The 144,179-nt window shown below is 38.9% G+C and overlaps 25 non-coding genes across 25 annotated transcripts; all 25 read left to right on the forward strand.

Annotated features, from left to right (window-relative positions):
• The first annotated feature begins 824 nt into the window (after positions 1–824).
• TRNAR-ACG (transfer RNA arginine (anticodon ACG)) lies at positions 825–897 on the forward strand. The gene has a single exon. It is a non-coding gene; the product is annotated as a tRNA-Arg (tRNA).
• A 1,965-nt stretch (positions 898–2,862) lies between these two features.
• Positions 2,863–2,935, forward strand: TRNAR-CCG (transfer RNA arginine (anticodon CCG)). The gene has a single exon. It is a non-coding gene; the product is annotated as a tRNA-Arg (tRNA).
• A 1,961-nt stretch (positions 2,936–4,896) lies between these two features.
• On the forward strand, positions 4,897–4,969 carry TRNAR-CCG (transfer RNA arginine (anticodon CCG)). Its single transcript has one exon. It is a non-coding gene; the product is annotated as a tRNA-Arg (tRNA).
• A 3,940-nt stretch (positions 4,970–8,909) lies between these two features.
• TRNAR-CCG (transfer RNA arginine (anticodon CCG)) lies at positions 8,910–8,982 on the forward strand. Its single transcript has one exon. It is a non-coding gene; the product is annotated as a tRNA-Arg (tRNA).
• A 929-nt stretch (positions 8,983–9,911) lies between these two features.
• TRNAW-CCA (transfer RNA tryptophan (anticodon CCA)) lies at positions 9,912–9,984 on the forward strand. The gene has a single exon. It is a non-coding gene; the product is annotated as a tRNA-Trp (tRNA).
• A 5,871-nt stretch (positions 9,985–15,855) lies between these two features.
• On the forward strand, positions 15,856–15,928 carry TRNAW-CCA (transfer RNA tryptophan (anticodon CCA)). The gene has a single exon. It is a non-coding gene; the product is annotated as a tRNA-Trp (tRNA).
• A 5,944-nt stretch (positions 15,929–21,872) lies between these two features.
• Positions 21,873–21,945, forward strand: TRNAW-CCA (transfer RNA tryptophan (anticodon CCA)). Its single transcript has one exon. It is a non-coding gene; the product is annotated as a tRNA-Trp (tRNA).
• A 3,876-nt stretch (positions 21,946–25,821) lies between these two features.
• On the forward strand, positions 25,822–25,894 carry TRNAR-CCG (transfer RNA arginine (anticodon CCG)). The gene has a single exon. It is a non-coding gene; the product is annotated as a tRNA-Arg (tRNA).
• A 929-nt stretch (positions 25,895–26,823) lies between these two features.
• TRNAW-CCA (transfer RNA tryptophan (anticodon CCA)) lies at positions 26,824–26,896 on the forward strand. Its single transcript has one exon. It is a non-coding gene; the product is annotated as a tRNA-Trp (tRNA).
• Positions 26,897–32,767: 5,871 nt separating this feature from the next.
• On the forward strand, positions 32,768–32,840 carry TRNAW-CCA (transfer RNA tryptophan (anticodon CCA)). Its single transcript has one exon. It is a non-coding gene; the product is annotated as a tRNA-Trp (tRNA).
• Positions 32,841–38,711: 5,871 nt separating this feature from the next.
• On the forward strand, positions 38,712–38,784 carry TRNAW-CCA (transfer RNA tryptophan (anticodon CCA)). Its single transcript has one exon. It is a non-coding gene; the product is annotated as a tRNA-Trp (tRNA).
• Positions 38,785–63,392: 24,608 nt separating this feature from the next.
• TRNAR-CCG (transfer RNA arginine (anticodon CCG)) lies at positions 63,393–63,468 on the forward strand. The gene has a single exon. It is a non-coding gene; the product is annotated as a tRNA-Arg (tRNA).
• A 6,286-nt stretch (positions 63,469–69,754) lies between these two features.
• On the forward strand, positions 69,755–69,827 carry TRNAR-CCG (transfer RNA arginine (anticodon CCG)). Its single transcript has one exon. It is a non-coding gene; the product is annotated as a tRNA-Arg (tRNA).
• A 1,966-nt stretch (positions 69,828–71,793) lies between these two features.
• On the forward strand, positions 71,794–71,866 carry TRNAR-CCG (transfer RNA arginine (anticodon CCG)). Its single transcript has one exon. It is a non-coding gene; the product is annotated as a tRNA-Arg (tRNA).
• A 7,541-nt stretch (positions 71,867–79,407) lies between these two features.
• Positions 79,408–79,480, forward strand: TRNAR-CCG (transfer RNA arginine (anticodon CCG)). Its single transcript has one exon. It is a non-coding gene; the product is annotated as a tRNA-Arg (tRNA).
• Positions 79,481–83,825: 4,345 nt separating this feature from the next.
• On the forward strand, positions 83,826–83,898 carry TRNAR-CCG (transfer RNA arginine (anticodon CCG)). The gene has a single exon. It is a non-coding gene; the product is annotated as a tRNA-Arg (tRNA).
• A 1,966-nt stretch (positions 83,899–85,864) lies between these two features.
• On the forward strand, positions 85,865–85,937 carry TRNAR-CCG (transfer RNA arginine (anticodon CCG)). Its single transcript has one exon. It is a non-coding gene; the product is annotated as a tRNA-Arg (tRNA).
• A 22,329-nt stretch (positions 85,938–108,266) lies between these two features.
• TRNAR-CCG (transfer RNA arginine (anticodon CCG)) lies at positions 108,267–108,339 on the forward strand. Its single transcript has one exon. It is a non-coding gene; the product is annotated as a tRNA-Arg (tRNA).
• Positions 108,340–110,637: 2,298 nt separating this feature from the next.
• On the forward strand, positions 110,638–110,740 carry TRNAR-CCG (transfer RNA arginine (anticodon CCG)). Its single transcript has 2 exons — positions 110,638–110,674; positions 110,705–110,740. It is a non-coding gene; the product is annotated as a tRNA-Arg (tRNA).
• Positions 110,741–115,060: 4,320 nt separating this feature from the next.
• Positions 115,061–115,133, forward strand: TRNAR-CCG (transfer RNA arginine (anticodon CCG)). Its single transcript has one exon. It is a non-coding gene; the product is annotated as a tRNA-Arg (tRNA).
• Positions 115,134–122,652: 7,519 nt separating this feature from the next.
• TRNAR-CCG (transfer RNA arginine (anticodon CCG)) lies at positions 122,653–122,725 on the forward strand. Its single transcript has one exon. It is a non-coding gene; the product is annotated as a tRNA-Arg (tRNA).
• Positions 122,726–128,767: 6,042 nt separating this feature from the next.
• On the forward strand, positions 128,768–128,840 carry TRNAR-CCG (transfer RNA arginine (anticodon CCG)). The gene has a single exon. It is a non-coding gene; the product is annotated as a tRNA-Arg (tRNA).
• A 1,965-nt stretch (positions 128,841–130,805) lies between these two features.
• On the forward strand, positions 130,806–130,878 carry TRNAR-CCG (transfer RNA arginine (anticodon CCG)). Its single transcript has one exon. It is a non-coding gene; the product is annotated as a tRNA-Arg (tRNA).
• Positions 130,879–134,874: 3,996 nt separating this feature from the next.
• Positions 134,875–134,947, forward strand: TRNAW-CCA (transfer RNA tryptophan (anticodon CCA)). Its single transcript has one exon. It is a non-coding gene; the product is annotated as a tRNA-Trp (tRNA).
• A 4,003-nt stretch (positions 134,948–138,950) lies between these two features.
• On the forward strand, positions 138,951–139,023 carry TRNAW-CCA (transfer RNA tryptophan (anticodon CCA)). Its single transcript has one exon. It is a non-coding gene; the product is annotated as a tRNA-Trp (tRNA).
• The last annotated feature ends 5,156 nt before the right edge of the window (positions 139,024–144,179 follow it).

Genomic DNA, 144,179 nt, shown 5'->3' on the forward strand with positions numbered 1-144,179 from the left:
GTTAGCAAGGATGTTTCAACCTAGAAGAGGGCATTGCAGTGTGAGGGCATCATAGAAGTCATCATTAGAGACAATGAATACATTATCACTAAGTCAATGACCTCCTAGTTATTATCTTTACCAAGTGGGTGGCCGTGAGACAGTGATAACCACAGATAGGAAGTCAGAGATGTCAGGTGGAATGAAAATATGCCAGGCAAGAAATCTAGTTTGTAGAAATCATCAATTTTTGAGACAGAGTAAGAAAAATGCTGGAACTCTAGAATAGTGTCCATAATGGAAAAATCTTACAGCAATTCTTAAATTTTGTAAAAGTGTGAATGCCAAGAATATAACACACAGTGCATCGAATTTACGCATTTGGCCAATCCAAAGCAGTTGCTAAGGATTGGTGTATGTCAGTACTATTTGTCCCTATTTTGAGTTCATCTTCATTTCCATCTGTAGAAAGTACCAGTACATACACATTTTTTAGAAGACAAAACATCAGAAGCCAAACTAAAAGCTATTTCAGTGCATATAAATCAAAATACTATAAATAAGGATGGCGAGGAGTAGCAACCACCGCACTGTATACTCTCTTCAATCAAAAGTGTTCAATATGAATTGCGGAAGGGTTTGTGTTGCAGGAGTTGTTCCTTTCTTTACCTTCGCTCACTGGACCATCATATGCAAGGTGTGTTTTCCAAACTCACAGACTTGCTCTACATGTTGACTGTGTTTTTTTTCATGTTTTTGTTGTTTTTGCCATGGGGTGTTTGTTCTGTGTTTGAATTGGTGTTCAGTTGGTCTATTATGGTCAGATCAGTGCTCTTCTATCAAGTGGCCCTGTGGCCTAATGGATAAGGCATCAGCCTACGAAGCTGGGGATTGTGGGTTCAAGTCCCACCTGGGTCGTTAATTATTTTTAATTTTGATCTTAATTAAATATGAACGAATTTCAACATATATTAACATAAAGATGATTAAAAGGTCTCATCAATGAAAATCATCACACTCATTTCATTCACCTTGTCAATACTGATGTATTACCGCCACACTATGCAGTAAAGACACGTGAATCTTGTCCTGTCTTCTATGAGCTGCCTTGCAACTGTGACATATCACTTGATATTTTGCTTCTCAGGGAGTATAGCAGCAGAGAAACAGATACTGCTCATTCAATTCCTTATGAGGGCCCCAGCATTTAAGATGTTACTCTTAAGTGAGCTCCCATGTAGCCACCAATTGCTGAAAAGTGTCTTCCTCAGGTGCCATCTCAACTGTGCAGAGAATCCTCCTAAGCTAGCCTCCTTGCAGTGACATGTCACTGAGAATCATTTTCCTCAGTGAGAATCTCTGCAGTGAAAAAGTTTCTCTTAAGGGATTGTCTCTGTAGTGGAATGTTACAGGAAGTCCTCTTGGTTGGGTAGTGTCCCTGGATTGTAGATCATCCTTTTATAGAGCTGCACTGCACTCACATGTTACTGAACAGCACCTTCCTCTGCAAGAATACTAGCAGTAGAAAATATAGTCTTATGAGAATGAAGCCTGCTGTAAGAGCACCCGAAATAGCCCTATTGCCAGTGTCTCTGCAGAAAGTGGACACTGAGTTGAAACTACTTTCTTGAATTGATTGCACAGTTAAGTACCCTTGTTGCTCGGCACTGTTGCCATTATGGAATCGGAGCAATTGAGAAAGGCAACGGTCCGTACTGTAGAATAGAATCCTGTTGTGCTCTTTTTAGTGACCAATCGACACCAGTGTACCAGGAATACATAAACATGATAAAACAGGAAGAAAAGTGATGAATTCAAATGTAATGCATTTTATTTGGAAAAGTCCACAAAACGTGCACCATTCAAAACTTGCAGTGAGTGATTAATAAGAGGATCTGAAACTATGTCAAAGGAAATGAATAGGTAAGACATGAAAATCACAAAAAATCTGGTGCTCATGATGGATATTGTGTCAAGTGTCATGCCCATGAGACTCTGTGACACATGTTTCGGAAAATATCTGGCTTCAACAGGTGAAGGATTACTTGAAAAGTCAAGCAAATTAGCAAGGATGTTCCAACCTAGAAGAGGGCATTGCAGTGTGAGGGCATCATAGAAGTCATCATTAGAGACAATGAATACATTATCACTAAGTCAATGACCTCCTAGTTATTATCTTTACCAAGTGGGTGGCCGTGAGACAGTGATCACCACAGATAGGAAGTCAGAGATGTCAGGTGAAATGAAAATATGCCAGGCAAGAAATCTAGTTTGTAGAAATCATCAATTTTTGAGACAGAGTAAGAAAAATGCTGGAACTCTAGAATAGTGTCCATAATGGAAAAATCTTACAGCAATTCTTAAATTTTGTAAAGTGCGAATGCCAAGAATATAACACACAGTGCATCGAATTTACGCATTTGGCCAATCCAAAGCAGTTGCTAAGGATTGGTGCATGTCAGGACTATTTGTCCCTATTTTGAGTTCATCTTCATTTCCATCTGTAGAAAGTACCAGTATATACACATTTTTTAGAAGACAAAACATCAGAAGCCGAACTAAAAGCTATTTCAGTGCATATAAATCAAAATACTATAAATAAGGATGGCGAGGAGTAGCAACCACCGCACTGTCTACTCTCTTCAATCAAAAGTGTTCAATATGAATTGCGGAAGGGTTTGTGTTGCAGGAGTTGTTCCTTTCTTTACCTTCGCTCACTGGACCATCATATGCAAGGTGTGTTTTCCAAACTCACAGACTTGCTTTACATGTTGACTGTGTTTTTTTCATGTTTTTGTTGTTTTTGCCATGGGGTGTTTATTCTGTGTGTGAATTGGTGTTCAGCTGGTCTATTACGGTCAGATCAGTGCTTTTCCATCAAGTGGCCCTGTGGCCTAATGGATGAGGCATCAGCCTCCGAAGCTGGGGATTGTGGGTTCAAGTCCCACCTGGGTCGTCAATTATTTTTAATTTTGATCTTAATTAAATATGAACGAATTTCAACATATATTAACATAAAGATGATTAAAAGGTCTCATCAATGAAAATCATCACACTCATTTCATTCACCTTGTCAATACTGATGTATTACCGCGACACTATGCAGTAAAGACACGTGAATCTTGTCCTGTCTTCATAGAGCTGCCTTGCAACTGTGACATGTCACTTAATATTTTGTTTCTCAGGGAGTATAGCAGCAGAGAAACCGATACTGCTAATTCAATTCCTTATGAGGGCCCCAGCATTTAAGATGTTACTCTTAAGTGAGCTCCCCTGTAGCCACCAATTGCTGAAAAGTGTCTTCCTCAGGTGCCATCTCAACTGTGAAGAGAATCCTCCTAAGCTAGCCTCCTTGCAGTGACATGGCACTGAGAATCATTTTCCTCAGTGAGAATCTCTGCAGTGAAAAAGTTTCTCTTAAGGGATTGTCTCTGTCGTGGAATGTTACAGGAAGTCCTCTTGGTTGGGTAGTGTCCCTGGATTGTAGATCATCCTTTTATAGAGCTGCACTGCACTCACATGTTACTGAACAGCACCTTCCTCTGCAAGAATACTAGCAGTAGAAAATATAGTCTTATGAGAATGAAGCCTGCTGTAAGAGCACCCGAAATAGCCCTACTGCCAGTGTCTCTGCAGAAAGTGGACACTGAGTTGAAACTACTTTCTTGAATTGATTGCACAGTTAAGTACCCTTGTTGCTCGGCACTGTTGCCATTATGGAATCGGAGCGATTGAGAAAGACAACGGTCCGTCCTGTAGAATAGAATCCTGTTGTGCTCTTTTTAGTGACCAATCGACACCAGTGTACCAGGAATACATGATAAAACAGGAAGAAAAGTGATGAATTCAAATGTAATGCATTTTATTTAGAAAAGTCCACAAAACCTGCACCATTCAAAACTTGCAGTGAGTGATTAATAAGAGGATCTGAAACTATGTCAAAGGAAATGAATAGGTAAGACATGAAAATCACAAAAAATATGGTGCTCAAGATGGATATTGTGTCAAGTGTCATGCCCATGAGACTCTGTGACACATGTTTCGGAAAATATCTAGCTTCAACAGGTGAAGGATTACTTGAAAAGTCAAGCAAGTTAGCAAGGATGTTTCAACCTAGAAGAGGGCATTGCAGTGTGAGGGCATCATAGAAGTCATCATTAGAGACAATGAATACATTATCACTAAGTCAATGACCTCCTAGTTATTATCTTTACCAAGTGGGTGGCCGTGAGACAGTGATCACCACAGATAGGAAGTCAGAGATGTCAGGTGGAATGAAAATATGCCAGGCAAGAAATCTAGTTTGTAGAAATCATCAATTTTTGAGACAGAGTAAGAAAAATGCTGGAACTCTAGAATAGTGTCCATAATGGAAAAATCTTACAGCAATTCTTAAATTTTGTAAAAGTGTGAATGCCAAGAATATAACACACAGTGCATCGAATTTACGCATTTGGCCAATCCAAAGCAGTTGCTAAGGATTGGTGTATGTCAGTACTATTTGTCCCTATTTTGAGTTCATCTTCATTTCCATCTGTAGAAAGTACCAGTACATACACATTTTTTAGAAGACAAAACATCAGAAGCCGAACTAAAAGCTATTTCAGTGCATATAAATCAAAATACTATAAATAAGGATGGCGAGGAGTAGCAACCACCGCACTGTATACTCTCTTCAATCAAAAGTGTTCAATATGAATTGCGGAAGGGTTTGTGTTGCAGGAGTTGTTCCTTTCTTTACCTTCGCTCACTGGACCATCATATGCAAGGTGTGTTTTCCAAACTCACAGACTTGCTCTACATGTTGACTGTGTTTTTTTTCATGTTTTTGTTGTTTTTGCCATGGGGTGTTTGTTCTGTGTTTGAATTGGTGTTCAGTTGGTCTATTATGGTCAGATCAGTGCTTTTCTATCAAGTGGCCCTGTGGCCTAATGGATAAGGCATCAGCCTCCGAAGCTGGGGATTGTGGGTTCAAGTCCCACCTGGGTCGACAATTATTTTTAATTTTGATCTTAATTAAATATGAACGAATTTCAACATATATTAACATAAAGATGATTAAAAGGTCTCATCAATGAAAATCATCACACTCATTTCATTCACCTTGTCAATACTGATGTATTACCGCGACACTATGCAGTAAAGACACGTGAATCTTGTCCTGTCTTCTATGAGCTGCCTTGCAACTGTGACATATCACTTAATATTTTGCTTCTCAGGGAGTATAGCAGCAGAGAAACATATACTGCTCATTCAATTCCTTATGAGGGCCCCAGCATTTAAGATGTTACTCTTAAGTGAGCTCCCATGTAGCCACCAATTGCTGAAAAGTGTCTTCCTCAGGTGCCATCTCAACTGTGCAGAGAATCCTCCTAAGCTAGCCTCCTTGCAGTGACATGTCACTGAGAATCATTTTCCTCAGTGAGAATCTCTGCAGTGAAAAAGTTTCTCTTAAGGGATTGTCTCTGTCGTGGAATGTTACAGGAAGTCCTCTTGGTTGGGTAGTGTCCCTGGATTGTAGATCATCCTTTTATAGAGCTGCATTGCACTCATATGTTACTGAACAGCACCTTCCTCTGCAAGAATACTAGCAGTAGAAAATATAGTCTTATGATAATGAAGCCTGCTGTAAGAGCACCCGAAATAGCTCTACTGCCAGTGTCTCTGCAGAAAGTGGACACTGAGTTGAAACTACTTTCTTGAATTGATTGCACAGTTAAGTACCCTTGTTGCTCGGCACTGTTGCCATTATGGAATCGGAGCGATTGAGAAAGACAACGGTCCGTACTGTAGAATAGAATCCTGTTGTGCTCTTTTTAGTGACCAATCGACACCAGTGTACCAGGAATACATAAACATGATAAAACAGGAAGAAAAGTGATGAATTCAAATGTAATGCATTTTATTTAGAAAAGTCCACAAAACCTGCACCATTCAAAACTTGCAGTGAGTGATTAATAAGAGGATCTGAAACTATGTCAAAGGAAATGAATAGGTAAGACATGAAAATCACAAAAAATCTGGTGCTCAAGATGGATATTGTGTCAAGTGTCATGCCCATGAGACTCTGTGACACATGTTTCGGAAAATATCTGGCTTCAACAGGTGAAGGATTACTTGAAAAGTCAAGCAAGTTAGCAAGGATGTTCCAACCTAGAAGAGGGCATTGCAGTGTGAGGGCATCATAGAAGTCATCATTAGAGACAATGAATACATTATCACTAAGTGAATGACCTCCTAGTTATTATCTTTACCAAGTGGGTGGCCGTGAGACAGTGATCACCACAGATAGGAAGTCAGAGATGTCAGGTGAAATGAAAATATGCCAGGCAAGAAATCTAGTTTGTAGAAATCATCAATTTTTGAGACAGAGTAAGAAAAATGCTGGAACTCTAGAATAGTGTCCATAATGGAAAAATCTTACAGCAATTCTTAAATTTTGTAAAGTGCGAATGCCAAGAATATAACACACAGTGCATCGAATTTACGCATTTGGCCAATCCAAAGCAGTTGCTAAGGATTGGTGTATGTCAGGACTATTTGTCCCTATTTTGAGTTCATCTTCATTTCCATCTGTAGAAAGTACCAGTACATAACCATTTTTTAGAAGACAAAACATCAGAAGCCAAACTAAAAGCTATTTCAGTGCATATAAATCAAAATACTATAAATAAGGATGGCGAGGAGTAGCAACCACCGCACTGTATACTCTCTTCAATCAAAAGTGTTCAATATGAATTGCGGAAGGGTTTGTGTTGCAGGAGTTGTTCCTTTCTTTACCTTCGCTCACTGGACCATCATATGCAAGGTGTGTTTTCCAAACTCACAGACTTGCTCTACATGTTGACTGTGTTTTTTTTTCATGTTTTTGTTGTTTTTGCCAGGGGTGTTTATTGTGTTTGAATTGGTGTTCAGTTGGTCTATTATGGTCAGATCAGTGTTTTTCTATCAAGTGGCACTGTGGCCTAATGGATAAGGCATCAGCCTCCGAAGCTGGGGATTGTGGGTTCAAGTCCCAACTGGGTCGTCAATTATTTTTAATTTTGATTTTAATTAAATATGAACGAATTTCAACATATATTAACATAAAGATGATTAAAAGGTCTCATCAATGAAAATCATCACACTCATTTCATTCACCTTGTCAATACTGATGTATTACCGCGAGACTATGCAGTAAAGACACGTGAATCTTGTCCTGTCTTCATAGAGCTGCCTTGCAACTGTGACATGTCACTTCATATTTTGTTTCTCAGGGAGTATAGCAGCAGAGAAACATATACTGCTAATTCAATTCCTTATGAGGGCCCCAGCATTTAAGATGTTACTCTTAAGTGAGCTCCCATGTTCAAGTCCCACCTGGGTCGTCATTTATTTTAAATTTTGATCATAATTAAATATGAACGAATTTCAACATATATTAACATAAAGATGATTAAAAGGTCTCATCAATGAAAATCATCACACTCATTTCATTCACCTTGTCAATACTGATGTATTACCGCGAGACTATGCAGTAAAGACACGTGAATCTTGTCCTGTCTTCATAGAGCTGCCTTGCAACTGTGACATGTCACTTAATATTTTGTTTCTCAGGGAGTATAGCAGCAGAGAAACATATACTGCTAATTCAATTCCTTATGAGGGCCCCTTACTGAGTTGAAACTACTTTCTTGAATTGATTGCACAGTTAAGTACCCTTGTTGCTCGGCACTTTTGCCATTATGGAATTGGAGCGATTGAGAAAGACACCGGTCCGTACTGTAGAATAGAATCCTGTTGTGCTCTTTTTAGTGACCAATCGACACCAGTGTACCAGGAATTCATAAACATGATAAAACAGGAAGAAAAGTGATGAATTCAAATGTAATGCATTTTATTTAGAAACCTCCACAAAACCTGCACCATACAAAACTTGCAGTGAGTGATTAATAAGAGGATCTGAAACTATGTCAAAGGAAATGAATAGGTAAGACATGAAAATCACAAAAAGTCTGGTGCTCAAGATGGATATTGTGTCAAGTGTCATGACCATGAGACTGCGTGACACATGTTTCGGAAAATATCTGGCTTCAACAGGTGAAGGATTACTTGAAAAGTCAAGCAAGTTAGCAAGGATTTTCCAACCTAGAAGAGGGCATTGCAGTGTGAGGGCATCATGGAAATCATCATTAGAGAAAATGAGTACATTATCACTAAGTCAATGACCTCCTAGTTAGTATCTTTACCAAGTGGGTGGCCGTGAAACAGTGATTACCACAGATAGGAAGTCAGAGATGCCAGGTGAACTGAAAATATGCCAGCCAAGAAATCAAGTTTGTAGAAATCATCAATTTTTTGAGACAGAGTAAGATAAATGCTGGAACTCTAGAATAGTGTCCATAATGGAAAAATCTTACAGCAATTCTTTAATTTTTTGAAGTGCGAATGCCAAGAATATAACACACAGTGCATCGAATTTACGCATTTGGCCAATCCAAAGCAGTTGCTAAGGATTGGTGCATGTCAGGACAATTTGTCCCTATTTTGAGTTCATCTTCATTTCCATCTGTAGAAAGTACCAGTATATACACATTTTTTAGAATACAAAACATCAGAAGCCAAACTAAAAGCTATTTCAGTGCATATAAATCGAAATAATATAAATATGGATGGCGAGGAGTAGCATCCAGCGCAGTGTATACTCTCTTCAATCAAAAGTGATCAATATGAATTGCGGAAGGGTTTGTGTTGCAGGAGTTGTTCCTTTCTTTACCTTCGCTCTCTGGACCATCATATGCAAGGTGTGTTTTCCAAACTCACAGACTTGCTTTACATGTTGACTGTGTTTTTTTCATGTTTTTGTTGTTTTTGCCATGGGGTGTTTATTCTGTGTGTGAATTGGTGTTCAGTTGGTCTATTATGGTCAGATCAGTGCTTTTCTATCAAGTGGCCCTGTGGCCTAATGGATAAGACATCAGCCTCCGAAGCTGGGGATTGTGGGTTCAAGTCCCACCTGGGTTGTCAATTATTTTAAATTTTGATCTTAATTAAATATGAACGAATTTCAACATATATTAACATAAAGATGATTAAATGTCTCATCAATGAAAATCATCACACTCATTTCATTCACCTTGTCAATACTGATGTATTACCGCGAGACTATGCAGTAAAGACACGTGAATCTTGTCCTGTCTTCATAGAGCTGCCTTGCAACTGTGACATGTCACTTCATATTTTGTTTCTCAGGGAGTATAGCAGCAGAGAAACATATACTGCTAATTCAGTTCCTTATGAGGGCCCCAGCATTTAAGATGTTACTCTTAAGTGAGCTCCCATGTTCAAGTCCCACCTGGGTCGTCAATTATTTAAAATTTTGATCTTAATTAAATATGAACGAATTTCAACATATATTAACAAAAAGATGATTAAAAGGTCTCATCAATGAAAATCATCACACTCATTTCATTCACCTTGTCAATACTGATGTATTACCGCGAGACTATGCAGTAAAGACACGTGAATCTTGTCCTGTCTTCACAGAGCTGCCTTGCAACTGTGACATGTCACTTAATATTTTGTTTCTCAGGGAGTATAGCAGCAGAGAAACATATACTGCTAATTCAATTCCTTATGAGGGTCCCTTACTGAGTTGAAACTACTTTCTTGAATTGATTGCACAGTTAAGTACCCTTGTTGCTCGGCACTGTTGCCATTATGGAATTGGAGCGATTGAGAAAGACAACGGTCCGTACTGTAGAATAGAATCCTGTTGTGCTCTTTTTAGTGACCAATCGACACCAGTGTACACAATCTATCCAGTGGCCCTGTGGCCTAATGGAATTATGGAATTGGAGCGATTGAGAAAGACAACGGTCAGTACTGTAGAATAGAATCCTGGTTTGCTCTTTTTAGTGACCAATCAACACCAGTGTACCAATCTATCTAGTGGCCCAGTGGCCTAATGGATAAGGCATCAGCCTCCAAAGCTGGGGATTGTGGGTTTAAGTCCCACCTGGGTCGTCAATTATTTTAAATTTTGATCTTAATTAAATATGAACGAATTTCAACATATATTAACATAAAGATGATTAAATGTCTCATCAATGAAAATCATCACACTCATTTCATTCACCTTGTCAATACTGATGTATTACCGCGAGACTATGCAGTAAAGACACGTGAATCTTGTCCTGTCTTCATAGAGCTGCCTTGCAACTGTGACATGTCACTTCATATTTTGTTTCTCAGGGAGTATAGCAGCAGAGAAACATATACTGCTAATTCAATTCCTTATGAGGGCCCCAGCATTTAAGATGTTACTCTTAAGTGAGCTCCCATGTTCAAGTCCCACCTGGGTCGTCATTTATTTTAAATTTTGATCATAATTAAATATGAACGAATTTCAACATATATTAACATAAAGATGATTTAAAGGTCTCATCAATGAAAATCATCACACTCATTTCATTCACCTTGTCAATACTGATGTATTACCGCGAGACTATGCAGTAAAGACACGTGAATCTTGTCCTGTCTTCATAGAGCTGCCTTGCAACTGTGACATGTCACTTAATATTTTGTTTCTCAGGGAGTATAGCAGCAGAGAAACATATACTGCTAATTCAATTCCTTATGAGGGCCCCTTACTGAGTTGAAACTACTTTCTTGAATTGATTGCACAGTTAAGTACCCTTGTTGCTCGGCACTGTTGCCATTATGGAATTGGAGCGATTGAGAAAGACACCGGTCCGTACTGTAGAATAGAATCCTGTTGTGCTCTTTTTAGTGACCAATCGACACCAGTGTACCAGGAATTGATAAACATGATAAAACAGGAAGAAAAGTGATGAATTCAAATGTAATGCATTTTATTTAGAAACCTCCACAAAACCTGCACCATACAAAACTTGCAGTGAGTGATTAATAAGAGGATCTGAAACTATGTCAAAGGAAATGAATAGGTAAGACATGAAAATCACAAAAAGTCTGGTGCTCAAGATGGATATTGTGTCAAGTGTCATGACCATGAGACTGCGTGACACATGTTTCGGAAAATATCTGGCTTCAACAGGTGAAGGATTACTTGAAAAGTCAAGCAAGTTAGCAAGGATTTTCCAACCTAGAAGAGGGCATTGCAGTGTGAGGGCATCATGGAAATCATCATTAGAGAAAATGAGTACATTATCACTAAGTCAATGACCTCCTAGTTAGTATCTTTACCAAGTGGGTGGCCGTGAAACAGTGATTACCACAGATAGGAAGTCAGAGATGCCAGGTGAACTGAAAATATGCCAGCCAAGAAATCAAGTTTGTAGAAATCATCAATTTTTTGAGACAGAGTAAGATAAATGCTGGAACTCTAGAATAGTGTCCATAATGGAAAAATCTTACAGCAATTCTTTAATTTTTTGAAGTGCGAATGCCAAGAATATAACACACAGTGCATCGAATTTACGCATTTGGCCAATCCAAAGCAGTTGCTAAGGATTGGTGCATGTCAGGACTATTTGTCCCTATTTTGAGTTCATCTTCATTTCCATTTGTAGAAAGTACCAGTATATACACATTTTTTAGAAGACAAAACATCAGAAGCCAAACTAAAAGCTATTTCAGTGCATATAAATCGAAATACTATAAATAAGGATGGCAAGGAGTAGCAACCACCGCACTGTATACTCTCTTCAATCAAAAGTGATCAATATGAATTGCGGAAGGGTTTGTGTTGCAGGAGTTGTTCCTTTCTTTACCTTCGCTCACTGGACCATCATATGCAAGGTGTGTTTTCCAAACTCACAGACTTGCTTTACATGTTGACTGTGTTTTTTTCATGTTTTTGTTGTTTTTGCCATGGGGTGTTTATTCTGTGTGTGAATTGGTGTTCAGTTGGTCTATTATGGTCAGATCAGTGTTTATCGATCAAGTGGCCCTGTGGCCTAATGGATAAGGCATCAGCCTCCGAAGCTGGGGATTGTGGGCTCAAGTCCCACCTGGATCGTCAATTATTTTAAATTTTGATCTTAATTAAATATGAACGAATTTCAACATATATTAACATAAAGATGATTAAAAGGTCTCATCAATGCAAAGCATCATACTCATTTCATTCACCTTGTCAATACTGATGTATTACCGCGAGACTATGCAGTAAAGACACGTGAATCTTGTCCTGTCTTCATAGAGCTGCCTTGCAACTGTGACATGTCACTTAATATTTTGTTTCTCAGGGAGTATAGCAGCAGAGAAACATATACTGCTAATTCATTCCTTATGAGGGCCCCAGCATTTAAGATGTTACTCTTACGTGAGCTCCCATGTTCAAGTCCCACCTGGGTCGTCAATAATTTTAAATTTTCATCTTAATTAAATATGAACGAATTTCAACATATATTAACATAAAGATGATTAAAAGGTCTCATCAATGAAAATCATCACACTCATTTCATTCACCTTGTCAATACTGATCTATTACCGCGACACTATGTAGTAAAGACACGTGAATCTTGTCCTGTCTTCATAGAGCTGCCTTGCAACTGTGACATATCACTTAATATTTTGCTTCTCAGGGAGTATAGCAGCAGAGAAACATTGCAGTGTGAGGGCATCATAGAAGTCATCATTAGAGACAATGAATACATTATCACTAAGTCAATGACCTCCTAGTTATTATCTTTACCAAGTGGGTGGCCGTGAGACAGTGATGGGGTGTTTATTCTGTGTGTGAATTGGTGTTCAGTTGGTCTATTATGGTCAGATCAGTGCTTTTTCTATCAAGTGGCCCTGTGGCCTAATGGATAAGGCATCAGTCCCACCTGGATCGTCAATTATTTTAAATTTTGATCTTAATTAAATATGAACGAATTTCAACATATATTAACATAAAGATGATTAAAAGGTCTCATCAATGCAAAGCATCACACTCATTTCATTCACCTTGTCAATACTGATGTATTACTGCGAGACTATGCAGTAAAGACACGTGAATCTTGTCCTGTCTTCATAGAGCTGCCTTGCAACTGTGACATGTCACTTAATATTTTGTTTCTCAGGGAGTATAGCAGCAGAGAAACATATACTGCTAATTCATTCCTTATGAGGGCCCCAGCATTTAAGATGTTACTCTTACGTGAGCTCCCATGTTCAAGTCCCACCTGGGTCGTCAATAATTTTTAATTTTGATTTTAATTAAATATGAACGAATTTCAACATATATTAACATAAAGATGATTAAAAGGTCTCATCAATGAAAATCATCACACTCATTTCATTCACCTTGTCAATACTGATATATTACCGCGAGACTATGCAGTAAAGACACGTGAATCTTGTCCTGTCTTCATAGAGCTGCCTTGCAACTGTGACATGTCACTTAATATTTTGTTTCTTAGGGAGTATAGCAGCAGAGAAACAGATACTGCTAATTCAATTCCTTATGAGGGCCCCAGCATTTAAGATGTTACTCTTAAGTGAGCTCCCATGTAGCCACCAATTGCTGAAAAGTGTCTTCCTCAGGTGCCATCTCAACTGTGAAGAGAATCCTCCTAAGCTAGCCTCCTTGCAGTGACATGGCACTGAGAATCATTTTCCTCAGTGAGAATCTCTGCAGTGAAAAAGTTTCTCTTAAGGGATTGTCTCTGTCGTGGAATGTTACAGGAAGTCCTCTTGGTTGGGTAGTGTCCCTGGATTGTAGATCATCCTTTTATAGAGCTGCACTGCACTCATATGTTACTGAACAGCACCTTCCTCTGCAAGAATACTAGCAGTAGAAAATATAGTCTTATGAGAATGAAGCCTACTGTAAGAGCACCCGAAATAGCCCTACTGCCAGTGTCTCTGCAGAAAGTGGACACTGAGTTGAAACTACTTTCTTGAATTCATTGCACAGTTAAGTACCCTTGTTGCTCAGCACTGTTGCCATTATGGAATCGGAGCGATTGAGAAAGACAACGGTCCGTATTGTAGAATAGAATCCTGTTGTGCTCTTTTTAGTGACCAATCAACACCAGTATACCAGGAATACATAAACATGATAAAACAAGAAGAAAAGTAATGAATTCAAATGTAATGCATTTTATTTAGAAAAGTCCACAAAACCTGCACCATTCAAAACTTGCAGTGAGTGATTAATAAGAGGATCTGAAACTATGTCAAAGGAAATGAATAGGTAAGACATGAAAATCACAAAAAATCTGGTGCTCAAGATGGATATTGTGTCAAGTGTCATGCCCATGAGACTCTGTGACACATGTTTCGGAAAATATCTGGCTTCGACAGGTGAAGGATTACTTGAAAAGTCAAGCAAGTTAGCAAGGATGTTCCAACCTAGAAGAGGGCATTGCAGTGTGAGGGCATCCTAGAAGTCATCATTAGAGACAATGAATACATTATCACTAAGTCAATGACCTCCTAGTTATTATCTTTACCAAGTGGGTGGCCGTGAGACAGTGATCACAACAGATAGGAAGTCAGAGATGTCAGGTGAAATGAAAATATGCCAGGCAAGAAATCTAGTTTGTAGAAATCATCAATTTTTGAGACAGAGTAAGAAAAATGCTGGAACTCTAGAATAGTGTCCATAATGGAAAAATCTTACAGCAATTCTTAAATTTTGTAAAGTGCGAATGCCAAGAATATAACACACAGTGCATCGAATTTACGCATTTGGCCAATCCAAAGCAGTTGCTAAGGATTGGTGTATGTCAGTACTATTTGTCCCTATTTTGAGTTCATCTTCATTTCCATCTGTAGAAAGTACCAGTATATACACATTTTTTAGAAGCCAAAACATCAGAAGCCGAACTAAAAGCTATTTCAGTGCATATAAATCAAAATACTATAAATAAGGATGGCGAGGAGTAGCAACCACCGCACTGTATACTCTCTTCAATCAAAAGTGTTCAATATGAATTGCGGAAGGGTTTGTGTTGCAGGAGTTGTTCCTTTCTTTACCTTTCGCTCACTGGACCATCATATGCAAGGTGTGTTTTCCAAACTCACAGACTTGCTTTACATGTCGATTGTGTTTTTTTCATGTTTTTGTTGTTTTTGCCATGGGGTGTTTATTCTCTGTGTGAATTGGTGTTCAGTTGGTCTATTATGGTCAGATCAGTGTTTATCTATCAAGTGGCCCTGTGGCCTAATGGATAAGGCATCAGCCTCCGAAGCTGGGGATTGTGGGCTCAAGTCCCACCTGGATCGTCAATTATTTTAAATTTTGATCTTAATTAAATATGAACGAATTTCAACATATATTAACATAAAGATGATTAAAAGGTCTCATCAATGCAAAGCATCATACTCATTTCATTCACCTTGTCAATACTGATGTATTGCCGCGAGACTATGCAGTAAAGACACGTGAATCTTGTCCTGTCTTCATAGAGCTGCCTTGCAACTGTGACATGTCACTTAATATTTTGTTTCTCAGGGAGTATAGCAGCAGAGAAACATATACTGCTAATTCATTCCTTATGAGGGCCCCAGCATTTAAGATGTTACTCTTACGTGAGCTCCCATGTTCAAGTCCCACCTGGGTCGTCAATAATTTTAAATTTTCATCTTAATTAAATATGAACGAATTTCAACATATATTAACATAAAGATGATTAAAAGGTCTCATCAATAAAAATCATCACACTCATTTCATTCACCTTGTCAATACTGATCTATTACCGCGACACTATGCAGTAAAGACACGTGAATCTTGTCCTGTCTTCATAGAGCTGCCTTGCAACTGTGACATATCACTTAATATTTTGCTTCTCAGGGAGTATAGCAGCAGAGAAACATTGCAGTGTGAGGGCATCATAGAAGTCAACGGTCAGTACTGTAGAATAGAATCCTGGTTTGCTCTTTTTAGTGACCAATCGACACCAGTGTACCAATCTATCTAGTGGCCCTGTGGCCTAATGGATAAGGCATCAGCCTCCAAAGCTGGGGATTGTGGGTTTAAGTCCCACCTGGGTCGTCAATTATTTTAAATTTTGATCTTAATTAAATATGAACGAATTTCAACATATATTAACATAAAGATGATTAAATGTCTCATCAATGAAAATCATCACACTCATTTCATTCACCTTGTCAATACTGATGTATTACCGCGAGACTATGCAGTAAAGACACGTGAATCTTGTCCTGTCTTCATAGAGCTGCCTTGCAACTGTGACATGTCACTTCATATTTTGTTTCTCAGGGAGTATAGCAGCAGAGAAACATATACTGCTAATTCAATTCCTTATGAGGGCCCCAGCATTTAAGATGTTACTCTTAAGTGAGCTCCCATGTTCAAGTCCCACCTGGGTCGTCAATTATTTTAAATTTTGATCATAATTAAATATGAACGAATTTCAACATATATTGACATAAAGATGATTAAAAGGTCTCATCAATGAAAATCATCACACCCATTTCATTCACCTTGTCAATACTGATGTATTACCGCGAGACTATGCAGTAAAGACACGTGAATCTTGTCCTGTCTTCATAGAGCTGCCTTGCAACTGTGACATGTCACTTAATATTTTGTTTCTCAGGGAGTATAGCAGCAGAGAAACATATACTGCTAATTCAATTCCTTATGAGGGCCCCTTACTGAGTTGAAACTACTTTCTTGAATTGATTGCACAGTTAAGTACCCTTGTTGCTCGGCACTGTTGCCATTATGGAATTGGAGCGATTGAGAAAGACACCGGTCCGTACTGTAGAATAGAATCCTGTTGTGCTCTTTTTAGTGACCAATCGACACCAGTGTACCAGGAATTCATAAACATGATAAAACAGGAAGAAAAGTGATGAATTCAAATGTAATGCATTTTATTTAGAAACCTCCACAAAACCTGCACCATACAAAACTTGCAGTGAGTGATTAATAAGAGGATCTGAAACTATGTCAAAGGAAATGAATAGGTAAGACATGAAAATCACAAAAAGTCTGGTGCTCAAGATGGATATTGTGTCAAGTGTCATGACCATGAGACTGCGTGACACATGTTTCGGAAAATATCTGGCTTCAACAGGTGAAGGATTACTTGAAAAGTCAAGCAAGTTAGCAAGGATTTTCCAACCTAGAAGAGGGCATTGCAGTGTGAGGGCATCATGAAAATCATCATTAGAGAAAATGAGTACATTATCACTAAGTCAATGACCTCCTAGTTAGTATCTTTACCAAGTGGGTGGCCGTGAAACAGTGATTACCACAGATAGGAAGTCAGAGATGCCAGGTGAACTGAAAATATGCCAGCCAAGAAATCAAGTTTGTAGAAATCATCAATTTTTTGAGACAGAGTAAGATAAATGCTGGAACTCTAGAATAGTGTCCATAATGGAAAAATCTTACAGCAATTCTTTAATTTTTTGAAGTGCGAATGCCAAGAATATAACACACAGTGCATCGAATTTACGCATTTGGCCAATCCAAAGCAGTTGCTAAGGATTGGTGCATGTCAGGACTATTTGTCCCTATTTTGAGTTCATCTTCATTTCCATTTGTAGAAAGTACCAGTATATACACATTTTTTAGAAGACAAAACATCAGAAGCCAAACTAAAAGCTATTTCAGTGCATATAAATCAAAATACTATAAATAAGGATGGCGAGGAGTAGCAACCACCGCACTGTATACTCTCTTCAATCAAAAGTGTTCAATATGAATTGCGGAAGGGTTTGTGTTGCAGGAGTTGTTCCTTTCTTTACCTTCGCTCACTGGACCATCATATGCAAGGTGTGTTTTCCAAACTCACAGACTTGCTTTACATGTCGACTGTGTTTTTTTCATGTTTTTGTTGTTTTTGCCATGGGGTGTTTATTCTGTGTGTGAATTGGTGTTCAGTTGGTCTATTATGGTCAGATCAGTGTTTATCTATCAAGTGGCCCTGTGGCCTAATGGATAAGGCATCAGCCTCCGAAGCTGGGGATTGTGGGCTCAAGTCCCACCTGGATCGTCAATTATTTTAAATTTTGATCTTAATTAAATATGAACGAATTTCAACATATATTAACATAAAGATGATTAAAAGGTCTCATCAATGAAAATCATCACACTCATTTCATTCACCTTGTCAATACTGATGTATTACCGCGACACTATACAGTAAAGACATGTGAATCCTGTCCTGTTTTCATAGAGCTGCCTTGCAACTGTGACATGTCCCTTAATATTTTGTTTCTCAGGAAGTATAGCAGCAGAGAAACATATACTGCTCATTCAATTCCTTATGAGGGCCCCAGCATTTAAGATGTTACTCTTAAGTGAGCTCCCATGTTCAAGTCCCACCTGGGTCGTCAATTATTTAAAATTGTCATCTTAATTAAATATGAACGAATTTCAACATATATTAACATAAAGATGATTAAAAGGTCTCATCAATGCAAAGCATCACACTCATTTCATTCACCTTGTCAATACTGATGTATTACCGCAAGACTATGCAGTAAAGACACGTGAATCTTGTCCTGTCTTCATAGAGCTGCCTTGCAACTGTGACATGTCACTTAATATTTTGTTTCTCAGGGAGTATAGCAGCAGAGAAACATATACTGCTAATTCATTCCTTGTGAGGGCCCCAGCATTTAAGATGTTACTCTTACGTGAGCTCCCATGTTCAAGTCCCACCTGGGTCGTCAATAATTTTAAATGTTCATCTTAATTAAATATGAACGAATTTCAACATATATTAACATAAAGATGATTAAAAGGTCTCATCAATGAAAATCATCACACTCATTTCATTCACCTTGTCAATACTGATGTATTACTGCGAGACTATGCAGTAAAGACACGTGAATCTTGTCCTGTCTTCATAGAGCTGCCTTGCAACTGTGACATGTCACTTAATATTTTGTTTCTCAGGGAGTATAGCAGCAGAGAAACATATACTGCTAATTCAATTCCTTATGAGGGCCCCAGCATTTAAGATGTTACTCTTAAGTGAGCTCCCATGTAACCACCAATTGCTGAAAAGTGTCTTCCTCAGGTGCCATCTCAACTGTGAAGAGAATCCTCCTAAGCTAGCCGCCTTGCAGTGACATGTCACTGAGAAACATTTTCCTCAGTGAGAATCTCTGCAGTGAAAAAGTTTCTCTTAAGGGATTGTCTCTGTAGTTGAATGTTACAGGAAGTCCTCTTGGTTGGGTAGTGTCCCTGGATTGTAGATCATCCTTTTATAGAGCTGCACTGCACTCACATGTTACTGGACAGCACCTTCCTCTGCAAGAATACTAGCAGTAGAATATATAGTCTTATGAGAATGAAGCCTGCTGTAAGAGCATCCGAAATAGCCCTATTGTCAGTGTCTCCGCAGTAAGTGGACACTGAGTTGAAACTACTTTCTTGAATTGATTGCACAGTTAAGTACCCTTGTTGCTCGGCACTGTTGCCATTATGGAATCGGAGCGATTGAGAAAAACAACGGTCCGTACTGTAGAACAGAATCCTGTTGTGCTCTGTTTAGTGACCAATCGACACCAGTGCACCAGGAATACATAAACATGATAAAACAGGAAGAAAAGTGATGAATTCAAATGTAATGCATTTTATTTAGAAAACTCCACAAAACCTGCACCATACAAAACTTGCAGTGAGTGATTAATAAGAGGATCTGAAACTATGTCAAAGGAAATGAATAGGTAAGACATGAAAATCACAAAAAGTCTGGTGCTCAAGATGGATATTGTGTCAAGTGTCATGACCATGAGACTGCGTGACACATGTTTTGGAAAATATCTGGCTTCAACAGGTGAAGGATTACTTGAAAAGTCAAGCAAGTTGGCAAGGATGTTCCAACCTAGAAGAGGGCATTGCAGTGTGAAGGCATCATGGAAGTCATCATTAGAGACAATGAATACATTATCACTAAGTCAATGACCTCCTAGTTAGTATCTTTACCAAGTGGGTGGCCGTGAGACAGTGATTACCACAGATAGGAAGTCAGAGATGCCAGGTGAACTGAAAATATGCCAGGCAAGAAATCAAGTTTGTAGAAATCATCAATTTTTTGAGACAGAGTAAGATAAATGCTGGAACTCTAGAATAGTGTCCATAATGGAAAAATCTTACAGCAATCCTTTAATTTTTTGAAGTGCGAATGCCAAGAATATAACACACAGTGCATCGAATGTACGCATTTGGCCAATCCAAAGCAGTTGCTAAGGATTGGTGCATGTCAGGACTATTTGTCCCTATTTTGAGTTCATCTTCATTTCCATCTGTAGAAAGTACCAGTATATACACATTTTTTAGAATACAAAACATCAGAAGCCAAACTAAAAGCTATTTCAGTGCATATAAATCGAAATAATATAGATACGGATGGCGAGGAGTAGCATCCAGCGCACTGTATACTCTCTTCAATCAAAAGTGATCAATATGAATTGCGGAAGGGTTTGTGTTGCAGGAGTTGTTCCTTTCTTTACCTTCGCTCACTGGACCATCATATGCAAGGTGTGTTTTCCAAACTCACAGACTTGCTTTACATGTTGACTGTGTTTTGTTCATGTTTTTGTTGTTTTTGCCATGGGGTGTTTATTCTGTGTGTGAATTGGTGTTCATTTGGTCTATTATGGTCAGATCAGTGTTTATCTATCAAGTGGCCCTGTGGCCTAATGGATAAGGCATCAGCCTCCGAAGCTGGGGGTTGTGGGTTCAATTATTTTAAATTTTGATCTTAATTAAATATGAACGAATTTCAACATATATTAACATAAAGATGATTAAAAGGTCTCATCAATGAAAATCATCACACTCATTTCATTCACCTTGTCAATACTGATGTATTACCGCGAGACTATGCAGTAAAGACACGTGAATCTTGTCCTGTCTTCATAGAGCTGCCTTGCAACTGTGACATGTCACTTAATATTTTGTTTCTCAGGGAGTATAGCAGCAGAGAAACATATACTGCTAATGCAATTCCTTATGAGGGCCCCAGCATTTAAGATGTTACTCTTAAGTGAGCTCCCATGTTCAAGTCCCACCTGGGTCGTCAATTATTTTAAATTTTCATCTTAATTAAATATGAACGAATTTCAACATATATTAACATAAAGATGATTAAAAGGTCTCATCAATGAAAATCATCACACTCATTTCATTCACCTTGTCAATACTGATGTATTACCGCGAGACTATGCAGTAAAGACACGTGAATCTTGTCCTGTCTTCATAGAGCTGCCTTGCAACTGTGACATGTCACTTAATATTTTGTTTCTCAGGGAGTATAGCAGCAGAGAAACATATACTGCTAATTCAGTTCCTTATGAGGGCCCCAGCATTTAAGATGTTACTCTTAAGTGAGCTCCCATGTTCAAGTCCCACCTGGGTCGTCAATTATTTAAAATTTTGATCTTAATTAAATATGAACGAATTTCAACATATATTAACAAAAAGATGATTAAAAGGTCTCATCAATGAAAATCATCACACTCATTTCATTCACCTTGTCAATACTGATGTATTACCGCGAGACTATGCAGTAAAGACACGTGAATCTTGTCCTGTCTTCACAGAGCTGCCTTGCAACTGTGACATGTCACTTAATATTTTGTTTCTCAGGGAGTATAGCAGCAGAGAAACATATACTGCTAATTCAATTCCTTATGAGGGTCCCTTACTGAGTTGAAACTACTTTCTTGAATTGATTGCACAGTTAAGTACCCTTGTTGCTCGGCACTGTTGCCATTATGGAATTGGAGCGATTGAGAAAGACAACGGTCCGTACTGTAGAATAGAATCCTGTTGTGCTCTTTTTAGTGACCAATCGACACCAGTGTACACAATCTATCCAGTGGCCCTGTGGCCTAATGGAATTATGGAATTGGAGCGATTGAGAAAGACAACGGTCAGTACTGTAGAATAGAATCCTGGTTTGCTCTTTTTAGTGACCAATCAACACCAGTGTACCAATCTATCTAGTGGCCCTGTGGCCTAATGGATAAGGCATCAGCCTCCAAAGCTGGGGATTGTGGGTTTAAGTCCCACCTGGGTCGTCAATTATTTTAAATTTTGATCTTAATTAAATATGAACGAATTTCAACATATATTAACATAAAGATGATTAAATGTCTCATCAATGAAAATCATCACACTCATTTCATTCACCTTGTCAATACTGATGTATTACCGCGAGACTATGCAGTAAAGACACGTGAATCTTGTCCTGTCTTCATAGAGCTGCCTTGCAACTGTGACATGTCACTTCATATTTTGTTTCTCAGGGAGTATAGCAGCAGAGAAACATATACTGCTAATTCAATTCCTTATGAGGGCCCCAGCATTTAAGATGTTACTCTTAAGTGAGCTCCCATGTTCAAGTCCCACCTGGGTCGTCATTTATTTTAAATTTTGATCATAATTAAATATGAACGAATTTCAACATATATTAACATAAAGATGATTAAAAGGTCTCATCAATGAAAATCATCACACTCATTTCATTCACCTTGTCAATACTGATGTATTACCGCGAGACTATGCAGTAAAGACACGTGAATCTTGTCCTGTCTTCATAGAGCTGCCTTGCAACTGTGACATGTCACTTAATATTTTGTTTCTCAGGGAGTATAGCAGCAGAGAAACATATACTGCTAATTCAATTCCTTATGAGGGCCCCTTACTGAGTTGAAACTACTTTCTTGAATTGATTGCACAGTTAAGTACCCTTGTTGCTCGGCACTGTTGCCATTATGGAATTGGAGCGATTGAGAAAGACACCGGTCCGTACTGTAGAATAGAATCCTGTTGTGCTCTTTTTAGTGACCAATCGACACCAGTGTACCAGGAATTGATAAACATGATAAAACAGGAAGAAAAGTGATGAATTCAAATGTAATGCATTTTATTTAGAAACCTCCACAAAACCTGCACCATACAAAACTTGCAGTGAGTGATTAATAAGAGGATCTGAAACTATGTCAAAGGAAATGAATAGGTAAGACATGAAAATCACAAAAAATCTGGTGCTCAAGATGGATATTGTGTCAAGTGTCATGCCCATGAGACTCTGTGACACATGTTTCGGAAAATATCTGGCTTCAACAGGTGAAGGATTACTTGAAAAGTCAAGCAAGTTAGCAAGGATGTTCCAACCTAGAAGAGGGCATTGCAGTGTGAGGGCATCATAGAAGTCATCATTAGAGACAATGAATACATTATCACTAAGTGAATGACCTCCTAGTTATTATCTTTACCAAGTGGGTGGCCGTGAGACAGTGATCACCACAGATAGGAAGTCAGAGATGTCAGGTGAAATGAAAATATGCCAGGCAAGAAATCTAGTTTGTAGAAATCATCAATTTTTGAGACAGAGTAAGAAAAATGCTGGAACTCTAGAATAGTGTCCATAATGGAAAAATCTTACAGCAATTCTTAAATTTTGTAAAGTGCGAATGCCAAGAATATAACACACAGTGCATCGAATTTACGCATTTGGCCAATCCAAAGCAGTTGCTAAGGATTGGTGTATGTCAGGACTATTTGTCCCTATTTTGAGTTCATCTTCATTTCCATCTGTAGAAAGTACCAGTACATAACCATTTTTTAGAAGACAAAACATCAGAAGCCAAACTAAAAGCTATTTCAGTGCATATAAATCAAAATACTATAAATAAGGATGGCGAGGAGTAGCAACCACCGCACTGTATACTCTCTTCAATCAAAAGTGTTCAATATGAATTGCGGAAGGGTTTGTGTTGCAGGAGTTGTTCCTTTCTTTACCTTCGCTCACTGGACCATCATATGCAAGGTGTGTTTTCCAAACTCACAGACTTGCTCTACATGTTGACTGTGTTTTTTTTTCATGTTTTTGTTGTTTTTGCCAGGGGTGTTTATTGTGTTTGAATTGGTGTTCAGTTGGTCTATTATGGTCAGATCAGTGTTTTTCTATCAAGTGGCACTGTGGCCTAATGGATAAGGCATCAGCCTCCGAAGCTGGGGATTGTGGGTTCAAGTCCCAACTGGGTCGTCAATTATTTTTAATTTTGATTTTAATTAAATATGAACGAATTTCAACATATATTAACATAAAGATGATTAAAAGGTCTCATCAATGAAAATCATCACACTCATTTCATTCACCTTGTCAATACTGATGTATTACCGCGAGACTATGCAGTAAAGACACGTGAATCTTGTCCTGTCTTCATAGAGCTGCCTTGCAACTGTGACATGTCACTTCATATTTTGTTTCTCAGGGAGTATAGCAGCAGAGAAACATATACTGCTAATTCAATTCCTTATGAGGGCCCCAGCATTTAAGATGTTACTCTTAAGTGAGCTCCCATGTTCAAGTCCCACCTGGGTCGTCATTTATTTTAAATTTTGATCATAATTAAATATGAACGAATTTCAACATATATTAACATAAAGATGATTAAAAGGTCTCATCAATGAAAATCATCACACTCATTTCATTCACCTTGTCAATACTGATGTATTACCGCGAGACTATGCAGTAAAGACACGTGAATCTTGTCCTGTCTTCATAGAGCTGCCTTGCAACTGTGACATGTCACTTAATATTTTGTTTCTCAGGGAGTATAGCAGCAGAGAAACATATACTGCTAATTCAATTCCTTATGAGGGCCCCTTACTGAGTTGAAACTACTTTCTTGAATTGATTGCACAGTTAAGTACCCTTGTTGCTCGGCACTTTTGCCATTATGGAATTGGAGCGATTGAGAAAGACACCGGTCCGTACTGTAGAATAGAATCCTGTTGTGCTCTTTTTAGTGACCAATCGACACCAGTGTACCAGGAATTCATAAACATGATAAAACAGGAAGAAAAGTGATGAATTCAAATGTAATGCATTTTATTTAGAAACCTCCACAAAACCTGCACCATACAAAACTTGCAGTGAGTGATTAATAAGAGGATCTGAAACTATGTCAAAGGAAATGAATAGGTAAGACATGAAAATCACAAAAAGTCTGGTGCTCAAGATGGATATTGTGTCAAGTGTCATGACCATGAGACTGCGTGACACATGTTTCGGAAAATATCTGGCTTCAACAGGTGAAGGATTACTTGAAAAGTCAAGCAAGTTAGCAAGGATTTTCCAACCTAGAAGAGGGCATTGCAGTGTGAGGGCATCATGGAAATCATCATTAGAGAAAATGAGTACATTATCACTAAGTCAATGACCTCCTAGTTAGTATCTTTACCAAGTGGGTGGCCGTGAAACAGTGATTACCACAGATAGGAAATCAGAGATGCCAGGTGAACTGAAAATATGCCAGCCAAGAAATCAAGTTTGTAGAAATCATCAATTTTTTGAGACAGAGTAAGATAAATGCTGGAACTCTAGAATAGTGTCCATAATGGAAAAATCTTACAGCAATTCTTTAATTTTTTGAAGTGCGAATGCCAAGAATATAACACACAGTGCATCGAATTTACGCATTTGGCCAATCCAAAGCAGTTGCTAAGGATTGGTGCATGTCAGGACAATTTGTCCCTATTTTGAGTTCATCTTCATTTCCATCTGTAGAAAGTACCAGTATATACACATTTTTTAGAATACAAAACATCAGAAGCCAAACTAAAAGCTATTTCAGTGCATATAAATCGAAATAATATAAATATGGATGGCGAGGAGTAGCATCCAGCGCAGTGTATACTCTCTTCAATCAAAAGTGATCAATATGAATTGCGGAAGGGTTTGTGTTGCAGGAGTTGTTCCTTTCTTTACCTTCGCTCTCTGGACCATCATATGCAAGGTGTGTTTTCCAAACTCACAGACTTGCTTTACATGTTGACTGTGTTTTTTTCATGTTTTTGTTGTTTTTGCCATGGGGTGTTTATTCTGTGTGTGAATTGGTGTTCAGTTGGTCTATTATGGTCAGATCAGTGCTTTTCTATCAAGTGGCCCTGTGGCCTAATGGATAAGACATCAGCCTCCGAAGCTGGGGATTGTGGGTTCAAGTCCCACCTGGGTTGTCAATTATTTTAAATTTTGATCTTAATTAAATATGAACGAATTTCAACATATATTAACATAAAGATGATTAAATGTCTCATCAATGAAAATCATCACACTCATTTCATTCACCTTGTCAATACTGATGTATTACCGCGAGACTATGCAGTAAAGACACGTGAATCTTGTCCTGTCTTCATAGAGCTGCCTTGCAACTGTGACATGTCACTTCATATTTTGTTTCTCAGGGAGTATAGCAGCAGAGAAACATATACTGCTAATTCAGTTCCTTATGAGGGCCCCAGCATTTAAGATGTTACTCTTAAGTGAGCTCCCATGTTCAAGTCCCACCTGGGTCGTCAATTATTTAAAATTTTGATCTTAATTAAATATGAACGAATTTCAACATATATTAACAAAAAGATGATTAAAAGGTCTCATCAATGAAAATCATCACACTCATTTCATTCACCTTGTCAATACTGATGTATTACCGCGAGACTATGCAGTAAAGACACGTGAATCTTGTCCTGTCTTCACAGAGCTGCCTTGCAACTGTGACATGTCACTTAATATTTTGTTTCTCAGGGAGTATAGCAGCAGAGAAACATATACTGCTAATTCAATTCCTTATGAGGGTCCCTTACTGAGTTGAAACTACTTTCTTGAATTGATTGCACAGTTAAGTACCCTTGTTGCTCGGCACTGTTGCCATTATGGAATTGGAGCGATTGAGAAAGACAACGGTCCGTACTGTAGAATAGAATCCTGTTGTGCTCTTTTTAGTGACCAATCGACACCAGTGTACACAATCTATCCAGTGGCCCTGTGGCCTAATGGAATTATGGAATTGGAGCGATTGAGAAAGACAACGGTCAGTACTGTAGAATAGAATCCTGGTTTGCTCTTTTTAGTGACCAATCAACACCAGTGTACCAATCTATCTAGTGGCCCAGTGGCCTAATGGATAAGGCATCAGCCTCCAAAGCTGGGGATTGTGGGTTTAAGTCCCACCTGGGTCGTCAATTATTTTAAATTTTGATCTTAATTAAATATGAACGAATTTCAACATATATTAACATAAAGATGATTAAATGTCTCATCAATGAAAATCATCACACTCATTTCATTCACCTTGTCAATACTGATGTATTACCGCGAGACTATGCAGTAAAGACACGTGAATCTTGTCCTGTCTTCATAGAGCTGCCTTGCAACTGTGACATGTCACTTCATATTTTGTTTCTCAGGGAGTATAGCAGCAGAGAAACATATACTGCTAATTCAATTCCTTATGAGGGCCCCAGCATTTAAGATGTTACTCTTAAGTGAGCTCCCATGTTCAAGTCCCACCTGGGTCGTCATTTATTTTAAATTTTGATCATAATTAAATATGAACGAATTTCAACATATATTAACATAAAGATGATTAAAAGGTCTCATCAATGAAAATCATCACACTCATTTCATTCACCTTGTCAATACTGATGTATTACCGCGAGACTATGCAGTAAAGACACGTGAATCTTGTCCTGTCTTCATAGAGCTGCCTTGCAACTGTGACATGTCACTTAATATTTTGTTTCTCAGGGAGTATAGCAGCAGAGAAACATATACTGCTAATTCAATTCCTTATGAGGGCCCCTTACTGAGTTGAAACTACTTTCTTGAATTGATTGCACAGTTAAGTACCCTTGTTGCTCGGCACTGTTGCCATTATGGAATTGGAGCGATTGAGAAAGACACCGGTCCGTACTGTAGAATAGAATCCTGTTGTGCTCTTTTTAGTGACCAATCGACACCAGTGTACCAGGAATTGATAAACATGATAAAACAGGAAGAAAAGTGATGAATTCAAATGTAATGCATTTTATTTAGAAACCTCCACAAAACCTGCACCATACAAAACTTGCAGTGAGTGATTAATAAGAGGATCTGAAACTATGTCAAAGGAAATGAATAGGTAAGACATGAAAATCACAAAAAGTCTGGTGCTCAAGATGGATATTGTGTCAAGTGTCATGACCATGAGACTGCGTGACACATGTTTCGGAAAATATCTGGCTTCAACAGGTGAAGGATTACTTGAAAAGTCAAGCAAGTTAGCAAGGATTTTCCAACCTAGAAGAGGGCATTGCAGTGTGAGGGCATCATGGAAATCATCATTAGAGAAAATGAGTACATTATCACTAAGTCAATGACCTCCTAGTTAGTATCTTTACCAAGTGGGTGGCCGTGAAACAGTGATTACCACAGATAGGAAGTCAGAGATGCCAGGTGAACTGAAAATATGCCAGCCAAGAAATCAAGTTTGTAGAAATCATCAATTTTTTGAGACAGAGTAAGATAAATGCTGGAACTCTAGAATAGTGTCCATAATGGAAAAATCTTACAGCAATTCTTTAATTTTTTGAAGTGCGAATGCCAAGAATATAACACACAGTGCATCGAATTTACGCATTTGGCCAATCCAAAGCAGTTGCTAAGGATTGGTGCATGTCAGGACTATTTGTCCCTATTTTGAGTTCATCTTCATTTCCATTTGTAGAAAGTACCAGTATATACACATTTTTTAGAAGACAAAACATCAGAAGCCAAACTAAAAGCTATTTCAGTGCATATAAATCGAAATACTATAAATAAGGATGGCAAGGAGTAGCAACCACCGCACTGTATACTCTCTTCAATCAAAAGTGATCAATATGAATTGCGGAAGGGTTTGTGTTGCAGGAGTTGTTCCTTTCTTTACCTTCGCTCACTGGACCATCATATGCAAGGTGTGTTTTCCAAACTCACAGACTTGCTTTACATGTTGACTGTGTTTTTTTCATGTTTTTGTTGTTTTTGCCATGGGGTGTTTATTCTGTGTGTGAATTGGTGTTCAGTTGGTCTATTATGGTCAGATCAGTGTTTATCGATCAAGTGGCCCTGTGGCCTAATGGTTAAGGCATCAGCCTCCGAAGCTGGGGATTGTGGGCTCAAGTCCCACCTGGATCGTCAATTATTTTAAATTTTGATCTTAATTAAATATGAACGAATTTCAACATATATTAACATAAAGATGATTAAAAGGTCTCATCAATGCAAAGCATCATACTCATTTCATTCACCTTGTCAATACTGATGTATTACCGCGAGACTATGCAGTAAAGACACGTGAATCTTGTCCTGTCTTCATAGAGCTGCCTTGCAACTGTGACATGTCACTTAATATTTTGTTTCTCAGGGAGTATAGCAGCAGAGAAACATATACTGCTAATTCATTCCTTATGAGGGCCCCAGCATTTAAGATGTTACTCTTACGTGAGCTCCCATGTTCAAGTCCCACCTGGGTCGTCAATAATTTTAAATTTTCATCTTAATTAAATATGAACGAATTTCAACATATATTAACATAAAGATGATTAAAAGGTCTCATCAATGAAAATCATCACACTCATTTCATTCACCTTGTCAATACTGATCTATTACCGCGACACTATGTAGTAAAGACACGTGAATCTTGTCCTGTCTTCATAGAGCTGCCTTGCAACTGTGACATATCACTTAATATTTTGCTTCTCAGGGAGTATAGCAGCAGAGAAACATTGCAGTGTGAGGGCATCATAGAAGTCATCATTAGAGACAATGAATACATTATCACTAAGTCAATGACCTCCTAGTTATTATCTTTACCAAGTGGGTGGCCGTGAGACAGTGATGGGGTGTTTATTCTGTGTGTGAATTGGTGTTCAGTTGGTCTATTATGGTCAGATCAGTGCTTTTTCTATCAAGTGGCCCTGTGGCCTAATGGATAAGGCATCAGTCCCACCTGGATCGTCAATTATTTTAAATTTTGATCTTAATTAAATATGAACGAATTTCAACATATATTAACATAAAGATGATTAAAAGGTCTCATCAATGCAAAGCATCACACTCATTTCATTCACCTTGTCAATACTGATGTATTACTGCGAGACTATGCAGTAAAGACACGTGAATCTTGTCCTGTCTTCATAGAGCTGCCTTGCAACTGTGACATGTCACTTAATATTTTGTTTCTCAGGGAGTATAGCAGCAGAGAAACATATACTGCTAATTCATTCCTTATGAGGGCCCCAGCATTTAAGATGTTACTCTTACGTGAGCTCCCATGTTCAAGTCCCACCTGGGTCGTCAATAATTTTTAATTTTGATTTTAATTAAATATGAACGAATTTCAACATATATTAACATAAAGATGATTAAAAGGTCTCATCAATGAAAATCATCACACTCATTTCATTCACCTTGTCAATACTGATATATTACCGCGAGACTATGCAGTAAAGACACGTGAATCTTGTCCTGTCTTCATAGAGCTGCCTTGCAACTGTGACATGTCACTTAATATTTTGTTTCTTAGGGAGTATAGCAGCAGAGAAACAGATACTGCTAATTCAATTCCTTATGAGGGCCCCAGCATTTAAGATGTTACTCTTAAGTGAGCTCCCATGTAGCCACCAATTGCTGAAAAGTGTCTTCCTCAGGTGCCATCTCAACTGTGAAGAGAATCCTCCTAAGCTAGCCTCCTTGCAGTGACATGGCACTGAGAATCATTTTCCTCAGTGAGAATCTCTGCAGTGAAAAAGTTTCTCTTAAGGGATTGTCTCTGTCGTGGAATGTTACAGGAAGTCCTCTTGGTTGGGTAGTGTCCCTGGATTGTAGATCATCCTTTTATAGAGCTGCACTGCACTCATATGTTACTGAACAGCACCTTCCTCTGCAAGAATACTAGCAGTAGAAAATATAGTCTTATGAGAATGAAGCCTACTGTAAGAGCACCCGAAATAGCCCTACTGCCAGTGTCTCTGCAGAAAGTGGACACTGAGTTGAAACTACTTTCTTGAATTCATTGCACAGTTAAGTACCCTTGTTGCTCAGCACTGTTGCCATTATGGAATCGGAGCGATTGAGAAAGACAACGGTCCGTATTGTAGAATAGAATCCTGTTGTGCTCTTTTTAGTGACCAATCAACACCAGTATACCAGGAATACATAAACATGATAAAACAAGAAGAAAAGTAATGAATTCAAATGTAATGCATTTTATTTAGAAAAGTCCACAAAACCTGCACCATTCAAAACTTGCAGTGAGTGATTAATAAGAGGATCTGAAACTATGTCAAAGGAAATGAATAGGTAAGACATGAAAATCACAAAAAATCTGGTGCTCAAGATGGATATTGTGTCAAGTGTCATGCCCATGAGACTCTGTGACACATGTTTCGGAAAATATCTGGCTTCGACAGGTGAAGGATTACTTGAAAAGTCAAGCAAGTTAGCAAGGATGTTCCAACCTAGAAGAGGGCATTGCAGTGTGAGGGCATCCTAGAAGTCATCATTAGAGACAATGAATACATTATCACTAAGTCAATGACCTCCTAGTTATTATCTTTACCAAGTGGGTGGCCGTGAGACAGTGATCACAACAGATAGGAAGTCAGAGATGTCAGGTGAAATGAAAATATGCCAGGCAAGAAATCTAGTTTGTAGAAATCATCAATTTTTGAGACAGAGTAAGAAAAATGCTGGAACTCTAGAATAGTGTCCATAATGGAAAAATCTTACAGCAATTCTTAAATTTTGTAAAGTGCGAATGCCAAGAATATAACACACAGTGCATCGAATTTACGCATTTGGCCAATCCAAAGCAGTTGCTAAGGATTGGTGTATGTCAGTACTATTTGTCCCTATTTTGAGTTCATCTTCATTTCCATCTGTAGAAAGTACCAGTATATACACATTTTTTAGAAGCCAAAACATCAGAAGCCGAACTAAAAGCTATTTCAGTGCATATAAATCAAAATACTATAAATAAGGATGGCGAGGAGTAGCAACCACCGCACTGTATACTCTCTTCAATCAAAAGTGTTCAATATGAATTGCGGAAGGGTTTGTGTTGCAGGAGTTGTTCCTTTCTTTACCTTTCGCTCACTGGACCATCATATGCAAGGTGTGTTTTCCAAACTCACAGACTTGCTTTACATGTCGATTGTGTTTTTTTCATGTTTTTGTTGTTTTTGCCATGGGGTGTTTATTCTCTGTGTGAATTGGTGTTCAGTTGGTCTATTATGGTCAGATCAGTGTTTATCTATCAAGTGGCCCTGTGGCCTAATGGATAAGGCATCAGCCTCCGAAGCTGGGGATTGTGGGCTCAAGTCCCACCTGGATCGTCAATTATTTTAAATTTTGATCTTAATTAAATATGAACGAATTTCAACATATATTAACATAAAGATGATTAAAAGGTCTCATCAATGCAAAGCATCATACTCATTTCATTCACCTTGTCAATACTGATGTATTGCCGCGAGACTATGCAGTAAAGACACGTGAATCTTGTCCTGTCTTCATAGAGCTGCCTTGCAACTGTGACATGTCACTTAATATTTTGTTTCTCAGGGAGTATAGCAGCAGAGAAACATATACTGCTAATTCATTCCTTATGAGGGCCCCAGCATTTAAGATGTTACTCTTACGTGAGCTCCCATGTTCAAGTCCCACCTGGGTCGTCAATAATTTTAAATTTTCATCTTAATTAAATATGAACGAATTTCAACATATATTAACATAAAGATGATTAAAAGGTCTCATCAATAAAAATCATCACACTCATTTCATTCACCTTGTCAATACTGATCTATTACCGCGACACTATGCAGTAAAGACACGTGAATCTTGTCCTGTCTTCATAGAGCTGCCTTGCAACTGTGACATATCACTTAATATTTTGCTTCTCAGGGAGTATAGCAGCAGAGAAACATTGCAGTGTGAGGGCATCATAGAAGTCAACGGTCAGTACTGTAGAATAGAATCCTGGTTTGCTCTTTTTAGTGACCAATCGACACCAGTGTACCAATCTATCTAGTGGCCCTGTGGCCTAATGGATAAGGCATCAGCCTCCAAAGCTGGGGATTGTGGGTTTAAGTCCCACCTGGGCCGTCAATTATTTTAAATTTTGATCTTAATTAAATATGAACGAATTTCAACATATATTAACATAAAGATGATTAAATGTCTCATCAATGAAAATCATCACACTCATTTCATTCACCTTGTCAATACTGATGTATTACCGCGAGACTATGCAGTAAAGACACGTGAATCTTGTCCTGTCTTCATAGAGCTGCCTTGCAACTGTGACATGTCACTTCATATTTTGTTTCTCAGGGAGTATAGCAGCAGAGAAACATATACTGCTAATTCAATTCCTTATGAGGGCCCCAGCATTTAAGATGTTACTCTTAAGTGAGCTCCCATGTTCAAGTCCCACCTGGGTCGTCAATTATTTTAAATTTTGATCATAATTAAATATGAACGAATTTCAACATATATTAACATAAAGATGATTAAAAGGTCTCATCAATGAAAATCATCACACCCATTTCATTCACCTTGTCAATACTGATGTATTACCGCGAGACTATGCAGTAAAGACACGTGAATCTTGTCCTGTCTTCATAGAGCTGCCTTGCAACTGTGACATGTCACTTAATATTTTGTTTCTCAGGGAGTATAGCAGCAGAGAAACATATACTGCTAATTCAATTCCTTATGAGGGCCCCTTACTGAGTTGAAACTACTTTCTTGAATTGATTGCACAGTTAAGTACCCTTGTTGCTCGGCACTGTTGCCATTATGGAATTGGAGCGATTGAGAAAGACACCGGTCCGTACTGTAGAATAGAATCCTGTTGTGCTCTTTTTAGTGACCAATCGACACCAGTGTACCAGGAATTCATAAACATGATAAAACAGGAAGAAAAGTGATGAATTCAAATGTAATGCATTTTATTTAGAAACCTCCACAAAACCTGCACCATACAAAACTTGCAGTGAGTGATTAATAAGAGGATCTGAAACTATGTCAAAGGAAATGAATAGGTAAGACATGAAAATCACAAAAAGTCTGGTGCTCAAGATGGATATTGTGTCAAGTGTCATGACCATGAGACTGCGTGACACATGTTTCGGAAAATATCTGGCTTCAACAGGTGAAGGATTACTTGAAAAGTCAAGCAAGTTAGCAAGGATTTTCCAACCTAGAAGAGGGCATTGCAGTGTGAGGGCATCATGAAAATCATCATTAGAGAAAATGAGTACATTATCACTAAGTCAATGACCTCCTAGTTAGTATCTTTACCAAGTGGGTGGCCGTGAAACAGTGATTACCACAGATAGGAAGTCAGAGATGCCAGGTGAACTGAAAATATGCCAGCCAAGAAATCAAGTTTGTAGAAATCATCAATTTTTTGAGACAGAGTAAGATAAATGCTGGAACTCTAGAATAGTGTCCATAATGGAAAAATCTTACAGCAATTCTTTAATTTTTTGAAGTGCGAATGCCAAGAATATAACACACAGTGCATCGAATTTACGCATTTGGCCAATCCAAAGCAGTTGCTAAGGATTGGTGCATGTCAGGACTATTTGTCCCTATTTTGAGTTCATCTTCATTTCCATTTGTAGAAAGTACCAGTATATACACATTTTTTAGAAGACAAAACATCAGAAGCCAAACTAAAAGCTATTTCAGTGCATATAAATCAAAATACTATAAATAAGGATGGCGAGGAGTAGCAACCACCGCACTGTATACTCTCTTCAATCAAAAGTGTTCAATATGAATTGCGGAAGGGTTTGTGTTGCAGGAGTTGTTCCTTTCTTTACCTTCGCTCACTGGACCATCATATGCAAGGTGTGTTTTCCAAACTCACAGACTTGCTTTACATGTCGACTGTGTTTTTTTCATGTTTTTGTTGTTTTTGCCATGGGGTGTTTATTCTGTGTGTGAATTGGTGTTCAGTTGGTCTATTATGGTCAGATCAGTGTTTATCTATCAAGTGGCCCTGTGGCCTAATGGATAAGGCATCAGCCTCCGAAGCTGGGGATTGTGGGCTCAAGTCCCACCTGGATCGTCAATTATTTTAAATTTTGATCTTAATTAAATATGAACGAATTTCAACATATATTAACATAAAGATGATTAAAAGGTCTCATCAATGAAAATCATCACACTCATTTCATTCACCTTGTCAATACTGATGTATTACCGCGACACTATACAGTAAAGACATGTGAATCCTGTCCTGTTTTCATAGAGCTGCCTTGCAACTGTGACATGTCACTTAATATTTTGTTTCTCAGGAAGTATAGCAGCAGAGAAACATATACTGCTAATTCATTCCTTATGAGGGCCCCAGCATTTAAGATGTTACTCTTACGTGAGCTCCCATGTTCAAGTCCCACCTGGGTCGTCAATAATTTTAAATTTTCATCTTAATTAAATATGAACGAATTTCAACATATATTAACATAAAGATGATTAAAAGGTCTCATCAATGAAAATCATCACACTCATTTCATTCACCTTGTCAATACTGATCTATTACCGCGACACTATGTAGTAAAGACACGTGAATCTTGTCCTGTCTTCATAGAGCTGCCTTGCAACTGTGACATATCACTTAATATTTTGCTTCTCAGGGAGTATAGCAGCAGAGAAACATTGCAGTGTGAGGGCATCATAGAAGTCATCATTAGAGACAATGAATACATTATCACTAAGTCAATGACCTCCTAGTTATTATCTTTACCAAGTGGGTGGCCGTGAGACAGTGATGGGGTGTTTATTCTGTGTGTGAATTGGTGTTCAGTTGGTCTATTATGGTCAGATCAGTGCTTTTTCTATCAAGTGGCCCTGTGGCCTAATGGATAAGGCATCAGTCCCACCTGGATCGTCAATTATTTTAAATTTTGATCTTAATTAAATATGAACGAATTTCAACATATATTAACATAAAGATGATTAAAAGGTCTCATCAATGCAAAGCATCACACTCATTTCATTCACCTTGTCAATACTGATGTATTACTGCGAGACTATGCAGTAAAGACACGTGAATCTTGTCCTGTCTTCATAGAGCTGCCTTGCAACTGTGACATGTCACTTAATATTTTGTTTCTCAGGGAGTATAGCAGCAGAGAAACATATACTGCTAATTCATTCCTTATGAGGGCCCCAGCATTTAAGATGTTACTCTTACGTGAGCTCCCATGTTCAAGTCCCACCTGGGTCGTCAATAATTTTTAATTTTGATTTTAATTAAATATGAACGAATTTCAACATATATTAACATAAAGATGATTAAAAGGTCTCATCAATGAAAATCATCACACTCATTTCATTCACCTTGTCAATACTGATATATTACCGCGAGACTATGCAGTAAAGACACGTGAATCTTGTCCTGTCTTCATAGAGCTGCCTTGCAACTGTGACATGTCACTTAATATTTTGTTTCTTAGGGAGTATAGCAGCAGAGAAACAGATACTGCTAATTCAATTCCTTATGAGGGCCCCAGCATTTAAGATGTTACTCTTAAGTGAGCTCCCATGTAGCCACCAATTGCTGAAAAGTGTCTTCCTCAGGTGCCATCTCAACTGTGAAGAGAATCCTCCTAAGCTAGCCTCCTTGCAGTGACATGGCACTGAGAATCATTTTCCTCAGTGAGAATCTCTGCAGTGAAAAAGTTTCTCTTAAGGGATTGTCTCTGTCGTGGAATGTTACAGGAAGTCCTCTTGGTTGGGTAGTGTCCCTGGATTGTAGATCATCCTTTTATAGAGCTGCACTGCACTCATATGTTACTGAACAGCACCTTCCTCTGCAAGAATACTAGCAGTAGAAAATATAGTCTTATGAGAATGAAGCCTACTGTAAGAGCACCCGAAATAGCCCTACTGCCAGTGTCTCTGCAGAAAGTGGACACTGAGTTGAAACTACTTTCTTGAATTCATTGCACAGTTAAGTACCCTTGTTGCTCAGCACTGTTGCCATTATGGAATCGGAGCGATTGAGAAAGACAACGGTCCGTATTGTAGAATAGAATCCTGTTGTGCTCTTTTTAGTGACCAATCAACACCAGTATACCAGGAATACATAAACATGATAAAACAAGAAGAAAAGTAATGAATTCAAATGTAATGCATTTTATTTAGAAAAGTCCACAAAACCTGCACCATTCAAAACTTGCAGTGAGTGATTAATAAGAGGATCTGAAACTATGTCAAAGGAAATGAATAGGTAAGACATGAAAATCACAAAAAATCTGGTGCTCAAGATGGATATTGTGTCAAGTGTCATGCCCATGAGACTCTGTGACACATGTTTCGGAAAATATCTGGCTTCGACAGGTGAAGGATTACTTGAAAAGTCAAGCAAGTTAGCAAGGATGTTCCAACCTAGAAGAGGGCATTGCAGTGTGAGGGCATCCTAGAAGTCATCATTAGAGACAATGAATACATTATCACTAAGTCAATGACCTCCTAGTTATTATCTTTACCAAGTGGGTGGCCGTGAGACAGTGATCACAACAGATAGGAAGTCAGAGATGTCAGGTGAAATGAAAATATGCCAGGCAAGAAATCTAGTTTGTAGAAATCATCAATTTTTGAGACAGAGTAAGAAAAATGCTGGAACTCTAGAATAGTGTCCATAATGGAAAAATCTTACAGCAATTCTTAAATTTTGTAAAGTGCGAATGCCAAGAATATAACACACAGTGCATCGAATTTACGCATTTGGCCAATCCAAAGCAGTTGCTAAGGATTGGTGTATGTCAGTACTATTTGTCCCTATTTTGAGTTCATCTTCATTTCCATCTGTAGAAAGTACCAGTATATACACATTTTTTAGAAGCCAAAACATCAGAAGCCGAACTAAAAGCTATTTCAGTGCATATAAATCAAAATACTATAAATAAGGATGGCGAGGAGTAGCAACCACCGCACTGTATACTCTCTTCAATCAAAAGTGTTCAATATGAATTGCGGAAGGGTTTGTGTTGCAGGAGTTGTTCCTTTCTTTACCTTTCGCTCACTGGACCATCATATGCAAGGTGTGTTTTCCAAACTCACAGACTTGCTTTACATGTCGATTGTGTTTTTTTCATGTTTTTGTTGTTTTTGCCATGGGGTGTTTATTCTCTGTGTGAATTGGTGTTCAGTTGGTCTATTATGGTCAGATCAGTGTTTATCTATCAAGTGGCCCTGTGGCCTAATGGATAAGGCATCAGCCTCCGAAGCTGGGGATTGTGGGCTCAAGTCCCACCTGGATCGTCAATTATTTTAAATTTTGATCTTAATTAAATATGAACGAATTTCAACATATATTAACATAAAGATGATTAAAAGGTCTCATCAATGCAAAGCATCATACTCATTTCATTCACCTTGTCAATACTGATGTATTGCCGCGAGACTATGCAGTAAAGACACGTGAATCTTGTCCTGTCTTCATAGAGCTGCCTTGCAACTGTGACATGTCACTTAATATTTTGTTTCTCAGGGAGTATAGCAGCAGAGAAACATATACTGCTAATTCATTCCTTATGAGGGCCCCAGCATTTAAGATGTTACTCTTACGTGAGCTCCCATGTTCAAGTCCCACCTGGGTCGTCAATAATTTTAAATTTTCATCTTAATTAAATATGAACGAATTTCAACATATATTAACATAAAGATGATTAAAAGGTCTCATCAATAAAAATCATCACACTCATTTCATTCACCTTGTCAATACTGATCTATTACCGCGACACTATGCAGTAAAGACACGTGAATCTTGTCCTGTCTTCATAGAGCTGCCTTGCAACTGTGACATATCACTTAATATTTTGCTTCTCAGGGAGTATAGCAGCAGAGAAACATTGCAGTGTGAGGGCATCATAGAAGTCAACGGTCAGTACTGTAGAATAGAATCCTGGTTTGCTCTTTTTAGTGACCAATCGACACCAGTGTACCAATCTATCTAGTGGCCCTGTGGCCTAATGGATAAGGCATCAGCCTCCAAAGCTGGGGATTGTGGGTTTAAGTCCCACCTGGGTCGTCAATTATTTTAAATTTTGATCTTAATTAAATATGAACGAATTTCAACATATATTAACATAAAGATGATTAAATGTCTCATCAATGAAAATCATCACACTCATTTCATTCACCTTGTCAATACTGATGTATTACCGCGAGACTATGCAGTAAAGACACGTGAATCTTGTCCTGTCTTCATAGAGCTGCCTTGCAACTGTGACATGTCACTTCATATTTTGTTTCTCAGGGAGTATAGCAGCAGAGAAACATATACTGCTAATTCAATTCCTTATGAGGGCCCCAGCATTTAAGATGTTACTCTTAAGTGAGCTCCCATGTTCAAGTCCCACCTGGGTCGTCAATTATTTTAAATTTTGATCATAATTAAATATGAACGAATTTCAACATATATTAACATAAAGATGATTAAAAGGTCTCATCAATGAAAATCATCACACCCATTTCATTCACCTTGTCAATACTGATGTATTACCGCGAGACTATGCAGTAAAGACACGTGAATCTTGTCCTGTCTTCATAGAGCTGCCTTGCAACTGTGACATGTCACTTAATATTTTGTTTCTCAGGGAGTATAGCAGCAGAGAAACATATACTGCTAATTCAATTCCTTATGAGGGCCCCAGCATTTAAGATGTTACTCTTAAGTGAGCTCCCATGTAACCACCAATTGCTGAAAAGTGTCTTCCTCAGGTGCCATCTCAACTGTGAAGAGAATCCTCCTAAGCTAGCCGCCTTGCAGTGACATGTCACTGAGAAACATTTTCCTCAGTGAGAATCTCTGCAGTGAAAAAGTTTCTCTTAAGGGATTGTCTCTGTAGTTGAATGTTACAGGAAGTCCTCTTGGTTGGGTAGTGTCCCTGGATTGTAGATCATCCTTTTATAGAGCTGCACTGCACTCACATGTTACTGGACAGCACCTTCCTCTGCAAGAATACTAGCAGTAGAATATATAGTCTTATGAGAATGAAGCCTGCTGTAAGAGCATCCGAAATAGCCCTATTGTCAGTGTCTCCGCAGTAAGTGGACACTGAGTTGAAACTACTTTCTTGAATTGATTGCACAGTTAAGTACCCTTGTTGCTCGGCACTGTTGCCATTATGGAATCGGAGCGATTGAGAAAAACAACGGTCCGTACTGTAGAACAGAATCCTGTTGTGCTCTGTTTAGTGACCAATCGACACCAGTGCACCAGGAATACATAAACATGATAAAACAGGAAGAAAAGTGATGAATTCAAATGTAATGCATTTTATTTAGAAAACTCCACAAAACCTGCACCATACAAAACTTGCAGTGAGTGATTAATAAGAGGATCTGAAACTATGTCAAAGGAAATGAATAGGTAAGACATGAAAATCACAAAAAGTCTGGTGCTCAAGATGGATATTGTGTCAAGTGTCATGACCATGAGACTGCGTGACACATGTTTTGGAAAATATCTGGCTTCAACAGGTGAAGGATTACTTGAAAAGTCAAGCAAGTTGGCAAGGATGTTCCAACCTAGAAGAGGGCATTGCAGTGTGAAGGCATCATGGAAGTCATCATTAGAGACAATGAATACATTATCACTAAGTCAATGACCTCCTAGTTAGTATCTTTACCAAGTGGGTGGCCGTGAGACAGTGATTACCACAGATAGGAAGTCAGAGATGCCAGGTGAACTGAAAATATGCCAGGCAAGAAATCAAGTTTGTAGAAATCATCAATTTTTTGAGACAGAGTAAGATAAATGCTGGAACTCTAGAATAGTGTCCATAATGGAAAAATCTTACAGCAATCCTTTAATTTTTTGAAGTGCGAATGCCAAGAATATAACACACAGTGCATCGAATGTACGCATTTGGCCAATCCAAAGCAGTTGCTAAGGATTGGTGCATGTCAGGACTATTTGTCCCTATTTTGAGTTCATCTTCATTTCCATCTGTAGAAAGTACCAGTATATACACATTTTTTAGAATACAAAACATCAGAAGCCAAACTAAAAGCTATTTCAGTGCATATAAATCGAAATAATATAGATACGGATGGCGAGGAGTAGCATCCAGCGCACTGTATACTCTCTTCAATCAAAAGTGATCAATATGAATTGCGGAAGGGTTTGTGTTGCAGGAGTTGTTCCTTTCTTTACCTTCGCTCACTGGACCATCATATGCAAGGTGTGTTTTCCAAACTCACAGACTTGCTTTACATGTTGACTGTGTTTTGTTCATGTTTTTGTTGTTTTTGCCATGGGGTGTTTATTCTGTGTTTGAATTGGTGTTCATTTGGTCTATTATGGTCAGATCAGTGTTTATCTATCAAGTGGCCCTGTGGCCTAATGGATAAGGCATCAGCCTCCGAAGCTGGGGGTTGTGGGTTCAATTATTTTAAATTTTGATCTTAATTAAATATGAACGAATTTCAACATATATTAACATAAAGATGATTAAAAGGTCTCATCAATGAAAATCATCACACTCATTTCATTCACCTTGTCAATACTGATGTATTACCGCGAGACTATGCAGTAAAGACACGTGAATCTTGTCCTGTCTTCATAGAGCTGCCTTGCAACTGTGACATGTCACTTAATATTTTGTTTCTCAGGGAGTATAGCAGCAGAGAAACATATACTGCTAATGCAATTCCTTATGAGGGCCCCAGCATTTAAGATGTTACTCTTAAGTGAGCTCCCATGTTCAAGTCCCACCTGGGTCGTCAATTATTTTAAATTTTCATCTTAATTAAATATGAACGAATTTCAACATATATTAACATAAAGATGATTAAAAGGTCTCATCAATGAAAATCATCACACTCATTTCATTCACCTTGTCAATACTGATGTATTACCGCGAGACTATGCAGTAAAGACACGTGAATCTTGTCCTGTCTTCATAGAGCTGCCTTGCAACTGTGACATGTCACTTAATATTTTGTTTCTCAGGGAGTATAGCAGCAGAGAAACATATACTGCTAATTCAATTCCTTATGAGGGCCCCAGCATTTAAGATGTTACTCTTAAGTGAGCTCCCATGTTCAAGTCCCACCTGGGTAGTCAATTATTTTAAATTTTGATCTTAATTAAATATGAACGAATTTCAACATATATTAACATAAAGATGATTAAAAGGTCTCATCAATGAAAATCATCACACTCATTTCATTCACCTTGTCAATACTGATGTATTACCGCGAGACTATGCAGTAAAGACACGTGAATCTTGTCCTGTCTTCATAGAGCTGCCTTGCAACTGTGACATGTCACTTCATATTTTGTTTCTCAGGGACTATAGCAGCAGAGAAACATATACTGCTAATTCAATTCCTGATGAGGGCCCCAGCATTTAAGATGTTACTCTTAAGTGAGCTCCCATGTAACCACCAATTGCTGAAAAGTGTCTTCCTCAGGTGCCATCTCAACTGTGAAGAGAATCCTCCTAAGCTAGCCTCCTTGCAGTGACATGTCACTGAGAATTATTTTCCTCAGTGAGAATCTCTGCAGTGAAAAAGTTTCTCTTAAGGGATTGTCTCTGTAGTGGAATGTTACAGGAAGTCCTCTTGGTTGGGTAGTGTCCCTGGATTGTAGATCATCCTTTTATAGAGCTGCACTGCACTCACATGTTACTGAACAGCACCTTCCTCTGCAAGAATACTAGCAGTAGAAAATATAGTCTTATGAGAATGAAGCCTGCTGTAAGAGCACCCGAAATAGCCCTATTGCCAGTGTCTCTGCAGAAAGTGGACACTGAGTTGAAACTGCTTTCTTGAATTGATTGCACAGTTAAGTACCCTTGTTGCTCGGCACTGTTGCCATTATGGAATCGGAGCGATTGAGAAAGACAACGGTCCGTACTGTAGAATAGAATCCTGTTGTGCTCTTTTTAGTGACCAATCGACACCAGTGTACCAGGAATACATAAACATGATAAAACAGGAAGAAAAGTGATGAATTCAAATGTAATGCATTTTATTTAGAAAAGTCCACAAAACCTGCACCATTCAAAACTTGCAGTGAGTGATTAATAAGAGGATCTGAAACTATGTCGAAGGAAATGAATAGGTAAGACATGAAAATCACAAAAAATCTGGTGCTCAAGATGGATATTGTGTCAAGTGTCATGCCCATGAGACTCTGTGACACATGTTTCGGAAAATATCTGGCTTCAACAGGTGAAGGATTACTTGAAAAGTCAAGCAAGTTAGCAAGGATGTTCCAACCTAGAAGAGGGCATTGCAGTGTGAGGGCATCATAGAAGTCATCATTAGAGACAATGAATACATTATCACTAAGTCAATGACCTCCTAGTTATTATCTTTACCAAGTGGGTGGCCGTGAGACAGTGATCACCACAGATAGGAAGTCAGAGATGTCAGGTGAAATGAAAATATGCCAGGCAAGAAATCTAGTTTGTAGAAATCATCAATTTTTGAGACAGAGTAAGATAAATGCTGGAAATCTAGAATAGTGTCCATAATGGAAAAATCTTACAGCAATCCTTTAATTTTTTGAAGTGCGAATGCCAAGAATATAACACACAGTGCATCGAATTTACGCATTTGGCCAATCCAAAGCAGTTGCTAAGGATTGGTGCATGTCAGGACTATTTGTCCCTATTTTGAGTTCATCTTCATTTCCATTTGTAGAAAGTACCAGTATATACACATTTTTTAGAAGACAAAACATCAGAAGCCAGACTAAAAGCTATTTCAGTGCATATAAATCGAAATACTATAAATAAGGATGGCAAGGAGTAGCAACCACCGCACTGTATACTCTCTTCAATCAAAAGTGATCAATATGAATTGCGGAAGGGTTTGTGTCGCAGGAGTTGCTCCTTTCGTTAACTTCGCTCACTGGACCATCATATGCAAGGTGTGTTTTCCAAACTCACAGACTTGCTTTACATGTTGACTGTGTTTTTTTCATGTTTTTGTTGTTTTTGCCATGGGGTGTTTATTCTGTGTGTGAATTGGTGTTCAGTTGGTCTATTATGGTCAGATCAGTGTTTATCTATCAAGTGGCCCTGTGGCCTAATGGATAAGGCATCAGCCTCCGAAGCTGGGGGTTGTGGGTTCAATTATTTTAAATTTTGATCTTAATTAAATATGAACGAATTTCAACATATATTAACATAAAGATGATTAAAAGGTCTCATCAATGAAAATCATCACACTCATTTCATTCACCTTGTCAATACTGATGTATTACCGCGAGACTATGCAGTAAAGACACGTGAATCTTGTCCTGTCTTCATAGAGCTGCCTTGCAACTGTGACATGTCACTTAATATTTTGTTTCTCAGGGAGTATAGCAGCAGAGAAACATATACTGATAATTCATTCCTTATGAGGGCCCCAGCATTTAAGATGTTACTCTTAAGTGAGCTCCCATGTTCAAGTCCCACCTGGGTCGTCAATAATTTTAAATTTTCATCTAAATTAAATATGAACGAATTTCAAAATATATTAACATAAAGATGATTAAAAGGTCTCATCAATGAAAATCATCACACTCATTTCATTCACCTTGTCAATACTGATGTATTACCGCGAGACTATGCAGTAAAGACACGTGAATCTTGTCCTGTCTTCATAGAGCTGCCTTGCAACTGTGACATGTCACTTCATATTTTGTTTCTCAGGGAGTATAGCAGCAGAGAAACATATACTGCTAATTCAATTCCTTATGAGGGCCCCAGCATTTAAGATGTTACTCTTAAGTGAGCTCCCATGTAACCACCAATTGCTGAAAAGTGTCTTCCTCAGGTGCCATCTCAACTGTGAAGAGAATCCTCCTAAGCTAGCCTCCTTGCAGTGACATGTCACTGAGAATCATTTTCCTCAGTGAGAATCTCTGCAGTGAAAAAGTTTCTCTTAAGGGATTGTCTCTGTAGTGGAATGTTACAGGAAGTACTCTTGGTTGGGTAGTGTCCCTGGATTGTAGATCATCCTTTTATGGAGCTGCACTGCACTCACATGTTACTGAACAGCACCTTCCTCTGCAAGAATACTAGCAGTAGAATATATAGTCTTATCAGAATGAAGCCTGCTGTAAGAGCATCCGAAATAGCCCTATTGCCAGCGTCTCTGCAGTAAGTGGACACTGAGTTGAAACTACTTTCTTGAATTGATTGCACAGTTAAGTACCCTTGTTGCTCGGCACTGTTGCCATTATGGAATCGGAGCGATTGAGAAAAACAACGGTCCGTACTGTAGAATAGAATCCTGTTGTGCTCTGTTTAGTGACCAATCGACACCAGTGCACCAGGAATACATAAACATGATAAAACAGGAAGAAAAGTGATGAATTCAAATGTAATGCATTTTATTCAGAAAACTCCACAAAACCTGCACCATACAAAACTTGCAGTGAGTGATTAATAAGAGGATCTGAAACTACGTCAAAGGAAATGAATAGGTAAGACATGAAAATCACAAAAAGTCTGGTGCTCAAGATGGATATTGTGTCAAGTGTCATGACCATGAGACTGCGTGACACATGTTTTGGAAAATATCTGGCTTCAACAGGTGAAGGATTACTTGAAAAGTCAAGCAAGTTAGCAAGGATGGATAAGGCATCAGCCTCCGAAGCTGGGGGTTGTGGGTTCAATTATTTTAAATTTTGATCTTAATTAAATATGAACGAATTTCAACATATATTAACATAAAGATGATTAAAAGGTCTCATCAATGAAAATCATCACACTCATTTCATTCACCTTGTCAATACTGATGTATTACCGCGAGACTATGCAGTAAAGACACGTGAATCTTGTCCTGTCTTCATAGAGCTGCCTTGCAACTGTGACATGTCACTTAATATTTTGTTTCTCAGGGAGTATAGCAGCAGAGAAACATATACTGCTAATGCAATTCCTTATGAGGGCCCCAGCATTTAAGATGTTACTCTTAAGTGAGCTCCCATGTTCAAGTCCCACCTGGGTCGTCAATTATTTTAAATTTTCATCTTAATTAAATATGAATGAATTTCAACATATATTAACATAAAGATGATTAAAAGGTCTCATCAATGAAAATCATCACACTCATTTCATTCACCTTGTCAATACTGATGTATTACCGCGAGACTATGCAGTAAAGACACGTGAATCTTGTCCTGTCTTCATAGAGCTGCCTTGCAACTGTGACATGTCACTTAATATTTTGTTTCTCAGGGAGTATAGCAGCAGAGAAACATATACTGCTAATTCAATTCCTTATGAGGGCCCCAGCATTTAAGATGTTACTCTTAAGTGAGCTCCCATGTTCAAGTCCCACCTGGGTAGTCAATTATTTTAAATTTTGATCTTAATTAAATATGAACGAATTTCAACATATATTAACATAAAGATGATTAAAAGGTCTCATCAATGAAAATCATCACACTCATTTCATTCACCTTGTCAATACTGATGTATTACCGCGAGACTATGCAGTAAAGACACGTGAATCTTGTCCTGTCTTCATAGAGCTGCCTTGCAACTGTGACATGTCACTTCATATTTTGTTTCTCAGGGACTATAGCAGCAGAGAAACATATACTGCTAATTCAATTCCTGATGAGGGCCCCAGCATTTAAGATGTTACTCTTAAGTGAGCTCCCATGTAACCACCAATTGCTGAAAAGTGTCTTCCTCAGGTGCCATCTCAACTGTGAAGAGAATCCTCCTAAGCTAGCCTCCTTGCAGTGACATGTCACTGAGAATCATTTTCCTCAGTGAGAATCTCTGCAGTGAAAAAGTTTCTCTTAAGGGATTGTCTCTGTAGTGGAATGTTACAGGAAGTCCTCTTGGTTGGGTAGTGTCCCTGGATTGTAGATCATCCTTTTATAGAGCTGCACTGCACTCACATGTTACTGAACAGCACCTTCCTCTGCAAGAATACTAGCAGTAGAAAATATAGTCTTATGAGAATGAAGCCTGCTGTAAGAGCACCCGAAATAGCCCTATTGCCAGTGTCTCTGCAGAAAGTGGACACTGAGTTGAAACTACTTTCTTGAATTGATTGCACAGTTAAGTACCCTTGTTGCTCGGCACTGTTGCCATTATGGAATCGGAGCGATTGAGAAAGACAACGGTCCGTACTGTAGAATAGAATCCTGTTGTGCTCTTTTTAGTGACCAATCGACACCAGTGTACCAGGAATACATAAACATGATAAAACAGGAAGAAAAGTGATGAATTCAAATGTAATGCATTTTATTTAGAAAAGTCCACAAAACCTGCACCATTCAAAACTTGCAGTGAGTGATTAATAAGAGGATCTGAAACTATGTCAAAGGAAATGAATAGGTAAGACATGAAAATCACAAAAAATCTGGTGCTCAAGATGGATATTGTGTCAAGTGTCATGCCCATGAGACTCTGTGACACATGTTTCGGAAAATATCTGGCTTCAACAGGTGAAGGATTACTTGAAAAGTCAAGCAAGTTAGCAAGGATGTTCCAACCTAGAAGAGGGCATTGCAGTGTGAGGGCATCATAGAAGTCATCATTAGAGACAATGAATACATTATCACTAAGTCAATGACCTCCTAGTTATTATCTTTACCAAGTGGGTGGCCGTGAGACAGTGATCACCACAGATAGGAAGTCAGAGATGTCAGGTGAAATGAAAATATGCCAGGCAAGAAATCTAGTTTGTAGAAATCATCAATTTTTGAGACAGAGTAAGATAAATGCTGGAAATCTAGAATAGTGTCCATAATGGAAAAATCTTACAGCAATCCTTTAATTTTTTGAAGTGCGAATGCCAAGAATATAACACACAGTGCATCGAATTTACGCATTTGGCCAATCCAAAGCAGTTGCTAAGGATTGGTGCATGTCAGGACTATTTGTCCCTATTTTGAGTTCATCTTCATTTCCATTTGTAGAAAGTACCAGTATATACACATTTTTTAGAAGACAAAACATCAGAAGCCAGACTAAAAGCTATTTCAGTGCATATAAATCGAAATACTATAAATAAGGATGGCAAGGAGTAGCAACCACCGCACTGTATACTCTCTTCAATCAAAAGTGATCAATATGAATTGCGGAAGGGTTTGTGTCGCAGGAGTTGCTCCTTTCGTTAACTTCGCTCACTGGACCATCATATGCAAGGTGTGTTTTCCAAACTCACAGACTTGCTTTACATGTTGACTGTGTTTTTTTCATGTTTTTGTTGTTTTTGCCATGGGGTGTTTATTCTGTGTGTGAATTGGTGTTCAGTTGGTCTATTATGGTCAGATCAGTGTTTATCTATCAAGTGGCCCTGTGGCCTAATGGATAAGGCATCAGCCTCCGAAGCTGGGGGTTGTGGGTTCAATTATTTTAAATTTTGATCTTAATTAAATATGAACGAATTTCAACATATATTAACATAAAGATGATTAAAAGGTCTCATCAATGAAAATCATCACACTCATTTCATTCACCTTGTCAATACTGATGTATTACCGCGAGACTATGCAGTAAAGACACGTGAATCTTGTCCTGTCTTCATAGAGCTGCCTTGCAACTGTGACATGTCACTTAATATTTTGTTTCTCAGGGAGTATAGCAGCAGAGAAACATATACTGATAATTCATTCCTTATGAGGGCCCCAGCATTTAAGATGTTACTCTTAAGTGAGCTCCCATGTTCAAGTCCCACCTGGGTCGTCAATAATTTTAAATTTTCATCTAAATTAAATATGAACGAATTTCAACATATATTAACATAAAGATGATTAAAAGGTCTCATCAATGAAAATCATCACACTCATTTCATTCACCTTGTCAATACTGATGTATTACCGCGAGACTATGCAGTAAAGACACGTGAATCTTGTCCTGTCTTCATAGAGCTGCCTTGCAACTGTGACATGTCACTTCATATTTTGTTTCTCAGGGAGTATAGCAGCAGAGAAACATATACTGCTAATTCAATTCCTTATGAGGGCCCCAGCATTTAAGATGTTACTCTTAAGTGAGCTCCCATGTAACCACCAATTGCTGAAAAGTGTCTTCCTCAGGTGCCATCTCAACTGTGAAGAGAATCCTCCTAAGCTAGCCTCCTTGCAGTGACATGTCACTGAGAATCATTTTCCTCAGTGAGAATCTCTGCAGTGAAAAAGTTTCTCTTAAGGGATTGTCTCTGTAGTGGAATGTTACAGGAAGTACTCTTGGTTGGGTAGTGTCCCTGGATTGTAGATCATCCTTTTATGGAGCTGCACTGCACTCACATGTTACTGAACAGCACCTTCCTCTGCAAGAATACTAGCAGTAGAATATATAGTCTTATCAGAATGAAGCCTGCTGTAAGAGCATCCGAAATAGCCCTATTGCCAGCGTCTCTGCAGTAAGTGGACACTGAGTTGAAACTACTTTCTTGAATTGATTGCACAGTTAAGTACCCTTGTTGCTCGGCACTGTTGCCATTATGGAATCGGAGCGATTGAGAAAAACAACGGTCCGTACTGTAGAATAGAATCCTGTTGTGCTCTGTTTAGTGACCAATCGACACCAGTGCACCAGGAATACATAAACATGATAAAACAGGAAGAAAAGTGATGAATTCAAATGTAATGCATTTTATTCAGAAAACTCCACAAAACCTGCACCATACAAAACTTGCAGTGAGTGATTAATAAGAGGATCTGAAACTACGTCAAAGGAAATGAATAGGTAAGACATGAAAATCACAAAAAGTCTGGTGCTCAAGATGGATATTGTGTCAAGTGTCATGACCATGAGACTGCGTGACACATGTTTTGGAAAATATCTGGCTTCAACAGGTGAAGGATTACTTGAAAAGTCAAGCAAGTTAGCAAGGATGGATAAGGCATCAGCCTCCGAAGCTGGGGGTTGTGGGTTCAATTATTTTAAATTTTGATCTTAATTAAATATGAACGAATTTCAACATATATTAACATAAAGATGATTAAAAGGTCTCATCAATGAAAATCATCACACTCATTTCATTCACCTTGTCAATACTGATGTATTACCGCGAGACTATGCAGTAAAGACACGTGAATCTTGTCCTGTCTTCATAGAGCTGCCTTGCAACTGTGACATGTCACTTAATATTTTGTTTCTCAGGGAGTATAGCAGCAGAGAAACATATACTGCTAATGCAATTCCTTATGAGGGCCCCAGCATTTAAGATGTTACTCTTAAGTGAGCTCCCATGTTCAAGTCCCACCTGGGTCGTCAATTATTTTAAATTTTCATCTTAATTAAATATGAATGAATTTCAACATATATTAACATAAAGATGATTAAAAGGTCTCATCAATGAAAATCATCACACTCATTTCATTCACCTTGTCAATACTGATGTATTACCGCGAGACTATGCAGTAAAGACACGTGAATCTTGTCCTGTCTTCATAGAGCTGCCTTGCAACTGTGACATGTCACTTAATATTTTGTTTCTCAGGGAGTATAGCAGCAGAGAAACATATACTGCTAATTCAATTCCTTATGAGGGCCCCAGCATTTAAGATGTTACTCTTAAGTGAGCTCCCATGTTCAAGTCCCACCTGGGTAGTCAATTATTTTAAATTTTGATCTTAATTAAATATGAACGAATTTCAACATATATTAACATAAAGATGATTAAAAGGTCTCATCAATGAAAATCATCACACTCATTTCATTCACCTTGTCAATACTGATGTATTACCGCGAGACTATGCAGTAAAGACACGTGAATCTTGTCCTGTCTTCATAGAGCTGCCTTGCAACTGTGACATGTCACTTCATATTTTGTTTCTCAGGGACTATAGCAGCAGAGAAACATATACTGCTAACTCAATTCCTGATGAGGGCCCCAGCATTTAAGATGTTACTCTTAAGTGAGCTCCCATGTAACCACCAATTGCTGAAAAGTGTCTTCCTCAGGTGCCATCTCAACTGTGAAGAGAATCCTCCTAAGCTAGCCTCCTTGCAGTGACATGTCACTGAGAATCATTTTCCTCAGTGAGAATCTCTGCAGTGAAAAAGTTTCTCTTAAGGGATTGTCTCTGTAGTGGAATGTTACAGGAAGTCCTCTTGGTTGGGTAGTGTCCCTGGATTGTAGATCATCCTTTTATAGAGCTGCACTGCACTCACATGTTACTGAACAGCACCTTCCTCTGCAAGAATACTAGCAGTAGAAAATATAGTCTTATGAGAATGAAGCCTGCTGTAAGAGCACCCGAAATAGCCCTATTGCCAGTGTCTCTGCAGAAAGTGGACACTGAGTTGAAACTACTTTCTTGAATTGATTGCACAGTTAAGTACCCTTGTTGCTCGGCACTGTTGCCATTATGGAATCGGAGCGATTGAGAAAGACAACGGTCCGTACTGTAGAATAGAATCCTGTTGTGCTCTGTTTAGTGACCAATCGACACCAGTGTACCAGGAATACATAAACATGATAAAACAGGAAGAAAAGTGATGAATTCAAATGTAATGCATTTTATTTAGAAAAGTCCACAAAACCTGCACCATACAAAACTTGCAGTGAGTGATTAATAAGAGGATCTGAAACTATGTCAAAGGAAATGAATAGGTAAGACATGAAAATCACAAAAAGTCTGGTGCTCAAGATGGATATTGTGTCAAGTGTCATGACCATGAGACTGCGTGACACATGTTTTGGAAAATATCTGCCTTCAACAGGTGAAGGATTACTTGAAAAGTCAAGCAAGTTAGCAAGGATGTTCCAACCTAGAAGAGGGCATTGCAGTGTGAGGGCATCATGGAAGTCATCATTAGAGACAATGAATACATTATCACTAAGTCAATGACCTCCTAATTAGTATCTTTACCAAGTGGGTGGCCGTGAGACAGTGATTACCACAGATAGGAAGTCAGAGATACCAGGTGAACTGAAAATATGCCAGGAAAGAAATCAAGTTTCTAGAAATCATCAATTTTTTGAGACAGAGTAAGATAAATGCTGGAACTCTAGAATAGTGTCCATAATGGAAAAATCTTACAGCAATCCTTTAATTTTTTGAAGTGCGAATGCCAAGAATATAACACACAGTGCATCGAATTTACGCATTTGGCCAATCCAAAGCAGTTGCTAAGGATTGGTGCATGTCAGGACTATTTGTCCCTATTTTGAGTTCATCTTCATTTCCATCTGTAGAAAGTACCAGTATATACACATTTTATAGAATACAAAACATCAGAAGCCAAACTAAAAGCTATTTCAGTGCATATAAATCGAAATAATATAAATACGGATGGCGAGGAGTAGCATCCAGCGCACTGTATACTCTCTTCAATCAAAAGTGATCAATATGAATTGCGGAAGGGTTTGTGTTGCAGGAGTTGTTCCTTTCTTTACCTTTGCTCACTGGACCATCATATGCAAGGTGTGTTTTCCAAACTCACAGACTTGCTATACATGTTGACTGTGTTTTTTTCATGTTTTTGTTGTTTTTGCCATGGGGTGTTTATTCTGTGTGTGAATTGGTGTTCAGTTGGTCTATTATGGTCAGATCAGTGCTTTTCTATCAAGTGGCCCTGTGGCCTAATGGATAAGGCATCAGCCTCCGAAGCTGGGGATTGTGGGTTCAATTATTTTAAATTTTGATCTTAATTAAATATGAACGAATTTCAACATATATTAACATAAAGATGATTAAAAGGTCTCATCAATGAAAATCATCACACTCATTTCATTCACCTTGTCAATACTGATGTATTACCGCGAGACTATGCAGTAAAGACACGTGAATCTTGTCCTGTCTTCATAGAGCTGCCTTGCAACTGTGACATGTCACTTAATATTTTGTTTCTCACGGAGTATAGCAGCAGAGAAACATATACTGCTAATTCATTCCTTATGAGGGCCCCAGCATTTAAGATGTTACTCTTAAGTGAGCTCCCATGTTCAAGTCCCACCTGGGTCGTCAATTATTTTAAATTTTCATCTTAATTAAATATGAACGAATTTCAACATATATTAACATAAAGATGATTAAAAGGTCTCATCAATGAAAATCATCACACTCATTTCATTCACCTTGTCAATACTGATGTATTACCGCGAGACTATGCAGTAAAGACACGTGAATCTTGTCCTGTCTTCATAGAGCTGCCTTGCAACTGTGACATGTCACTTAATATTTTGTTTCTCAGGGAGTATAGCAGCAGAGAAACATATACTGATAATTCATTCCTTATGAGGGCCCCAGCATTTAAGATGTTACTCTTAAGTGAGCTCCCATGTTCAAGTCCCACCTGGGTCGTCAATAATTTTAAATTTTCATCTAAATTAAATATGAACGAATTTCAACACATATTAACATAAAGATGATTAAAAGGTCTCATCAATGAAAATCATCACACTCATTTCATTCACCTTGTCAATACTGATGTATTACCGCGAGACTATGCAGTAAAGACACGTGAATCTTGTCCTGTCTTCATAGAGCTGTCTTGCAACTGTGACATGTCACTTCATATTTTGTTTCTCAGGGAGTATAGCAGCAGAGAAACATATACTGCTAATTCAATTCCTTATGAGGGCCCCAGCATTTAAGATGTTACTCTTAAGTGAGCTCCCATGTAACCACCAATTGCTGAAAAGTGTCTTCCTCAGGTGCCATCTCAACTGTGAAGAGAATCCTCCTAAGCTAGCCTCCTTGCAGTGACATGTCACTGAGAATCATTTTCCTCAGTGAGAATCTCCGCAGTGAAAAAGTTTCTCTTAAGGGATTGTCTCTGTAGTGGAATGTTACAGGAAGTACTCTTGGTTGGGTAGTGTCCCTGGATTGTAGATCATCCTTTTATGGAGCTGCACTGCACTCACATGTTACTGAACAGCACCTTCCTCTGCAAGAATACTAGCAGTAGAATATATAGTCTTATCAGAATGAAGCCTGCTGTAAGAGCATCCGAAATAGCCCTATTGCCAGCGTCTCTGCAGTAAGTGGACACTGAGTTGAAACTACTTTCTTGAATTGATTGCACAGTTAAGTACCCTTGTTGCTCGGCACTGTTGCCATTATGGAATCGGAGCGATTGAGAAAAACAACGGTCCGTACTGTAGAATAGAATCCTGTTGTGCTCTGTTTAGTGACCAATCGACACCAGTGCACCAGGAATACATAAACATGATAAAACAGGAAGAAAAGTGATGAATTCAAATGTAATGCATTTTATTCAGAAAACTCCACAAAACCTGCACCATACAAAACTTGCAGTGAGTGATTAATAAGAGGATCTGAAACTATGTCAAAGGAAATGAATAGGTAAGACATGAAAATCACAAAAAGTCTGGTGCTCAAGATGGATATTGTGTCAAGTGTCATGACCATGAGACTGCGTGACACATGTTTTGGAAAATATATGGCTTCAACTAGTGAAGGATTACTTGAAAAGTCAAGCAAGTTAGCAAGGATGTTCCAACCTAGAAGAGGGCATTGCAGTGTGAGGGCATCATGGAAGTCATCATTAGAGACAATGAATACATTATCACTAAGTCAATGACCTCCTAGTTAGTATCTTTACCAAGTGGGTGGCCGTGAGACAGTGATTACCACAGATAGGAAGTCAGAGATGCCAGGTGAACTGAAAATATGCCAGGCAAGAAATCAAGTTTGTAGAAATCATCAATTTTTTGAGACAGAGTAAGATAAATGCTGCAACTCTAGAATAGTGTCCATAATGGAAAAATCTTACAGCAATCCTTTAATTTTTTGAAGTGCGAATGCCAAGAATATAACACAAAGTGCATCGAATTTACGCATTTGGCCAATCCAAAGCAGTTGCTAAGGATTGGTGCATGTCAGGACTATTTGTCCCTATTTTGAGACATCTTCATTTCCATCTGCAGAAAGTACCAGTATATACACATTTTTTAGAATACAAAACATCAGAAGCCAAACTAAAAGCTATTTCAGTACATATAAATCGAAATAATATAAATACGGATGGCGAGGAGTAGCATCCAGCGCACTGTATACTCTCTTCAATCAAAAGTGATCAATATGAATTGCGGAAGGGTTTGTGTTGCAGGAGTTGTTCCTTTCTTTACCTTCGCTCACTGGACCATCATATGCAAGGTGTGTTTTCCAAACTCACAGACTTGCTTTACATGTTGACTGTGTTGTTTTCATGTTTTTGTTGTTTTTGCCATGGGGTGTTTATTCTGTGTGTGAATTGGTGTTCAGTTGGTCTATTATGGTAAGATCATTGCTTTTCTCTCAAGTGGCCCTGTGGCCTAATGGATAAGGCATCAGGCTCCGAAGCTGGGGATTGTGGTGCGTTCAAGTCCCACCTGGGTCGTCAATTATTTTAAATTTTGATCTTAATTAAATATGAACGAATTTCAACATATATTAACATAAAGATGATTAAAAGGTCTCATCAATGAAAATCATCACACTCATTTCATTCACCTTGTCAATACTGATGTATTACCGCGACACTATGCAGTAAAGACATGTGAATCCTGTCCTGTTTTCATAGAGCTGCCTTGCAACTGTGACATGTCCCTTAATATTTTGTTTCTCAGGAAGTATAGCAGCAGAGAAACATATACTGCTCATTCAATTCCTTATGAGGGCCCCAGCATTTAAGATGTTACTCTTAAGTGAGCTCCCATGTTCAAGTCCCACCTGGGTCGTCAATTATTTAAAATTGTCATCTTAATTAAATATGAACGAATTTCAACATATATTAACATAAAGATGATTAAAAGGTCTCATCAATGAAAATCATCACACTCATTTCATTCACCTTGTCAATACTGATGTAATACCACGAGACTATGCAGTAAAGACACGCGAATCCTGTCCTGTCTTCATAGAGCTGCCTTGCAACTGTGACATGTCACTTAATATTTTGTTTCTCAGGGAGTATAGCAGCAGAGAAACATATACTGCTAATTCAATTCCTTATGAGGGCCCCAGCATTTAAGATGTTACTCTTAAGTGAGCTCCCATGTTCAAGTCCCACCTGGGTCGTCAATTATTTTAAATTTTCATCTTAATTAAATATGAACGAATTTCAACATATATTAACATAAAGATGATTAAAAGGTCTCATCAATGAAAATCATCACACTCATTTCATTCACCTTGTCAATACTGATGTATTACCGCGAGACTATGCAGTAAAGACACGTGAATCTTGTCCTGTCTTCTTAGAGCTGCCTTGCAACTGTGACATGTCACGTAATATTTTATTTCTCAGGGAGTATAGCAGCAGAGAAACATATACTGCTAATTCAATTCCTTATGAGGGCCCCAGCATTTAAGATGTTACTCTTAAGTGAGCTCCCATGTAACCACCAATTGCTGAAAAGTGTCTTCCTCAGGTGCCATCTCAACTGTGAAGAGAATCCTCCTAAGCTAGCCTCCTTGCAGTGACATGTCACTGAGAATCATTTTCCTCAGTGAGAAACTCTGCAGTGAAAAAGTTTCTCTTAAGGGATTGTCTCTGTAGTGGAATGTTACAGGAAGTCCTCTTGGTTGGGTAGTGTCCCTGGATTGTAGATCATCCTTTTATAGAGCTGCACTGCACTCACATGTTACTGGACAGCACCTTCCTCTGCAAGAATACTAGCAGTAGAATATATAGTCTTATGAGAATGAAGCCTGCTGTAAGAGCATCCGAAATAGCCCTATTGTCAGTGTCTCTGCAGTAAGTGGACACTGAGTTGAAACTACTTTCTTGAATTGATTGCACAGTTAAGTACCCTTGTTGCTCGACACTGTTGCCATTATGGAATCGGAGCGATTGAGAAAAACAACGGTCCGTACTGTAGAATAGAATCCTGTTGTGCTCTGTTTAGTGACCAATCGACACCAGTGCACCAGGAATACATAAACATGATAAAACAGGAAGAAAAGTGATGAATTCAAATGTAATGCATTTTATTTAGAAAACTCCACAAAACCTGCACCATACAAAACTTGCAGTGAGTGATTAATAAGAGGATCTGAAACTATGTCAAAGGAAATGAATAGGTAAGACATGAAAATCACAAAAAGTCTGGTGCTCAAGATGGATATTGTGTCAAGTGTCATGACCATGAGACTGCGTGACACATGTTTTGGAAAATATCTGGCTTCAACAGGTGAAGGATTACTTGAAAAGTCAAGCAAGTTAGCAAGGATGTTCCAACCTAGAAGAGGGCATTGCAGTGTGAGGGCATCATGGAAGTCATCATTAGAGACAATGAATACATTATCACTAAGTCAATGACCTCCTAGTTAGTATCTTTACCAAGTGGGTGGCCGTGAGACAGTGATTACCACAGATAGGAAGTCAGAGATGCCAGGTGAACTGAAAATATGCCAGGAAAGAAATCAAGTTTCTAGAAATCATCAATTTTTTGAGACAGAGTAAGATAAATGCTGGAACTCTAGAATAGTGTCCATAATGGAAAAATCTTACAGCAATCCTTTAATTTTTTGAAGTGCGAATGCCAAGAATATAACACACAGTGCATCGAATTTACGCATTTGGCCAATCCAAAGCAGTTGCTAAGGATTGGTGCATGTCAGGACTATTTGTCCCTATTTTGAGTTCATCTTCATTTCCATCTGTAGAAAGTACCAGTATATACACATTTTATAGAATACAAAACATCAGAAGCCAAACTAAAAGCTATTTCAGTGCATATAAATCGAAATAATATAAATACGGATGGCGAGGAGTAGCATCCAGCGCACTGTATACTCTCTTCAATCAAAAGTGATCAATATGAATTGCGGAAGGGTTTGTGTTGCAGGAGTTGTTCCTTTCTTTACCTTCGCTCACTGGACCATCATATGCAAGGTGTGTTTTCCAAACTCACAGACTTGCTATACATGTTGACTGTGTTTTTTTCATGTTTTTGTTGTTTTTGCCATGGGGTGTTTATTCTGTGTGTGAATTGGTGTTCAGTTGGTCTATTATGGTCAGATCAGTGCTTTTCTATCAAGTGGCCCTGTGGCCTAATGGATAAGGCATCAGCCTCCGAAGCTGGGGATTGTGGGTTCAATTATTTTAAATTTTGATCTTAATTAAATATGAACGAATTTCAACATATATTAACATAAAGATGATTAAAAGGTCTCATCAATGAAAATCATCACACTCATTTCATTCACCTTGTCAATACTGATGTATTACCGCGAGACTATGCAGTAAAGACACGTGAATCTTGTCCTGTCTTCATAGAGCTGCCTTGCAACTGTGACATGTCACTTAATATTTTGTTTCTCAGGGAGTATAGCAGCAGAGAAACATATACTGCTAATTCAATTCCTTATGAGGGCCCCAGCATTTAAGATGTTACTCTTAAGTGAGCTCCCATGTTCAAGTCCCACCTGGGTCGTCAATTATTTTAAATTTTCATCTTAATTAAATATGAACGAATTTCAACATATATTAACATAAAGATGATTAAAAGGTCTCATCAATGAAAATCATCACACTCATTTCATTCACCTTGTCAATACTGATGTATTACCGCGAGACTATGCAGTAAAGACACGTGAATCCTGTCCTGTCTTCATAGAGCTGCCTTGCAACTGTGACATGTCACTTAATATTTTGTTTCTCAGGGAGTATAGCAGCAGAGAAACATATACTGCTAATTCAATTCCTTATGAGGGCCCCAGCATTTAAGATGTTACTCTTAAGTGAGCTCCCATGTTCAAGTCCCACCTGGGTCGTCAATTATTTTAAATTTTCATCTTAATTAAATATGAACGAATTTCAACATATATTAACATAAAGATGATTAAAAGGTCTCATCAATGAAAATCATCACACTCATTTCATTCACCTTGATAATACTGATGTATTACCGCGAGACTATGCAGTAAAGACACGTGAATCTTGTCCTGTCTTCTTAGAGCTGCCTTGCAACTGTGACATGTCACTTAATATTTTGTTTCTCAGGGAGTATAGCAGCAGAGAAACATATACTGCTAATTCAATTCCTTATGAGGGCCCCAGCATTTAAGATGTTACTCTTAAGTGAGCTCCCATGTAACCACCAATTGCTGAAAAGTGTCTTCCTCAGGTGCCATCTCAACTGTGAAGAGAATCCTCCTAAGCTAGCCGCCTTGCAGTGACATGTCACTGAGAAACATTTTCCTCAGTAAGAATCTCTGCAGTGAAAAAGTTTCTCTTAAGGGATTGTCTCTGTAGTTGAATGTTACAGGAAGTCCTCTTGGTTGGGTAGTGTCTCTGGATTGTAGATCATCCTTTTATAGAGCTGCACTGCACTCACATGTTACTGGACAGAACCTTCCTCTGCAAGAATACTAGCAGTAGAATATATAGTCTTATGAGAATGAAGCCTGCTGTAAGAGCATCCGAAATAGCCCTATTGTCAGTGTCTCTGCAGTAAGTGGACACTGAGTTGAAACTACTTTCTTGAATTGATTGCACAGTTAAGTACCCTTGTTGCTCGGCACTGTTGCCATTATGGAATCGGAGCGATTGGGAAAAACAACGGTCCGTACTGTAGAACAGAATCCTGTTGTGCTCTGTTTAGTGACCAATCGACACCAGTGCACCAGGAATACATAAACATGATAAAACAGGAAGAAAAGTGATGAATTCAAATGTAATGCATTTTATTTAGAAAACTCCACAAAACCTGCACCATACAAAACTTGCAGTGAGTGATTAATAAGAGGATCTGAAACTATGTCAAAGGAAATGAACAGGTAAGACATGAAAATCACAAAAAGTCTGGTGCTCAAGATGGATATTGAGACTGCGTGACACATGTTTTGGAAAATATCTGGCTTCAACAGGTGAAGGATTACTTGAAAAGTCAAGCAAGTTGGCAAGGATGTTCCAACCTAGAAGAGGGCATTGCAGTGTGAGGGCATCATGGAAGTCATCATTAGAGACAATGAACACATTATCACTAAGTCAATGACCTCCTAGTTAGTATCTTTACCAAGTGGGTGGCCGTGAGACAGTGATTACCACAGATAGGAAGTCAGAGATGCCAGGTGAACTGAAAATATGCCAGGCAAGAAATCAAGTTTGTAGAAATCATCAATTTTTTGAGACAGAGTAAGATAAATGCTGGAACTCTAGAATAGTGTCCATAATGGAAAAATCTTACAGCAATCCTTTAATTTTTTGAAGTGCGAATGCCAAGAATATAACACACAGTGCATCGAATTTACGCATTTGGCCAATCCAAAGCAGTTGCTAAGGATTGGTGCATGTCAGGACTATTTGTCCCTATTTTGAGTTCATCTTCATTTCCATCTGTAGAAAGTACCAGTATATACACATTTTTTAGAATACAAAACATCAGAAGCCAAACTAAAAGCTATTTCAGTGCATATAAATCGAAATAATATAAATACGGATGGCGAGGAGTAGCATCCAGCGCACTGTATACTCTCTTCAATCAAAAGTGATCAATATGAATTGCGGAAGGGTTTGTGTTGCAGGAGTTGTTCCTTTCTTTACCTTCGCTCACTGGACCATCATATGCAAGGTGTGTTTTCCAAACTCACAGACTTGCTTTACATGTTGACTGTGTTTTTTTCATGTTTTTGTTGTTTTTGCCATGGGGTGTTTATTCTGTGTGTGAATTGGTGTTCAGTTGGTCTATTATGGTCAGATCAGTGTTTATCTATCAAGTGGCCCTGTGGCCTAATGGATAAGGCATCAGCCTCCGAAGCTGGGGGTTGTGGGTTCAATTATTTTAAATTTTGATCTTAATTAAATATGAACGAATTTCAACATATATTAACATAAAGATGATTAAAAGGTCTCATCAATGAAAATCATCACACTCATTTCATTCACCTTGTCAATACTGATGTATTACCGCGAGACTATGCAGTAAAGACACGTGAATCTTGTCCTGTCTTCATAGAGCTGCCTTGCAACTGTGACATGTCACTTAATATTTTGTTTCTCACGGAGTATAGCAGCAGAGAAACATATACTGCTAATTCATTCCTTATGAGGGCCCCAGCATTTAAGATGTTACTCTTAAGTGAGCTCCCATGTTCAAGTCCCACCTGGGTCGTCAATTATTTTAAATTTTCATCTTAATTAAATATGAACGAATTTCAACATATATTAACATAAAGATGATTAAAAGGTCTCATCAATGAAAATCATCACACTCATTTCATTCACCTTGTCAATACTGATGTATTACCGCGAGACTATGCAGTAAAGACACGTGAATCTTGTCCTGTCTTCATAGAGCTGCCTTGCAACTGTGACATGTCACTTAATATTTTGTTTCTCAGGGAGTATAGCAGCAGAGAAACATATACTGCTAATTCAATTCCTTATGAGGGCCCCAGCATTTAAGATGTTACTCTTAAGTGAGCTCCCATGTTCAAGTCCCACCTGGGTTGTCAATAATTTTAAATTTTCATCTTAATTAAATATGAACGAATTTCAACGTATATTGCCATAAAGATGATTAAAAGGTCTCATCAATGAAAATCATCACACTCATTTCATTCACCTTGTCAATACTGATGTATTACCGCGAGACTATGCATTAAAGACACGTGAATCTTGTCCTGTCTTCATAGAGCCGCCTTGCAACTGTGACATGTCACTTAATATTTTGTTTCTCAGGGAGTATAGCAGCAGAGAAATATATACTGCTAATTCAATTCCTTATGAGGGCCCCAGCATTTAAGATGTTACTCTTAAGTGAGCTCCCATGTTCAAGTCCCACCTGGGTCGTCAATAATTTTAAATTTTCATCTTAATTAAATATGAACGAATTTCAACATATATTAACATAAAGATGATTAAAAGGTCTCATCAATGAAAATCATCACACTCATTTCATTCACCTTGTCAATACTGATGTATTACCGCGAGACTATGCAGTAAAGACACGTGAATCTTGTCCTGTCTTCACAGAGCTGCCTTGCAACTGTGACATGTCAATTAATATTTTGTTTCTCAGGGAGTATAGCAGCAGAGAAACATATACTGCAAATTCAATTCCTTATGAGGGCCCCAGCATTTAAGATGTTACTCGTAAGTGAGCTCCCATGTAACCACCAATTGGTGAAAAGTGTCTTCCTCAGGTGCCATCTCAACTGTGAAGAGAATCCTCCTAAGCTAGCCTCCTTGCAGTGACATGTCACTGAGAATCATTTTCCTCAGTGAGAATCTCTGCAGTGAAAAAGTTTCACTTAAGGGATAGTCTCTGTAGTGGAATGTTACAGGAAGTCCTCTTGGTTGGGTAGTGTCCCTGGATTGTAGATCATCCTTTTATAGAGCTGCACTGCACTCACATGTTACTGAACAGCACCTTCCTCTGACAGAATACTAGCAGTAGAAAATATAGTCTTATGAGAATGAAGCCTGCTGTAAGAGCATCCGAAATAGCCCTATTGTCAGTGTCTCTGCAGTAAGTGGACACTGAGTTGAAACTACTTTCTTGAATTGATTGCACAGTTAAGTACCCTTGTTGCTTGGCACTGTTGCCATTATGGAATCGGAGCGATTGAGAAAAACAACGGTCCGTACTGTAGAATAGAATCCTGTTGTGCTCAGTTTAATGACCAATCGACACCAGTGCACCAGGAATACATAAACATGATAAAACAGGAAGAAAAGTGATGAATTCAAATGTAATGCATTTTATTTAGAAAACTCCACAAAACCTGCACCATACAAAACTTGCAGTGAGTGATTGATAAGAGGATCTGAAACTATGTCAAAGGAAATGAATAGGTAAGACATGAAAATCACAACAAAAAGTCTGGTGCTCAAGATGGATATTATGTCAAGTGTCATGACCATGAGACTGCGTGACACATGTTTCGGAAAATATCTGGCTTCAACAGGTGAAGGATTACTTGAAAAGTCAAGCAAGTTAGCAAGGATTTTCCAACCTAGAAGAGGGCATTGCAGTGTGAGGGCATCATGGAAATCATCATTAGAGAAAATGAATACATTATCACTAAGTCAATGACCTCCTAGTTAGTATCTTTACCAAGTGGGTGGCCGTGAGACAGTGATTACCACAGATAGGAAGTCAGAGATGCCAGGTGAACTGAAAATATGCCAGGCAAGAAATCAAGTTTGTAGAAATCATCAATTTTTTGAGACAGAGTAAGATAAAAGCTGGAACTCTAGAATAGTGTCCATAATGGAAAAATCTTACAGCAATCCTTTAATTTTTTGAAGTGCGAATGCCAAGAATATAACACACTGTGCATCGAATTTACGCATTTGGCCAATCCAAAGCAGTTGCTAAGGATTGGTGCATGTCAGGACTATTTGTCCCTATTTTGAGTTCATCTTCATTTCCATTTGTAGAAAGTACCAGTATATACACATTTTTTAGAAGACAAAACATCAGAAGCCAAACTAAAAGCTATTTCAGTGCATATAAATCGAAATACTATAAATAAGGATGGCAAGGAGTAGCAACCACCGCACTGTATACTCTCTTCAATCAAAAGTGATCAATATGAATTGCGGAAGGGTTTGTGTTGCAGGAGTTGTTCCTTTCTTTACCTTCTCTCACTGCACCATCATATGCAAGGTGTGTTTTCCAAACTCACAGACTTGCTTTACATGTTGACTGTGTTTTTTTCATGTTTTTGTTGTTTTTGCCATGGGGTGTTTATTCTGTGTGTGAATTGGTGTTCAGTTGGTCTATTATGGTCAGATCAGTGTTTATCTATCAAGTGGCCCTGTGGCCTAATGGATAAGGCATCAGCCTCCGAAGCTGGGGATTGTGGGTTCAAGACCCACCTGGGTAGTCAATTATTTTAAATTTTGATCTTAATTAAATATGAACGAATTTCAACATATATTAACATAAAGATGATTAAAAGGTCTCATCAATGAAAATCATCACACTCATTTCATTCACCTTGTCAATACTGATGTATTACCGCAAGACTATACAGTAAAGACACGTGAATCTTGTCCTGTCTTCATAGAGCTGCCTTGCAACTGTGACATGTCACTTCATATTTTGTTTCTCAGGGAGTATGGCAGCAGAGAAACATATACTGCTAATTCATTCCTTATGAGGGACCCAGCATTTAAGATGTTACTCTTAAGTGAGCTCCCATGTTCAAGTCCCACCTGGGCCGTCAATAATTTTAAATTTTCATCTTAATTAAATATGAACGAATTTCAACATATATTAACATAAAGTTGATTAAAAGGTCTCATCAATGAAAATCATCACACTCATTTCATTCACCTTGTCAATACTGATGTATTACCGCGAGACTATGCAGTAAAGACACGTGAATCTTGTCCTGTCTTCATAGACATGTCACTGAGAATCATTTTCCTCAGTGAGAATCTCTGCAGTGAAAAAGTTTCACTTAAGGGATAGTCTCTGTAGTATTTGTATTTTTATTTTGTATTTTATTTATTTCTATAGCGCACCAGGCCCAGGGGCAACCGGGCGCTTAACTTAGTTACAACAAGGTGAAAGCATGACAAGGCAATGATTACAGGATTATTACAGGAAGATTTACAAAATTTACAAAATATACATTCAAATGAATATCGATAAGGCAGTGATTTACAGGATAGTTAATAAGGGATGCAGAGTAGGTCAAAGTACAAGTAGGGCAGTAAGCTGGTGTTAGCAGTCTTGGGCGGATAGCCAGGCTTTGGTAAGGTATTTGAATTTCAGGAAGGAAGGTTCTGCTCTAAGGTCATTGGGGAGTGAGTTCCAAAGTTTGTCTGCCAGGATGGGGAAGCTGGTTCCACCAGATCTTTGAAGATTAAAACGCGGGATGTCAAGGCAGTTGGCTTGGGCCGCTCTGCGAGGTCTGGTGGAATTGTGGAAAGAGAATCTGTTTGCCAGGTAGCGAGGGGCTTGGTTGTGGAGGCATTTGTGTGTGAGAGCCAGGGACTTCAAGGAGATGCGATGTGGGATAGAGAGCCAGTGCAGGTTGCGCCTGGTGTCAGATATATGCTGGCGCCTAGGAATGTTAAGGGCCGCTCTGATCGCATTGTTTTGGACAATTTGTAGCTTGTTTAAGTTGCGGAGATTAGTACCTAGATAGAGGGCATTACAGTAGTCGACCTTGGATAGTACAAGGGTCCTGGCCAAGGTTACGCAGTTGGCAGTGGTTAGGAACGGGCGACAGGCGGTGATGAGCTTGCAAGTATGCGCTGCTGCAGATGAGACTGCGTTGGATTGTCTAGTCAAGGATAGGGTTGAGTCGATGTAAATCCCTAGGGTTTTCGTGTCCTTAGCAATCGGGATGGTGTTCCCATCAATGGAGAAAGACTTGAAGGCAGGGTCAAGTTTACTGAGTTTTTGTGGTGAACCAAGAATGAGGAGCTCTGTCTTTTCATCATTTAGGCAGAGGCCGTGTTGGGCCATCCACGCTTGGATGACCTGGTAGATGGCGTTGATGGCAAGGGAGTCAGTTGTGTAGTCTCCTGTGATGGGGATTAGTATCTGTGTGTCGTCAGCGTAATTGGTATACGTGATGCCCAAATGGTCCAAAATATCAAAAAGGGGTTTGGTAAACACGTTATATAACGTGGGCGAGACACAGGACCCTTGAGGCACACCACAAGAGACCGGAGCGGGTGGTTCGGCCGCAAGTGGGGAGAACACGCGCATTGATCTATTATCCAGGAAGGATCTAATCCAAGTGGCGGCATTTTCTGAGAAATGTGCGGCTGATTTGAGGTGATGGCAGAGAATTTTGTGATTGACAAGATCAAAAGCAGCAGAGAGGTCCAGGAGAAGTAATAACGCCAGTTTGCCTTTGTCTTTGAGATCTTCGATCTGCGTTTTTAAATCGATAAGGGCGGTCTCAGTGCCATGGCGAGGCCGGAACCCTGATTGCCTGAGTCCCAGAAGTTTATTTGATTCAAGGTATTCCTGAATTTGTAGGTAGGCCGCGCGGTCAAGGATTTTTAGTAAAAAAGGTACAGTGGTAATTGGTCTGTAGTTTGTGGGTATGCTGGGATCCAGGGTAGGTTTTTTCAGAAGCGGGATGACCCATGCATCCTTAAGATTGTCTGGTACAATCCCAGAGCTAAAGGAGGAGTTGATGAGCGTAGTGATGAATGGTGCTAGGTCGTGAGCAGCTTCCTTAATAATAGGTGCAGGACAGAGGTCACCCTGACAATTGGACGGTTTAAGGCTAGTGATAATCTTTTCCACTTCGAGAATGGAGAGTGGAGAGAAGCTAAATGTTAGTGGAATGTTACAGGAATTCCTCTTGGTTGGGTAGTGTCCCTGGATTGTAGATCATCCTTTTATAGAGCTGCACTGCACTCACATGTTACTGAACAGCACCTTCCTCTGCAAGAATACTAGCAGTAGAAAATATAGTCTTATGAGAATGAAGCCTGCTGTAAGAGCATCCGAAATAGCCCTATTGTCAGTGTCTCTGCAGTAAGTGGACACTGAGTTGAAACTACTTTCTTGAATTGATTGCACAGTTAAGTACCCTTGTTGCTTGGCACTGTTGCCATTATGGAATCGGAGCGATTGAGAAAAACAACGGTCCGTACTGTAGAATAGAATCCTGTTGTGCTCTGTTTAGTGACCAATCGACACCAGTGCACCAGGAATACATAAACATGATAAAACAGGAAGAAAAGTGATGAATTCAAGTGTAATGCATTTTATTTAGAAAACCCCACAAAACCTGCACCATACAAAACTTGCAGTGAGTGATTAATAAGAGGATCTGAAACTATGTCAAAGGAAATGAATAGGTAAGACATGAAAATCACAAAAAGTCTGGTGCTCAAGATGGATATTATGTCAAGTGTCATGACCATGAGACTGCGTGACACATGTTTCGGAAAATATCTGGCTTCAACAGGTGAAGGATTACTTGAAAAGTCAAGCAAGTTAGCAAGGATTTTCCAACCTAGAAGAGGGCATTGCAGTGTAAGGGCATCATGGAAATCATCATTAGAGAAAATGAATACATTATCACTAAGTCAATGACCTCCTAGTTAGTATCTTTACCAAGTGGGTGGCCGTGAGACAGTGATTACCACAGATAGGAAGTCAGAGATGCCAGGCGAACTGAAAATATGCCAGGCAAGAAATCACGTTTGTAGAAATCATCAATTTTTTGAGACAGAGTAAGATAAAAGCTGGAACTCTAGAATAGTGTCCATAATGGAAAAATCTTACAGCAATCCTTTAATTTTTTGAAGTGCGAATGCCAAGAATATAACACACAGTGCATCGAATTTACGCATTTGGCCAATCCAAAGCAGTTGCTAAGGATTGGTGCATGTCAGGACTATTTGTCCCTATTTTGAGTTCATCTTCATTTCCATTTGTAGAAAGTACCAATATATACACATTTTTTAGAAGACAAAACATCAGAAGCCAAACTAAAAGCTATTTCAGTGCATATAAATCGAAATACTATAAATAAGGATGGCAAGGAGTAGCAACCACCGCACTGTATACTCTCTTCAATCAAAAGTGATCAATATGAATTGCGGAAGGGTTTGTGTTGCAGGAGTTGTTCCTTTCTTTACCTTCGCTCACTGCACCATCATATGCAAGGTGTGTTTTCCAAACTCACAGACTTGCTTTACATGTTGACTGTGTTTTTTTCATGTTTTTGTTGTTTTTGCCATGGGGTGTTTATTCTGTGTGTGAATTGGTGTTCAGTTGGTCTATTATGGTCAGATCAGTGTTTATCTATCAAGTGGCCCTGTGGCCTAATGGATAAGGCATCAGCCTCCGAAGTTGGGGATTGTGGGTTCAAGTCACACCTGGGTCGTCAATTATTTTAAATTTTGATCTTAATTAAATATGAACGAATTTCAACATATATTAACATAAAGATGATTAAAAGGTCTCATCAATGAAAATCATCACACTCATTTCATTCACCTTGTCAATACTGATGTATTACCGCAAGACTATACAGTAAAGACACGTGAATCTTGTCCTGTCTCCATAGAGCTGCCTTGCAACTGTGACATGTCACTTAATATTTTGTTTCTCAGGGAGTATAGCAGCAGAGAAACATATACTGATAATTCATTCCTTATGAGGGCCCCAGCATTTAAGATGTTACTCTTAAGTGAGCTCCCATGTTCAAGTCCCACCTGGGTAGTCAATTATTTTAAATTTTGATCTTAATTAAATATGAACGAATTTCAACATATATTAACATAAAGATGATTAAAAGGTCTCATCAATGAAAATCATCACACTCATTTCATTCACCTTGTCAATACTGATGTATTACCGCGAGACTATGCAGTAAAGACACGTGAATCTTGTCCTGTCTTCATAGAGCTGCCTTGCAACTGTGACATGTCACTTAATATTTTGTTTCTCAGGGAGTATAGCAGCAGAAAAACATATACTGCTAATTCAATTCCTTATGAGGGCCCCAGCATTTAAGATGTTACTCTTAAGTGAGCTCCCTTGTAACCACCAATTGCTGAAAAGTGTCTTCCTCAGGTGCCATCTCAACTGTGAAGAGAATCCTCCTAAGCTAGCCTCCTTGCAGTGACATGTCACTGAGAATCATTTTCCTCAGTGAGAATCTCTGCAGTGAAAAAGTTTCTCTTAAGGGATTGTCTCTGTAGTGGAATGTTACAGGAAGTTCTCTTGGTTGGGTAGTGCCCCTGGATTGTAGATCATCCTTTTATAGAGCTGCACTGCACTCACATGTTACTAAACAGCACCTTCCTCTGCAAGAATATTAGCAGTAGAAAATATAGTCTTATGAGAATGAAGCCTGCTGTAAGAGCATCCGAAAAAGCCCTATTGCCAGTGTCTCTGCAGTAAGTGGACACTGAGTTGAAACTACTTTCTTGAATTGATTGCACAGTTAAGTATCCTTGTTGCTCGGCACTGTTGCCATTATGGAATCGGAGCGATTGAGAAAGACAACGGTCCGTACTGTAGAATAGAATCCTGTTGTGCTCTTTTTAGTGACCAATCGACACCAGTGTACCAGGAATACATAAACATGATAAAACAGGAAGAAAAGTGATGAATTCAAATGTAATGCATTTTATTTAGAAACCTCCACAAAACCTGCACCATACAAAACTTGCAGTGAGTGATTAATAAGAGGATCTGAAACTATGTCAAAGGAAATGAATAGGTAAAACATGAAAATCACAAAAAGTCTGGTGCTCAAGATGGATATTGTGTCAAGTGTCATGACCATGAGACTGCGTGACACATGTTTCGGAAAATATCTGGCTTCAACAGGTGAAGGATTACTTGAAAAGTCAAGCAAGTTAGCAAGGATTTTCCAACCTAGAAGAGGGCATTGCAGTGTGAGGGCATCATGGAAGTCATCATTAGAGACAATGAATACATTATCACCAAGTCAATGACCTCCTAGTTAGTATCTTTACCAAGTGGGTGGCCGTGAAACAGTGATTACCACAGATAGGAAGTCAGAGATGCCAGGTGAACTGAAAATATGCCAGCCAAGAAATCACGTTTGTAGAAATCATCAATTTTTTGAGACAGAGTAAGATAAATGCTGGAACTCTAGAATAGTGTCCATAATGGAAAAATCTTACAGCAATCCTTTAATTTTTTGAAGTGCGAATGCCAAGAATATAACACACAGTGCATCGAATTTACGCATTTGGCCAATCCAAAGCAGTTGCTCAGGAATGGTGCATGTCAGTACTATTTGTCCCTATTTTGAGTTCATCTTCATTTCCATTTGTAGAAAGTACCAGTGTATACACATTTTTTAGAATACAAAACATCAGAAGCCAAACTAAAAGCTATTTCAGTGCATATAAATCGAAATAATATAAATACGGATGGCGAGGAGTAGCATCCAGCGCACTGTATACTCTCTTCAATCAAAAGTGATCAATATGAATTGCGGAAGGGTTTGTGTTGCAGGAGATGTTCCTTTCTTTACCTTCGCTCACTGGACCATCATATGCAAGGTGTGTTTTCCAAACTCACAGACTTGCTTTACATGTTGACTGTGTTTTTTTCATGTTTTTGTTGTTTTTGCCATGGGGTGTTTATTCTGTGTGTGAATTGGTGTTCAGTTGGTCTATTATGGTCAGATCAGTGCTTTTCTATCAAGTGGCCCTGAGGCCTAATGGATAAGGCATCAGCCTCCGAAGCTGGGGATTGTGGGTTCAAGTCCCACCTGGGTCGTCAATTATTTTGAATTTTGATCTTAATTAAATATGAACGAATTTCAACATATATTAACATAAAGATGATTAAAAGGTCTCATCAATGAAAATCATCACACTCATTTCATTCACCTTGTCAATACTGATGTATTACCGCGAGACTATGCAGTAAAGACACGTGAATCTTGTCCTGTCTTCATAGAGCTGCCTTGCAACTGTAACATGTCCCTTAATATTTTGTTTTTCAGGGAGTATAGCAGCAGAGAAACATATACTGCTAATTCAATTCCTTATGAGGGCCCCAGCATTTAAGATGTTACTCTTAAGTGAGCTCCCATGTAGCCACCAATTTCTGAAAAGTGTCTTCCTCAGGTGCCATCTCAACTGTGAAGAGAATCCTCCTAAGCTAGCCTCCTTGCAGTGACATGTCACTGAGAATCATTTTCCTCAGTGAGAATCTCTGCAGTGAAAAAGTTTCTCTTAAGGGATTGTCTCTGTAGTGGAATGTTGCAGGAAGTCCTCTTGGTTGGGTAGTGTCCCTGGATTGTAGATCATCCTTTTATTGAGCTGCACTGCACTCACATGTTACTGAACAGCACCTTCCTCTGCAAGAATACTAGCAGTAGAATATATAGTCTTATCAGTATGAAGCCTGCTGTAAGAGCATCCGAAATAGCCCTATTGGCAGTGTCTCTGCAGTAAGTGGACACTGAGTTGAAACGACTTTCTTGAATTGATTGCACAGTTAAGTACCCTTGTTGCTCGGCACTGTTGCCATTATGGAATCGGAGCGATTGAGAAAAACAACGGTCCGTACTGTAGAATAGAATCCTGTTGTGCTCTGTTTAGTGACCAATCGACACCAGTGCACCAGGAATACATAAACATGATCAAACAAGAAGAAAAGTGATGAATTCAAATGTAATGCATTTTATTTAGAAAACTCCACAAAACCTGCACCATACAACACTTGCAGTGAGTGATTAATAAGAGGATCTGAAACTATGTCAAAGGAAATGAATAGGTAAGACATGAAAATCACAAAAAGTCTGGTGCTCAAGGTGGATATTGTGCCAAGTGTAATGACCATGAGACTGCGTGACACATGTTTCGGAAAATATCTGGCTTCAACAGCTGAAGGATTACTTGAAAAGTCAAGCAAGTTAGCAAGGATGTTCCAACCTAGAAGAGGGCATTGCAGTGTGAGGGCATCATGGAAGTCATCATTAGAGACAATGAATACATGATCACTAAGTCAATGACCCCCTAGTTAGTATCTTTACCAAGTGGGTGGCTGTGAGACAGTGATCACCACAGATAGGAAGTCAGAGATGCCAGGTGAACTGAAAATATGATAGCCAAGAAATCAAGTTTGTAGAAATCATCAATTTTTTGAGACAGAGTAAGATAAATGCTGGAACTCTAGAATAGTGTCCATAATGGAAAAATCTTACAGCAATCCTTTAATTTTTTGAAGTGCGAATGCCAAGAATATAACACACAGTGCATCGAATTTACGCATTTGGCCAATCCAAAGCAGTTGCTAAGGATTGGTGCATGTCAGGACTATTTGTCCCTATTTTGAGTTCATCTTCATTTCCATTTGTAGAAAGTACCAGTATATACACATTTTTTAGAAGACAAAACATTAGAAGCCAAACTAAAAGCTATTTCAGTGCATATAAATCGAAATACTATAAATAAGGATGGCAAGGAGTAGCAACCACCGCACTGTATACTCTCTTCAATCAAAAGTGATCAATATGAATTGCGGAAGGGTTTGTGTTGCAGGAGTTGTTCCTTTCTTTACCTTCGCTCACTGGACCATCATATGCAAGGTGTGTTTTCCAAACTCACAGACTTGCGTTACATGTTGACTGTGTTTTTTTCATGATTTTGTTGTTTTTGCCATGGGGTGTTTATTTTGTGTGTGAATTGGTGTTCAGTTGGTCTATTATGGTCAGATCAGTGCTTTTCTATCAAGTGGCCCTGAGGCCTAATGGATAAGGCATCAGCCTCCGAAGCTGGGGATTGTGGGTTCAAGTCCCACCTGGGTCGTCAATTATTTTGAATTTTGATCTTAATTAAATATGAACGAATTTCAACATATATTAACATAAAGATGATTAAAAGGTCTCATCAATGAAAATCATCACACTCATTTCATTCACCTTGTCAATACTGATGTATTACCGCGAGACTATGCAGTAAAGACACGTGAATCTTGTCCTGTCTTCATAGAGCTGCCTTGCAACTGTAACATGTCCCTTAATATTTTGTTTTTCAGGGAGTATAGCAGCAGAGAAACATATACTGCTAATTCAATTCCTTATGAGGGCCCCAGCATTTAAGATGTTACTCTTAAGTGAGCTCCCATGTAGCCACCAATTTCTGAAAAGTGTCTTCCTCAGGTGCCATCTCAACTGTGAAGAGAATCCTCCTAAGCTAGCCTCCTTGCAGTGACATGTCACTGAGAATCATTTTCCTCAGTGAGAATCTCTGCAGTGAAAAAGTTTCTCTTAAGGGATTGTCTCTGTAGTGGAATGTTGCAGGAAGTCCTCTTGGTTGGGTAGTGTCCCTGGATTGTAGATCATCCTTTTATTGAGCTGCACTGCACTCACATGTTACTGAACAGCACCTTCCTCTGCAAGAATACTAGCAGTAGAATATATAGTCTTATCAGTATGAAGCCTGCTGTAAGAGCATCCGAAATAGCCCTATTGGCAGTGTCTCTGCAGTAAGTGGACACTGAGTTGAAACGACTTTCTTGAATTGATTGCACAGTTAAGTACCCTTGTTGCTCGGCACTGTTGCCATTATGGAATCGGAGCGATTGAGAAAAACAACGGTCCGTACTGTAGAATAGAATCCTGTTGTGCTCTGTTTAGTGACCAATCGACACCAGTGCACCAGGAATACATAAACATGATCAAACAAGAAGAAAAGTGATGAATTCAAATGTAATGCATTTTATTTAGAAAACTCCACAAAACCTGCACCATACAACACTTGCAGTGAGTGATTAATAAGAGGATCTGAAACTATGTCAAAGGAAATGAATAGGTAAGACATGAAAATCACAAAAAGTCTGGTGCTCAAGGTGGATATTGTGCCAAGTGTAATGACCATGAGACTGCGTGACACATGTTTCGGAAAATATCTGGCTTCAACAGCTGAAGGATTACTTGAAAAGTCAAGCAAGTTAGCAAGGATGTTCCAACCTAGAAGAGGGCATTGCAGTGTGAGGGCATCATGGAAGTCATCATTAGAGACAATGAATACATGATCACTAAGTCAATGACCCCCTAGTTAGTATCTTTACCAAGTGGGTGGCTGTGAGACAGTGATCACCACAGATAGGAAGTCAGAGATGCCAGGTGAACTGAAAATATGATAGCCAAGAAATCAAGTTTGTAGAAATCATCAATTTTTTGAGACAGAGTAAGATAAATGCTGGAACTCTAGAATAGTGTCCATAATGGAAAAATCTTACAGCAATCCTTTAATTTTTTGAAGTGCGAATGCCAAGAATATAACACACAGTGCATCGAATTTACGCATTTGGCCAATCCAAAGCAGTTGCTAAGGATTGGTGCATGTCAGGACTATTTGTCCCTATTTTGAGTTCATCTTCATTTCCATTTGTAGAAAGTACCAGTATATACACATTTTTTAGAAGACAAAACATCAGAAGCCAAACTAAAAGCTATTTCAGTGCATATAAATCGAAATACTATAAATAAGGATGGCAAGGAGTAGCAACCACCGCACTGTATACTCTCTTCAATCAAAAGTGATCAATATGAATTGCGGAAGGGTTTGTGTTGCAGGAGTTGTTCCTTTCTTTACCTTCGCTCACTGGACCATCATATGCAAGGTGTGTTTTCCAAACTCACAGACTTGCGTTGCATGTTGACTGTGTTTTTTTCATGATTTTGTTGTTTTTGCCATGGGGTGTTTATTCTGTGTGTGAATTGGTGTTCAGTTGGTCTATTATGGTAAGATCAGTGCTTTTCTATCAAGTGGCCCTGTGGCCTAATGGATAAGGCATCAGCCTCAGAAGCTGGGGATTGTGGGCAGAGGCCTTGCTAAGGGGGCTATAGCTCCTGGTCTTTTGGTTGTAGCCCTGGATAGAATCTCAGGAGCTACAACCAAAAGGCTAGCTAGCCCCCAGTCCTGACAGTCCTGACATTAGCATAGCCCCGGGTCTTGTCCAGACCTAGCAACACCCCTGATTGTGGGTTCAAGTCCCACCTGGGTCGTCAATTATTTTAAATTTTGATCTTAATTAAATATGAACGAATTTCAACATATATTAACATAAAGATGATTAAAAGGTCTCATCAATGAAAATCATCACACTCTTTTTATTCACCTTGTCAATACTGATGTATTACCGCGAGACTATGCAGTAAAGACACGTGAATCTTGTCCTGTCTTCATAGAGCTGCCTTGCAACTGTGACATGTCACTTCATATTTTGTTTCTCTTGGAGTATAGCAGCAGAGAAACATATACTGCTAATTCATTCCTTATGAGGGACCCAGCATTTAAGATGTTACTCTTAAGTGAGCTCCCATGTTCAAGTCCCACCTGGGCCGTCAATAATTTTAAATTTTCATCTTAATTAAATATGAACGAATTTCAACATATATTAACATAAAGTTGATTAAACGGTCTCATCAATGAAAATCATCACACTCATTTCATTCACCTTGTCAATACTGATGTATTACCGCGAGGCTATGCAGTAAAGACACGTGAATCTTGTCCTGTCTTCATAGAGCTGCCTTGCAACTGTGACATGTCACTTAATATTTTGTTTCTCCGGGAGTATAGCAGCAGAGAAACATATACTGCTAATTCATTCCTTATGAGGGCCCCAGCATTTAAGATGTTACTCTTAAGTGAGCTCCCATGTTCAAGTCCCACCTGGGTCGTCAATAATTTTAAATGTTCATCTTAATTAAATATGAACGAATTTCAACATATATTAACATAAAGATGATTAAAAGGTCTCATCAATGAAAATCATCACACTCATTTCATTCACCTTGTCAATACTGATGTATTACCGCGAGACTATGCAGTAAAGACACGTGAATCTTGCACTGTCTTCACAGAGCTGCCTTGCAACTGTGACATGTCAATTAATATTTTGTTTCTCAGGGAGTATAGCAGCAGAGAAACATATACTGCACATTCAATTCCTTATGAGGGCCCCAGCATTTAAGATGTTACTCTTAAGTGAGCTCCCATGTAACCACCAATTGCTGAAAAGTGTCTTCCTCAGGTGCCATCTCAACTGTGAAGAGAATCCTCCTAAGCTAGCCTCCTTGCAGTGACATGTCACTGAGAATCATTTTCCTCAGTGAGAATCTCTGCAGTGAAAAAGTTTCACTTAAGGGATAGTCTCTGTAGTGGAATGTTACCGGAAGTCCTCTTGGTTGGGTAGTGTCCCTGGATTGTAGATCATCCTTTTATAGAGCTGCACTGCACTCACATGTTACTGAACAGCACCTTCCTCTGCAAGAATACTAGCAGTAGAAAATATAGTCTTATGAGAATGAAGCCTGCTGTAAGAGCATCCGAAATAGCCCTATTGTCAGTGTCTCTGCAGTAAGTGGACACTGAGTTGAAACTACTTTCTTGAATTGATTGCACAGTTAAGTACCCTTGTTGCTTGGCACTGTTGCCATTATGGAATCGGAGCGATTGAGAAAAACAACGGTCCGTACTGTAGAATAGAATCCTGTTGTGCTCTGTTTAGTGACCAATCGACACCAGTGCACCAGGAATACATAAACATGATAAAACAGGAAGAAAAGTGATGAATTCAAATGTAATGCATTTTATTTAGAAAACTCCACAAAACCTGCACCATTCAAAACTTGCAGTGAGTGATTAATAAGAGGATCTGAAACTATGTCAAAGGAAATGAATAGGTAAGACATGAAAATCACAAAAAGTCTGGTGCTCAACATGGATATTGTGTCAAGTGTCATGACCATGAGACTGCGTGACACATGTTTTGGAAAATATCTGGCTTCAACAGGTGAAGGATTACTTGAAAAGTCAAGCAAGTTAGCAAGGATGTTGCAACCTAGAAGAGGGCATTGCAGTGTGAGGGCATCATGGAAGTCATCATTAGAGACAATGAATACATTATCACTAAGTCAATGACCTCCTAGTTAGTATCTTTACCAAGTGGGTGGCCGTGAGACAGTGATTACCACAGATAGGAAGTCAGAGATGCCAGGTGAACTGAAAATATGCCAGGCAAGAAATCAAGTTTCTAGAAATCATCAATTTTTTGAGACAGAGTAAGATAAATGCTGGAACTCTAGAATAGTGTCCATAATGGAAAAATCTTACAGCAATCCTTTAATTTTTTGAAGTGCGAATGCCAAGAATATAACACACAGTGCATCGAATTTACGCATTTGGCCAATCCAAAGCAGTTGCTAAGGATTGGTGCATGTCAGGACTATTTGTCCCTATTTTGAGTTCATCTTCATTTCCATCTGTAGAAAGTACCAGTATATACACATTTTTTAGAATACAAAACATCAGAAGCCAAACTAAAAGCTATTTCAGTGCATATAAATCGAAATAATATAAATACGGATGGCGAGGAGTAGCATCCAGCGCACTGTATACTCTCTTCAATCAAAAGTGATCAATATGAATTGCGGAAGGGTTTGTGTTGCAGGAGTTGTTCCTTTCTTTACCTTCGCTCACTGGACCATCATATGCAAGGTGTGTTTTCCAAACTCACAGACTTGCTTTACATGTTGACTGTGTTTTTTTCATGTTTTTGTTGTTTTTGCCATGGGGTGTTTATTCTGTGTGTGAATTGGTGTTCAGTTGGTCTATTATGGTCAGATCAGTGCTTTTCTATCAAGTGGCCCTGTGGCCTAATGGATAAGGCATCAGCCTCTGAAGCTGGGGATTGTGGGTTCAATTATTTTAAATTTTGATCTTAATTAAATATGAACGAATTTCAACATATATTAACATAAAGATGATTAAAAGGTCTCATCAATGAAAATCATCACACTCATTTCATTCACCTTGTCAATACTGATGTATTACCGCGAGACTATGCAGTAAAGACACGTGAATGTTGTCCTGTCTTCATAGAGCTGCCTTGCAACTGTGACATGTCACTTAATATTTTGTTTCTCACGGAGTATAGCAGCAGAGAAACATATACTGCTAATTCATTCCTTATGAGGGCCCCAGCATTTAAGATGTTACTCTTAAGTGAGCTCCCATGTTCAAGTCCCACCTGGGTCGTCAATTATTTTAAATTTTCATCTTAATTAAATATGAACGAATTTCAACATATATTAACATAAAGATGATTAAAAGGTCTCATCAATGAAAATCATCACACTCATTTCATTCACCTTGTCAATACTGATGTATTACCGCGAGACTATGCAGTAAAGACACGTGAATCTTGTCCTGTCTTCATAGAGCTGCCTTGCAACTGTGACATGTCACTTAATATTTTGTTTCTCAGGGAGTATAGCAGCAAAGAAACATATACTCCTAATTCAATTCCTTATGAGGGCCCCAGCATTTAAGATGTTACTCTTAAGTGAGCTCCCATGTTCAAGTCCCACCTGGGTAGTCAATTATTTTAAATTTTGATCTTAATTAAATATGAACGAATTTCAACATATATTAACATAAAGATGATTAAAAGGTCTCATCAATGAAAATCATCACACTCATTTCATTCACCTTGTCAATACTGATATATTACCGCGAGACTATGCAGTAAAGACACGTGAATCTTGTCCTGTCTTCATAGAGCTGCCTTGCAACTGTGACATGTCACTTAATATTCTGTTTCTCAGGGAGTATAGCAGCAGAGAAACATATACTGCTAATTCAATTCCTTATGAGGGCCCCAGCATTTAAGATGTTACTCTTAAGTGAGCTCCCTTGTAACCACCAATTGCTGAAAAGTGTCTTCCTCAGGTGCCATCTCAACTGTGAAGAGAATCCTCCTAAGCTAGCCTCCTTGCAGTGACATGTCACTGAGAATCATTTTCCTCAGTGAGAATCTCTGCAGTGAAAAAGTTTCTCTTAAGGGATTGTCTCTGTAGTGGAATGTTACAGGAAGTTCTCTTGGTTGGGTAGTGTCCCTGGATTGTAGATCATCCTTTTATAGAGCTGCACTGCACTCACATGTTACTAACCAGCACCTTCAAGAATATTAGCAGTAGAAAATATAGTCTTATGAGAATGAAGCCTGCTGGAAGAGCATCCGAAAAAGCCCTATTGCCAGTGTCTCTGCAGTAAGTGGACACTGAGTTGAAACTACTTTCTTGAATTGATTGCACAGTTAAGTACCCTTGTTGCTCGGCACTGTTGCCATTATGGAATCGGAGCGATTGAGAAAGACAACGGTCCGTACTGTAGAATAGAATCCTGTTGTGCTCTTTTTAGTGACCAATCGACACCAGTGTACCAGGAATACATAAACATGATAAAACAGGAAGAAAAGTGATGAATTCAAATGTAATACATTTTATTTAGAAACCTCCACAAAACCTGCACCATACAAAACTTGCAGTGAGTGATTAATAAGAGCATCTGAAACTATGTCAAAGGAAATTAATAGGTAAAACATGAAAATCACAAAAAGTCTGGTGCTCAAGATGGATATTGTGTCAAGTGTCATGACCATGAGACTGCGTGACACATGTTTCGGAAAATATCTGGCTTCAACAGGTGAAGGATTACTTGAAAAGTCAAGCAAGTTAGCAAGGATTTTCCAACCTAGAAGAGGGCATTGCAGTGTGAGGGCATCATGGAAGTCAGCATTAGAGACAATGAATACATTATCACTAAGTCAATGACCTCCTAGCTAGTATCTTTACCAAGTGGGTGGCCGTGAAACAGTGATTACCACAGATAGGAAGTCAGAGATGCCAGGTGAACTGAAAATATGCCAGCCAAGAAATCACATTTGTAGAAATCATCAATTTTTTGAGACAGAGTAAGATAAATGCTGGAACTCTAGAATAGTGTCCATAATGGAAAAATCTTACAGCAATCCTTTAATTTTTTGAAGTGCGAATGCCAAGAATATAACACACAGTGCATCGAATTTACGCATTTGGCCAATCCAAAGCAGTTGCTCAGGATTGGTGCATGTCAGGACTATTTGTCCCTATTTTGAGTTCATCTTCATTTCCATTTGTAGAAAGTACCAGTGTATACACATTTTTTAGAATACAAAACATCAGAAGCCAAACTAAAAGCTATTTCAGTGCATATAAATCGAAATAATATAAATACAGATGGCGAGGAGTAGCATCCAGCGCACTGTATACTCTCTTCAATCAATTGAGATCAATATGAATTGCGGAAGGGTTTGTGTTGCAGGAGATGTTCCTTTCTTTACCTTCGCTCACTGGACCATCATATGCAAGGTGTGTTTTCCAAACTCACAGACTTGCTTTACATGTTGACTGTGTTTTTTTCATGTTTTTGTTGTTTTTGCCGTGGGGTGTTTATTCTGTGTGTGAATTGGTGTTCAGTTGGTCTATTATGGTCAGATCAGTGCTTTTCTATCAAGTGGCCCTGAGGCCTAATGGATAAGGCATCAGCCTCCGAAGCTGGGGATTGTGGGTTCAAGTCCCACCTGGGTCGTCAATTATTTTGAATTTTGATCTTTATTAAATATGAACGAATTTCAACATATATTAACATAAAGATGATTAAAAGGTCTCATCAATGAAAATCATCAAACTCATTTCATTCACCTTGTCAATACTGATGTATTACCGCGAGACTATGCAGTAAAGACACGTGAATCTTGTCCTGTCTTCATAGAGCTGCCTTGCAACTGTAACATGTCCCTTAATATATTTTTTTTCAGGGAGTATAGCAGCAGAGAAACATATACTGCTAATTCAATTCCTTATGAGGGCCCCAGCATTTAAGATGTTACTCTTAAGTGAGCTCCCATGTAGCCACCAATTGCTGAAAAGTGTCTTCCTCAGGTGCCATCTCAACTGGGAAGAGAATCCTCCTAAGCTAGCCTCCTTGCAGTGACATGTCACTGAGAATCATTTTCCTCAGTGAGAATCTCTGCAGTGAAAAAGTTTCTCTTAAGGGATTGTCTCTGTAGTGGAATGTTGCAGGAAGTCCTCTTGGTTGGGTAGTGTCCCTGGATTGTAGATCATCCTTTTATTGAGCTGCACTGCACTCACATGTTACTGAACAGCACCTTCCTCTGCAAGAATACTAGCAGTAGAATATATAGTCTTATCAGAATGAAGCCTGCTGTAAGAGCATCCGAAATAGCCCTATTGGCAGTGTCTCTGCAGTAAGTGGACACTGAGTTGAAACTACTTTCTTGAATTGATTGCACAGTTAAGTACCCTTGTTGCTCGGCACTGTTGCCATTATGGAATCGGAGCGATTGAGAAAAACAACGGTCCGTACTGTAGAATAGAATCCTGTTGTGCTCTGTTTAGTGACCAATCGACACCAGTGCACCAGGAATACATAAACATGATCAAACAAGAAGAAAAGTGATGAATTCAAATGTAATGCATTTTATTTAGAAAACTCCACAAAACCTGCACCATACAACACTTGCAGTGAGTGATTAATAAGAGGATCTGAAACTATGTCAAAGGAAATGAATAGGTAAGACATGAAAATCACAAAAAGTCTGGTGCTCAAGGTGGATATTGTACCAAGTGTCATGACCATGAGACTGCGTGACACATGTTTCGGAAAATATCTGGCTTCAACAGCTGAAGGATTACTTGAAAAGTCAAGCAAGTTAGCAAGGATGTTCCAACCTAGAAGAGGGCATTGCAGTGTGAGGGCATCATGGAAGTCATCATTAGAGACAATGAATACATGATCACTAAGTCAATGACCCCCTAGTTAGTATCTTTACCAAGTGGGTGGCTGTGAGACAGTGATCACCAGAGATAGGAAGTCAGAGATGCCAGGTGAACTGAAAATATGCCAGCCAAGAAATCAAGTTTGTAGAAATCATCAATTTTTTGAGACAGAGTAAGATAAATGCTGGAACTCTAGAATAGTGTCCATAATGGAAAAATCTTACAGCAATCCTTTAATTTTTTGAAGTGCGAATGCCAAGAATATAACACACAGTGCATCGAATTTACGCATTTGGCCAATCCAAAGCAGTTGCTAAGGATTGGTGTATGTCAGTACTATTTGTCCCTATTTTGAGTTCATCTTCATTTCCATTTGTAGAAAGTACCAGTATATACACATTTTTTAGAAGACAACACATCAGAAGCCAAACTAAAAGCTATTTCAGTGCATATAAATCGAAATACTATAAATAAGGATGGCAAGGAGTAGCAACCACCGCACTGTATACTCTCTTCAATCAAAAGTGATCAATATGAATTGCGGAAGGGTTTGTGTTGCAGGAGTTGTTCCTTTCTTTACCTTCGCTCACTGGACCATCATATGCAAGGTGTGTTTTCCAAACTCACAGACTTGCGTTACATGTTGACTGTGTTTTTTTCATGTTTTTGTTGTTTTTGCCATGGGGTGTTTATTCTGTGTGTGAATTGGTGTTCAGTTGGTCTATTATGATCAGATCAGTGTTTATCTACCAAGTGGCCCTGTGGCCTAATGCATAAGGCATCAGCCTCCGAAGCTGGGGATTGTGGGTTCAAGTCCCACCTGGGTTGTCAATTATTTTAAATTTATATCTTAATTAAATATGAACGAATTTCAACATATATTAACATAAAGATGATTAAAAGGTCTCATCAATGAAAATCATCACACTCATTTCATTCACCTTGTCAATACTGATGTATTACCGCGAGACTATGCAGTAAAGACACGTGAATCTTGTCCTGTCTTCATAGAGCTGCCTTGCAACTGTGACATGTCACTTAATATTTTGTTTCTCAGGGAGTATAGCAGCAGAGAAACATATACTGCTAATTCAATTCCTTATGAGGGCACCAGCATTTAAGATGTTACTCTTAAGTGAGCTCCCATGTTCAAGTCCCACCTGGGTTGTCAATAATTTTAAATTTTCATCTTAATTAAATATGAACGAATTTCAACGTATATTACCATAAAGATGATTAAAAGGTCTCATCAATGAAAATCATCACACTCATTTCATTCACCTTGTCAATACTGATGTATTACCGCGAGACTATGCAGTAAAGACATGTGAATCTTGTCCTGTCTTCATAGAGCTGCCTTGCAACTGTGACATGTCACTTAATATTTTGTTTCTCAGGGAGTATAGCAGCAGAGAAACATATACTGCTAATTCAATTCCTTATGAGGGCCCCAGCATTTAAGATGTTACTCTTACGTGAGCTCCCATGTAGCCACCAATTGCTGAAAAGTGTCTTCCTCAGGTGCCATCTCAACTGTGAAGAGAATCCTCCTAAGATAGCCTCCTTGCAGTGACATGTCACTGAGAATCATTTTCCTCAGTGAGAATCTCTGCAGTGAAAAAGTTTCTCTTAAGGGATTGTCTCTGTAGTGGAATGTTACAGGAAGTCCTCTTGGTTGGGTAGTGTCCCTGGATTGTAGATCATCCTTTTATAGAGCTGCACTGCACTCACATGTTACTGAACAGCACCTTCCTCTGCAAGAATATTAGCAGTAGAAAATATAGTCTTATGAGAATGAAGCCTGCTGTAAGAGCATCCGAAATAGCCCTATTGTCAGTGTCTCTGGAGTAAGTGGACACTGAGTTGAAACTACTTTCTTGAATTGATTGCACAGTTAAGTACCCTTGTTGCTCGGCACTGTTGCCATTATGGAATCGGAGCGATTGAGAAAGACAACGGTCCGTACTGTAGAATAGAATCCTGTTGTGCTCTTTTTAGTGACCAATCGACACCAGTGTACCAGGAATACATAAACATGATAAAACAGGAAGAAAAGTGATGAATTCAAATGTAATGCATTTTATTTAGAAACCTCCACAAAACCTGCACCATACAAAACTTGCAGTGAGTGATTAATAAGAGGATCTGAAACTATGTCAAAGGAAATGAATAGGTAAAACATGAAAATCACAAAAAGTCTGGTGCTCAAGATGGATATTGTGTCAAGTGTCATGACCATGAGACTGCGTGACACATGTTTCGGAAAATATCTGGCTTCAACAGGTGAAGGATTACTTGAAAAGTCAAGCAAGTTAGCAAGGATTTTCCAACCTAGAAGAGGGCATTGCAGTGTGAGGGCATCATGGAAGTCATCATTAGAGACAATGAATACATTATCACCAAGTCAATGACCTCCTAGTTAGTATCTTTACCAAGTGGGTGGCCGTGAAACAGTGATTACCACAGATAGGAAGTCAGAGATGCCAGGTGAACTGAAAATATGCCAGCCAAGAAATCACGTTTGTAGAAATCATCAATTTTTTGAGACAGAGTAAGATAAATGCTGGAACTCTAGAATAGTGTCCATAATGGAAAAATCTTACAGCAATCCTTTAATTTTTTGAAGTGCGAATGCCAAGAATATAACACACAGTGCATCGAATTTACGCATTTGGCCAATCCAAAGCAGTTGCTCAGGAATGGTGCATGTCAGTACTATTTGTCCCTATTTTGAGTTCATCTTCATTTCCATTTGTAGAAAGTACCAGTGTATACACATTTTTTAGAATACAAAACATCAGAAGCCAAACTAAAAGCTATTTCAGTGCATATAAATCGAAATAATATAAATACGGATGGCGAGGAGTAGCATCCAGCGCACTGTATACTCTCTTCAATCAAAAGTGATCAATATGAATTGCGGAAGGGTTTGTGTTGCAGGAGATGTTCCTTTCTTTACCTTCGCTCACTGGACCATCATATGCAAGGTGTGTTTTCCAAACTCACAGACTTGCTTTACATGTTGACTGTGTTTTTTTCATGTTTTTGTTGTTTTTGCCATGGGGTGTTTATTCTGTGTGTGAATTGGTGTTCAGTTGGTCTATTATGGTCAGATCAGTGCTTTTCTATCAAGTGGCCCTGAGGCCTAATGGATAAGGCATCAGCCTCCGAAGCTGGGGATTGTGGGTTCAAGTCCCACCTGGGTCGTCAATTATTTTGAATTTTGATCTTAATTAAATATGAACGAATTTCAACATATATTAACATAAAGATGATTAAAAGGTCTCATCAATGAAAATCATCACACTCATTTCATTCACCTTGTCAATACTGATGTATTACCGCGAGACTATGCAGTAAAGACACGTGAATCTTGTCCTGTCTTCATAGAGCTGCCTTGCAATTGTAACATGTCCCTTAATATTTTGTTTTTCAGGGAGTATAGCAGCAGAGAAACATATACTGCTAATTCAATTCCTTATGAGGGCCCCAGCATTTAAGATGTTACTCTTAAGTGAGCTCCCATGTAGCCACCAATTTCTGAAAAGTGTCTTCATCAGGTGCCATCTCAACTGTGAAGAGAATCCTCCTAAGCTAGCCTCCTTGCAGTGACATGTCACTGAGAATCATTTTCCTCAGTGAGAATCTCTGCAGTGAAAAAGTTTCTCTTAAGGGATTGTCTCTGTAGTGGAATGTTGCAGGAAGTCCTCTTGGTTGGGTAGTGTCCCTGGATTGTAGATCATCCTTTTATTGAGCTGCACTGCACTCACATGTTACTGAACAGCACCTTCCTCTGCAAGAATACTAGCAGTAGAATATATAGTCTTATCAGTATGAAGCCTGCTGTAAGAGCATCCGAAATAGCCCTATTGGCAGTGTCTCTGCAGTAAGTGGACACTGAGTTGAAACGACTTTCTTGAATTGATTGCACAGTTAAGTACCCTTGTTGCTCGGCACTGTTGCCATTATGGAATCGGAGCGATTGAGAAAAACAACGGTCCGTACTGTAGAATAGAATCCTGTTGTGCTCTGTTTAGTGACCAATCGACACCAGTGCACCAGGAATACATAAACATGATCAAACAAGAAGAAAAGTGATGAATTCAAATGTAATGCATTTTATTTAGAAAACTCCACAAAACCTGCACCATACAACACTTGCAGTGAGTGATTAATAAGAGGATCTGAAACTATGTCAAAGGAAATGAATAGGTAAGACATGAAAATCACAAAAAGTCTGGTGCTCAAGGTGGATATTGTGCCAAGTGTAATGACCATGAGACTGCGTGACACATGTTTCGGAAAATATCTGGCTTCAACAGCTGAAGGATTACTTGAAAAGTCAAGCAAGTTAGCAAGGATGTTCCAACCTAGAAGAGGGCATTGCAGTGTGAGGGCATCATGGAAGTCATCATTAGAGACAATGAATACATGATCACTAAGTCAATGACCCCCTAGTTAGTATCTTTACCAAGTGGGTGGCTGTGAGACAGTGATCACCACAGATAGGAAGTCAGAGATGCCAGGTGAACTGAAAATATGATAGCCAAGAAATCAAGTTTGTAGAAATCATCAATTTTTTGAGACAGAGTAAGATAAATGCTGGAACTCTAGAATAGTGTCCATAATGGAAAAATCTTACAGCAATCCTTTAATTTTTTGAAGTGCGAATGCCAAGAATATAACACACAGTGCATCGAATTTACGCATTTGGCCAATCCAAAGCAGTTGCTAAGGATTGGTGCATGTCAGGACTATTTGTCCCTATTTTGAGTTCATCTTCATTTCCATTTGTAGAAAGTACCAGTATATACACATTTTTTAGAAGACAAAACATCAGAAGCCAAACTAAAAGCTATTTCAGTGCATATAAATCGAAATACTATAAATAAGGATGGCAAGGAGTAGCAACCACCGCACTGTATACTCTCTTCAATCAAAAGTGATCAATATGAATTGCGGAAGGGTTTGTGTTGCAGGAGTTGTTCCTTTCTTTACCTTCGCTCACTGGACCATCATATGCAAGGTGTGTTTTCCAAACTCACAGACTTGCGTTACATGTTGACTGTGTTTTTTTCATGATTTTGTTGTTTTTGCCATGGGGTGTTTATTTTGTGTGTGAATTGGTGTTCAGTTGGTCTATTATGGTCAGATCAGTGCTTTTCTATCAAGTGGCCCTGAGGCCTAATGGATAAGGCATCAGCCTCCGAAGCTGGGGATTGTGGGTTCAAGTCCCACCTGGGTCGTCAATTATTTTGAATTTTGATCTTAATTAAATATGAACGAATTTCAACATATATTAACATAAAGATGATTAAAAGGTCTCATCAATGAAAATCATCACACTCATTTCATTCACCTTGTCAATACTGATGTATTACCGCGAGACTATGCAGTAAAGACACGTGAATCTTGTCCTGTCTTCATAGAGCTGCCTTGCAACTGTAACATGTCCCTTAATATTTTGTTTTTCAGGGAGTATATCAGCAGAGAAACATATACTGCTAATTCAATTCCTTATGAGGGCCCCAGCATTTAAGATGTTACTCTTAAGTGAGCTCCCATGTAGCCACCAATTTCTGAAAAGTGTCTTCCTCAGGTGCCATCTCAACTGTGAAGAGAATCCTCCTAAGCTAGCCTCCTTGCAGTGACATGTCACTGAGAATCATTTTCCTCAGTGAGAATCTCTGCAGTGAAAAAGTTTCTCTTAAGGGATTGTCTCTGTAGTGGAATGTTGCAGGAAGTCCTCTTGGTTGGGTAGTGTTCCTGGATTGTAGATCATCCTTTTATTGAGCTGCACTGCACTCACATGTTACTGAACAGCACCTTCCTCTGCAAGAATACTAGCAGTAGAATATATAGTCTTATCAGTATGAAGCCTGCTGTAAGAGCATCCGAAATAGCCCTATTGGCAGTGTCTCTGCAGTAAGTGGACACTGAGTTGAAACGACTTTCTTGAATTGATTGCACAGTTAAGTACCCTTGTTGCTCGGCACTGTTGCCATTATGGAATCGGAGCGATTGAGAAAAACAACGGTCCGTACTGTAGAATAGAATCCTGTTGTGCTCTGTTTAGTGACCAATCGACACCAGTGCACCAGGAATACATAAACATGATCAAACAAGAAGAAAAGTGATGAATTCAAATGTAATGCATTTTATTTAGAAAACTCCACAAAACCTGCACCATACAACACTTGCAGTGAGTGATTAATAAGAGGATCTGAAACTATGTCAAAGGAAATGAATAGGTAAGACATGAAAATCACAAAAAGTCTGGTGCTCAAGGTGGATATTGTGCCAAGTGTAATTACCATGAGACTGCGTGACACATGTTTCGGAAAATATCTGGCTTCAACAGCTGAAGGATTACTTGAAAAGTCAAGCAAGTTAGCAAGGATGTTCCAACCTAGAAGAGGGCATTGCAGTGTGAGGGCATCATGGAAGTCATCATTAGAGACAATGAATACATGATCACTAAGTCAATGACCCCCTAGTTAGTATCTTTACCAAGTGGGTGGCTGTGAGACAGTGATCACCACAGATAGGAAGTCAGAGATGCCAGGTGAACTGAAAATATGATAGCCAAGAAATCAAGTTTGTAGAAATCATCAATTTTTTGAGACAGAGTAAGATAAATGCTGGAACTCTAGAATAGTGTCCATAATGGAAAAATCTTACAGCAATCCTTTAATTTTTTGAAGTGCAAATGCCAAGAATATAACACACAGTGCATCGAATTTACGCATTTGGCCAATCCAAAGCAGTTGCTAAGGATTGGTGCATGTCAGGACTATTTGTCCCTATTTTGAGTTCATCTTCATTTCCATTTGTAGAAAGTACCAGTATATACACATTTTTTAGAAGACAAAACATCAGAAGCCAAACTAAAAGCTATTTCAGTGCATATAAATCGAAATACTATAAATAAGGATGGCAAGGAGTAGCAACCACCGCACTGTATACTCTCTTCAATCAAAAGTGATCAATATGAATTGCGGAAGGGTTTGTGTTGCAGGAGTTGTTCCTTTCTTTACCTTCGCTCACTGGACCATCATATGCAAGGTGTGTTTTCCAAACTCACAGACTTGCGTTGCATGTTGACTGTGTTTTTTTCATGATTTTGTTGTTTTTGCCATGGGGTGTTTATTCTGTGTGTGAATTGGTGTTCAGTTGGTCTATTATGGTAAGATCAGTGCTTTTCTATCAAATGGCCCTGTGGCCTAATGGATAAGGCATCAGCCTCAGAAGCTGGGGATTGTGGGCAGAGGCCTTGCTAAGGGGGCTATAGCTCCTGGTCTTTTGGTTGTAGCCCTGGATAGAATCTCAGGAGCTACAACCAAAAGGCTAGCTAGCCCCCAGTCCTGACAGTCCTGACATTAGCATAGCCCCGGGTCTTGTCCAGACCTAGCAACACCCCTGATTGTGGGTTCAAGTGCCACCTGGGTCGTCAATTATTTTAAATTTTGATCTTAATTAAATATGAACGAATTTCAACATATATTAACATAAAGATGATTAAAAGGTCTCATCAATGAAAATCATCACACTCTTTTTATTCACCTTGTCAATACTGATGTATTACCGCGAGACTATGCAGTAAAGACACGTGAATCTTGTCCTGTCTTCATAGAGCTGCCTTGCAACTGTGACATGTCACTTCATATTTTGTTTCTCTTGGAGTATAGCAGCAGAGAAACATATACTGCTAATTCATTCCTTATGAGGGACCCAGCATTTAAGATGTTACTCTTAAGTGAGCTCCCATGTTCAAGTCCCACCTGGGCCGTCAATAATTTTAAATTTTCATCTTAATTAAATATGAACGAATTTCAACATATATTAACATAAAGTTGATTAAACGGTCTCATCAATGAAAATCATCACACTCATTTCATTCACCTTGTCAATACTGATGTATTACCGCGAGGCTATGCAGTAAAGACACGTGAATCTTGTCCTGTCTTCATAGAGCTGCCTTGCAACTGTGACATGTCACTTAATATTTTGTTTCTCCGGGAGTATAGCAGCAGAGAAACATATACTGCTAATTCATTCCTTATGAGGGCCCCAGCATTTAAGATGTTACTCTTAAGTGAGCTCCCATGTTCAAGTCCCACCTGGGTCGTCAATAATTTTAAATTTTCATCTTAATTAAATATGAACGAATTTCAACATATATTAACATAAAGATGATTAAAAGGTCTCATCAATGAAAATCATCACACTCATTTCATTCACCTTGTCAATACTGATGTATTACCGCGAGACTATGCAGTAAAGACACGTGAATCTTGCACTGTCTTCACAGAGCTGCCTTGCAACTGTGACATGTCAATTAATATTTTGTTTCTCAGGGAGTATAGCAGCAGAGAAACATATACTGCACATTCAATTCCTTATGAGGGCCCCAGCATTTAAGATGTTACTCTTAAGTGAGCTCCCATGTAACCACCAATTGCTGAAAAGTGTCTTCCTCAGGTGCCATCTCAACTGTGAAGAGAATCCTCCTAAGCTAGCCTCCTTGCAGTGACATGTCACTGAGAATCATTTTCCTCAGTGAGAATCTCTGCAGTGAAAAAGTTTCACTTAAGGGATAGTCTCTGTAGTGGAATGTTACCGGAAGTCCTCTTGGTTGGGTAGTGTCCCTGGATTGTAGATCATCCTTTTATAGAGCTGCACTGCACTCACATGTTACTGAACAGCACCTTCCTCTGCAAGAATACTAGCAGTAGAAAATATAGTCTTATGAGAATGAAGCCTGCTGTAAGAGCATCCGAAATAGCCCTATTGTCAGTGTCTCTGCAGTAAGTGGACACTGAGTTGAAACTACTTTCTTGAATTGATTGCACAGTTAAGTACCCTTGTTGCTTGGCACTGTTGCCATTATGGAATCGGAGCGATTGAGAAAAACAACGGTCCGTACTGTAGAATAGAATCCTGTTGTGCTCTGTTTAGTGACCAATCGACACCAGTGCACCAGGAATACATAAACATGATAAAACAGGAAGAAAAGTGATGAATTCAAATGTAATGCATTTTATTTAGAAAACTCCACAAAACCTGCACCATTCAAAACTTGCAGTGAGTGATTAATAAGAGGATCTGAAACTATGTCAAAGGAAATGAATAGGTAAGACATGAAAATCACAAAAAGTCTGGTGCTCAACATGGATATTGTGTCAAGTGTCATGACCATGAGACTGCGTGACACATGTTTTGGAAAATATCTGGCTTCAACAGGTGAAGGATTACTTGAAAAGTCAAGCAAGTTAGCAAGGATGTTGCAACCTAGAAGAGGGCATTGCAGTGTGAGGGCATCATGGAAGTCATCATTAGAGACAATGAATACATTATCACTAAGTCAATGACCTCCTAGTTAGTATCTTTACCAAGTGGGTGGCCGTGAGACAGTGATTACCACAGATAGGAAGTCAGAGATGCCAGGTGAACTGAAAATATGCCAGGCAAGAAATCAAGTTTCTAGAAATCATCAATTTTTTGAGACAGAGTAAGATAAATGCTGGAACTCTAGAATAGTGTCCATAATGGAAAAATCTTACAGCAATCCTTTAATTTTTTGAAGTGCGAATGCCAAGAATATAACACACAGTGCATCGAATTTACGCATTTGGCCAATCCAAAGCAGTTGCTAAGGATTGGTGCATGTCAGGACTATCTGTCCCTATTTTGAGTTCATCTTCATTTCCATCTGTAGAAAGTACCAGTATATACACATTTTTTAGAATACAAAACATCAGAAGCCAAACTAAAAGCTATTTCAGTGCATATAAATCGAAATAATATAAATACGGATGGCGAGGAGTAGCATCCAGCGCACTGTATACTCTCTTCAATCAAAAGTGATCAATATGAATTGCGGAAGGGTTTGTGTTGCAGGAGTTGTTCCTTTCTTTACCTTCGCTCACTGGACCATCATATGCAAGGTGTGTTTTCCAAACTCACAGACTTGCTTTACATGTTGACTGTGTTTTTTTCATGTTTTTGTTGTTTTTGCCATGGGGTGTTTATTCTGTGTGTGAATTGGTGTTCAGTTGGTCTATTATGGTCAGATCAGTGCTTTTCTATCAAGTGGCCCTGTCGCCTAATGGATAAGGCATCAGCCTCTGAAGCTGGGGATTGTGGGTTCAATTATTTTAAATTTTGATCTTAATTAAATATGAACGAATTTCAACATATATTAACATAAAGATGATTAAAAGGTCTCATCAATGAAAATCATCACACTCATTTCATTCACCTTGTCAATACTGATGTATTACCGCGAGACTATGCAGTAAAGACACGTGAATGTTGTCCTGTCTTCATAGAGCTGCCTTGCAACTGTGACATGTCACTTAATATTTTGTTTCTCACGGAGTATAGCAGCAGAGAAACATATACTGCTAATTCATTCCTTATGAGGGCCCCAGCATTTAAGATGTTACTCTTAAGTGAGCTCCCATGTTCAAGTCCCACCTGGGTCGTCAATTATTTTAAATTTTCATCTTAATTAAATATGAACGAATTTCAACATATATTAACATAAAGATGATTAAAAGGTCTCATCAATGAAAATCATCACACTCATTTCATTCACCTTGTCAATACTGATGTATTACCGCGAGACTATGCAGTAAAGACACGTGAATCTTGTCCTGTCTTCATAGAGCTGCCTTGCAACTGTGACATGTCACTTAATATTTTGTTTCTCAGGGAGTATAGCAGCAAAGAAACATATACTGCTAATTCAATTCCTTATGAGGGCCCCAGCATTTAAGATGTTACTCTTAAGTGAGCTCCCATGTTCAAGTCCCACCTGGGTAGTCAATTATTTTAAATTTTGATCTTAATTAAATATGAACGAATTTCAACATATATTAACATAAAGATGATTAAAAGGTCTCATCAATGAAAATCATCACACTCATTTCATTCACCTTGTCAATACTGATATATTACCGCGAGACTATGCAGTAAAGACACGTGAATCTTGTCCTGTCTTCATAGAGCTGCCTTGCAACTGTGACATGTCACTTAATATTTTGTTTCTCAGGGAGTATAGCAGCAGAGAAACATATACTGCTAATTCAATTCCTTATGAGGGCCCCAGCATTTAAGATGTTACTCTTAAGTGAGCTCCCTTGTAACCACCAATTGCTGAAAAGTGTCTTCCTCAGGTGCCATCTCAACTGTGAAGAGAATCCTCCTAAGCTAGCCTCCTTGCAGTGACATGTCACTGAGAATCATTTTCCTCAGTGAGAATCTCTGCAGTGAAAAAGTTTCTCTTAAGGGATTGTCTCTGTAGTGGAATGTTACAGGAAGTTCTCTTGGTTGGGTAGTGTCCCTGGATTGTAGATCATCCTTTTATAGAGCTGCACTGCACTCACATGTTACTAACCAGCACCTTCAAGAATATTAGCAGTAGAAAATATAGTCTTATGAGAATGAAGCCTGCTGGAAGAGCATCCGAAAAAGCCCTATTGCCAGTGTCTCTGCAGTAAGTGGACACTGAGTTGAAACTACTTTCTTGAATTGATTGCACAGTTAAGTACCCTTGTTGCTCGGCACTGTTGCCATTATGGAATCGGAGCGATTGAGAAAGACAACGGTCCGTACTGTAGAATAGAATCCTGTTGTGCTCTTTTTAGTGACCAATCGACACCAGTGTACCAGGAATACATAAACATGATAAAACAGGAAGAAAAGTGATGAATTCAAATGTAATACATTTTATTTAGAAACCTCCACAAAACCTGCACCATACAAAACTTGCAGTGAGTGATTAATAAGAGCATCTGAAACTATGTCAAAGGAAATTAATAGGTAAAACATGAAAATCACAAAAAGTCTGGTGCTCAAGATGGATATTGTGTCAAGTGTCATGACCATGAGACTGCGTGACACATGTTTCGGAAAATATCTGGCTTCAACAGGTGAAGGATTACTTGAAAAGTCAAGCAAGTTAGCAAGGATTATCCAACCTAGAAGAGGGCATTGCAGTGTGAGGGCATCATGGAAGTCAGCATTAGAGACAATGAATACATTATCACTAAGTCAATGACCTCCTAGCTAGTATCTTTACCAAGTGGGTGGCCGTGAAACAGTGATTACCACAGATAGGAAGTCAGAGATGCCAGGTGAACTGAAAATATGCCAGCCAAGAAATCACGTTTGTAGAAATCATCAATTTTTTGAGACAGAGTAAGATAAATGCTGGAACTCTAGAATAGTGTCCATAATGGAAAAATCTTACAGCAATCCTTTAATTTTTTGAAGTGCGAATGCCAAGAATATAACACACAGTGCATCGAATTTACGCATTTGGCCAATCCAAAGCAGTTGCTCAGGATTGGTGCATGTCAGGACTATTTGTCCCTATTTTGAGTTCATCTTCATTTCCATTTGTAGAAAGTACCAGTGTATACACATTTTTTAGAATACAAAACATCAGAAGCCAAACTAAAAGCTATTTCAGTGCATATAAATCGAAATAATATAAATACAGATGGCGAGGAGTAGCATCCAGCGCACTGTATACTCTCTTCAATCAATTGAGATCAATATGAATTGCGGAAGGGTTTGTGTTGCAGGAGATGTTCCTTTCTTTACCTTCGCTCACTGGACCATCATATGCAAGGTGTGTTTTCCAAACTCACAGACTTGCTTTACATGTTGACTGTGTTTTTTTCATGTTTTTGTTGTTTTTGCCGTGGGGTGTTTATTCTGTGTGTGAATTGGTGTTCAGTTGGTCTATTATGGTCAGATCAGTGCTTTTCTATCAAGTGGCCCTGAGGCCTAATGGATAAGGCATCAGCCTCCGAAGCTGGGGATTGTGGGTTCAAGTCCCACCTGGCTCGTCAATTATTTTGAATTTTGATCTTTATTAAATATGAACGAATTTCAACATATATTAACATAAAGATGATTAAAAGGTCTCATCAATGAAAATCATCAAACTCATTTCATTCACCTTGTCAATACTGATGTATTACCGCAAGACTATGCAGTAAAGACACGTGAATCTTGTCCTGTCTTCATAGAGCTGCCTTGCAACTGTAACATGTCCCTTAATATTTTTTTTTTCAGGGAGTATAGCAGCAGAGAAACATATACTGCTAATTCAATTCCTTATGAGGGCCCCAGCATTTAAGATGTTACTCTTAAGTGAGCTCCCATGTAGCCACCAATTGCTGAAAAGTGTCTTCCTCAGGTGCCATCTCAACTGGGAAGAGAATCCTCCTAAGCTAGCCTCCTTGCAGTGACATGTCACTGAGAATCATTTTCCTCAGTGAGAATCTCTGCAGTGAAAAAGTTTCTCTTAAGGGATTGTCTCTGTAGTGGAATGTTGCAGGAAGTCCTCTTGGTTGGGTAGTGTCCCTGGATTGTAGATCATCCTTTTATTGAGCTGCACTGCACTCACATGTTACTGAACAGCACCTTCCTCTGCAAGAATACTAGCAGTAGAATATATAGTCTTATCAGAATGAAGCCTGCTGTAAGAGCATCCGAAATAGCCCTATTGGCAGTGTCTCTGCAGTAAGTGGACACTGAGTTGAAACTACTTTCTTGAATTGATTGCACAGTTAAGTACCCTTGTTGCTCGGCACTGTTGCCATTATGGAATCGGAGCGATTGAGAAAAACAACGGTCCGTACTGTAGAATAGAATCCTGTTGTGCTCTGTTTAGTGACCAATCGACACCAGTGCACCAGGAATACATAAACATGATCAAACAAGAAGAAAAGTGATGAATTCAAATGTAATGCATTTTATTTAGAAAACTCCACAAAACCTGCACCATACAACACTTGCAGTGAGTGATTAATAAGAGGATCTGAAACTATGTCAAAGGAAATGAATAGGTAAGACATGAAAATCACAAAAAGTCTGGTGCTCAAGGTGGATATTGTACCAAGTGTCATGACCATGAGACTGCGTGACACATGTTTCGGAAAATATCTGGCTTCAACAGCTGAAGGATTACTTGAAAAGTCAAGCAAGTTAGCAAGGATGTTCCAACCTAGAAGAGGGCATTGCAGTGTGAGGGCATCATGGAAGTCATCATTAGAGACAATGAATACATGATCACTAAGTCAATGACCCCCTAGTTAGTATCTTTACCAAGTGGGTGGCTGTGAGACAGTGATCACCAGAGATAGGAAGTCAGAGATGCCAGGTGAACTGAAAATATGCCAGCCAAGAAATCAAGTTTGTAGAAATCATCAATTTTTTGAGACAGAGTAAGATAAATGCTGGAACTCTAGAATAGTGTCCATAATGGAAAAATCTTACAGCAATCCTTTAATTTTTTGAAGTGCGAATGCCAAGAATATAACACACAGTGCATCGAATTTACGCATTTGGCCAATCCAAAGCAGTTGCTAAGGATTGGTGTATGTCAGTACTATTTGTCCCTATTTTGAGTTCATCTTCATTTCCATTTGTAGAAAGTACCAGTATATACACATTTTTTAGAAGACAAAACATCAGAAGCCAAACTAAAAGCTATTTCAGTGCATATAAATCGAAATACTATAAATAAGGATGGCAAGGAGTAGCAACCACCGCACTGTATACTCTCTTCAATCAAAAGTGATCAATATGAATTGCAGAAGGGTTTGTGTTGCAGGAGTTGTTCCTTTCTTTACCTTCGCTCACTGGACCATCATATGCAAGGTGTGTTTTCCAAACTCACAGACTTGCGTTACATGTTGACTGTGTTTTTTTCATGTTTTTGTTGTTTTTGCCATGGGGTGTTTATTCTGTGTGTGAATTGGTGTTCAGTTGGTCTATTATGATCAGATCAGTATTTATCTACCAAGTGGCCCTGTGGCCTAATGCATAAGGCATCAGCCTCCGAAGCTGGGGATTGTGGGTTCAAGTCCCACCTGGGTTGTCAATTATTTTAAATTTATATCTTAATTAAATATGAACGAATTTCAACATATATTAACATAAAGATGATTAAAAGGTCTCATCAATGAAAATCATCACACTCATTTCATTCACCTTGTCAATACTGATGTATTACCGCGAGACTATGCAGTAAAGACACGTGAATCTTGTCCTGTCTTCATAGAGCTGCCTTGCAACTGTGACATGTCACTTAATATTTTGTTTCTCAGGGAGTATAGCAGCAGAGAAACATATACTGCTAATTCAATTCCTTATGAGGGCACCAGCATTTAAGATGTTACTCTTAAGTGAGCTCCCATGTTCAAGTCCCACCTGGGTTGTCAATAATTTTACATTTTCATCTTAATTAAATATGAACGAATTTCAACGTATATTACCATAAAGGTGATTAAAAGGTCTCATCAATGAAAATCATCACACTCATTTCATTCACCTTGTCAATACTGATGTATTACCGCGAGACTATGCAGTAAAGACATGTGAATCTTGTCCTGTCTTCATAGAGCTGCCTTGCAACTGTGACATGTCACTTAATATTTTGTTTCTCAGGGAGTATAGCAGCAGAGAAACATATACTGCTAATTCAATTCCTTATGAGGGCCCCAGCATTTAAGATGTTACTCTTACGTGAGCTCCCATGTAGCCACCAATTGCTGAAAAGTGTCTTCCTCAGGTGCCATCTCAACTGTGAAGAGAATCCTCCTAAGATAGCCTCCTTGCAGTGACATGTCACTGAGAATCATTTTCCTCAGTGAGAATCTCTGCAGTGAAAAAGTTTCTCTTAAGGGATTGTCTCTGTATTGGAATGTTACAGGAAGTCCTCTTGGTTGGGTAGTGTCCCTGGATTGTAGATCATCCTTTTATAGAGCTGCACTGCACTCACATGTTACTGAACAGCACCTTCCTCTGCAAGAATATTAGCAGTAGAAAATATAGTCTTATGAGAATGAAGCCTGCTGTAAGAGCATCCGAAATAGCCCTATTGTCAGTGTCTCTGGAGTAAGTGGACACTGAGTTGAAACTACTTTCTTGAATTGATTGCACAGTTAAGTACCCTTGTTGCTCGGCACTGTTGCCAATATGGAATCGGAGCGATTGAGAAAAACAACGTTCCGTACTGTAGAATAGAATCCTGTTGTGCTCTGTTTAGTGACCAATCGACACCAGTGCACCAGGAATACATAAACATGATAAAACAGGAAGAAAAGTGATGAATTCAAATGTAATGCATTTTATTTAGAAAACTCCACAAAACCTGCACCATACAAAACTTGCAGGGAGTGATTAATAAGAGGATCTGAAACTATGTCAAAGGAAATGAATAGGTAAGACATGAAAATCACAAAAAGTCTGGTGCTCAAGATGGATATTGTGTCAAGTGTCATGACCATGAGACTGCGTGACACATGTTTTGGAAAATATCTGGCTTCAACAGGTGAAGGATTACTTGAAAAGTCAAGCAAGTTAGCAAGGATGTTCCAACCTAGAAGAGGGCATTGCAGTGTGAGGGCATCATGGAAGTCATCATTAGAGACAATGAATACATTATCACTAAGTCAATGACCTCTTAGTTAGTATCTTTACCAAGTGGGTGGCCGTGAGACAGTGATTACCACAGATAGGAAGTCAGAGATGCCAGGTGAACTGAAAATATGCCAGGCAAGAAATCAAGTTTGTAGAAATCATCAATTTTTTGAGACAGAGTAAGATAAATGCTGGAACTCTAGAATAGTGTCCATAATGGAAAAATCTTACAGCAATCCTTTAATTTTTTGAAGTGTGAATGCCAAGAATATAACACACAGTGCATCGAATTTACGCATTTGGCCAATCCAAAGCAGTTGCTAAGGATTGGTGCATGTCAGGACTATTTGTCCCTATTTTGAGTTCATCTTCATTTCCATCTGTAGAAAGTACCAGTATATACACATTTTTTAGAATACAAAACATCAGAAGCCAAACTAAAAGCTATTTCAGTGCATATAAATCGTAATAATATAAATACGGATGGCGAGGAGTAGCATCCAGCGCACTGTATACTCTCTTCAATCAAAAGTGATCAATATGAATTGGTTTGTGTTGCAGGAGTTGTTCCTTTCTTTACCTTCGCTCACTGGACCATCATATGCAAGGTGTGTTTTCCAAACTCACAGACTTGCTTTACATGTTGACTGTGTTTTTTTCATGTTTTTGTTGTTTTTGCCATGGGGTGTTTATTCTGTGTGTGAATTGGTGTTCAGTTGGTCTATTATGGTAAGATCAGTGCTTTTCTATCAAGTGGCCCTGTGGCGGAATTGATAAGGCATCAGCCTCCGAAGCTGGGGATTGTGGGCAGAGCCGTTGCTAAGGGGGCTATAGCTCCTGGTCTTTTGGTTGTAGCCCCGGATAGAATCTCAGGAGCTACAACCAAAAGGCTAGCTAGCCCCCAGTCCTGACAGTCCTGACATTAGCATAGCCCCGGGTCTTGTCCAGACCTAGCAACACCCCTGATTGTGGGTTCAAGTCCCACCTGGGTCGTCAATTATTTTAAATTTTGATCTTAATTAAATATGAACGAATTTCAACATATATTAACATAAAGATGATTAAAAGGTCTCATCAATGAAAATCATCACACTCATTTCATTCACCTTGTCAATACTGATGTATTACCGACACTATGCAGTAAAGACACGTGAATCCTGTCCTGTCTTCATAGAGCTGCCTTGCAACTGTGACATGTCACTTAATATTTTGTTTCTCAGGGAGTATAGCAGCAGAGAAACATATACTGCTAATTCAATTCCTTATGAGGGCCCCAGCATTTAAGATGTTACTCTTAAGTGAGCTCCCATGTTCAAGTCCCACCTGGGTCGTCAATTATTTTAAATTTTCATCTTAATTAAATATGAACGAATTTCAACATATATTAACATAAAGATGATTAAAAGGTCTCATCAATGAAAATCATCACACTCATTTCATTCACCTTGTCAATACTGATGTATTACCGCGAGACTATGCAGTAAAGACACGTGAATCCTGTCCTGTCTTCATAGAGCTGCCTTGCAACTGTGACATGTCACTTAATATTTTGTTTCTCAGGGAGTATAGCAGCAGAGAAACATATACTGCTAATTCAATTCCTTATGAGGGCCCCAGCATTTAAGATGTTACTCTTAAGTGAGCTCCCATGTTCAAGTCCCACCTGGGTCGTCAATTATTTTAAATTTTCATCTTAATTAAATATGAACGAATTTCAACATATATTAACATAAAGATGATTAAAAGGTCTCATCAATGAAAATCATCACATTCATTTCATTCACCTTGTCAATACTGATGTATTACCGCGAGACTATGCAGTAAAGACACGTGAATCTTGTCCTGTCTTCTTAGAGCTGCCTTGCAACTGTGACATGTCACTTAATATTTTGTTTCTCAGGGAGTATAGCAGCAGAGAAACATATACTGCTAATTCAATTCCTTATGAGGGCCCCAGCATTTAAGATGTTACTCTTAAGTGAGCTCCCATGTAACCACCAATTGCTGAAAAGTGTCTTCCTCAGGTGCCATCTCAACTGTGAAGAGAATCCTCCTAAGCTAGCCTCCTTGCAGTGACATGTCACTGAGAATCATTTTCCTCAGTGAGAAACTCTGCAGTGAAAAAGTTTCTCTTAAGGGATTGTCTCTGTAGTGGAATGTTACAGGAAGTCCTCTTGGTTGGGTAGTGTCCCTGGATTGTAGATCATCCTTTTATAGAGCTGCACTGCACTCACATGTTACTGGACAGCACCTTCCTCTGCAAGAATACTAGCAGTAGAATATATAGTCTTATGAGAATGAAGCCTGCTGTAAGAGCATCCGAAATAGCCCTATTGTCAGTGTCTCTGCAGTAAGTGGACACTGAGTTGAAACTACTTTCTTGAATTGATTGCACAGTTAAGTACCCTTGTTGCTCGGCACTGTTGCCATTATGGAATCGGAGCGATTGAGAAAAACAATGGTCCGTACTGTAGAATAGAATCCTGTTGTGCTCTGTTTAGTGACCAATCGACACCAGTGCACCAGGAATACATAAACATGATAAAACAGGAAGAAAAGTGATGAATTCAAATGTAATGCATTTTATTTAGAAAACTCCACAAAACCTGCACCATACAAAACATGCAGTGAGTGATTAATAAGAGGATCTGAAACTATGTCAAAGGAAATGAATAGGTAAGACATGAAAATCACAAAAAGTCTGGTGCTCAAGATGGATATTGTGTCAAGTGTCATGACCATGAGACTGCGTGACACATGTTTTGGAAAATATCTGGCTTCAACAGGTGAAGGATTACTTGAAAAGTCAAGCAAGTTAGCAAGGATGTTGCAACCTAGAAGAGGGCATTGCAGTGTGAGGGCATCATGGAAGTCATCATTAGAGACAATGAATACATTATCACTAAGTCAATGACCTCCTAGTTAGTATCTTTACCAAGTGGGTGGCCGTGAGACAGTGATTACCACAGATAGGAAGTCAGAGATGCCAGGTGAACTGAAAATATGCCAGGCAAGAAATCAAGTTTCTAGAAATCATCAATTTTTTGAGACAGAGTAAGATAAATGCTGGAACTCTAGAATAGTGTCCATAATGGAAAAATCTTACAGCAATCCTTTAATTTTTTGAAGTGCGAATGCCAAGAATATAACACACAGTGCATCGAATTTACGCATTTGGCCAATCCAAAGCAGTTGCTAAGGATTGGTGCATGTCAGGATTATTTGTCCCTATTTTGAGTTCATCTTCATTTCCATCTGTAGAAAGTACCAGTATATACACATTTTTTAGAATACAAAACATCAGAAGCCAAACTAAAAGCTATTTCAGTGCATATAAATCGAAATAATATAAATACGGATGGCGAGGAGTAGCATCCAGCGCACTGTATACTCTCTTCAATCAAAAGTGATCAATATGAATTGCGGAAGGGTTTGTGTTGCAGGAGTTGTTCCTTTCTTTACCTTCGCTCACTGGACCATCATATGCAAGGTGTGTTTTCCAAACTCACAGACTTGCTTTACATGTTGACTGTGTTTTTTTCATGTTTTTGTTGTTTTTGCCATGGGGTGTTTATTCTGTGTGTGAATTGGTGTTCAGTTGGTCTATTATGGTCAGATCAGTGTTTATCTATCAAGTGGCCCTGTGGCCTAATGGATCAGGCATCAGCCTCCGAAGCTGGGGGTTGTGGGTTCAATTATTTTAAATTTTGATCTTAATTAAATATGAACGAATTTCAACATATATTAACATAAAGATGATTAAAAGGTCTCATCAATGAAAATCATCACACTCATTTCATTCACCTTGTCAATACTGATGTATTACCGCGAGACTATGCAGTAAAGACACGTGAATCTTGTCCTGTCTTCATAGAGCTGCCTTGCAACTGTGACATGTCACTTAATATTTTGTTTCTCACGGAGTATAGCAGCAGAGAAACATATACTGCTAATTCATTCATTATGAGGGCCCCAGCATTTAAGATGTTACTCTTAAGTGAGCTCCCATGTTCAAGTCCCACCTGGGTAGTCAATTATTTTAAATTTTGATCTTAATTAAATATGAACGAATTTCAACATATATTAACATAAAGATGATTAAAAGGTCTCATCAATGAAAATCATCACACTCATTTCATTCACCTTGTCAATACTGATGTATTACCGCGAGACTATGCAGTAAAGACACGTGAATCTTGTCCTGTCTTCATAGAGCTGCCTTGCAACTGTGACATGTCACTTAATATTTTGTTTCTCACGGAGTATAGCAGCAGAGAAACATATACTGCTAATTCATTCATTATGAGGGCCCCAGCATTTAAGATGTTACTCTTAAGTGAGCTCCCATGTTCAAGTCCCACCTGGGTCGTCAATTATTTTAAAATTTCATCTTAATTAAATATGAACGAATTTCAACATATATTAACATAAAGATGATTAAAAGGTCTCATCAATGAAAATCATCACACTCATTTTTGTTTCTCAGGGAGTATAGCAGCAGAGAAACATATACTGCTAATTCAATTCCTTATGAGGGCCCCAGCATTTAAGATGTTACTCTTACGTGAGCTCCCATGTAGCCACCAATTGCTGAAAAGTGTCTTCCTCAGGTGCCATCTCAACTGTGAAGAGAATCCTCCTAAGCTAGCCTCCTTGCAGTGACATGTCACTGAGAATCATTTTCCTCAGTGAGAATCTCTGGAGTGAAAAAGTTTCTCTTAAGGGATTGTCTCTGTAGTGGAATGTTACAGGAAGTCCTCTTGGTTGGGTAGTGTCCCTGGATTGTAGATCATCCTTTGATAGAGCTGGACTGCACTCACATGTTACTGAACAGCACCTTCCTCTGCAAGAATACTAGCAGTAGAATCTATAGTCTTATCAGAATGAAGCCTGCTGTAAGAGCATCCGAAATAGCCCTATTGCCATTGTCTCTGCAGTAAGTGGACACTGAGTTGAAACTACTTTCTTGAATTGATTGCACAGTTAAGTACCCTTGTTGCTCGGTACTGTTGCCATTATGGAATCGGAGCGATTGAGAAAGACAACCGTCCGTACTGTAGAATAGAATCCTGTTGTGCTCTTTTTAGTGACCAATCGACACCAGTGTACCAGGAATACATAAACATGATAAAACAGGAAGAAAAGTGATGAATTCAAATGTAATGCATTTTATTTAGAAACCTCCACAAAACCTGCACCATACAAAACTTGCAGTGAGTGATTAATAAGAGGATCTGAAACTATGTCAAAGGAAATGAATAGGTAAGACATGAAAATCACAAAAAGTCTGGTGCTCAAGATGGATATTGTGTCAAGTGTCATGACCATGAGACTGCGTGACACATGTTTCGGAAAATATCTGGCTTCAACAGGTGAAGGATAACTTGAAAAGTCAAGCAAGTTAGCAAGGATTTTCCAACCTAGAAGAGGGCATTGCAGTGTGAGGGCATCATGGAAATCATCATTAGAGAAAATGAATACATTATCACTAAGTCAATGAGCTCCTAGTTAGTATCTTTACCAAGTGGGTGGCCGTGAAACAGTGATTACCACAGATAGGAAGTCAGAGATGCCAGGTGAACTGAAAATATGCCAGCCAAGAAATCAAGTTTGTAGAAATCATCAATTTTTTGAGACAGAGTAAGATAAATGCTGGAACTCTAGAATAGTGTCCATAATGGAAAAATCTTACAGCAATCCTTTAATTTTTTGAAGTGCGAATGCCAAGAATATAACACACAGTGCATCGAATTTACGCATTTGGCCAATCCAAAGCAGTTGCTAAGGATTGGTGCATGTCAGGACTATTTGTCCCTATTTTGAGTTCATCTTCATTTCCATTTGTAGAAAGTACCAGTATATACACATTTTTTAGAAGACAAAACATCAGAAGCCAAACTAAAAGCTATTTCAGTGCATATAAATCGAAATACTATAAATAAGGATGGCACGGAGTAGCAACCACCGCACTGTATACTCTCTTCAATCAAAAGTGATCAATATGAATTGCGGAAGGGGATGTGTTGCAGAAGTTGTTCCTTTCTTTACCTTCGCTCACTGGACCATCATATGCAAGGTGTGTTTTCCAAACTCACAGACTTTCTTTACATGTTGATTGTGTTTTTTTCATGTTTTTGTTGTTTTTGCCATGGGTGTTTATTGTGTGTGAATTGGTGTTCAGTTGGTCTATTATGGTCAGATCAGTGTTTATCTATCAAGTGGCCCTTTGGCCTAATGGATAAGGCATCAGCCTCCGAAGCTGGGGATTGTGGGTTCAAGTCCCACCTATGTCGTCAATTATTTTAAATTTTGATCTTAATTAAATATGAACGAATTTCAACATATATTAACATAAAGATGATTAAAAGGTCTCATCAATGAAAATCATCACACTCATTTCATTCACCTTGTCAATACTGATGTATTACCGCGACACTATGCAGTAAAGACACGTGAATCTTGTCCTGTCTTCATAGAGCTGCCTTGCAACTGTGACATATCACTTAATATTTTGCTTCTCAGGGAGTATAGCAGCAGAGAAACATATACTGCTCATTCAATTCCTTATGAGGGCCCCAGCATTTAAGATGTTACTCTTACGTGAGCTCCCATGTAGCCACCAATTGCTGAAAAGTGTCTTCCTCAGGTGCCATCTCAACTGTGAAGAGAATCCTCCTAAGCTAGCCTCCTTGCAGTGACATGTCACTGAGAATCATTTTCCTCAGTGAGAATCTCTGCAGTGAAAACGTTTCTCTTAAGGGATTGTCTCTGTAGTGGAATGTTACAGGAAGTCCTCTTGGTTGGGTAGTGTCCCTGGATTGTAGATCATCCTTTTATAGAGCTGGACTGCACTCACAAGTTACTGAACAGCACCTTCCTCTGCAAGAATACTAGCAGTAGAATATATAGTCTTATCAGAATGAAGCCTGCTGTAAGAGCATCCGAAATAGCCCTATTGCCAGTGTCTCTGCAGTAAGTGGACACTGAGTTGAAACTACTTTCTTGAATTGATTGCACAGTTAAGTACCCTTGTTGCTCGGCACTGTTGCCATTATGGAATCGGAGCGATTGAGAAAGACAACCGTCCATACTGTAGAATAGAATCCTGTTGTGCTCTTTTTAGTGACCAATCGACACCAGTGTACCAGGAATACATAAACATGATAAAACAGGAAGAAAAGTGATGAATTCAAATGTAATGCATTTTATTTAGAAACCTCCACAAAACCTGCACCATACAAAACTTGCAGTGAGTGATTAATAAGAGGATCTGAAACTATGTCAAAGGAAATGAATAGGTAAGACATGAAAATCACAAAAAGTCTGGTGCTCAAGATGGATATTGTGTCAAGTGTCATGACCATGAGACTGCGTGACACATGTTTCGGAAAATATCTGGCTTCAACAGGTGAAGGATTACTTGAAAAGTCAAGCAAGTTAGCAAGGATTTTCCAACCTAGAAGAGGGCATTGCAGTGTGAGGGCATCATGGAAATCATCATTAGAGAAAATGAATACATTATCACTAAGTCAATGACCTCCTAGTTAGTATCTTTACCAAGTGGCTGGCCGTGAAACAGTGATTACCACAGATAGGAAGTCAGAGATGCCAGGTGAACTGAAAATATGCCAGCCAAGAAATCAAGTTTGTAGAAATCATCAATTTTTTGAGCCAGAGTAGGATAAATGCTGGAACTCTAGAATAGTGTCCATAATGGAAAAATCTTACAGCAATCCTTTAATTTTTTGAAGTGCGAATGCCAAGAATATAACACACAGTGCATCAAATTTACGCATTTAGCCAATCCAAAGCAGTTGCTAAGGATTGGTGCATGTCAGGACTATTTGTCCCTATTTTGAGTTCATCTTCATTTCCATCCGTAGAAAGTACCAGTATATACACATTTTTTAGAAGACAAAACATCAGAAGCCAAACTAAAAGCTATTTCAGTGCATATAAATCGAAATACTATAAATAAGGATGGCAAGGAGTAGCAACCACCGCACTGTATACTCTCTTCAATCAAAAGTGATCAATATGAATTGCGGAAGGGTTTGTGTTGCAGGAGTTGTTCCTTTCTTTACCTTCGCTCACTGCACCATCATATGCAAGGTGTGTTTTCCAAACTCACAGACTTGCTTTACATGTTGACTGTGTTTTTTTCATGTTTTTGTTGTTTTTGCCATGGGGTGTTTATTCTGTGTGTGAATTGGTGTTCAGTTGGTCTATTATGGTAAGATCAGTGTTTATCTATCAAGTGGCCCTGTGGCCTAATGGATAAGGCATCAGCCTCCGAAGCTGGGGACTGTGGGCAGCGGCCTTGCTAAGGGGGCTATAGCTCCTGGTCTTTTGGTTGTAGCCCCGGATAGAATCTCAGGAGCTACAACCAAAAGGCTAGCTAGCCCCCAGTCCTGACATTAGCATAGCCCCGGGTCTTGTCCAGACCTAGCAACACCCCTGATTGTGGGTTCAAGTCCCACCTGGGTCGTCAATTATTTTAAATGTTGATCTTAATTAAATATGAACGAATTTCAACATATATTAACATAAAGATGATTAAAAGGTCTCGTCAATGAAAATCATCACACTCATTTCATTCACCTTGTCAATACTGATGTATTACCGCGAGACTATGCAGTAAAGACATGTGAATCTTGTCCTGTCTTCATAGAGCTGCCTTGCAACTGTGACATGTCACTTCATATTTTGTTTCTCAGGGAGTATAGCAGCAGAGAAACATATACTGCTAATTCATTCCTTATGAGGGACCCAGCATTTAAGATGTTACTCTTAAGTGAGCTCCCATGTTCAAGTCCCACCTGGGTCGTCAATAATTTTAAATTTTCATCTTAATTAAATATGAACGAATTTCAACATATATTAACATTAAGTTGATTAAAAGGTCTCATCAATGAAAATCATCACACTCATTTCATTCACCTTGTCAATACTGATGTATTACCGCGAGACTATGCAGTAAAGACACGTGAATCTTGTCCTGTCTTCATAGAGCTGCCTTGCAACTGTGACATGTCACTTAATATTTTGTTTCTCAGGGAGTATAGCAGCAGAGAAACATATACTGCTAATTCATTCCTTATGAGGGCCCCAGCATTTAAGATGTTACTCTTAAGTGAGCTCCCATGTTCAAGTCCCACCTGGGTCGTCAATAATTTTAAATTTTCATCTTAATTAAATATGAACGAATTTCAACATATATTAACATAAAGATGATTAAAAGGTCTCATAAATGAAAATCATCACACTCATTTCATTCACCTTGTCAATACTGATGTATTACAGCGAGACTATGCAGTAAAGACACGTGAATCTTGCACTGTCTTCACAGAGCTGCCTTGCAACTGTGACATGTCAATTAATATTTTGTTTCTCAGGAAGTATAGCAGCAGAGAAACATATACTGCAAATTCAATTCCTTATGAGGGCCCCAGCATTTAAGATGTTACTCTTAAGTGAGCTCCCATGTAACCACCAATTGCTGAAAAGTGTCTTCCTCAGGTGCCATCTCAACTGTGAAGAGAATCCTCCTAAGCTAGCCTCCTTGCAGTGACATGTCACTGAGAATCATTTTCCTCAGTGAGAATCTCTGCAGTGAAAAAGTTTCACTTAAGGGATAGTCTCTGTAGTGGAATGTTACAGGAAGTCCTTTTGGTTGGGTAGTGTCCCTGGATTGTAGATCATCCTTTTATAGAGCTGCACTGCACTCACATGTTACTGAACAGCACCTTCCTCTGCAAGAATACTAGCAGTAGAAAATATAGTCTTATGAGAATGAAGCCTGCTGTAAGAGCATCCGAAATAGCCCTATTGTCAGTGTCTCTGCAGTAAGTGGACACTGAGTTGAAACTACTTTATTGAATTGATTGCACAGTTAAGTACCCTTGTTGCTTGGCACTGTTGCCATTATGGAATCGGAGCGATTGAGAAAAACAACGGTCCGTACTGTAGAATAGAATCCTGTTGTGCTCTGTTTAGTGACCAATCGACACCAGTGCACCAGGAATACATAAACATGATAAAACAGGAAGAAAAGTGATGAATTCAAATGTAATGCATTTTATTTAGAAAACTCCACAAAACCTGCACCATACAAAACTTGCAGTGAGTGATTAATAAGAGGATCTGAAACTATGTCAAAGGAAATGAATAGGTAAGACATGAAAATCACAAAAAGTCTGGTGCTCAAGATGGATATTATGTCAAGTGTCATGACCATGAGACTGCGTGACACATGTTTCGGAAAATATCTGGCTTCAACAGGTGAAGGATTACTTGAAAAGTCAAGCAAGTTAGCAAGGATGTTCAAACCTAGAAGAGGGCATTGCAGTGTGAGGGCATCATGGAAATCATCATTAGAGAAAATGAATACATTATCACTAAGTCAATGACCTCCTAGTTAGTATCTTTACCAGGTGGGTGGCCGTGAGACAGTGATTACCACAGATAGGAAGTCAGAGATGCCAGGTGAACTGAAAATATGCCAGCCAAGAAATCACGTTTGTAGAAATCATCAATTTTTTGAGACAGAGTAAGATAAATGCTGGAACTCTAGAATAGTGTCCATAATGGAAAAATCTTACAGCAATCCTTTAATTTTTTGAAGTGCGAATGCCAAGAATATAACACACAGTGCATCGAATTTACGCATTTGGCCAATCCAAAGCAGTTGCTCAGGATTGGTGCATGTCAGGACTATTTGTCCCTATTTTGAGTTCATCTTCATTTCCATTTGTAGAAAGTACCAGTGTATACACATTTTTTAGAATACAAAACATCAGAAGCCAAACTAAAAGCTATTTCAGTGCATATAAATCGAAATAATATAAATACAGATGGCGAGGAGTAGCATCCAGCGCACTGTATACTCTCTTCAATCAATTGAGATCAATATGAATTGCGGAAGGGTTTGTGTTGCAGGAGATGTTCCTTTCTTTACCTTCGCTCACTGGACCATCATATGCAAGGTGTGTTTTCCAAACTCACAGACTTGCTTTACATGTTGACTGTGTTTTTTTCATGTTTTTGTTGTTTTTGCCGTGGGGTGTTTATTCTGTGTGTGAATTGGTGTTCAGTTGGTCTATTATGGTCAGATCAGTGCTTTTCTATCAAGTGGCCCTGAGGCCTAATGGATAAGGCATCAGCCTCCGAAGCTGGGGATTGTGGGTTCAAGTCCCACCTGGGTCGTCAATTATTTTAAATTTTGATCTTAATTAAATATGAACGAATTTCAACATATATTAACATAAAGATGATTAAAAGGTCTCATCAATGAAAATCATCACACTCATTTCATTCACCTTGTCAATACTGATGTATTACCGCAAGACTATACAGTAAAGACACGTGAATCTTGTCCTGTCTCCATAGAGCTGCCTTGCAACTGTGACATGTCACTTAATATTTTGTTTCTCAGGGAGTATAGCAGCAGAGAAACATATACTGATAATTCATTCCTTATGAGGGCCCCAGCATTTAAGATGTTACTCTTAAGTGAGCTCCCATGTTCAAGTCCCACCTGGGTCGTCAATTATTTAAAATTTTCATCTTAATTAAATATGAAAGAATTTCAACATATATTAACATAAAGATGATTAAAAGGTCTCATCAACGAAAATCATCACACTCATTTCATTCACCTTGTCAATACTGATGTATTACTGCGAGACTATGCAGTAAAGACACGTGAATCCTGTCTTCATAGAGCTGCCTTGCAACTGTGACATGTCACTTAATATTTTGTTTCTCAGGGAGTATAGCAGCAGAGAAACATATACTGCTAATTCAATTCCTTATGAGGGCCCCAGCATTTAAGATGTTACTCTTAAGTGAGCTCCCATGTAACCACCAATTGCTGAAAAGTGTCTTCCTCGGGTGCCATCTCAACTGTGAAGAGAATCCTCCTAAGCTAGCCTCCTTGCAGTGACATGTCACTTCGAATCATTTTCCTCAGTGAGAATCTCTGCAGTGAAAACGTTTCTCTTAAGGGATTGTCTCTGTAGTGGAATGTTACAGGAAGTCCTCTTGGTTGGGTAGTGTCCCTGGATTGTAGATCATCCTTTTATAGAGATGCACTGCACTCACATGTTACTGAACAGCACCTTCCTCTGCAAGAATATTAGCAGTAGAAAATATAGTCTTATGAGAATGAAGCCTGCTGTAAGAGCATCCGAAATAGCCCTATTGTCAGTGTCTCTGCAGTAAGTGGACACTGAGTTGAAACTACTTTCTTGAATTGATTGCACAGTTAAGTACCCTTGTTGCTCGGCACTGTTGCCATTATGGAATCGGAGCGATTGAGAAAAACAACGGTCCGTACTGTAGAATAGAATCCTGTTGTGCTCTGTTTAGTGACCAATCGACACCAGTGCACCAGGAATACATAAACATGATAAAACAGGAAGAAAAGTGATGAATTCAAATGTAATGCATTTTATTCAGAAAACTCCACAAAACCTGCACCATACAAAACTTGCAGTGAGTGATTAATAAGAGGATCTGAAACTATGTCAAAGGAAATGAATAGGTAAGACATGAAAATCACAAAAAGTCTGGTGCTCAAGATGGATATTGTGTCAAGTGTCATGACCATGAGACTGCGTGACACATGTTTCGGAAAATATCTGGCTTCAACAGGTGAAGGATTACTTGAAAAGTCAAGCAAGTTAGCAAGGATGTTCCAACCTAGAAGAGGGCATTGCAGTGTGAGGGCATCATGGAAGTCATCATCAAAGACAATGAATACATTATCACTAAGTCAATGACCTCCTAGTTAGTATCTTTACCAAGTGGGTGGCCGTGAGACAGAGATTACCACAGATAGGAAGTCAGAGATGCCAGGTGAACTGAAAATATGCCAGGCAAGAAATCAAGTTTGTAGAAATCATCAATTTTTTGAGACAGAGTAAGATAAATGCTGGAACTCTAGAATAGTGTCCATAATGGAAAAATCTTACAGCAATCCTTTAATTTTTTGAAGTGCGAATGCCAAGAATATAACACACAGTGCATCGAATTTACGCATTTGGCCAATCCAAAGCAGTTGCTAAGGATTGGTGCATGTCAGGACTATTTGTCCCTATTTTGAGTTCATCTTCATTTCCATCTGTAGAAAGTACCAGTATATACACATTTTTTAGAATACAAAACATCAGAAGCCAAACTAAAAGCTATTTCAGTGCATATAAATCGAAATAATATAAATACGGATGGCTAGGAGTAGCATCCAGAGCACTGTATACTCTCTTCAATCAAAAGTGATCAATATGAATTGCGGAAGAGTTTGTGTTGCAGGAGTTGTTCCTTTCTTTACCTTCGCTCACTGGACCATCATATGCAAGGTGTGTTTTCCAAACTCACAGACTTGCTTTACCTGTTGACTGTTTTTTTCATGTTTTTGTTGTTTTTGCCATGGGGTGTTTATTCTGTGTGTGAATTGGTGTTCAGTTGGTCTATTATGGTCAGATCAGTGCTTTCCTATCAAGTGGCCCTGTGGCCTAATGGATAAGGCATCAGCCTCCGAAGGTGGGAATTGTGGGTTCAAGTCCCACGAAGCTGGGGATTGTGGGTTCAAGTCCCACCTGGGTCGTCAATTATTTTAAATTTTGATCTTAATTAAATATGAACGAATTTCAACATATATTAACATAAAGATGATTAAAAGGTCTCATCAATGAAAATCATCACACTCATTTCAATCACCTTGTCAATACTGATGTATTACTGCGAGACTATGCAGTAAAGACACGTGAATCTTGTCCTGTCTTCATAGAGCTGCCTTGCAACTGTGACATGTCACTTCATATTTTGTTTCTCAGGGAGTATAGCAGCAGAGAAACATATACTGCTAATTCAATTCCTTATGAGGGCCCCAGCATTTAAGATGTTACTCTTAAGTGAGCTCCCATGTAACCACCAATTGCTGAAAAGTGTCTTCCTCAGGTGCCATCTCAACTGTGAAGAGAATCCTCCTAAGCTAGCCTCCTTGCAGTGACATGTCACTGAGAATCATTTTCCTCAGTGAGAATCTCTGCAGTGAAAAAGTTTCTCTTAAGGGATTGTCTCTGTAGTGGAATGTTACAGGAAGTCCTCTTGGTTGGGTAGTGTCCCTGGATTGTAGATCATCCTTTTATAGAGCTGCACTGCACTCACATGTTACTGAACAGCACCTTCCTCTGCAAGAATATTAGCAGTAGAAAATATAGTTTTATGAGAATGAAGCCTGCTGTAAGAGCATCCGAAAAAGCCCTATTGCCAGTGTCTCTGCAGTAAGTGGACACTGAGTTGAAACTACTTTCTTGAATTGATTGCACAGTTAAGTACCCTTGTTGCTCGGCACGTTTGCCATTATGGAATCGGAGCGATTGAGAAAGACAACGGTCCGTACTGTAAAATAGAATCCTGTTGTGCTCTTTTTAGTGACCAATCGACACCAGTGTACCAGGAATACATAAACATGATAAAACAGGAAGAAAAGTGATGAATTCAAATGTAATGCATTTTATTTAGAAACCTCCACAAAACCTGCACCATACAAAACTTGCAGTGAGTGATTAATAAGAGGATCTGAAACTATGTCAAAGGAAATGAATAGGTAAGACATGAAAATCACAAAAAGTCTGGTGCTCAAGATGGATATTGTGTCAAGTGTCATGACCATGAGACTGCGTGACACATGTTTCGGAAAATATCTGGCTTCAACAGGTGAAGGATTACTTGAAAAGTCAAGCAAGTTAGCAAGGATTTTCCAACCTAGAAGAGGGCATTGCACTGTGACGGCATCATGGAAGTCATCATTAGAGACAATGAATACATTATCACTAAGTCAATGACCTCCTAGTTAGTATCTTTACCAAGTGGGTGGCCGTGAAACAGTGATTACCACAGATAGGAAGTCAGAGATGCCAGGTGAACTGAAAATATGCCAGCCAAGAAATCACGTTTGTAGAAATCATCAATTTTTTGAGACAGAGTAAGATAAATGCTGGAACTCTAGAATAGTGTCCATAATGGAAAAATCTTACAGCAATCCTTTAATTTTTTGAAGTGCGAATGCCAAGAATATAACACACAGTGCATCGAATTTACGCATTTGGCCAATCCAAAGCAGTTGCTAAGGATTGGTGCATGTCAGGACTATTTGTCCCTATTTTGAGTTCATCTTCATTTCCATTTGTAGAAAGTACCAGTGTATACACATTTTTTAGAATACAAAACATCAGAAGCCAAACTAAAAGCTATTTCAGTGCATATAAATCGAAATAATATAAATACGGATGGCGAGGAGTAGCATCCAGCGCACTGTATACTCTCTTCAATCAAAAGTGATCAATATGAATTGCGGAAGGGTTTGTGTTGCAGGAGATGTTCCTTTCTTTACCTTCGCTCACTGGACCATCATATGCAAGGTGTGTTTTCCAAACTCACAGACTTGCTTTACATGTTGACTGTGTTTTTTTTCATGTTTTTGTTGTTTTTGCCATGGGGTGTTTATTCTGTGTGTGAATTGGTGTTCAGTTGGTCTATTATGGTCAGATCAGTGTTTTTCTATCAAGTGGCCCTGAGGCCTAATGGATAAGGCATCAGCCTCCGAAGCTGGGGATTGTGGGTTCAAGTGAATTTTGATCTTAATTAAATATGAACGAATTTCAACATATATTAACATAAAGATGATTAAAAGGTCTCATCAATGAAAATCATCACACTCATTTCATTCACCTTGTCAATACTGATGTATTACCGCCAGACTATGCAGTAAAGACACGTGAATCTTGTCCTGTCTTCATAGAGCTGCCTTGCAACTGTAACATGTCCCTTAATATTTTGTTTTTCAGGGAGTATAGCAGCAGAGAAACATATACTGCTAATTCATTCCTTATGAGGGCCCCAGCATTTAAGATGTTACTCTTAAGTGAGCTCCCATGTTCAAGTCCCACCTGGGTCGTCAATTATTTTAAGTTTTCATCTTAATTAAATATGAACGAATTTCAACATATATTAACATAAAGATGATTAAAAGGTCTCATCAATGAAAATCATCACACTCATTTCATTCACCTTGTCAATACTGATGTATTACCGTGAGACTATGCAGTAAAGACACGTGAATTTTGTCCTGTCTTCATAGAGCTGCCTTGCAACTGTAACATGTCCCTTAATATTTTGTTTTTCAGGGAGTATAGCAGCTGAGAAACATATACTGCTAATTCAATTCCTTATGAGGGCCCCAGCATTTAAGATGTTACTCTTAAGTGAGCTCCCATGTAGCCACCAATTGCTGAAAAGTGTCTTCCTCGGGTGCCATCTCAACTGTGAAGAGAATCCTCCTAAGCTAGCCTCCTTGCAGTGACATGTCACTGAGAATCATTTTCCTCAGTGAGAATCTCTGCAGTGAAAAAGTTTCTCTTAAGGGATTGTCTCTGTAGTGGAATGTTGCAGGAAGTCCTCTTGGTTGGGTAGTGTCCCTGGATTGTAGATCATCCTTTTATTGAGCTGCACTGCACTCACATGTTACTGAACAGCACCTTCCTCTGCAAGAATACTAGCAGTAGAATATATAGTCTTATCAGAATGAAGCCTGCTGTAAGAGCATCCGAAATAGCCCTATTGCCAGTGTCTCTGCAGTAAGTGGACACTGAGTTGAAACTACTTTCTTGAATTGATTGCACAGTTAAGTACCCTTGTTGCTCGGCACTGTTGCCATTATGGAATTGGAGCGGTTGAGAAAGACAACTGTCGTACTGTAGAATAGAATCCTGTTGTGCTCTGTTTAGTGACCAATCGACACCAGTGCACCAGGAATACATAAACATGATCAAACAAGAAGAAAAGTGATGAATTCAAATGTAATGCATTTTATTTAGAAAACTCCACAAAACCTGCACCATACAACACTTGCAGTGAGTGATTAATAAGAGGATCTGAAACTATGTCAAAGGAAATGAATAGGTAAGACATGAAAATCACAAAAAGTCTGGTGCTCAAGGTGGATATTGTGCCAAGTGTCATGACCATGAGACTGCGTGACACATGTTTCGGAAAATATCTGGCTTCAACAGGTGAAGGATTACTTGAAAAGTCAAGCAAGTTAGCAAGGATGTTCCAACCTAGAAGAGGGCATTGCAGTGTGAGGCCATCATGGAAGTCATCATTAGAGACAATGAATACATGATCACTAAGTCAATGACCCCCTAGTTAGTATCTTTACCAAGTGGGTGGCTGTGAGACAGTGATCACCACAGATAGGAAGTCAGAGATGCCAGGTGAACTGCAAATATGCCAGCCAAGAAATCAAGTTTGTAGAAATCATCAATTTTTTGAGACAGAGTAAGATAAATGCTGGAACTCTAGAATAGTGTCCATAATGGAAAAATCTTACAGCAATCCTTTAATTTTTTGAAGTGCGAATGCCAAGAATATAACACACAGTGCATCGAATTTACGCATTTGGCCAATCCAAAGCAGTTGCTAAGGATTGGTGCATGTCAGGACTATTTGTCCCTATTTTGAGTTTATCTTCATTTCCATTTGTAGAAAGTACAAGTATATACACATTTTTTAGAATACAAAACATCAGAAGCCAAACCAAAAGCTATTTCAGTGCATATAAATCGAAATACTATAAATAAGGATGGCAAGGAGTAGCAACCACCGCACTGTATACTCTCTTCAATCAAAAGTGATCAATATGAATTGCGGAAGGGTTTGTGTTGCAGGAGTTGTTCCTTTCTTTACCTTCGCTCACTGGACCATCATATGCAAGGTGTGTTTTCCAAACTCACAGACTTGCGTTACATGTTGACTGTGTTTTTTTCATGTTTTTGTTGTTTTTGCCATGGGGTGTTTATTCTGTGTGTGAATTGGTGTTAAGTTGGTCTATTATGGTCAGATCAGTGTTTATCTACCAAGTGGCCCTGTGGCCTAATGGATAAGGCATCAGCCTCCGAAGCTGGGGATTGTGGGTTCAAGTCCCACCTGGGTCGTCAATTATTTTGAATTTTGATCTTAATTAAATATGAACGAATTTCAACATATATTGACATAAAGATGATTAAAAGGTCTCATCAATGAAAATCATCACACTCATTTCATTCACCTTGTCAATACTGATGTATTACCGCGAGACTATGCAGTAAAGACACGTGAATCTTGTCCTGTCTTCATAGAGCTGCCTTGCAACTGTAACATGTCCCTTAATATTTTGTTTTTCAGGGAGTATAGCAGCAGAGAAACATATACTGCTAATTCAATTCCTTATGAGGGCCCCAGCATTTAAGATGTTACTCTTAAGTGAGCTCCCATGTAGCCACCAATTGCTGAAAAGTGTCTTCCTCAGGTGCCATCTCAACTGTGAAGAGAATCCTCCTAAGCTAGCCTCCTTGCAGTGACATGTCACTGAGAATCATTTTCCTCAGTGAGAATCTCTGCAGTGAAAAAGTTTCTCTTAAGGGATTGTCTCTGTAGTGGAATGTTACAGGAAGTCCTCTTGGTTGGGTAGTGTCCCTGGATTGTAGATCATCCTTTTATTGAGCTGCACTGCACTCACATGTTACTGAACAGCACCTTCCTCTGCAAGAATACTAGCAGTAGAATATATAGTCTTATCAGAATGAAGCCTGCTGTAAGAGCATCCGAAATAGCCCTATTGGCAGTGTCTCTGCAGTAAGTGGACACTGAGTTGAAACTACTTTCTTGAATTGATTGCACAGTTAAGTACCCTTGTTGCTCGGCACTGTTGCCATTATGGAATCGGAGCGATTGAGAAAAACAATGGTCCGTACTGTAGAATAGAATCCTGTTGTGCTCTGTTTAGTGACCAATCGACACCAGTGCACCAGGAATACATAAACATGATCAAACAAGAAGAAAAGTGATGAATTCAAATGTAATGCATTTTATTTAGAAAACTCCACAAAACCTGCACCATACAACACTTGCAGTGAGTGATTAATAAGAGGATCTGAAACTATGTCAAAGGAAATGAATAGGTAAGACATGAAAATCACAAAAAGTCTGGTGCTCAAGGTGGATATTGTGCCAAGTGTCATGACCATGAGACTGCGTGACACATGTTTCGGAAAATATCTGGCTTCAACAGGTGAAGGATTACTTGAAAAGTCAAGCAAGTTAGCAAGGATGTTCCAACCTAGAAGAGGGCATTGCAGTGTGAGGGCATCATGGAAATCATCATTAGAGACAATGAATACATGATCACTAAGTCAATGACCCCCTAGTTAGTATCTTTACCAAGTGGGTGGCTGTGAGACAGTGATCACCACAGATAGGAAGTCAGAGATGCCAGGTGAACTGAAAATATGCCAGCCAAGAAATCAAGTTTGTAGAAATCATCAATTTTTTGAGACAGAGTAAGATAAATGCTGGAACTCTAGAATAGTGTCCATAATGGAAAAATCTTACAGCAATCCTTTAATTTTTTGAAGTGCGAATGCCAAGAATATAACACACAGTGCATCGAATTTACGCATTTGGCCAATCCAAAGCAGTTGCTAAGGATTGGTGCATGTCAGGACTATTTGTCCCTATTTTGAGTTCATCTTCATTTCCATTTGTAGAAAGTACAAGTATATACACATTTTTTAGAATACAAAACATCAGAAGCCAAACCAAAAGCTATTTCAGTGCATATAAATCGAAATACTATAAATAAGGCTGGCAAGGAGTAGCAACCACCGCACTGTATACTCTCTTCAATCAAAAGTGATCAATATGAATTGCGGAAGGGTTTGTGTTGCAGGAGTTGTTCCTTTCTTTACCTTCGCTCACTGGACCATCATATGCAAGGTGTGTTTTCCAAACTCACAGACTTGCGTTACATGTTGACTGTGTTTTTTCATGTTTTTGTTGTTTTTGCCATGGGGTGTTTATTCTGTGTGTGAATTGGTATTCAGTTGGTCTATTATGGTCAGATCAGTGTTTATCTATCAAGTTGCCCTGTGGCCTAATGGATAAGGCATCAGCCTGCGAAGGATTGTGGGTTCATGTCCCACCTGGGTTGTCAATAATTTTAAATTTTCATCTTAATTAAATATGAACGAATTTCAACATATATTACCATAAAGATGATTAAAAGGTCTCATCAATGAAAATCATCACACTCATTTCATTCACCTTGTCAATACTGATGTATTACCGCGAGACTATGCAGTAAAGACATGTGAATCTTGTCCTGTCTTCATAGAGCTGCCTTGCAACTGTGACATGTCACTTAATATTTTGTTTCTCAGGGAGTATAGCAGCAGAGAAACATATACTGCTAATTCAATTCCTTATGAGGGCCCCAGCATTTAAGATGTTACTCTTACGTGAGCTCCCATGTAGCCACCAATTGCTGAAAAGTGTCTTCCTCAGGTGCCATCCAAACTGTGAAGAGAATCCTCCTAAGCTAGCCTCCTTGCAGTGACATGTCACTGAGAATCATTTTCCTCAGTGAGAATCTCTGCAGTGAAAAAGTTTCTCTTAAGGGATTGTCTCTGTAGTGGAATGTTACAGGAAGTCCTCTTGGTTGGGTAGTGTCCCTAGATTGTAGATCATCCTTTTATAGAGCTGGTCTGCACTCACATGTTACTGAACAGCACCTTCCTCTGCAAGAATACTAGCAGTAGAATATATAGTCTTATCAGAATGAAGCCTGCTGTAAGAGCATCCGAAATAGCCCTATTGCCAGTGTCTCTGCAGTAAGTGGACACTGAGTTGAAACTACTTTCTTGAATTGATTGCACAGTTAAGTACCCTTGTTGCTCGGCACTGTTGCCATTATGGAATCGGAGCGATTGAGAAAGACAACCGTCCGTACTGTAGAATAGAATCCTGTTGTGCTCTTTTTAGTGACCAATCGACACCAGTGTACCAGGAATACATAAACATGATAAAACAGGAAGAAAAGTGATGAATTCAAATGTAATGCATTTTATTTAGAAACCTCCACAAAACCTGCACCATACAAAACTTGCAGTGAGTGATTAATAAGAGGATCTGAAACTATGTCAAAGGAAATGAATAGGTAAGACATGAAAATCACAAAAAGTCTGGTGCTCAAGATGGATATTGTGTCAAGTGTCATGACCATGAGACTGCGTGACACATGTTTCGGAAAATATCTGGCTTCAACAGGTGAAGGATTACTTGAAAAGTCAAGCAAGTTAGCAAGGATTTTCCAACCTAGAAGAGGGCATTGCAGTGTGAGGGCATCATGGAAATCATCATTAGAGAAAATGAATACATTATCACTAAGTCAATGACCTCCTAGTTAGTATCTTTACCAAGTGGGTGGCCGTGAAACAGTGATTACCACAGATAGAAGTCAGAGATGCCAGGTGAACTGAAAATATGCCAGCCAAGAAATCAAGTTTGTAGAAATCATCAATTTTTTGAGACAGAGTAAGATAAATGCTGGAACTCTAGAATAGTGTCCATAATGGAAAAATCTTACATCAGCCTCCGAAGCTGGGGATTGTGGGTTCAAGTCCCACCTGGGTCGTCAATTATTTTGAATTTTGATCTTAATTAAATATGAACGAATTTCAACATATATTGACATAAAGATGATTAAAAGGTCTCATCAATGAAAATCATCACACTCATTTCATTCACCTTGTCAATACTGATGTATTACCGCGAGACTATGCAGTAAAGACACGTGAATCTTGTCCTGTCTTCATAGAGCTGCCTTGCAAATGTAACATGTCCCTTAATATTTTGTTTTTCAGGGAGTATAGCAGCAGAGAAACATATACTGCTAATTCAATTCCTTAGGAGGACCCCAGCATTTAAGATGTTACTCTTAAGTGAGCTCCCATGTAGCCACCAATTGCTGAAAAGTGTCTTCCTCAGGTGCCATCTCAACTGTGAAGAGAATCCTCCTAAGCTAGCCTCCTTGCAGTGACATGTCACTGAGAATCATTTTCCTCAGTGAGAATCTCTGCAGTGAAAAAGTTTCTCTTAAGGGATTGTCTCTGTAGTGGAATGTTACAGGAAGTCCTCTTGGTTGGGTAGTGTCCCTGGATTGTAGATCATCCTTTTATTGAGCTGCACTGCACTCACATGTTACTGAACAGCACCTTCCTCTGCAAGAATACTAGCAGTAGAATATATAGTCTTATCAGAATGAAGCCTGCTGTAAGAGCATCCGAAATAGCCCTATTGGCAGTGTCTCTGCAGTAAGTGGACACTGAGTTGAAACTACTTTCTTGAATTGATTGCACAGTTAAGTACCCTTGTTGCTCGGCACTGTTGCCATTATGGAATCGGAGCGATTGAGAAAAACAATGGTCCGTACTGTAGAATAGAATCCTGTTGTGCTCTGTTTAGTGACCAATCGACACCAGTGCACCAGGAATACATAAACATGATCAAACAAGAAGAAAAGTGATGAATTCAAATGTAATGCATTTTATTTAGAAAACTCCACAAAACCTGCACCATACAACACTTGCAGTGAGTGATTAATAAGAGGATCTGAAACTATGTCAAAGGAAATGAATAGGTAAGACATGAAAATCACAAAAAGTCTGGTGCTCAAGGTGGATATTGTGTCAAGTGTCATGACCATGAGACTGCGTGACACATGTTTCGGAAAATATCTGGCTTCAACAGGTGAAGGATTACTTGAAAAGTCAAGCAAGTTAGCAAGGATTTTCCAACCTAGAAGAGGGCATTGCAGTGTGAGGGCATCATGGAAATCATCATTAGAGAAAATGAATACATTATCACTAAGTCAATGACCTCCTAGTTAGTATCTTTACCAAGTGGGTGGCCGTGAAACAGTGATTACCAGAGATAGGAAGTCAGAGATGCCAGGTGAACTGAAAATATGCCAGCCAAGAAATCAAGTTTGTAGAAATCATCAATTTTTTGAGACAGAGTAAGATAAATGCTGGAACTCTAGAATAGTGTCCATAATGGAAAAATCTTACAGCAATCCTTTAATTTTTTGAAGTGCGAATGCCAAGAATATAACACACAGTGCATCGAATTTACGCATTTGGCCAATCCAAAGCAGTTGCTAAGGATTGGTGCATGTCAGGACTATTTGTCCCTATTTTGAGTTCATCTTCATTTCCATTTGTAGAAAGTACCAGAATATACACATTTTTTAGAAGACAAAACATCAGAAGCCAAACTAAAAGCTATTTCAGTGCATATAAATCGAAATACTATAAATAAGGATGGCGAGGAGTAGCAACCACCGCACTGTATACTCTCTGCAATCAAAAGTGATCAATATGAATTGCGGAAGGGTTTGTGTTGCAGGAGTTGTTCCTTTCTTTACCTTCGCTCACTGGACCATCATATGCAAGGTGTGTTTTCCAAACTCACAGACTTGCGTTACATGTTGACTGTGTTTTTTCATGTTTTTGTTGTTTTTGCCATGGGGTGTTTATTCTGTGTGTGAATTGGTATTCAGTTGGTCTATTATGGTCAGATCAGTGTTTATCTATCAAGTGGCCCTGTGGCCTAATGGATAAGGCATCAGCCTGCGAAGCTGGGGATTGTGGGTTCACGTCCCACCTGGGTTGTCAATAATTTTAAATTTTCATCTTAATTAAATATGAACGAATTTCAACATATATTACCATAAAGATGATTAAAAGGTCTCATCAATGAAAATCATCACACTCATTTCATTCACCTTGTCAATACTGATGTATTACCGCGAGACTATGCAGTAAAGACATGTGAATCTTGTCCTGTCTTCATAGAGCTGCCTTGCAACTGTGACATGTCACTTAATATTTTGTTTCTCAGGGAGTATAGCAGCAGAGAAACATATACTGCTAATTCAATTCCTTATGAGGGCCCCAGCATTTAAGATGTTACTCTTACGTGAGCTCCCATGTAGCCACCAATTGCTGAAAAGTGTCTTCCTCAGGTGCCATCCAAACTGTGAAGAGAATCCTCCTAAGCTAGCCTCCTTGCAGTGACATGTCACTGAGAATCATTTTCCTCAGTGAGAATCTCTGCAGTGAAAAAGTTTCTCTTAAGGGATTGTCTCTGTAGTGGAATGTTACAGGAAGTCCTCTTGGTTGGGTAGTGTCCCTAGATTGTAGATCATCCTTTTATAGAGCTGGTCTGCACTCACATGTTACTGAACAGCACCTTCCTCTGCAAGAATACTAGCAGTAGAATATATAGTCTGATCAGAATGAAGCCTGCTGTAAGAGCATCCGAAATAGCCCTATTGCCAGTGTCTCTGCAGTAAGTGGACACTGAGTTGAAACTACTTTCTTGAATTGATTGCACAGTTAAGTACCCTTGTTGCTCGGCACTGTTGCCATTATGGAATCGGAGCGATTGAGAAAGACAACCGTCCGTACTGTAGAATAGAATCCTGTTGTGCTCTTTTTAGTGACCAATCGACACCAGTGTACCAGGAATACATAAACATGATAAAACAGGAAGAAAAGTGATGAATTCAAATGTAATGCATTTTATTTAGAAACCTCCACAAAACCTGCACCATACAAAACTTGCAGTGAGTGATTAATAAGAGGATCTGAAACTATGTCAAAGGAAATGAATAGGTAAGACATGAAAATCACAAAAAGTCTGGTGCTCAAGATGGATATTGTGTCAAGTGTCATGACCATGAGACTGCGTGACACATGTTTCGGAAAATATCTGGCTTCAACAGGTGAAGGATTACTTGAAAAGTCAAGCAAGTTAGCAAGGATTTTCCAACCTAGAAGAGGGCATTGCAGTGTGAGGGCATCATGGAAATCATCATTAGAGAAAATGAATACATTATCACTAAGTCAATGACCTCCTAGTTAGTATCTTTACCAAGTGGGTGGCCGTGAAACAGTGATTACCACAGATAGGAAGTCAGAGATGCCAGGTGAACTGAAAATATGCCAGCCAAGAAATCAAGTTTGTAGAAATCATCAATTTTTTGAGACAGAGTAAGATAAATGCTGGAACTCTAGAATAGTGTCCATAATGGAAAAATCTTACAGCAATCCTTTAATTTTTTGAAGTGCGAATGCCAAGAATATAACACACAGTGCATCGAATTTACGCATTTGGCCAATCCAAAGCAGTTGCTAAGGATTGGTGCATGTCAGGACTATTTGTCCCTATTTTGAGTTCATCTTCATTTCCATTTGTAGAAAGTACCAGTATATACACATTTTTTAGAAGACAAAACATCAGAAGCCAAACTAAAAGCTATTTCAGTGCATATAAATCGAAATACTATAAATAAGGATGGCAAGGAGTAGCAACCACCGCACTGTATATTCTCTTCAATCAAAAGTGATCAATATGAATTGCGGAAGGGTTTGTGTTGCAGGAGTTGTTCCTTTCTTTACCTTCGCTCACTGGACCATAATATGCAAGGTGTGTTTTCCAAACTCACAGACTTTCTTTACATGTTGATTGTGTTTTTTTCATGTTTTTGTTGTTTTCGCCATGGGGTGTTTATTCTGTGTGTGAATTGGTGTTCAGTTGGTCTATTATGGTCAGATCAGTGTTTATCGATCAAGTGGCCCTGTGGCCTAATGGATAAGGCATCAGCCTCCGAAGCTGGGGATTGTGGGTTCAAGTCCCACCTGGGTCGTCAATTATTTTAAATTTTGATCTTAATTAAATATGAACGAATTTCAACATATATTAACATAAAGATGATTAAAAGGTCTCATCAATGAAAATCATCACACTCATTTCATTCACCTTGTCAATACTGATATATTACCGCAAGACTATGCATTAAAGACACGTGAATCTTGTCCTGTCTTCATAGAGCCGCCTTGCAACTGTGACATGTCACTTAATATTTTGTTTCTCAGGGAGTATAGCAGCAGAGAAACATATACTGCTAATTCAATTCCTTATGAGGGCCCCAGCATTTAAGATGTTACTCTTACGTGAGCTCCCATGTAGCCACCGATTGCTGAAAAGTGTCTTCCTCAGGTGCCATCTCAACTGTGAAGAGAATCCTCCTAAGCTAGCCTCCTTGCAGTGACATGTCACTGAGAATCATTTTCCTCAGTGAGAATCTCTGCAGTGAAAAAGTTTCTCTTAAGGGATTGTCTCTGTCGTGGAATGTTACAGGAAGTCCTCTTGGTTGGGTAGTGTCCCTGGATTGTAGATCATCTTTTTATAGAGCTGGACTGCACTCACATGTTACTGAACAGCAACTTCCTCTGCAAGAATACTAGCAGTAGAAAATATAGTCTTATGAGAATGAAGCCTGCTGTAAGAGCACCCGAAATAGCCCTATTGCCAGTGTCTCTGCAGTAAGTGGACACTGAGTTGAAACTACTTTCTTGAATTGATTGCACAGTTAAGTACCCTTGTTGCTCGGCACTGTTGCCATTATGGAATCGGAGCGATTGAGAAAGACAACGGTCCGTACTGTAGAATAGAATCCTGTTGTGCTCTTTTTAGTGACCAATCGACACCAGTGTACCAGGAATAGATAAACATGATCAAACAAGAAGAAAAGTGATGAATTCAAATGTAATGCATTTTATTTAGAAAACTCCACAAAACCTGCACCATACAACACTTGCAGTGAGTGATTAATAAGAGGATCTGAAACTATGTCAAAGGAAATGAATAGGTAAGACATGAAAATCACAAAAAGTCTGGTGCTCAAGGTGGATATTGTGTCAAGTGTCATGACCATGAGACTGCGTGACACATGTTTCGGAAAATATCTGGCTTCAACAGGTGAAGGATTACTTGAAAAGTCAAGCAAGTTAGCAAGGATTTTCCAACCTAGAAGAGGGCATTGCAGTGTGAGGGCATCATGGAAATCATCATTAGAGAAAATGAATACATTATCACTAAGTCAATGACCTCCTAGTTAGTATCTTTACCAAGTGGGTGGCCGTGAAACAGTGATTACCACAGATAGGAAGTCAGAGATGCCAGGTGAACTGAAAATATGCCAGCCAAGAAATCAAGTTTGTAGAAATCATCAATTTTTTGAGACAGAGTAAGATAAATGCTGGAACTCTAGAATAGTGTCCATAATGGAAAAATCTTACAGCAATCCTTTAATTTTTTGAAGTGCGAATGCCAAGAATATAACACACAGTGCATCGAATTTACGCATTTGGCCAATCCAAAGCAGTTGCTAAGGATTGGTGCATGTCAGGACTATTTGTCCCTATTTTGAGTTCATCTTCATTTCCATTTGTAGAAAGTACCAGTATATACACATTTTTTAGAAGACAAAACATCAGAAGCCAAACTAAAAGCTATTTCAGTGCATATAAATCGAAATACTATAAATAAGGATGGCGAGGAGTAGCAACCACCGCACTGTATACTCTCTGCAATCAAAAGTGATCAATATGAATTGCGGAAGGGTTTGTGTTGCAGGAGTTGTTCCTTTCTTTACCTTCGCTCACTGGACCATCATATGCAAGGTGTGTTTTCCAAACTCACAGACTTGCGTTACATGTTGACTGTGTTTTTTCATGTTTTTGTTGTTTTTGCCATGGGGTGTTTATTCTGTGTGTGAATTGGTATTCAGTTGGTCTATTATGGTCAGATCAGTGTTTATCTATCAAGTGGCCCTGTGGCCTAATGGATAAGGCATCAGCCTGCGAAGCTGGGGATTGTGGGTTCACGTCCCACCTGGGTTGTCGATAATTTTAAATTTTCATCTTAATTAAATATGAACGAATTTCAACATATATTACCATAAAGATGATTAAAAGGTCTCATCAATGAAAATCATCACACTCATTTCATTCACCTTGTCAATACTGATGTATTACCGCGAGACTATGCAGTAAAGACATGTGAATCTTGTCCTGTCTTCATAGAGCTGCCTTGCAACTGTGACATGTCACTTAATATTTTGTTTCTCAGGGAGTATAGCAGCAGAGAAACATATACTGCTAATTCAATTCCTTATGAGGGCCCCAGCATTTAAGATGTTACTCTTACGTGAGCTCCCATGTAGCCACCAATTGCTGAAAAGTGTCTTCCTCAGGTGCCATCCAAACTGTGAAGAGAATCCTCCTAAGCTAGCCTCCTTGCAGTGACATGTCACTGAGAATCATTTTCCTCAGTGAGAATCTCTGCAGTGAAAAAGTTTCTCTTAAGGGATTGTCTCTGTAGTGGAATGTTACAGGAAGTCCTCTTGGTTGGGTAGTGTCCCTAGATTGTAGATCATCCTTTTATAGAGCTGGTCTGCACTCACATGTTACTGAACAGCACCTTCCTCTGCAAGAATACTAGCAGTAGAATATATAGTCTTATCAGAATGAAGCCTGCTGTAAGAGCATCCGAAATAGCCCTATTGCCAGTGTCTCTGCAGTAAGTGGACACTGAGTTGAAACTACTTTCTTGAATTGATTGCACAGTTAAGTACCCTTGTTGCTCGGCACTGTTGCCATTATGGAATCGGAGCGATTGAGAAAGACAACCGTCCGTACTGTAGAATAGAATCCTGTTGTGCTCTTTTTAGTGACCAATCGACACCAGTGTACCAGGAATAGATAAACATGATCAAACAAGAAGAAAAGTGATGAATTCAAATGTAATGCATTTTATTTAGAAAACTCCACAAAACCTGCACCATACAACACTTGCAGTGAGTGATTAATAAGAGGATCTGAAACTATGTCAAAGGAAATGAATAGGTAAGACATGAAAATCACAAAAAGTCTGGTGCTCAAGGTGGATATTGTGTCAAGTGTCATGACCATGAGACTGCGTGACACATGTTTCGGAAAATATCTGGCTTCAACAGGTGAAGGATTACTTGAAAAGTCAAGCAAGTTAGCAAGGATTTTCCAACCTAGAAGAGGGCATTGCAGTGTGAGGGCATCATGGAAATCATCATTAGAGAAAATGAATACATTATCACTAAGTCAATGACCTCCTAGTTAGTATCTTTACCAAGTGGGTGGCCGTGAAACAGTGATTACCACAGATAGGAAGTCAGAGATGCCAGGTGAACTGAAAATATGCCAGCCAAGAAATCAAGTTTGTAGAAATCATCAATTTTTTGAGACAGAGTAAGATAAATGCTGGAACTCTAGAATAGTGTCCATAATGGAAAAATCTTACAGCAATCCTTTAATTTTTTGAAGTGCGAATGCCAAGAATATAACACACAGTGCATCGAATTTACGCATTTGGCCAATCCAAAGCAGTTGCTAAGGATTGGTGCATGTCAGGACTATTTGTCCCTATTTTGAGTTCATCTTCATTTCCATTTGTAGAAAGTACCAGTATATACACATTTTTTAGAAGACAAAACATCAGAAGCCAAACTAAAAGCTATTTCAGTGCATATAAATCGAAATACTATAAATAAGGATGGCGAGGAGTAGCAACCACCGCACTGTATACTCTCTGCAATCAAAAGTGATCAATATGAATTGCGGAAGGGTTTGTGTTGCAGGAGTTGTTCCTTTCTTTACCTTCGCTCACTGGACCATCATATGCAAGGTGTGTTTTCCAAACTCACAGACTTGCGTTACATGTTGACTGTGTTTTTTCATGTTTTTGTTGTTTTTGCCATGGGGTGTTTATTCTGTGTGTGAATTGGTATTCAGTTGGTCTATTATGGTCAGATCAGTGTTTATCTATCAAGTGGCCCTGTGGCCTAATGGATAAGGCATCAGCCTGCGAAGCTGGGGATTGTGGGTTCACGTCCCACCTGGGTTGTCGATAATTTTAAATTTTCATCTTAATTAAATATGAACGAATTTCAACATATATTACCATAAAGATGATTAAAAGGTCTCATCAATGAAAATCATCACACTCATTTCATTCACCTTGTCAATACTGATGTATTACCGCGAGACTATGCAGTAAAGACATGTGAATCTTGTCCTGTCTTCATAGAGCTGCCTTGCAACTGTGACATGTCACTTAATATTTTGTTTCTCAGGGAGTATAGCAGCAGAGAAACATATACTGCTAATTCAATTCCTTATGAGGGCCCCAGCATTTAAGATGTTACTCTTACGTGAGCTCCCATGTAGCCACCAATTGCTGAAAAGTGTCTTCCTCAGGTGCCATCCAAACTGTGAAGAGAATCCTCCTAAGCTAGCCTCCTTGCAGTGACATGTCACTGAGAATCATTTTCCTCAGTGAGAATCTCTGCAGTGAAAAAGTTTCTCTTAAGGGATTGTCTCTGTAGTGGAATGTTACAGGAAGTCCTCTTGGTTGGGTAGTGTCCCTAGATTGTAGATCATCCTTTTATAGAGCTGGTCTGCACTCACATGTTACTGAACAGCACCTTCCTCTGCAAGAATACTAGCAGTAGAATATATAGTCTTATCAGAATGAAGCCTGCTGTAAGAGCATCCGAAATAGCCCTATTGCCAGTGTCTCTGCAGTAAGTGGACACTGAGTTGAAACTACTTTCTTGAATTGATTGCACAGTTAAGTACCCTTGTTGCTCGGCACTGTTGCCATTATGGAATCGGAGCGATTGAGAAAGACAACCGTCCGTACTGTAGAATAGAATCCTGTTGTGCTCTTTTTAGTGACCAATCGACACCAGTGTGCCAGGAATACATAAACATGATAAAACAGGAAGAAAAGTGATGAATTCAAATGTAATGCATTTTATTTAGAAACCTCCACAAAACCTGCACCATACAAAACTTGCAGTGAGTGATTAATAAGAGGATCTGAAACTATGTCAAAGGAAATGAATAGGTAAGACATGAAAATCACAAAAAGTCTGGTGCTCAAGATGGATATTGTGTCAAGTGTCATGACCATGAGACTGCGTGACACATGTTTCGGAAAATATCTGGCTTCAACAGGTGAAGGATTACTTGAAAAGTCAAGCAAGTTAGCAAGGATTTTCCAACCTAGAAGAGGGCATTGCAGTGTGAGGGCATCATGGAAATCATCATTAGAGAAAATGAATACATTATCACTAAGTCAATGACCTCCTAGTTAGTATCTTTACCAAGTGGGTGGCCGTGAAACAGTGATTACCACAGATAGGAAGTCAGAGATGCCAGGTGAACTGAAAATATGCCAGCCAAGAAATCAAGTTTGTAGAAATCATCAATTTTTTGAGACAGAGTAAGATAAATGCTGGAACTCTAGAATAGTGTCCATAATGGAAAAATCTTACAGCAATCCTTTAATTTTTTGAAGTGCGAATGCCAAGAATATAACACACAGTGCATCGAATTTACGCATTTGGCCAATCCAAAGCAGTTGCTAAGGATTGGTGCATGTCAGGACTATTTGTCCCTATTTTGAGTTCATCTTCATTTCCATTTGTAGAAAGTACCAGTATATACACATTTTTTAGAAGACAAAACATCAGAAGCCAAACTAAAAGCTATTTCAGTGCATATAAATCGAAATACTATAAATAAGGATGGCAAGGAGTAGCAACCACCGCACTGTATACTCTCTTCAATCAAAAGTGATCAATATGAATTGCGGAAGGGTTTGTGTTGCAGGAGTTGTTCCTTTCTTTACCTTCGCTCACTGGACCATCATATGCAAGGTGTGTTTTCCAAACTCACAGACTTTCTTTACATGTTGATTGTGTTTTTTTCATGTTTTTGTTGTTTTCGCCATGGGGTGTTTATTCTGTGTGTGAATTGGTGTTCAGTTGGTCTATTATGGTCAGATCAGTGTTTATCGATCAAGTGGCCCTGTGGCCTAATGGATAAGGCATCAGCCTCCGAAGCTGGGGATTGTGGGTTCAAGTCCCACCTGGGTCGTCAATTATTTTAAATTTTGATCTTAATTAAATATGAACGAATTTCAACATATATTAACATAAAGATGATTAAAAGGTCTCATCAATGAAAATCATCACACTCATTTCATTCACCTTGTCAATACTGATATATTACCGCAAGACTATGCATTAAAGACACGTGAATCTTGTCCTGTCTTCATAGAGCCGCCTTGCAACTGTGACATGTCACTTAATATTTTGTTTCTCAGGGAGTATAGCAGCAGAGAAACATATACTGCTAATTCAATTCCTTATGAGGGCCCCAGCATTTAAGATGTTACTCTTACGTGAGCTCCCATGTAGCCACCGATTGCTGAAAAGTGTCTTCCTCAGGTGCCATCTCAACTGTGAAGAGAATCCTCCTAAGCTAGCCTCCTTGCAGTGACATGTCACTGAGAATCATTTTCCTCAGTGAGAATCTCTGCAGTGAAAAAGTTTCTCTTAAGGGATTGTCTCTGTCGTGGAATGTTACAGGAAGTCCTCTTGGTTGGGTAGTGTCCCTGGATTGTAGATCATCTTTTTATAGAGCTGGACTGCACTCACATGTTACTGAACAGCAACTTCCTCTGCAAGAATACTAGCAGTAGAAAATATAGTCTTATGAGAATGAAGCCTGCTGTAAGAGCACCCGAAATAGCCCTATTGCCAGTGTCTCTGCAGTAAGTGGACACTGAGTTGAAACTACTTTCTTGAATTGATTGCACAGTTAAGTACCCTTGTTGCTCGGCACTGTTGCCATTATGGAATCGGAGCGATTGAGAAAGACAACGGTCCGTACTGTAGAATAGAATCCTGTTGTGCTCTTTTTAGTGACCAATCGACACCAGTGTACCAGGAATACATAAACATGATAAAACAGGAAGAAAAGTGATGAATTCAAATGTAATGCATTTTATTTAGAAACCTCCACAAAACCTGCACCATACAAAATGTGCAGTGAGTGATTAATAAGAGGATCTGAAACTATGTCAAAGGAAATGAATAGTTAAGACTTGAAAATCACAAAAAGTCTGGTGCTCAAGATGGACATTGTGTCAAGTGTCATGACCATGAGACTGCGTGACACATGTTTCGGAAAATATCTGGCTTCAACAGGTGAAGGATTACTTGAAAAGTCAAGCAAGTTAGCAAGGATTTTCCAACCTAGAAGAGGGCATTGCAGTGTGAGGGCATCATGGAAATCATCATTAGAGAAAATGAATACATTATCACTAAGTCAATGACCTCCTAGTTAGTATCTTTACCAAGTGGGTGGCCGTGAAACAGTGATTACCACAGATAGGAAGTCAGAGATGCCAGGTGAACTGAAAATATGCCAGCCAAGAAATCAAGTTTGTAGAAATCATCAATTTTTTGAGACAGAGTAAGATAAATGCTGGAACTCTAGAATAGTGTCCATAATGGAAAAATCTTACAGCAATCCTTTAATTTTTTGAAGTGCGAATGCCAAGAATATAACACACAGTGCATCGAATTTACGCATTTGGCCAATCCAAAGCAGTTGCTAAGGATTGGTGCATGTCAGGACTATTTGTCCCTATTTTGAGTTCATCTTCATTTCCATTTGTAGAAAGTACCAGTGTATACACATTTTTTAGAAGACAAAACATCAGAAGCCAAACTAAAAGCTATTTCAGTGCATATAAATCGAAATACTATAAATAAGGATGGCGAGGAGTAGCAACCACCGCACTGTATACTCTCTTCAATCAAAAGTGATCAATATGAATTGCGGAAGGGTTTGTGTTGCAGGAGTTGTTCCTTTCTTTACCTTCGCTCACTGGACCATCATATGCAAGGTGTGTTTTCCAAACTCACAGACTTTCTTTACATGTTGATTGTGTTTTTTTCATGTTTTTGTTGTTTTTGGCATGGGTGTTTATTCTGTGTGTGAATTGGTGTTCAGTTGGTCTATTATGGTCAGATCAGTGTTTAGCTATCAAGTGGCCCTGTGGCCTAATGGATAAGGCATCAGCCTCCGAAGCTGGGGATTGTGGGTTCAAGTCCCACCTGGGTCGTCAATAATTTTAAATTTTGATCTTAATTAAATATGAACGAATTTCAACATATATTAACATAAAGATGATTAAAAGGTCTCATCAATGAAAATCATCACACTCATTTCATTCACCTTGTCAATACTGATGTATTACCTCGAGACTATGCAGTAAAGACACGTGAATCTTGTCCTGTCTTCATAGAGCTGCCTTGCAACTGTGACATGTCACTTAATATTTTGTTTCTCAGGGAGTATAGCAGCAGAGAAACATATACTGCTAATTCAATTCCTTATGAGGGCCCCAGCATTTAAGATGTTACTCTTACGTGAGCTCCCATGTAGCCACCAATTGCTGAAAAGTGTCTTCCTCAGGTGCCATCTCAACTGTGAAGAGAATCCTCCTAAGCTAGCCTCCTTGCAGTGACATGTCACTGAGAATCATTTTCCTCAGTGAGAATCTCTGCAGTGAAAAAGTTTCTCTTAAGGGATTGTCTCTGTAGTGGAATGTTACAGGAAGTCCTCTTGGTTGGGTAGTGTCCCTGGATTGTAGATCATCCTTTTATAGAGCTGGACTGCACTCACATGTTACTGAACAGCACCTTCCTCTGCAAGAATACTAGCAGTAGAATATATAGTCTTATCAGAATGAAGCCTGCTGTAAGAGCATCCGAAATAGCCCTATTGCCAGTGTCTCTGCAGTAAGTGGACACTGAGTTGAAACTACTTTCTTGAATTGATTGCACAGTTAAGTACCCTTGTTGCTCGGCACTGTTGCCATTATGGAATCGGAGCGATTGAGAAAGACAACCGTCCGTACTGTAGAATAGAATCCTGTTGTGCTCTTTTTAGTGACCAATCGACACCAGTGTACCAGGAATACATAAACATGATAAAACAGGAAGAAAAGTGATGAATTCAAATGTAATGCATTTTATTTAGAAACCTCCACAAAACCTGCACCATACAAAACTTGCAGTGAGTGATTAATAAGAGGATCTGAAACTATGTCAAAGGAAATGAATAGGTAAGACATGAAAATCGCAAAAAGTCTGGTGCTCAAGATGGATATTGTGTCAAGTGTCATGACCATGAGACTGCGTGACACATGTTTCGGAAAATATCTGGCTTCAACAGGTGAAGGATTACTTGAAAAGTCAAGCAAGTTAGCAAGGATTTTCCAACCTAGAAGAGGGCATTGCAGTGTGAGGGCATCATGGAAATCATCATTAGAGACAATGAATACATTATCACTAAGTGAATGACCTCCTAGTTAGTATCTTTACCAAGTGGGTGGCCGTGAAACAGTGATTACCACAGATAGGAAGGCAGAGATGCCAGGTGAACTGAAAATATGCCAGGCAAGAAATCTAGTTTGTAGAAATCATCAATTTTTTGAGACAGAGTAAGAAAAATGCTGGAACTCTAGAATAGTGTCCATAATGGAAAAATCTTACAGCAATTCTTTAATTTTGTAAAGTGCGAATGCCAAGAATATAACACACAGTGCATCGAATTTACGCATTTGGCCAATCCAAAGCAGTTGCTAAGGATTGGTGCATGTCAGGACTATTTGTCCCTATTTTGAGTTCATCTTCATTTCCATCTGTAGAAAGCACCAGTATATACACATTTTTTAGTAGACAAAACATCAGAAGCCAAATTAAAAGCTATTTCAGTGCATGTAAATTGAAATACTATAAATATGGATGGCGAGGAGTAGCAACCACCGCACTGTATACTCTCTTCAATCAAAAGTGATCAATATGAATTGCAGAAGGGTTTGTGTTGCAGGAGTTGTTCCTTTCTTTACCTTCGCTCACTGGACCATCATATGCAAGGTGTGTTTTCCAAACTCACAGACTTGCTTTACATGTTGACTGTGTTTTTTTCATGTTTTTGTTGTTTCTGCCATGGGGTGTTTATTCTGCGTGTGAATTGGTGTTTAGTTGGTCTATTATGGTCAGATCAGTTCTTTTCTATCAAGTGGCCCTGTGGCCTAATGGATAAGGCATCAGCCTCCGAAGCTGGGGATTCTGGGTTCAAGTCCCACCTGTGTCGTCAATTATTTTAAATTTTGAACTTAATTAAATATGAACGAATTTCAAAATATATTAACATAAAGATGATTAAAAGGTCTCATGAATGAAAATCATCATACTAATTTCATTCACCTTGTCAATACTGATGTATTACCACAAGACTATGCAGTAAAGACACATGACTCTTGTCCTGTCTTCATAGAGCTGCCTTGCAACTGTGACATGTCACTTAATATTTTGTTTCTCAGGGAGTATAGCAGCAGAGAAACATATACTGCTAATTCAATTCCTTATGAGGGCCCCAGCATTTAAGATGTTACTCTTACGTGAGCTCCCATGTAGCCACCAATTGCTGAAAAGTGTCTTCCTCAGGTGCCATCTCAACTGTGAAGAGAATCCTCCTAAGCTAGCCTCCTTGCAGTGACATGTCACTGAGAATCATTTTCCTCAGTGAGAATCTCTGCAGTGAAAACGTTTCTCTTAAGGGATTGTCTCTGTAGTGGAATGTTACAGGAAGTCCTCTTGGTTGGGTAGTGTCCCTGGATTGTAGATCATCCTTTTATAGAGCTGCACTGCACTCACATGTTACCGAACAGCACCTTCCTCTGCAAGAATACTAGCAATAGAAAATATAGTCTAAGCCTGCTGTAAGAGCATCCGAAATAGCCCTATTGCCAGTGTCTCTGCAGTAAGTGGACACTGAGTTGAAACTACTTTCTTGAATTGATTGCACAGTTAAGTACCCTTGTTGCTCGGCACTGTTGCCATTATGGAATCGGAGCGATTGAGAAAGACAACGGTCCGTACTGTAGAATAGAATCCTGTTGTGCTCTGTTTAGTGACCAATCGACACCAGTGCACCAGGAATACATAAACATGATAAAACAAGAAGAAAAGTGATGAATTCAAATGTAATGAATTTTATTTAGAAAACTCCACAAAACCTGCACCATACAAAACTTGCAGTGAGTGATTAATAAGAGGATCTGAAACTATGTCAAAGGAAATGAATAGGTAAGACATGAAAATCACAAAAAGTCTGGTGCTCAAGATGGTTATTGTGTCAAGTGTCATGACCATGAGACTGCGTGACACATGTTTTCGGAAAATATCTGGCTTCAACAGGTGAAGGATTACTTGAAAAGTCAAGCAAGTTAGCAAGGATGTTCCAACCTAGAAGAGGGCATTGCAGTGTGAGGGCATCATGGAAGTCACCATTAGAGACAATGAATACATTATCACTAAGTCAATGACCTGCTAGTTAGTATCTTTACCAAGTGGGTGGCCATGAGACAGTGATCACCACAGATAGGAAGTCAGAGATGCCAGGTGAAATGAAAATATGCCAGGCAAGAAATCTAGTTTGTAGAAATCATCAATTTTTTGAGACAGAGTAAGAAAAATGCTGGAACTCTAGAATAGTGTCCATAATGGAAAAATCTTACAGCAATTCTTTAATTTTGTAAAGTGCGAATGCCAAGAATATAACACACAGTGCATCGAATTTACGCATTTGGCCAATCCAAAGCAGTTGCTAAGGATTGGTGCATGTCAGGACTATTTGTCCCTATTTTGAGTTCATCTTCATTTCCATCTGTAGAAAGCACCAGTATATACACATTTTTTAGTAGAAAAAACATCAGAAGCCAAATTAAAAGCTATTTCAGTGCATGTAAATCGAAATACTATAAATATGGATGGCGAGGAGTAGCAACCACCGCACTGTATACTCTCTTCAATCAAAAGTGATCAATATGAATTGCGGAAGGGTTTGTGTTGCAGGAGTTGTTCCTTTCTTTACCTTCGCTCACTGGACCATCATATGCAAGGTGTGTTTTCCAAACTCACAGACTTGCTTTACATGTTGACTGTGTTTTTTTCATGTTTTTGTTGTTTCTGCCATGGGGTGTTTATTCTGCGTGTGAATTGGTGTTCAGTTGGTCTATTATGGTCAGATCAGTGTTTATCTATCAAGTGGCCCTGTGGCCTAATGGATAAGGCATCAGCCTCCAAAGCTGGGGATTGTGGGTTCAAGTCCCACCTGGGTCGTCAATTATTTTAAATTTTGATCTTAATTAAATATGAACGAATTTCAACATATATTAACATAAAGATGATTAAAAGGTCTCATCAATGAAAAACATCACACTCATTTCATTCACCTTGTCAATACTGATGTATTACCGCGAGACTATGCAGTAAAGACACGTGAATCTTGTCCTGTCTTCATAGAGCTGCCTTGCAACTGTGACATGTCACTTAATATTTTGTTTCTCAGGGAGTATAGCAGCAGAGAAACATATACTGCTAATTCAATTCCTTACGAGGGCCCCAGCATTTAAGATGTTACTCTTAAGTGAGCTCCCATGTAGCCACCAATTGCTGAAAAGTGTCTTCCTCAGGTGCCATCTCAACTCTGAAGAGAATTCTCCTAAGCTAGCCTCCTTGCAGTGACATGTCACTGAGAATCATTTTCCTCAGTGAGAATCTCTGCAGTGAAAAAGTTTCTCTTAAGGGATTGTCTCTGTAGTGGAATGTTACAGGAAGTCCTCTTGGTTGGGTAGTGTCCCTAGATTGTAGATCATCCTTTTATAGAGCTGCACTGCACTCACATGTTACTGAACAGCACCTTCCTCTGCAAGAATGCTAGCAGTAGAAAATATAGTCTTATGAGAATGAAGCCTGCTGTAAGAGCATCCGAAATAGCCCTATTGCCAGTGTCTCTGCAGTAAGTGGACACTGAGTTGAAACTACTTTCTTGAATTGATTGCACAGTTAAGTACCCTTGTTGCTCGGCACTGTTGCCATTATGGAATCGGAGCGATTGAGAAAGACAATGGTCCGTACTGTAGAATAGAATCCTGTTGTGCTCTGTTTAGTGACCAATCGACACCAGTGCACCAGGAATACATAAACATGATAAAACAAGAAGAAAAGTGATGAATTCAAATGTAATGCATTTTATTTAGAAAACTCAACCAAAACCTGCACCATACAAAACTTGCAGTGAGTGATTAATAAGAGGATCTGAAACTATGTCAAAGGAAATGAATAGGTAAGACATGAAAATCACAAAAAGTCTGGTGCTCAAGATGGATACTGTGTCAAGTGTCATGACCATGAGACTGCGTGACACATGTTTCGGAAAATATCTGGCTTCAACAGGTGAAGGATTACTTGAAAAGTCAAGCAAGTTAGCAAGGATGTTCCAACCTAGAAGAGGGCATTGCAGTATGAGGGCATCATGGAAGTCATCATTAGAGACAATGAATACATTATCACTAAGTGAATGACCTCCTAGTTAGTATCTTTACCAAGTGGGTGGCCATGAGACAGTGATCACCACAGATAGGAAGTCAGAGATGCCAGGTGAACTGAAAATATGCCAGACAAGAAATCTAGTTTGTAGAAATCATCAATTTTTTGAGACAGAGTAAGAAAAATGCTGGAACTCTAGAATAGTGTCCATAATGGAAAAATCTTACAGCAATTCTTTAATTTTGTAAAGTGCGAATGCCAAGAATATAACACAGTGCACCGAATTTACGCATTTGGCCAATCCAAAGCAGTTGCTAAGGATTGGTGCATGTCAGGACTATTTGTCCCTATTTTGAGTTCATCTTCATTTCCATCTGTAGAAAGTACCAGTATATACACATTTATTAGAAGACAAAACATCAGAAGCCAAACTAAAAGCTCTTTCAGTGCATATAAATCGAAATACTATAAATAAGGATGGCAAGGAGTAGCAACCACCGCACTGTAAACTCTCTTCAATCAAAAGTGATCAATATGAATTGCGGAAGGGTTTGTGTTGCAGGAGTTGTTCCTTTCTTTACCTTCGCTCACTGGACCATCATATGCAAGGTGTGTTTTCCAAACTCACAGACTTGCTTTACATGTTGACTGTGTTTTTTTCATGTTTTTGTTGTTTTTGCCATGGGGTGTTTATTCTGTGTGTGAATTGGTGTTCAGTTGGTCTATTATGGTCAGATCAGTGCTTTTCTATCACGTGGCCCTGTGGCCTAATGGATAAGGCATCAGCCTCCAAAGTTGGGGATTGTGGGTTCAAGTCCCACATGGGTCTTCAATTATTTTAAATTTTGATCTTAATTAAATATGAACGAATTTCAACATATATTAACATAAAGATGATTAAAAGGTCTCATCAATGAAAATCATCACACTCATTTCATTCACCTTGTCAATACTGATGTATTACCGCGAGACTATGCAGTAAAGACACGTGAATCTTGTCCTGTCTTCATAGAGCTGACTTGCAACTGTGACATGTCACTTCATATTTTGTTTCTCAGGGAGTATAGCAGCAGAGAAACATATACTGCTAATTCAATTCCTTATGAGGGCCCCAGCATTTAAGATGTTACTCTTACGTGAGCTCCCATGTAGCCACCAATTGCTGAAAAGTGTCTTCCTCAGGTGCCATCTCAACTGTGAAGAGAATCCTCCTAAGCTAGCCTCCTTGCAGTGACATGTCACTGAGAATCATTTTCCTCAGTGAGAATCTCTGCAGTGAAAAAGTTTCTCTTAAGGGATTGTCTCTGTCGTGGAATGTTACAGGAAGTCCTCTTGGTTGGGTAGTGTCCCTGGATTGTAGATCATCTTTTTATAGAGCTGGACTGCACTCACATGTTACTGAACAGCAACTTCCTCTGCAAGAATACTAGCAGTAGAAAATATAGTCTTATGAGAATGAAGCCTGCTGTAAGAGCACCCGAAATAGCCCTATTGCCAGTGTCTCTGCAGTAAGTGGACACTGAGTTGAAACTACTTTCTTGAATTGATTGCACAGTTAAGTACCCTTGTTGCTCGGCACTGTTGCCATTATGGAATCGGAGCGATTGAGAAAGACAACGGTCCGTACTGTAGAATAGAATCCTGTTGTGCTCTTTTTAGTGACCAATCGACACCAGTGTACCAGGAATACATAAATATGATAAAACAGGAAGAAAAGTGATGAATTCAAATGTAATGCATTTTATTTAGAAACCTCCACAAAACCTGCACCATACAAAATTTGCAGTGAGTGATTAATAAGAGGATCTGAAACTATGTCAAAGGAAATGAATAGTTAAGACATGAAAATCACAAAAAGTCTGGTGCTCAAGATGGACATTGTGTCAAGTGTCATGACCATGAGACTGCGTGACACATGTTTCGGAAAATATCTGGCTTCAACAGGTGAAGGATTTCTTGAAAAGTCAAGCAAGTTAGCAAGGATGTTCCAACCTAGAAGAGGGCATTGCAGTGTGAGGGCATCATGGAAGTCATCATTAGAGACAATGAATACAATATCACTAAGTCAATGACCTCCTAGTTAGTATCTTTACCAAGTGGGTGGCCGTGAGACAGTGATTACCACAGATAGGAAGTCAGAGATGCCAGGTGAACTGAAAATATGCCAGCCAAGATATCAAGTTTGTAGAAATCATCAATTTTTTGAGACAGAGTAAGATAAATGCTGGGACTCTAGAATAGTTTCCATAATGGAAAAATCTTACAGCAACCCTTTAATTTTTTGAAGTGCGAATGCCAAGAATATAACACACAGTGCATCGAATTTACGCATTTGGCCAATCCAAAGCAGTTGCTAAGGATTGGTGCATGTCAGGACTATTTGCCCTATTTTGAGTTCATCTTCATTTCCATCTGTAGAAAGTACAAGTGTATACACATTTTTTAGAATACAAAACATCAGAAGCCAAACTAAAAGCTATTTCAGTGCATATAAATCGAAATAATATAAATACGGATGGCGAGGAGTAGCATCCACCGCACTGTATACTCTCTTCAATCAAAAGTGATCAATATGAATTGCGGAAGGGTTTGTGTTGCAGGAGTTGTTCCTTTCTTTACCTTCGCTCACTGGACCATCATATGCAAGGTGTGTTTTCCAAACTCACAGACTTGCTTTACATGTTGACTGTGTTTTTTTCATGTTTTTGTGGTTTTTGCCATGGGGTGTTTATTCTGTGTGTGAATTGGTGTTCGGTTGGTCTATTATGGTCAGATCAGTGCTCTTCTATCAAGTGGTCCTGTGGCCAAATGGATAAGGCATCAGCCTCCAAAGCTGGGGATTGTGGGTTCAAATCCCACCTGGGTCGTCAATTATTTTAAATTTTGATCTTAATTAAATATGAACGAATTTCAACATATATTAACATAAAGATGATTAAAAGGTCTCATCAATGAAAATCATCACACTCATTTCATTCACCTTGTCAATACTGATGTATTACCGCGAGACTATGCAGTAAAGACATGTGAATCGTGTCCTGTCTTCATAGAGCTGCCTTGCAACTGTGACATGTCACTTAATATTTTGTTTCTCAGGGAGTATAGCAGCAGAGAAACATATACTGCTAATTCAATTCCTTATGAGGGCCCCAGCATTTAAGATGTTACTCTTAAGTGAGCTCCCATGTTCAAGTCCCACCTGGGTTGTCAATAATTTTAAATTTTCATCTTAATTAAATATGAACGAATTTCAACATATATTACCATAAAGATGATTAAAAGGTCTCATCAATGAAAATCATCACACTCATTTCATTCACCTTGTCAATACTGATGTATTACCTCGAGACTATGCAGTAAAGACACGTGAATCTTGTCCTGTCTTCATAGAGCTGCCTTGCAACTGTGACATGTCACTTAATATTTTGTTTCTCAGGGAGTATAGCAGCAGAGAAACATATACTGCTAATTCAATTCCTTATGAGGGCCCCAGCATTTAAGATGTTACTCTTACGTGAGCTCCCATGTAGCCACCAATTGCTGAAAAGTGTCTTCCTCAGGTGCCATCTCAACTGTGAAGAGAATCCTCCTAAGCTAGCCTCCTTGCAGTGACATGTCACTGAGAATCATTTTCCTCAGTGAGAATCTCTGCAGTGAAAAAGTTTCTCTTAAGGGATTGTCTCTGTAGTGGAATGTTACAGGAAGTCCTCTTGGTTGGGTAGTGTCCCTGGATTGTAGATCATCCTTTTATAGAGCTGGACTGCACTCACATGTTACTGAACAGCACCTTCCTCTGCAAGAATACTAGCAGTAGAATATATAGTCTTATCAGAATGAAGCCTGCTGTAAGAGCATCCGAAATAGCCCTATTGCCAGTGTCTCTGCAGTAAGTGGACACTGAGTTGAAAGTACTTTCTTGAATTGATTGCACAGTTAAGTACCCTTGTTGCTCGGCACTGTTGCCATTATGGAATCGGAGCGATTGAGAAAGAGAACCGTCCGTACTGTAGAATAGAATCCTGTTGTGCTCTTTTTAGTGACCAATCGACACCAGTGTACCAGGAATACATAAACATGATAAAACAGGAAGAAAAGTGATGAATTCAAATGTAATGCATTTTATTTAGAAACCTCCACAAAACCTGCACCATACAAAACTTGCAGTGAGTGATTAATAAGAGGATCTGAAACTATGTCAAACGAAATGAATAGGTAAAACATGAAAATCACAAAAAGTCTGGTGCTCAAGATGGATATTGTGTCAAGTGTCATGACCATGAGACTGCGTGACACATGTTTCGGAAAATATCTGGCTTCAACAGGTGAAGGATTACTTGAAACGTCAAGCAAGTTAGCAAGGATTTTCCAACCTAGAAGAGGGCATTGCAGTGTGAGGGCATCATGGAAATCATCATTAGAGAAAATGAATACATTATCACTAAGTCAATGACCTCCTAGTTAGTATCTTTACCAAGTGGGTGGCCGTGAAACAGTGATTACCACAGATAGGAAGTCAGAGATGCCAGGTGAACTGAAAATATGCCAGCCAAGAAATCAAGTTTGTAGAAATCATCAATTTTTTGAGACAGAGTAAGATAAATGCTGGAACTCTAGAATAGCGTCCATAATGGAAAAATCTTACAGCAATCCTTTAATTTTTTGAAGTGCGAATGCCAAGAATATAACACACAGTGCATCGAATTTACGCATTTGGCCAATCCAAAGCAGTTGCTAAGGATTGGTGCATGTCAGGACTATTTGTCCCTATTTTGAGTTCATCTTCATTTCCATTTGTAGAAAGTACCAGTATATACACATTTTTTAGAAGACAAAACATCAGAAGCCAAACTAAAAGCTATTTCAGTGCATATAAATCGAAATACTATAAATAAGGATGGCAAGGAGTAGCAACCACCGCACTGTATACTCTCTTCAATCAAAAGTGATCAATATGAATTGCGGAAGGGTTTGTGTTGCAGGAGTTGTTCCTTTCTTTACCTTCGCTCACTGGACCATCATATGCAAGGTGTGTTTTCCAAACTCACAGACTTGCTTTACATGTTGACTGTGTTTTTTTCATGTTTTTGTTGTTTTTGCCATGGGGTGTTTATTCTGTGTGTGAATTGGTGTTCAGTTGGTCTATTATGGTCAGATCAGTGCTTTTCTATCAAGTGGCCCTGTGGCCTAATGGATAAGGCATCAACCTCCGAAGCTGGGGATTGTGGGTTCAAGTCCCACCTGGGTAGTCAATTATTTTAAATTTTGAACTTAATTAAATATGAACGAATTTCAAAATATATTAACATAAAGATGATTAAAAGGTCTCATGAATGAAAATCATCATACTAATTTCATTCACCTTGTCAATACTGATGTATTACCACAAGACTATGCAGTAAAGACACATGAATCTTGTCCTGTCTTCATAGAGCTGCCTTGCAACTGTGACATGTCACTTAATATTTTGTTTCTCAGGGAGTATAGCAGCAGAGAAACATATACTGCTAATTCAATTCCTTATGAGGGCCCCAGCATTTAAGATGTTACTCTTACGTGAGCTCCCATGTAGCCACCAATTGCTGAAAAGTGTCTTCCTCAGGTGCCATCTCAACTGTGAAGAGAATCCTCCTAAGCTAGCCTCCTTGCAGTGACATGTCACTGAGAATCATTTTCCTCAGTGAGAATCTCTGCAGTGAAAACGTTTCTCTTAAGGGATTGTCTCTGTAGTGGAATGTTACAGGAAGTCCTCTTGGTTGGGTAGTGTCCCTGGATTGTAGATCATCCTTTTATAGAGCTGCACTGCACTCACATGTTACCGAACAGCACCTTCCTCTGCAAGAATACTAGCAATAGAAAATATAGTCTAAGCCTGCTGTAAGAGCATCCGAAATAGCCCTATTGCCAGTGTCTCTGCAGTAAGTGGACACTGAGTTGAAACTACTTTCTTCAATTGATTGCACAGTTAAGTACCCTTGTTGCTCGGCACTGTTGCCAAATGGAATCGGAGCGATTGAGAAAGACAACGGTCCGTACTGTAGAATAGAATCCTGTTGTGCTCTGTTTAGTGACCAATCGACACCAGTGCACCAGGAATACATAAACATGATAAAACAAGAAGAAAAGTGATGAATTCAAATGTAATGAATTTTATTTAGAAAACTCCACAAAACCTGCACCATACAAAACTTGCAGTGAGTGATTAATAAGAGGATCTGAAACTATGTCAAAGGAAATGAATAGGTAAGACATGAAAATCACAAAAAGTCTGGTGCTCAAGATGGTTATTGTGTCAAGTGTCATGACCATGAGACTGCGTGACACATGTTTTCGGAAAATATCTGGCTTCAACAGGTGAAGGATTACTTGAAAAGTCAAGCAAGTTAGCAAGGATGTTCCAACCTAGAAGAGGGCATTGCAGTGTGAGGGCATCATGGAAGTCACCATTAGAGACAATGAATACATTATCACTAAGTCAATGACCTGCTAGTTAGTATCTTTACCAAGTGGGTGGCCATGAGACAGTGATCACCACAGATAGGAAGTCAGAGATGCCAGGTGAAATGAAAATATGCCAGGCAAGAAATCTAGTTTGTAGAAATCATCAATTTTTTGAGACAGAGTAAGAAAAATGCTGGAACTCTAGAATAGTGTCCATAATGGAAAAATCTTACAGCAATTCTTTAATTTTGTAAAGTGCGAATGCCAAGAATATAACACACAGTGCATCGAATTTACGCATTTGGCCAATCCAAAGCAGTTGCTAAGGATTGGTGCATGTCAGGACTATTTGTCCCTATTTTGAGTTCATCTTCATTTCCATCTGTAGAAAGCACCAGTATATACACATTTTTTAGTAGAAAAAACATCAGAAGCCAAATTAAAAGCTATTTCAGTGCATGTAAATCGAAATACTATAAATATGGATGGCGAGGAGTAGCAACCACCGCACTGTATACTCTCTTCAATCAAAAGTGATCAATATGAATTGCGGAAGGGTTTGTGTTGCAGGAGTTGTTCCTTTCTTTACCTTCGCTCACTGGACCATCATATGCAAGGTGTGTTTTCCAAACTCACAGACTTGCTTTACATGTTGACTGTGTTTTTTTCATGTTTTTGTTGTTTCTGCCATGGGGTGTTTATTCTGCGTGTGAATTGGTGTTCAGTTGGTCTATTATGGTCAGATCAGTGTTTATCTATCAAGTGGCCCTGTGGCCTAATGGATAAGGCATCAGCCTCCGAAGCTGGGGATATGGGTTCAAGTCCCACCTGGGTAGTCAATTATTTTAAATTTTGATCTTAATTAAATATGAACGAATTTCAACATATATTAACATAAAGATGATTAAAAGGTCTCATCAATGAAAAACTTCACACTCATTTCATTCACCTTGTCAATACTGATGTATTACCGCGAGACTATGCAGTAAAGACACGTGAATCTTGTCCTGTCTTCATAGAGCTGCCTTGCAACTGTGACATGTCACTTAATATTTTGTTTCTCAGGGAGTATAGCAGCAGAGAAACATATACTGCTAATTCAATTCCTTACGAGGGCCCCAGCATTTAAGATGTTACTCTTAAGTGAGCTCCCATGTAGCCACCAATTGCTGAAAAGTGTCTTCCTCAGGTGCCATCTCAACTCTGAAGAGAATTCTCCTAAGCTAGCCTCCTTGCAGTGACATGTCACTGAGAATCATTTTCCTCAGTGAGAATCTCTGCAGTGAAAAAGTTTCTCTTAAGGGATTGTCTCTGTAGTGGAATGTTACAGGAAGTCCTCTTGGTTGGGTAGTGTCCCTAGATTGTAGATCATCCTTTTATAGAGCTGCACTGCACTCACATGTTACTGAACAGCACCTTCCTCTGCAAGAATGCTAGCAGTAGAAAATATAGTCTTATGAGAATGAAGCCTGCTGTAAGAGCATCCGAAATAGCCCTATTGCCAGTGTCTCTGCAGTAAGTGGACACTGAGTTGAAACTACTTTCTTGAATTGATTGCACAGTTAAGTACCCTTGTTGCTCGGCA

The sequence above is a fragment of the Ambystoma mexicanum genome, chromosome 3q, assembly GCF_040938575.1.
Source record: "Ambystoma mexicanum isolate Mex_15411 chromosome 3q, UKY_AmexF1_1, whole genome shotgun sequence".
Classification (NCBI taxonomy): Eukaryota; Metazoa; Chordata; class Amphibia; order Caudata; family Ambystomatidae; genus Ambystoma; species Ambystoma mexicanum.